At 34.7% G+C, this 144,179-nt stretch overlaps 6 protein-coding genes, 3 long non-coding RNA genes, 2 other non-coding genes and 2 pseudogenes across 17 annotated transcripts; 1 reads left to right on the top strand and 12 right to left on the bottom strand.

Annotated features, from left to right (window-relative positions):
• Positions 1-2,765: 2,765 nt before the first annotated feature.
• On the bottom strand, positions 2,766-13,933 carry LOC113710513 (MADS-box protein SOC1). Of its 2 annotated transcripts, none has more exons than XM_072065417.1 (8): positions 13,789-13,933; positions 13,380-13,610; positions 4,676-4,757; positions 3,864-3,925; positions 3,642-3,744; positions 3,514-3,555; positions 3,342-3,383; positions 2,766-3,060 (listed from the first exon to the last, which is right to left on the bottom strand). In XM_072065417.1, exons 2-8 carry the CDS (start codon positions 13,559-13,561, stop codon positions 2,956-2,958), a joined length of 618 nt encoding a protein of 205 aa, XP_071921518.1. In that variant the 5' UTR covers positions 13,562-13,610; positions 13,789-13,933; the 3' UTR covers positions 2,766-2,955. The 2 variants fall into 2 exon arrangements, with proteins under 2 accessions (XP_071921518.1, XP_027089366.1); XM_027233565.2 differs by having other exon boundaries at positions 3,642-3,741; positions 13,789-13,932.
• A 27,998-nt stretch (positions 13,934-41,931) lies between these two features.
• Positions 41,932-46,281, bottom strand: LOC113723230 (uncharacterized). Of its 2 annotated transcripts, XR_011821517.1 has the most exons (3): positions 46,116-46,281; positions 42,515-43,171; positions 41,932-42,400 (listed from the first exon to the last, which is right to left on the bottom strand). It is a non-coding gene; the product is annotated as an uncharacterized lncRNA (long non-coding RNA). The 2 variants fall into 2 exon arrangements; XR_011821516.1 differs by having other exon boundaries at positions 42,515-46,281.
• Positions 46,282-48,151: 1,870 nt separating this feature from the next.
• Positions 48,152-65,337, bottom strand: LOC113710514 (MADS-box protein SOC1-like). The gene is made up of 8 exons (XM_072066319.1): positions 65,216-65,337; positions 64,807-65,040; positions 51,085-51,154; positions 49,321-49,382; positions 49,099-49,198; positions 48,972-49,013; positions 48,803-48,844; positions 48,152-48,381 (listed from the first exon to the last, which is right to left on the bottom strand). The coding sequence occupies exons 2-8, from the start codon at positions 64,986-64,988 to the stop codon at positions 48,277-48,279; spliced, it is 603 nt and encodes a 200-aa protein (XP_071922420.1). The 5' UTR covers positions 64,989-65,040; positions 65,216-65,337; the 3' UTR covers positions 48,152-48,276.
• An 8,271-nt stretch (positions 65,338-73,608) lies between these two features.
• On the bottom strand, positions 73,609-76,670 carry LOC140014544 (uncharacterized). 2 transcript variants are annotated; one of them, XR_011821322.1, is made up of 2 exons: positions 76,352-76,670; positions 73,609-73,812 (listed from the first exon to the last, which is right to left on the bottom strand). It is a non-coding gene; the product is annotated as an uncharacterized lncRNA (long non-coding RNA). The 2 variants fall into 2 exon arrangements; XR_011821321.1 differs by having other exon boundaries at positions 73,609-73,809.
• Positions 76,671-83,027: 6,357 nt separating this feature from the next.
• On the bottom strand, positions 83,028-84,044 carry LOC140014687 (uncharacterized). The gene has a single exon (XM_072065777.1). It carries the CDS (start codon positions 84,042-84,044, stop codon positions 83,028-83,030), a length of 1,017 nt encoding a protein of 338 aa, XP_071921878.1.
• A 1,972-nt stretch (positions 84,045-86,016) lies between these two features.
• On the top strand, positions 86,017-96,277 carry LOC140014906 (replication protein A 70 kDa DNA-binding subunit B-like). 4 transcript variants are annotated; one of them, XM_072066583.1, is made up of 11 exons: positions 86,017-86,399; positions 86,522-86,723; positions 86,892-86,943; positions 93,102-93,275; positions 93,358-93,628; positions 93,707-93,916; positions 94,008-94,086; positions 94,182-94,311; positions 95,105-95,262; positions 95,339-95,459; positions 95,538-96,277. In XM_072066583.1, the coding sequence occupies exons 2-11, from the start codon at positions 86,686-86,688 to the stop codon at positions 95,955-95,957; spliced, it is 1,653 nt and encodes a 550-aa protein (XP_071922684.1). In that variant the 5' UTR covers positions 86,017-86,399; positions 86,522-86,685; the 3' UTR covers positions 95,958-96,277. The 4 variants fall into 4 exon arrangements, with proteins under 4 accessions (XP_071922684.1, XP_071922685.1, XP_071922683.1 ...); XM_072066584.1 differs by having other exon boundaries at positions 86,017-86,723; positions 93,112-93,275; XM_072066582.1 differs by having other exon boundaries at positions 86,017-86,723.
• A 3,654-nt stretch (positions 96,278-99,931) lies between these two features.
• Positions 99,932-113,771, bottom strand: LOC113709227 (MADS-box protein SOC1-like; annotated as a pseudogene).
• On the bottom strand, positions 108,859-110,509 carry LOC140014841 (uncharacterized). The gene is made up of 2 exons (XR_011821547.1): positions 110,122-110,509; positions 108,859-109,190 (listed from the first exon to the last, which is right to left on the bottom strand). It is a non-coding gene; the product is annotated as an uncharacterized lncRNA (long non-coding RNA).
• LOC113710798 (small nucleolar RNA SNORD24) lies at positions 109,360-109,452 on the bottom strand. Its single transcript, XR_003452979.1, has one exon. It is a non-coding gene; the product is annotated as a small nucleolar RNA SNORD24 (small nucleolar RNA).
• LOC113710768 (small nucleolar RNA R12) lies at positions 109,635-109,719 on the bottom strand. The gene has a single exon (XR_003452954.1). It is a non-coding gene; the product is annotated as a small nucleolar RNA R12 (small nucleolar RNA).
• A 3,075-nt stretch (positions 113,772-116,846) lies between the features above and the next one.
• Positions 116,847-117,584, bottom strand: LOC140014686 (uncharacterized). The gene is made up of 3 exons (XM_072065776.1): positions 117,538-117,584; positions 117,273-117,438; positions 116,847-117,161 (listed from the first exon to the last, which is right to left on the bottom strand). The coding sequence occupies exons 1-3, from the start codon at positions 117,582-117,584 to the stop codon at positions 116,847-116,849; spliced, it is 528 nt and encodes a 175-aa protein (XP_071921877.1).
• Positions 117,585-129,661: 12,077 nt separating this feature from the next.
• Positions 129,662-131,988, bottom strand: LOC113709599 (probable caffeine synthase 3). The gene is made up of 4 exons (NM_001426666.1): positions 131,774-131,988; positions 131,210-131,629; positions 130,779-131,039; positions 129,662-130,238 (listed from the first exon to the last, which is right to left on the bottom strand). The coding sequence occupies exons 1-4, from the start codon at positions 131,846-131,848 to the stop codon at positions 129,837-129,839; spliced, it is 1,158 nt and encodes a 385-aa protein (NP_001413595.1). The 5' UTR covers positions 131,849-131,988; the 3' UTR covers positions 129,662-129,836.
• Positions 131,989-143,801: 11,813 nt separating this feature from the next.
• The window catches only part of LOC113709839 (probable caffeine synthase MTL3), a 6,134-nt pseudogene continuing 5,756 nt past the window's right edge, over positions 143,802-144,179 (bottom strand).

The following is a 144,179-nucleotide window of genomic DNA, read 5'->3' as shown; positions in this document are numbered from 1 at the left end:
ATGACAGAAGCTGGAAAATATTGGGTAGGCAAGACACTAGTAGAAACCCTAAAAAGAGATTTTTCGGGCAAGATGTACAGAGAAATGATAGTCTTCAAAATCTTTACAGTCTTTTTCTATTTCTTCTCTTTAAGTCTCAAATCTCAACCACAGAATAATCAGTAAAGCGTGTGTTTTCTTTCTTTCTTGGGATAAAACTAAACGACGTTTCATTACCAGATGATTTTGTGCGTACAATTTTGGCAAGATTCACTGTCCGTCCATGTCTTTTGTGTCAGCCTCCGACCAATAACTAGGCGCCAGCTCAGCGTCGTTAATACTGCGTCACGTGCTCGTGTACGCGTCTGGCTGCACGCGTCTGGCTGCCGCCTATTACCACTTGTTAATGACTCTGACTTTTTTTTTGCCATTTGCATTTTCTGTGGTACGAATTTTTCTACTATGAGAAGTGTCTCATCGTCCTTTGTTTGGTATGGTTAGCTGGGACCTGCCTTTCCTTTGATTTTTTTTTTTTGCTGGGATAATGTATTGGTATATTTTTTAAAATCTTGACCGCGAAAATATTTGCAAGTCATTTATTATGTTACGCTTTTCTATATATTGGGACCTATAGAACAGTGTTGTTAGACCTGGATCAGATCAATCCGTCTATTCATGAATCGATCTTCTTTTGAGGTGGGTAATAGTACAAAATCATTTTTGTTAAAAATCAGTTAAAATCGTCAAAAATTAGTTAAACCAGTGATCCGGCTTGACTACTTGACCTAGTTCTCAAACTTTTTTCTTCCTGTTTTCTCCAAACACCATTTGAACTACCTAAATTGTAAAATTTTCATTTATTAATAGGAATAAGAAAACGCTACCCACTTAGTGCAAACATCAAAATTATTCATTTTTCTAATTGTTTCTCTAAATCAAGAAATTTTCATCTTTATCATTTTATCAATTTATCACCAGTGATTCTAACTTGCATTATAACGCCATTTTCCCAACAAAAATATATTGAATTGGGTATGATGTGCTTTAATTTAGACATGTGTTTTGGTACGTTTTGTATGGTTGGTTGAATATAATCAAGAATTTAATTTTAAAATTTCTGAAACTTATAAAAATATAAAAATAATTATGACATTATGCTGACATCAGCTATTTTTAGAACGGATCAACCAATCCGACCAATTGACTCTTGATTCAGTAGTTTAGCCGACTCATTATTCAGGGCAAGTTTAACGACATTGCTATAGACTGAATAAATGAGAATTGAACTTGCCACATACTCACAACGGAGAGTTGAATGTCTTTCAAGACAATGTGGCACCTAGAGAAGGAATAAAGGAAAATTGAGTATGCCATATAATAAGAAAAGTTAAATGTATTTCATAATAAAGTAGCAACATGTGAAGGTTAATCTGTAGTGATAAAATCAAAAGTTGAGAGAGGTAAAGCTAATAAAATATACATTTGAGGTTGTTGAGAAGGATTTGATCCAAGACTCCAATTAGATTGAAGGAAAGGGAAGAAAAGAAAAGGAGTGAACTCTAGTAGACAAGAAATGAAAGTGGACTCCATCAATCTTGTTTGAATTAAATACCAAAGGAAAAGAATGGAAACATTGAAAATATTGTTTGGATTACAGAAGGCATGAAAAGGAAAGAAACTATTAGCATTTGTTGCATTTTTATTTATAATTTAAGAATCTAATTTGTAAACACATAGGTATTTTAGAACATTTTAAAATTTTCATTCATCTTATTTTCTTTTTCCTCCATTTTCGTGCACTTTTGGATGTAAGACAGGCTAATAAAAAATAACTAGATATTATCCCTTTACCTCCCTATCCTTTACCCTCCCTATTCAAAATTCAATCAAGTATCAAAAACTTCATTGCACCATTTCCTTTCCTTCCTCTCTTATCTCCTCAAAACAAATAATTTAATATTAAAAGTTAATATTGATATCCAAGAATTATAGGTTTTAGATACAAATCCTCTTATTAAATCCCATCTTTTTCTTGATAATTTTTTTAAATATCTATGAGGTACCCTTGAATATTTGTAAAGCGCTTTTTAAAAATATATATGAGGTACCCTTCAATATTTATAAAGGGCTTATGGGTAAAATCTAATTTTTAGAAGGATATAATTTTGACATCTTAAGTAAATATAGCGCAGTTTATTTCATCGCCCGTATTCTTTTATCAGCCAGTGACCCTATTAACATCTATTGCCAGTGAAATGCGCACCCAATCTTTTGTATCATAAAAGCATTTTGCATGTTGTAACTTTTCGGATACTGTCTTGTAATTGGAAACTGAAAAATATAAAATTGTTTCTTTTCTCATTCATTGGAGTATTTACTAGAGGAGATTTAACTACTTAATCGTGGGATGATTTTTAAATTTAAGAAATTAAAAAATGAGAAGAAGACAAAATATAACACGTGGCCCTTAAAACTTCTATGGATTTCCGTCCTAATCTTGTATTTTTTTTATTAATTTTTTTCTTTATAAAACACTGCTTCCCTTATTCTATGACGAAGAAAAAAGGGCAAAATTTAATGCTACTATATTTTGATAATTTTAAAGGTAATTCTATAAAATTAGCTTTGAACGGCATAATAAGGCAGTAGGCTAATAGGATTTTATAATCAAAAAGCATGTAGCCATACACAACTCTGTTCTCATCTTCCAAGCATTGTGTCCCAAACATTGTCTGAAGATTGGACCAACACATAGAAGAGGAATGACCAATTGCAATACAAGTAGCTTATTCAATGCATCGTCCATCAATAAAGAAGTGGCTTTTGCCTCATAATAAGTTCAGCACAGCATGAAATAACATGTCTTTTACTAAAAGAAAAGTAAGATATACTACAAAAGAAGTAAAGAAAACAAATTATACAAAATCAAGTAGATTGATAAATTGTTTATTTTTGCTTCTTTTTTTTTTGACAGTTTTAACGATTAGGAAGTCCGATAAACAGCTGCGTTTCTACCTCTTTTACTTGTTCCAGTGATGAGAATTGTTGACCAATCGATAGTTCCAATTGTCGCTCTTCATACTGCAAATTCATTTTTCGAAAAAAAAAATAAATAAATTACCAATAAATAGCTTTGGCATATGCAAACTAAACATTAATGGTAGTAATACAGAGCTTAAATCCTCAACTTTTGATTACATTATTGTTACCATTAAAACTTATACAATATGTGAATTTGAAATAAAGGTTTGTAGCTTCAGACCTTATCTAATACCCTTTTTTTTTTTTTTTTTTTTTTTTTTTTTTTTTTTTTTCAAGTTTTCCCTTCCTTAACAACGTTATGAGTAACAAGAGTGACTTACCGTTTCTCGTAATTCCGCATTTTTCTTTCTGAGAATTTTCCCCTGAATTTGACACAGATATGCAAAGAATATTGACACCATGCCAATTAGCATGAAATGAATAAACTTTATTTCGGACTAAAATGTGAATGAAAGAATAAGCAACTCCTGAAGCTTCAAATGCGTATTTTACCTCTTCTTTCAGCTGATTTATTCGCTCGCAAAACAATAGGATCTGCAGAAGAATTGAACATTCGATTTTGACCATTAAATTCTACATTCTGATCACACCATTGTAGAGATGCCTATTGCAAAACGTACCTTTCTTGACCTAATGATGCTTAAACTTTTCTCCAACTGACGTTCTACCTGTTGCAACTCACCAATAGAGGAGGAATCTAAACCATCTCCCAAGAGCTTTCTGCTACATACAAAATTTATGTTGTTTTTAATCACCCAAAAAGGTAAGAAATTCATGTTGTTATACGATAAGGATGAGCTCTGCTTAAAACTTAAACAAGGTGTCGATGTTAGGACAACCACCGTGTAGTTTCTTCAAGAAGCTCAATTTTTTTCCTCAGGATTGCAACCTCTTCTTCAAAATGCTGCACAAATAAGAGTAAGCTCAGCACGGATCAAAAGATTTAGCAGAATAAATTCGTGGACAAGATCTTTAAGGCAAAGAATCAGTTGGCACTTGGCACTGATCCATGATCTTGAATGAGATTCTCAGAATCAAGAAATCAAGTGAATGTAAGACATTACGGCTATTCAATATTAGTACAGAAGGATCTTGACTGCCATTCCGAGAAATCAAGAAAGTGAATGCCAAGAAAATGCTTATTTTGGACTTTGAACGCATTTCATAGGGGCTTTCATACAACTAATATTTGGTACCAGGACGCAATCGAACCTTAATACCCCCTGTTCAAAAAATTCAAAAGGTAATTTCACCTGTGAAAATGGTGCATAAAACTCAACTAGATGACATTCTTCACTAAAAACAAAACAAGACAAACATCACACAAATGGAAAACACATAAAGCACAGCTACACAAGAAATTAACTCTTTAGTGAAGAGGACATGCAAAAAGCACATAAATCCAGTCAAGAGGGGGGGGGGGGGGGGGGGAATGAAGAAGATGTTTCTGAATACGAAACATATTCCCTGAACATATTTAAAGATACCAACTTAAACCCAGAAGCATAAAAAGACACAGCTGCTACTGCTTGGATGATCAGTCTCTAGGAAACAACGGCAAGGGAAAAACAGTTGCAGCCATAGTTTTACTAACAACTGCAGCAGCAACTCATATGAAACAAGATTTACCGGAATATGCTGATCAGTTTCTGACCTGTAAACTTTCTAGATCCATTTGTTTGCTTGTAGGTCGATTCTTGATACTCTTCTGGTAGCGCTCTATTGTACTTGTGGCACTAAAATCATTTGAGGGAACCACCATGAGGTCAAAGGCACAAGTTGCAAATACTAAATTATGTCAACAGAAATTTGTTTAATGACAAAAAGGCAATCAATGATTTGATTCAGTTTCCATTCGGCAAGACCCATATCCTTCGAAATTCAATATCCAAATGCGTATGTGCATATATTTAACGCGGGGAAAATGCTGTGCTGCCTACCAAGAAATGAATGTCAAATTTTGTTTAAACGATTGGTACTTGGGATGTGCAGCTCTCAAGTCTTCCTGTGAATGACAAGATGTACCCACTTATCATCCAAAAAACTAATTTCATCATAACTGGGAAAAAATTTGCTGTAGTTACTTAACAAAACTTATCACTAACATAACAAAATTTGCCACTCATGTTTTCAGTGTCTTCAAGGCATCACAAATTTATCCTTAATACCAATACATATGTATTTACATTCATTTTACCTTTTAAGGCTTCCTTAGGATTTCTTCAAATGAGCTAATTATGGTTTTTAGTTAAAATTTCACGTTATTTCAAAGTGTTATCTTACTATTTCTAGCTTATTTAAAGTTTAAAATAATACTATATTTTAGTAGCTTTGTTGAATGTATTGGAACTTCTAAAAGGTTCTATGTGAAAATCAAAACCCGCCTAAACAAAGTGCAGTAAAGACATTAATCAACCCTTCTGACTTTCTTATTAAAAATAAAAAACCACATTATATGCAATTGCATGAAAAAAATGTGATCCAATTTAGTGAAAAAACTATTAAAGTATAATATTAGATTTCACTTGATGCTATTTTATTTGAATATTACATTTTTTGAAGATTACAGAGAATTAAAACTGAGTATCTATGATGTTAAATTCAACTAAATAGGGGAGGTGAATCAAATCTAGTCTGTCATTTAGTTTAAACTGAGAGTATCCTTCACCATCTGAATAGAGGATTTCAATAAAAATAATATTTTAACAAAAAAAAATCTGAATAGAGGATTTCAACTTGCAAATTCTATTTATATGAAAAGTAAAGGTACAACCATGCACTTAAAAATTAACATGTTCTTAAGCATGGAAACTCATTCTTCTTCTACTTTCTGCTGTCGTTTAACTGGACAACTAGTAACAAGAAATATGCTAATAATAGAAGGAGCCAAATGAGTTAAAAATCACACTAGTGCAATTAAATTTATCAACGCACTATTATTCACGGAATAATTTTAAAATAACGTTTCTCATCCTGGTTCCTGATACTGTGTCAGTTCTCTGATGTATCTAGAGACTTTGAACTAGATTTTTTCATCCCTAGGTTTTGTTTATTTTCTTGTTTATCAATTCTCCGAGAGATCTATGAACTTTTCTCAAGAAAGTTACTTCTTGTCGTCTCCCTCAAATGTAAATCTATCTTATCTCTTCTTATATATATAAGAAGAAAGCCAAGTTACTGTAGCAGTCCATCCTTTTACACATTGCATATATTTTTGACAAGTGGAATCTTGGCCATTTTAGCTAAATTTTCTTTCCCTTTTTTGATTCAATTGGGCCAAAAGGATTAAAATATTTTTTCTCCTTTAGAAAATCAACTCCATCTCTTCTTCTTCTTCTTCTTCTTCTTGCAGCAACTGTTGTCATCCTTCACCTTTTTTATTTTTTATTTTTTAAAACTAATCTAACTAAGATTGTTGCCATGTTCTTTTTTTTTTTCGTCGAGATGATTAGCTACTTAGCAAAGAGAAGTCTTTTTTTTTATCCCATTTTACATTTTCATTTCTTCCTTTTTTTTTTCTTCATCTCTATTCTCTCATGTTTGCTCTATTCTTCAGTCACAATGTTATAGTCAACTGGCATTTGTTTGTTAAATTTATAGGATGACGTTGTTATTTGGTATTTCTTCATGGATAAAAGGTGAAATGTTAAAATATGTAAAAAGATCTTGGAATGCATTTTATACCAGTGATCATTTTCTATGAAGAATAAAACAAAAATTCATCCTTTTCTTTTCTTCTCCTAGGATTTGATTTCTTACTTGACATTTTTTCCTTTTCTTTGTTTTTTGGTTAAATTTTGTAATTATCTACAATTTTATGTATTTTTTTAGGAGAAAAGATATATCATGTGATGCTTCCACCAAGATAAATCTAGCTAGGCGTTCCTCTACCTCTGTTTTTCTCTTTTTCTTTCTTTCCCCCATCCTCTTTTGTAATTACCTTATGGTCTATTCAATTTAATTAAAGGATCCAACAAGATTTTGTATATATTTAAACTAATGTTAATTTTTGTTTTTTTTTAATTAGTCAAGTGCTATAGTTGGTGATATAAGGATTGTTTGCTAATTTGTTTGTTTTTTATTTTTTGTTTTTTCAATTAGTGTTTGTTAATTTTTGTACATACAAGGATTGTAGTTGGTGATGGAAGTCACAATTGAGGCTTTCAGCCTAGAGTGTGACTTGACAAAAAATTGTTGGAAAATTCAATTTTGATTAGGAAGATGTTTTTGCAATAAAAAAATGGTTTAGTTCTAATTTGTATATGTAGATTTGGAAATGTAACAATTCATATTTTTATCTAACCTTGCTATTTATATTCTAGAGCTGCAAGATAATGTTGTTACCTTTAGGCGGGATTTAAATAGATGAACTAACTTCTTCTATCAAAAGAAAGAAAAATGTGAATGTTTATAGTAAGCTATATTGATGTTGAAACTTGTGCCATGTCTTAGTGGCTTTCTAAACTTTTTCTCATTATTAAGTACTGGAAGCATTATGACTGCTTTTGGATTAGTTACAACTAAAACTATACTACTATTAATACATCAATGCACTTATAGTGTATTAATTCTCTCTCTTTTTTGGGTATCATCATAATAGTGGTTCAAAAATCTTTATTCAAATCACAATAAATAGGGGGTTGACTTTATAGATGGAATTTCTCTTCACAACAAATTTTGAGGGAAATTTTGTTTATACTCCATATTTTGTTAATTGTGTTCCTACAATAAATAAAAACTATATGATAAAAATAATAATAAAAGTGTGATTAATAAAAATGAGAGTTCAAATAACATTTGTCAATTTTAATGGTTTTGATGCTCAATTTTTCTTCTATATTTCTATTCATTCATCATGTGCCAAAATAATTTGATGTTATATGTTCGACTAATTCCTAGGGGCCCAAGCTGTGCTTCGCACAATTTAGATACCTCTAGTATCTCACAAATAAGGCTAATATGTCCTATATTTGAGCCCTTAGGTTGACATTTGGCAGTAGATTTTTTCATTAAGACCAAGCGAGTAGTTGAAACCTATAAAGCAAAGACAAGCACCCCATATTTACAATGGCGGAGTTAGAAAAATTCACTAAAAGGGCCCAAATAAAAGGAATTCACTAGTGTCTAATGAACTCATTAAATTACTAAAGTTTTTTCTTACCTTATAACCCCTCAAAACAATGGTTTTAGTTCTTGTGGTTATTAAACATACGGCTTATACATGTTATTTTATTAAAAGTTCTTATCAATAAACACATGTACATATTGACCTTCTGCAAATTAGTTAAAAGAAAAAAGATAAATTGTTCTAAAATTTAATAGCTTTCTAAGATCAGTTACAGCACATCAACAAATTACTAATGTAAAACAAACTTTTTTGAAAATATCATATTTATTATTCATTTTTTAGCCGAGTAGGGGCATATGTGCCCATTGACAATATGTAGATTGGCCCATAATGTAGAATCCAGTCATCTCAACTCTCAATATGCCGTTGCAAGATATACGTCTCTCAAAGTCATTACATTCGTTTGGGATGATATGAGATGGAGAGAAGAGAAAACAAAAGAAAAAAATATATCTATGTATATAACCAAAAGGAGAGAGAGAGAGGGAGAGAGAGAGAATGGTTAAACCTTAAAGAAAACTTTCTAGGGTAAATGATTTCGTTTATCCCTCACTATTAACTCATCATCTTATTTCATCGCTCAAGTTTATAAACAACCTATTATGTTCTTTGCCTTATGAATTAGGTTTCAAAAGGTCCGTAGAAAACACTCCGTCCAAATTGATGTAATGGACGATAATCACGGAAGAAACACACGAGTTCTCCATGGGCAACATATGGAAAAAGTTAGACGTCTAGATATGGAACCGTAAATTGACCACAATAGACCAAGTAAATGGGAGGGAAAGAATCCAGCCACCTCTTGCATTATTAGGGCAAACTTTGATAACCAACTTTATTTTTGCTAAATAATGTTGAGAGAGAGAGAGAGAGAGTGTGTGTGTGAGAGAGAAGAAGAAAAGAAGAAGAAGAAGAAGGAGCAAATGACCAGAGTTAAGTTATAGACTCAATAGTGAGAGAGAAAAAGAGAGAGTACATAGGTGCAATGATTGGCAGGTACACTGAAATAGACCAGAAGACTGATAAATCTGATGAGAGCCTCAATCATTACCCTCAAGTCAATTGAAAAGCTTAAAACCATATTTGCAAGTAATTTCACCTATCTTCCCTCTCCATCTGATCTCTTGCTCTTGCCATTTGATATGACTCTCTCTCTTTACATATACATACATATATATGTGTGTGTGCATGTAAATGTGAGTATGCGCGCGTGCGCGCACACATATATATACAAACTTAGAAAAAATGAAGTTTATTATCAAATTTTGTCCTGGTAATGCGATAGATGGCAAGTGCCTTTCCCTCTTATTTACTTAGTTTGTTGTGATCAAATTAAGGGCATACGTTTAGGCTTTTATAATTTTTTATCTATGCCCTTGGAGATCTAGTTGATTGGTATCTATTTACTTAGGCACGTTTCAAAACTCAATATGTAATTTGAAGAACAAAAATAGGTTATATTTAAACTAGAGAGACAAAATAGAGTCATGAGATAAACTTGAAGGATGGATGAGGTTATTTACCCAAACTTGTCATAAAAGTAAAGAGAAATGAGAAAAAAAAGTGAGAAGAGGCCATTAGTTCAAAACCCAGAAATTGTCACATTTATCATCAGTACAAGACCCAATAAGTTTAAATTTGAGAGTAAATGTTCGAATTACATGTATTAATAATTTTGCTCTTTGCCTTTATCCTCTACTACGCCCAAACAATATACGAAAACAAGTAATTCTTTCCCTTTTCTTCCTTTTCTTCCCCTTTTTTTCCTTCTTTTGTGTTCTTTTCTTTCCTACGCCCTCAAGTCGGCAATAGTAACTCAAAGTTTCGTGAGATAAAGGTCATCCACATTATGCAGATATATGAATGAGGTATTTCTGTGTGTTGTTTTATGGGTGAGGTATTTCCATGTTGTGTAAAGTTATAGTGTAAAACAACTAAAAATTCTATTATTGGAAGAGACTGGACACTTCCTAAAAGGATACTTAGCTCAAAGTATCCCAACTCTTGTACTATAGCATAGAGAGGCACTAGTCCTTAACGCATGACCATCATGCCGACCTAATATTTTACTGAGGAATTCCATGTCCAAATTGCTGTTGGTATGGACTTCAAGTTTGAAAAAAAAAAGGGATTCCAAATAACTGTTGGTATATATAATTTACATCAAATTGCTTTAAACTCTGAGTCAATGAGAAATCTTTAAATCTTCAGAACTTATAGAAATTTCAAAAAACACTCCCTACGTAGTCGAGTACTCAATATTTATTCCAATATGAAGGATGCCCAAATTCATCATATATAAAAATTCAAAAACTGGATTGGAGCAATATTGGGGAACCAAATTTGACTTAGTGATTAATACCTTTTTTCTTGATTCAAAATAGGGTTTGCGGTTCATTAATGCCTCTAACTTCCAGCCATTTCCCTTCTGAAAGGTTAAATATTTGTCAAATTGTGTCCTTCAAAAAGTTTCTTTCAACAAGTTAGTCTTTTAGCAATAAAATAACCGTTATTTCCTTCTTAAAGATGAGAGTGAGGCAACCCAAGTGAAATTTGTACCAACACAGATAATTAAACCATGAAATACGTCCCTCTTGTAGAGAAAATTAAGCCAATGGCTACTAATTATAGAAAAGTCTTGGATCCTCAATTACATCAAATGATACTGGCATATCGTCTACACTAAAAGTATACATCTCATTGGAACTTAAAAGTTTAGCATGACATGTTAGTTTAAGAATTTAGGAAAGCAAAGCTTCAAAATATGAGTATTACTATCCTACTTGGACATTCTAAGATGCAACGTATTGCTCTAAACCGTGAATCCAATAACAAGAATGCATTCTCTAAAATTCATGAAAGTTCGGAGGAGTCTCATCATTCCACCATGTGCTTCAAACGAGCCAATGCTAAGCTTACAATAGGATGGCCAAATTTGACCTAGCTAAAAGATAAAAGTTTCATAATGTGCATATGTGATGTGACCTTTACGACACAAAAAGAAGATAGAATAAGCCAATTATTTCCATAGATGTCTAAATTAATAGATTGTCTTCCGCGTTGGGTTCTTTTTTTCACCATTAATGCTGCACAGTATCCCTATTTGTCTCTCAAGTGATGCTGGATAACTTCATATTCATGGACAAAATCTTGTCATACATCTACCTTTTTATTGGTAGTTTCAACCTAAAAACGTATAATGCTGAAATGAGTTGTTTTTTGGGACTTAACTGCACTAGGTTAAAATTGAGAAATGACCTCAAAAATTTAAGAAATAGTGCGCTACTATTTAGAAGTGAAGATCACCATTGGTGATGTATTTCAGGATTCATGGATATTTGAAATTAAATATCCACTACCACGTATTTGTAATACTAGAGGTTAATGAACATATTTCAACTTTGACTAGTTAAACATGCAACAATTAGTTGTATGTAGTACTAATAAATATATATTTAGACAAATTAGTTATAAGAACCTGCAACTCTTAGATTCCACAATCTGGAACCTTTCAACGCTTTGCCCCAGAGATCCCGAGGCATGACTACAAAGTTTGGTTGTAAGAAATAAATAAGGTATTATAATTTGGTTATCGTATTGGCATCTACTATACTCTCTAAAATCCTCGATGATGGCTCAATCTTCAGTTAATATACATGTTTCCTTAGCTCTTTGGCCTACAGTAACTTTTTGCTCCATTTTCTTGTCCCTTTTGCTTCGAAGCACTACTATTTATAGTTGCTCATAGTGTGATGAAATCTGCATACTATTCTTGTTTTGTTTGAGAATCTACAATGTCATTAGAAATGAAGTCAAAGAAGCCAAAATGTGAGAAGATTACTATCCCTACATCCAATATAGGTAGTTTAAGAGGATTTATTTTGTTGTTGGCCTCCTTGAGATCAAAGTACACTATTCGCATTGTTTCAACGAGGAAGCTAAATAAGAAATAATCACCTATTTGTTCTACTCTTATAGTAGCTAAGATGGAAACTTAGAATTGCTGGAGATTTGGCGTCCTTTTTGTAGTTTTATGAAAGAGGAAATTTGGCGTCCTTTTGTAGTTTTATGAAAGAGGAAGCCCATGCATTTGAATCGTGTTAAGTTAATATTTCAGGGTTCAATAACACATCACCACGGTTGACTATAATTATTAGTTTCCTTCTAACCAACATATATAACTTGGTCTATGGTCATATATCCCTTGCCCTCAGATTATGTTGACTGATCCCTTTGAAATGCTTCAGTATAGTAATGTTAATAATCATCTTTGCTGTAGCCAAAATTAAAAAAATCTTCTTTCTTGTACGCTGATTAATATGCCAGCATTTGCAGGCTAATCATGTGTCTACTTGATTATAAACACTAGGAGACAAACCCTTAATTAACTTGAAGAAAAGAGATAAAGCTAACTTTTAGGAAATGAGATCCTCATGGTAATAATGCATATAGGCTGGTGGGGTTGGACATTTTCAAAGAACCAGTACAAAAGCACAACACCTTCTCGCTTCATTAGAGACATGGTACCATTTCCGCTTGTGTTACAGATAGACTAAACCTTTTATTTTGGTTGTAGAAAGACAAGTATGACAGTACAACCCCTTATAGTCTATTTAAATAAAGCACTTCAAGAGCTACCACGAAAAGCTACGGCTTGTTTTGCTCTAGGAGACAAATGCTGTGTCTCATAAGTTTTGCTCTAGGAGAATATCTCATGCTACTGATTTTTTATTTTCTTTAAGTTGACAACTTGACAGATAAAATCATCAAGAAAAAAAAAAAAGAAGTGCTGCAGAATTACAACTATTGATGCATTTGTTTCTCCCACTCTTCCTCAGATTGTCTGTATCTTGTCGATCTAATTTTTGCGAGCTTTTAAGGATCTAGTGTTTCCGCCTCTGGACCAAGTAATATCTAAATCCCGTTAAAGGAGCAAAGTAGGATGCTAAGAGGGGGAAAATGCCTTTACTCAAACTCACTAGAAACTGCACTTATTGGTAAAAGTTGGGTTTCATAGGTATGGATATAAAACAAGATAAGGGATCCCTTAGCTCTGATAAAAGCTTGAGAACATACTTGGAATGATTAGTGGTCAATCCGTTGCAAAAATGAACATAAAATTTGATGAAGATGACACCATTTTGATGAAGGGGAGGAAAATTAATAACGAAAAAGAGAGATAGATAGAGAATATGAGCAGATCATGTGCAAATGTTGATGGTTAATGTACCTGGAACTTGAGAACTCATAAAGCTTCCCGCTGGGAGAGAAAATGATCAGTGCAACTTCCGCATCACAAAGAACTGATAGCTCAAAGGCCTTCTTGAGAAGTCCCTTTCTCCTCTTTGAGAATGTCACTTGTCTAGTTGTTGCATCTTCTATCCTCTTAATCTGAGTTTTCCCTCTCGCCATTCTTAAAATTTTAGATAAGAAAGGTCCAAAATTAAATCCGCCAACAACCCTGAAAGGGAAATCAATGATTCCATAAAGAATCGAAGTGCAAACAACCCAGAAAAACATTTAATCAGGAATTAAAAATCTAATATAACCCCATGAACAAAAAAAAAAGTTTCCAAAAACAGAAAGAAACAGGAGGGCATGGAATTGATTGATCCCAAAAATGGGAAATCAGACAAAACCTTTTCTGGAAAGCCTCGGATCTGCAAGATCGTAGGTGAGAAAAACAGGAAAAAATTGGGTAGGTAAGACACTAGTAGAAACCCTAAAGAGAGATTTTTCAGGCAAGATGTACAGAGAAATGATATTCCGCAAAGTCCATAGTCTCTTTTTAACCCCCCCGGCCCCCTCTTAAGTCTCAATTTCAACCACAGAATCTATGCAAAACATAATTGATTAAAAAAGGACCGGCAAGGTCCAAAAACTTTATCCCTTTTCTTCTTTTGGTACAAGGACGGCGAAATAGACCCATCCAAAAAAGGAACAATGGAGAATAATAACTGTACAACATAAAATTTACCGTTTTTGTTAAAATAAAATATTTGTACAACAGCAAGTGGAAATTCTTGGGAACCAATTTGTTTGGATAGGGTATTATTTGAAATATTATTTAGAATAATTACTGTAGCACTTTTTGTGATGTGATGTATGTGAGATAAAAAGGTGGTTGGGAATATAAAAAGGTGAGTTGAGAAATGTGTTTATGATGCAAGTGAAATATTATTTGAGATTTTGGTTTGTTTGGATAGTGTATTATTTGAAATATTATTTTGGAATAATTACTTAGCACTTTTTGTGATGTGATGTATGTGAGATAAAAAGTAGTTGGGACTATAAAAAGGTAGGTTGAGAAATGTGTTTGTGATGCAAGTGAAATATTATTTGAGATAATTTTGGTATCCAAACACTAATTTTAGTTATTTTAGTTACAGATGCCGAGGGAACCAGTACATATCAAAGTGAATGTAAGTTTTCATGCTGTACATTCGTGGATCGACAGATAAAGCAAAGACCCGAGGTTGCCTGTGATCTTCATAAGTCAAAGGTAAATTTTTAGCATTTTCCTATGTAAGTTTTCTGGCAAATCTCGAGGCATTTGGCCCTCTTCTTATATTAAATTCCTTTTACCGAATTCTTGTTAATTGCTCTTTCCACAAATTGATTACTGATTATTCTTTTTCCTTTGTTGGTGTAGTAATTTTTGTTGGTATATGAATTACTTCAAGGCTAAACGGAGCAGGTTACTGGGTCTTTTTGTTCATTGAGCACTAGGGCTAGGTAATAAGTACAGTTCAGCCAAAAATGTGCCAAAATTTTTGCGACAACCAGCTTTAAAACAAATTCGGGACTCTCTAGTTGAACTGTTGCTCAGTTCATCTAATTTTATGAATCATATAGCATTTGATATAAAATGATAAAAGTTTGACATAAACATGAATTTTGTTAACTCGTACAATTAATAATTCATCATTAAATCAAAGTTGTATTAATTTGCACTAAGCATTTAAGATTTACAATAATTAGAACCAACTGAACAAAATCAACTAGGATGGCCTCTGATCCCATGAAAACGTGTTAAAATTTTCTATAGAATTATTGGAACTAGAAGCAAAGTAGGGTAGCCCCCTAGAGACATTATTAGTCTTTTGCCTCATAAAGGAGTAGAGTCTAGATAGATCCATTATGACATTATTGAAAGTAGGTAAAAACAAGGGATAATATTAGAAACCTCCCTTGAGGTTTATCTTAATATCACTTGGCACCCCTGAGGTTTTTGAAATATCACTTATCTCCCTTAATAATTGTAAAAAGACTATATTAACCCTCACTTGACACATAATTCACATATCAAATAAATGAAGTTTAAAATTTTTATAAAAAAAGCCACTTTCTTCTCTTTCCCTTTTTTCCATCATTCTCTCTTAATCACCAATTTAGTCCTCAAACTATTGCACTAAAGCCGATTTGGTCCCTTAACATTTTATCACATGCATTAAGTCCTTTAACTAAAATTCTTGTGCCAATTGAGAACCTATACGGTGTCGCCACCTAAAACATATGTTTCTGTACCCAAACCAACGGCGAGGCGGGGCTTTTTTAGAAGTAAAAAAATATGATTTTCTATGGGAAGTAAGATATCAACCATTTTGGGATCAAATTGGGAGCAAAAGAGTAGCGAGAGAATACAGGAAGAAATTAGGGTTCTTCCACCTATTCCCAATTCAAGGTTACAACTAAAATGTCTTCAAGTTCATCCTTTGAAGTGCATAACAGATAGAGAAATTTGGATGCGGGATTGTCAAGCTCAGCTACAAATCGATCTTCAAGGAAGGAGGCATATGGAATTTCACATGTTGGAGGATTTAGTCGAGGAAAAGCTGAATACTACAATGGAGAGGAAATCGTGAAGTGCCATTGCCAAGAATCCTGCAGAATAGTGTCTTCTTGGACTGCAGCAAATCCATCAAGAAGGTTCCATAGATGTAGAAATTACGATGTTATGAGACCAGCCAAATGCTTAAATTTTAATAATTTTCATAATGGTTGGGGTGTATTTATTTAAGTTTTATTACTAATGATGGATTAATTTTGAATGCAGACATCTCATTCTTGCAAATTTTTTTATGGTACGATCCGCCCTTGTCAGAGTATACAAAGAACACAATATCTAAATTGTTAAGGGAACTAAGGAAAGCCGAAGGAGACAACAAGGAAATGAGGATAGAAATTCAAATATTGAAAAAAAAAGCCCAGATATTGATGTTGGCACTGGTAAGAGGCTGCATCTTATTAATGGCAGTATGGGTTCACAATGCAAGAAGAAAACCCGTGGAACTGGGACTTAAAATGTTGCATTAAAAATAGTATAATTGCTGGAAAAAATAGCCTTTAGTAGGTTTAAGCTGATTAGGTATGTTGCTAGAAAGCTGTGCAGGTGCAAACTTGTGTAAGGCCAAGTTGGTATACAATGTAATGTTCTTGTTTGTAATGATGCATTTGTTTATTCTTGTTCCTGGACATGATAATTTATATGGTATATAAGGCCAGGTTGGACATCATAACATTATATTGTGTTAAAATTTGAAAAAATTTCGACGGAGTTTCACCTTAAAAATGAACAATTTCACCTACCAACCAAACTACCATTTTAATACATACACAATATATAAAACTAAAAGCATGAATACATGTGGTCAACTACATTTCCAGCCAGTAACAAAAGTACTCATTCACTGAAGAAGTCAATTGTAACTTAATTTAACAAAAGTTAAACACAATTCTGGGTTTAACCATGTTAACAAAAGTTATACAAAATGTGGGTTGACCCAAAGAACAGCAGCACCACGAAATTCAGTCATGCTCTATCATCTTGGACAACTGCCAGTAGCTAGTTACAATTTTATCCTTTTAGAGACAGGTCCAGCAATAGTGAAACTAAGTAGAGCTTCTTCATCGCAGATCCATGGCTAGTCAAGTTGTGTTATTCCCGGATCATTGGCATCATCCGGTTCATCTATAAGTCTATGAGCCTGCATATGATCAACAAGTATTGGTCAATGGAATAACTTACGGAGCAAATGTTAAGTTCATTTCGATGCTAAAAAACCTACTTTTTGCTTGGCTCTTCGCTTTTTCCCAACTGATTCAACATACGGACCATAAGCATCCATTTTCGCCTTCCTTATTCTCCAACCTTGTGCTTGTATAGAAGGACATGTCTTTTTGTTATGCCCTGGAGCTCGACAGAAGTAGCATTTGATTTTCTTCTTTCGTTCAGCAACTTCAGTGGAAAGTACTAGTTGTTGCTGTGCACTTGAAACTACAAAGTAAGAAATGAAAAAAAATATTGAATTTAAGTTAAGTATGTCCTTAAATTAAATGAAACATAACTCAATTATGACTAGCCATATGTCCTCAAATTAATTAACCATTTTCTTTATGAACAGCAGCTTGTGTGTCCACTTGACAGCCTTCACCAGGTTGTTGTTCTCCAGCAACAGGTTGTTCACCCCTTGGTTGTGCTTGTTGATATGGAAAAAATTTAAAAGTTAGAGAAAACAGCAAAGGTTATATGAATTTTGGCAGAATAATAGTGTTGAAAAATATGTAGAAGAGGACGTATACCAACCTGGCTATGGTCTAAGTTAGTCCCTACAACATCAGAGTGGCTCTTGGGATGACTAGTTGGACATGTTCTTCGATTGTGACCATACCCTTGACATTTGCTACATTTGTTACTGTTGAGAGAAGGCCCCCTTCCAGTGCCATGGCAAACTAAATGCTCGGTTGGTATAACCAATGGACATTTCCTTATTGTATGTCCTTTTTATGACATTTTGAGCAGCTTAGTTTAGTAATTCCCACTCTTGACAGCTTAGTCACTCCATTACTACTTTTTCGACGTTCATCTGGTTCCCTCCTTCTTACTTTTTTTGGCCTATCAGAAAGTCTCAACTTCTTGGGTGGTGATAAGTGACTAATTTACGTAATAATTGTATGACATTTTATATTATTTTTAGTCACTTTGGTTATATTATTGGAAGAATATGAATCATTTTGGCTATAATTGGTGAAAAATGCTTTTAAGTGATTAAATGAGGTTTTTATCACTTTTTACTTGGATTTTGTGTATTTTGACAGTTTTGACACATTTTCGTATTTCGGCTATAACTTGAGTTACAATGATCGGATTGGGATGATTCTTGAACCCATTTGAAGATAAGAGATAGATCTACAACTTTGGTGAAGACATCTAAATCCAGTTTGAAGGTTTTCCAGGTCAAAATGCCGAATTACAATAGCAAATTTCTACTGGTCGAAACTGGAACAGGGCAATGAGCAGGCAAGGGTATTTCAGTCATATCTCAGCCTACACAGATCCAAATGAGGTGATTCTTGATGCATTAGAACGATAACTCAAATGGATACAACTTTCGTGTTTTAGACATGAGCTGTTTCAGCCTCTAACATCAAGAAAAGATTGGTTGAAGTTGGGCCAAAAACAGAGCAAGTGATCTACACTCGGATCCACTATTCATCCGAACCCTCGGTTGTTTCTGGGTTAGTGGATCCGAGGTACTGTAGCAGCTCGGATCATTGGTCAGAAAAGGCTGCTCTGTACGCGTAAAACTCAATTTCACCTCCACCAACTCACATTGGATGCTAGACATGTGAGAAACATTCCCAGCTGTAAAAGGGAGATGTAATCCTCATTTCTTGACCACCTTTCATCATTAAATAGCCAAATGCATTGCAAAAATAGGAATGGGGAGTTCATAGCAGAAAATAGAGAGTGAGCTATGGGAGAGCTTGAAACTGCAGAAATGTAACTCTTTCATCTCCCTAGTGTTAGTTTAGCTTAGTATAGAGTAGTGTCGCTTTTCCATTCTTGTTTATTATCTAGATTAGGATGAAGATGGAGGATGAAGAAGACAAGGAAGAAAGCTCATGTGACAAGGGTTGTATTCCTTCTAAATTCTTTATCTTTTGTATTTGATTCCAAATTTAGTTAATATACAAGTTCTGGATTTTGTGTTCAATATGTGTTTCTAAAGTTTAAGCCTTGGGTTTGGTTGAACTTTCTATAATTGTTAGTGTTTATTATTTGGTTATTTGACTGCTATGATTTGAGCAAGTTATTTAGCACTTTGGCTCTTTAAATCATGATTAATCTGGTACCATTAATTGTGATTATCTAAGGTGTTGTTTCTGCAATGAAAATTGAGATTTAACACTAGTTCAAGAAGTGCTAAACATAGGGAGTACACTCACGAAAGTAGAGGTGCACTTATGTGGTTTTTAGTGATTCATTTCATGTAATTTCATTGAAGAAATGAACTTGTAGCTAATTTCATAACCATGAAAATAGGTATGGATTAGTTATGAGTATAATTGATTCACTACGAAAGTAGGATTCAAATGCATAAGGAAATTACACCATAATTAGCCTAGATGTAGTATTCAATGATCCAAATATAGCACTTGCATGAGTAGTTAGGGATACCACAACCCAAGGAGCTTTCATTTGTTATTTTGTATAATTTGAGTAGGTAAAATTTGTTATAATTCATTGATAGTCTAAATAATAGAGAAGCTTTAGTAGTACCGGTAATTGCAATCTTCCTTGTGGGATCGACCCTTAATATCCTATACTCGCTCACGATTCGTATACTTGCGATAAATCGCGTGTGGGGTGTTTAGGAGTTTATAAATGTAAAACTTGATTAGGATGAGCTTAATTGTATATGTATGGTTATCAAGTGCAAAGCTCCTTCAATAGAGGTAACCAAGAATTTACTGAATGTATGTCTTTTGAAGATGGTTTAAGGTGCTTAAAGGCAAAATTTGATGTAATTAAGTTACAAGTTCAAATGGACACCATGATGCATGAAATTGAGCAGAGGAGGAATGTTAATGTTTTTAATTCTTATCATGTGATTTGTGACTTGTGTAGAGGTTATCATGCTACTAATACATGTATGCAAGCACAAAATGTGGATTATTATGATGAATTAGAGCATTACAATCCTTGTTTTGATCAATATAGTGCTAATTGGAGCAATTCTCCTGCTTATGGTTGGAATATTCAATGTACTTATAGTGATAATTCATATTTTTATGATCACCAACCTGAAAGTGTCCAATATGAATCAAAACCATCTTGGGAGTTGGCAATAGAGAAGTTAGCTAATGCACCTCTACCTTGGGAGTTAGAAAATGAACCATTAGCTAATGATTCTAATGCATCTTGGGAGCTAGCTGTAGAAAATTTTTCTAATCAATTTGATTTAGCCATAGAAAAGCTAGCAAATGCAACCTCCGACCGTTTTGATAGGATTGAGGAAAGGTTAGATGAATTAGCTTCTCACTTTGGTAATATACATGAGCAATTGAATGTATTGTGAAGTTATTTCTTCTAATAATTTGCAAAATGATCCTAGCATGAATGGTGAGAATGTTGTATGTGAAAATGGATTGCATTTTGATGAAAATGATGAATCTCAATTGTGTTTCAATGAGCAAATGTCCATTTCACATGATAATATCTTTGGAACTAACTTTGAGCCTCAAGAGGTGAGTTTTAATGACTCATTTTTCACCCCTCTTGAGGAGTGCAGTGAAAGTATAGGTTCTAAAGGTATTCCTGCTCAAGATACTCTCATGACATTTCCTTTGGTAAATTCTCAAGTGGTGCATATTCAAGGTAATATCTATGAAATACTTGGAATATGTAAGTCACTTCCATCTCTCACATCATTAGATCATGTGGCTTTTTCTATTAAGTCACCTTACAATGATCCACCAAGGCCTAAAATGGTGGATTATTCGTTAACTAAGCCTCCTTGAAAAATGAGGTGATATAGTCAAGCTATTGATTTTAAAGAAGCGCTTATTGGGAGGCAACCCAATGCTTGTTTAAGTTGGTGTTACTTTGGAGTGATTTTATGTTTAAAGTATAAGTTTGAGTTATTTTGTTATTTTTCATTTGTAGGTTTTGGAAAAAGATGCAAAAGTGACCAAATGAGGTGAAAAAGGCGAAGTTTGATCAAAGATCTCAATACCTCAAATTCAGTAATTGTGAATTTTGATGCATTAAAGAGGTTTAGAATGCATGTTTAGATCATTTTACATGTGCGTGAATGATTTATTTTGACATAGAAATGATCTAGGGTGTATTTTGAATAATTGAGGTCAAACTGAAAATTGCAAAAATTCTGCAATAAGTGCAGATTCAATGGATCCAAGGCCTCGGATCCATATGGATCCAAGGCCTCGGATCCACTTCTGCAATCAGAGAAAAACTTCGAGCTTCTTGATCCGAGCTCGGATCCATATGGATCCGAGGCCTCGGATCCACTTCTGCAATCAGAAAAAATTTGAGCTTCTTGATCCGAGCTCACTTATCATGATCCGACCTCGGATCCTTTCAAAAACGACCTCGGATCCTTTCCAAACGAAGCCTCGGACCACTTTTCCTCATTCTTCCCTCTTTTTCCTCCTTCAACTCCACTTTTCTTCTTGTTGGTTGCAAGCTTTTATTCTTAAGAATTGTATTTTTGTTTTTTTTTTTCAAGGTGCATTAATTGAAGTCTCCATTCTTTCAAGTAAAGTTGGAAATTCATCACTTGGACATGGATTCGGATTGCGCAAGTCATAAGGGGAGTATTTTCTTTTACTCTTTCTTTATTTTCCTTTTCTCACATTGAGGACAATGTGAAGTTTAAGTGTGGGGGAGGAAATATGTGAACTTACATTCTAATGCTATGTGATGATATTTTGTGGATTTAAATGCTTAGAAATATTGGAATTGTGTTTGAATTATTTGCCATGTGGATAATTTGCCTGAAATTGGGTTTGTTGGCAGGGAGTTTTCTTCCATTTATATGGGGAAACTCCGTCAAAATTTGTCTAACATCTTGTCCAATATGTCACTATGGCCCAAAAGTTCTTCAAATTTTTGCATTTTCATTCAAAAAGGGCTAATTTGTTCCAACTTTAAATGTTTTTATTCTTCCAATTGTTGAAACTTTATGTGTATTTTGGAAGGTTTAGTCCTCATTTAACTTGGAAATAGTTATTATGCAATTAGAATTTTTACATTTTAGAAAGTATATTTGGTAAAGTGAGGAAAATTATGCCTATAATTTTACATGTTTAATGAGATTTCTTCTCTTTACTTAATTTTGCAAGTAAGTGATTGACATAGTTGATAAAAGGTTATACTCCTCCTTTGATTAGTCTTATGTATTTTCTAAGAGGCAATATCTATTTATTGTCCTTTAGTAAAAAAAAAAAAAAAAAGAGAAGAAAAGAAAGAAAAAATTATTCTACTCCAATGATTTTTGTACCGAGTAACCGGGGGTTGGCATCTACAAATGTTGATTTTCGCGTAAAAAGGTACTTGAATTAAGAGTATGGATTGCAACTTGAATAAGTGAAATATTGAGTAACCGGGAATCTTCACCTAAAAGTGTCGATTTTCGCGTAAAAAGGCATTCTCACTAATTAAGTAAAATTAGTATGAATAAATCCCTCTTAGATGTAAAATTTTGAGAAAATGATGATTATAGGAGGAGGAAGGCTATAAATCGACTATGTGGGTTGCTTATTTGTGAAATTAGGTTAGGGTAAGAGATTAAGTTTAACTTGTTGAATTTAGGGTATAATTATCTTTTCTTTACTTGATATTATAAGTATTTAGTGTAAATTGAATAATTGTATAATGATTATTTTCCAAGTCTTGAGGAATTAAATTGGACAAAGTGCATATATTGTTTCACCTCTTGAATCATTGCATTTGATTATGTGTGAATTGCTTGAGGACAAGCAATGATTTAAGTGTGGGGGAGTTTGATAAGTGACTAATTTACGTAATAATTGTATGACATTTTATATTATTTTTAGTCACTTTGGTTATATTATTGGAAGAATATGAATCATTTTGGCTATAATTGGTGAAAAATGCTTTTAAGTGATTAAATGAGGTTTTTATCACTTTTTACTTGGATTTTGTGTATTTTGACAGTTTTGACACATTTTCGTATTTCGGCTATAACTTGAGTTACAATGATCGGATTGGGATGATTCTTGAACCCATTTGAAGATAAGAGATAGATCTACAACTTTGGTGAAGACATCTAAATCCAGTTTGAAGGTTTTCCAGGTCAAAATGCCGAATTACAATAGCAAATTTCTACTGGTTGAAACTGGAACAGGGCAATGAGCAGGCAAGGGTATTTCAATCATATCTCAGCCTACACAGATCCAAATGAGGTGATTCTTGATGCATTAGAACGATAACTCAAACGGCTACAACTTTCGTGTTTTAGACATGAGCTGGTTCAGCCTCTAACATCAAGAAAAGATTGGTTGAAGTTGGGCCAAAAACAGAGCAAGTGATCCACACTCGGATCCACTATTCATCCGAACCCTCGGTTGTTTCTGGGTTAGTGGATCCGAGCTCGGATCCGTATGGATCCGAGGTACTGTAGCAGCTCGGATCACTGGTCAGAAAAGGCTGCTCTGTACGCGTAAAACTCAATTTCACCTCCACCAACTCACATTGGATGCTAGACATGTGAGAAACATTCCCAGCTGTAAAAGGGAGATGTAATCCTCATTTCTTGACCACCTTTCATCATTAAATAGCCAAATGCATTGCAAAAATAGGAATGGGGAGTTCATAGCAGAAAATAGAGAGTGAGCTACGGGAGAGCTTGAAACTGCAGAAATGTAACTCTTTCATCTCCCTAGTGTTAGTTTAGCTTAGTATAGAGTAGTGTAGCTTTTCCATTCTTGTTTATTATCTAGATTAGGATGAAGATGGAGGATGAAGAAGACAAGGAAGAAAGCTCATGTGACAAGGGTTGTATTCCTTCTAAATTCTTTATCTTTTGTATTTGATTCCAAATTTAGTTAATATACAAGTTCTGGATTTTGTGTTCAATATGTGTTTCTAAAGTTTAAGCCTTGGGTTTGGTTGAACTTTCTATAATTGTTAGTGTTTATTATTTGGTTATTTGACTGCTATGATTTGAGCAAGTTATTTAGCACTTTGGCTCTTTAAATCATGATTAATCTGGTACCATTAATTGTGATTATCTAAGGTGTTGTTTCTGCAATGAAAATTGAGATTTAACACTAGTTTAAGAAGTGCTAAACATAGGGAGTACACTCACGAAAGTAGAGGTGCACTTATGTGGTTTTTAGTGATTCATTTCATGTAATTTCATTGAAGAAATGAACTTGTAGCTAATTTCATAACCATGAAAATAGGTATGGATTAGTTATGAGTATAATTGATTCACTACGAAAGTAGGATTCAAATGCATAAGGAAATTACACCATAATTAGCCTAGATGTAGTATTCAATGATCCAAATATAGCACTTGCATGAGTAGTTAGGGATACCACAACCCAAGGAGCTTTCATTTGTTATTTTGTATAATTTCAGTAGGTTTAATTTGTTATAATTCATTGATAGTCTAAATAATAGAGAAGCTTTAGTAGTACCGGTAATTGCAATCTTCCTTGTGGGATCGACCCTTAATACCCTATACTCGCTCACGATTCGTATACTTGCGATAAATCGCTTGTGGGGTATTTAGGAGTTTATAAATGTAAAACTTGATTAGAATGAGGCAAAATTGATATGTATACCCTGCGCACGTCAGGTGGTAGGATCGGGATCTTACTAGAATCCCTCCAAGCATTAGGTCTCGGTAATGGAGCAATTGCTGGCTCGTACGCAGCCAAATATGTCTCTCTCGAGTAGCAGTTGTGCACGTAGTCCTCTGGTGTGCCATTTATTAGTGGAATGCAACAAACTGCATGGCAATAGGGTAATCCCATGAGCTCCCACTTTCTACACGTACATGTGCGTCTATCGAGATCAACAACATAGGTTCCACCATAGATATGCTGCACTTCGAATCTCTTGTCGTCTGAGTGTCTAGCAATATTGGCAGCAGCCACAATTTTGGCCTTTTCAAGCTTTTTTTGATTCTTTGGACATATTACATCAGTTCTCTTCTTCATCCATTCTCTTTTTATCCGCATCCTATCCATGAGGTAAACTCTAATGGTCTCCACCATACCTAGGATTGGTTTCTCTCTAGCTTCCAAGATCACAGAATTGAAACTCTAATAAAGGTTATTCAGTAGGATATCACACTTAGTTGTTTCTCTAAAATGTGATCTTGACCATTGTGTTGGGTTTGTATTGTCCACCAGCCACTTATGAGTATTGTGGTCATACTCTTTTAAAGCATCCATCTCACTCTCAAATTTGTGCATGTATGATGATCTTGCACAAGCCCAATGTGACGCCCCACATCTCCCTAAGGCGGACCAAAGGGTATCCGCGGACGCCTGCCCAGCTCTCGTCAGGACTCAAGCAATTCCATTCAATTTAAAATCGGACTAAACACTTCGAAGAGAACAACATGAATACAATAATGCGGAAGCGTTCAAGCTTATCGAGTCACTTAACATGTAACCAGTACATCGGGTAATCATAATACGACTTAAATTCAAAATACACGTCAGGGCCCAAACTTTCAAATTTACAATTTCCAAAAGTACAACGAATGGTTTCTCCATACTTCTCCAAGATTCGGTCCTGTTAAGGAAAACAAAACTATAGGGTGAGCTAAACGCTCGTGAGGCCAAGAACACACATGCAAGCACTTTGTTCAAATAGCAATCCCAAATTTAATAAATAAAACCAAGTCCCTTCAATAATCAATCATTCGAACAGGAAAAGTAATCAGAAACAATTCAAGGATATAGTAGCTCTCACGAGCTAAGTTCCACTCGCTCTGCCGATGTCATTCGTATACCTTCCCGCGTTGACCCTCCTATCAACCGGGTCGGTATTTCCATTTCCGTAGATCACCACTTACTTCCCTCCGTCCACCGTACACCTCAAGGGCCCACAAGTCATGTGTAAGGCGATACTCCACGAGTATGCCAAGCAAGACCTCTCATTAGGTCGAGCTCGTATTTATCCCATGGCTCGCCTAAGTCCCCGACCAAGCCCATTGCTGGCTCGAGTCTAAGGTCGGCCTATGAGTTTGGGCGTCCCCCATTCATTTGAAAGTCGAGGAGGTTCACTTCAACGACATATGTAATCATAACATAACATTGCATTTCATTCATTCATTCAATACATTTCATTCATTCAATACATTTCAGTCATTCATTTGAAATTAGAACGAGTGCGGTACAGTACGCACCCGCCCTTATTTTTAAAACTTCCAACAATTACCACAAATAAGCAAGTATCACAGATTCACACACTTGACACTCACCGAGCAATTCAATAAGAATTATTTTCTGGGAGTTCAAGTGTCCACAGTAAGATCCTCTTGAATGTCTTCTTGCGCGCCTGGCAATTAATAGCGGATAATCACACAAATAACCCACTTGTCAAGGAAGATTGTACACTAGTACAATCTAAGGAATATTTCACGAAATGAACCTCAATCACTCGTAAATCGAGGTTCAACTTGCCTTTTATTATGTACAATATTATTTGAGTTTTTATCATGAAAAACGAGGGCAAAACGTTCGAATAATACTAAGAGAATTAAGAGTTTTGGAAAAACTCCTTTGCCTTGAAAATTGAGAAATTTCAGTTTTATCCTAAATCTTTGAAAATTCGTATCTCTCTCGATATAAGTCCAAAACTGGAAAACTTTATACCGTTGGAAACCTTTTGGAAAGTGTTAAAAGTTCTTAGAAGACACATTTCCATGAATCTAAATGGAAAGTACTCAAAAATGAGCTTGAAGATACAGACTTGGCGTACAAGGCAGAATTAAGTTGGATTTCGGCTAACTTTGAAAATTCGGCACGATTCACATATTGCAAACCGGCCTCTGAAATTTGTAACTCAATTAGAGTTGTAAGTGAGGTTTATAGCAAAACAAGCGGATCAAGAATCGGAGTTTCGAGTACCGAGATACGGTAGCTCAAAGTTGAAGAAGATTCAAGACTGAAGAAGAATTTCCAGTTTTGAACCTCCAACACTAGAAATTTAATTCGGTATCGAAACGAACTTGAATTGATGCCAAAATTGGCAGTATTTTACTCCTATATGCAAGGTATTTCTCTATCAAATTTCAGGGAAAAATACCGTCGGGAAGGTAATTAACTAATCATCCAAAGTTCCGGAAAATTTCTAAGGCAATCTGCCTTTTGACTTTCATTTCCCAATTTCAAATCGTTTAACCAAGAAAGCTATCCAACCATGGTTCATTGGTGAAATAAAGGTCTAAGATACATCCATGATACCTTTGGTAATGGTTTAGCATCAAAATTTCAATTAATAAGATCACTCCCAAGTTTTTGTCCCACATTAGTCCAAATACTACGTTTTTCCAAAACAGGGCAGTCCTCTTGTTTTGGTCACAACTCAATCAATTTAACTCGGAATGAGGCATTGTTTATGGCGTTAGAAAATACATTCATAGGACTAAAAGTTTACAGAAGAAAACGTTCTGAAATTTGGCAAGCAACCAGCTCCAAATTGAGCCTCAAGTTGCTGCCTCTACAAACCATTCCAGCAAATCCGAGAGACAGGACAGCTATCTTAAAACATTTGGTTCTGATCACTCACAAAGAATCAGAACGTGCATTTTATCTCAAATTAAATCCAGGAATGTCTAGTTTCAAACGGTTCCGACGGCACTTGATTTCGACACCCGAGGACAGAGTTATGGCCAAAATGCTACCGCTGGACAGGGTTACCCGAAAATAATTTTCCAGCTTGCCTAGTCCACGAATAAATTCATTTGCCCATCCAAACGTTAATGTTTTCCAACGAAAATTTTTACACATATAGTATAACATATAAACATCAGGTTCATGCCAATAAATCACCAAAAATTGGCCTTATAGTGGCCGAACAAAACAGGGGCAGTTTCGGAAATTTCTTGTCATGACCTCAACTTTGAGTTTCCAACAATAATACTCCATAAATCCATCATTATAACCATTAAACTACCATTAAATCCAACATTAATCCTCTAATCAGCGACAACAACCCAAGTGTGGGAATACAAAGAGCCCACTTTCACATTTTACAACCATATCAAGCCACCCATCCACATGCAATAGCTTAAAGATGCATTTCTACCATCATAATCCAAGTTTAAGGTATAGGATGAAGTTATACCTCCTTAGTGCCTTAACCCAGAAATTTTCGGCCCTCAAGAGTTCCAAGAAACCGTGAAAGGCAGCCCTTTAGTTAGCTAAATCCAACCTCCAAGTAGTATGCTAGATGATCTTCAAGTTTGGTGAAGATTGGTTGAGGTTTTGGGTTGATTTGATGAAGGAATTTGTGAAGCAAGAGAGTGAGTGACAGGGGGGTGTTGGCCGGCTGCTAGGTGAGAGAAGATGGAGTGAAGTTTGATCAAAATTAGCTTCCAAGAGAAGATTAAATGGGTGGTGCACAATCACTCCAAAGTCAACTCTTATTAGGGCTCGTTTGGCACGTTTTAGGTTCATTTTCTCGCGCGTTTGGTTCACTAGTGCACTGAACCTCCAATGCATTTATATTCATGTAAGTATTATTCACTCTTAATTGTCCCGAAATAAGGGTCTAAAGTCCCTCAAATAAAGTCACGCGTGTGAAAATGCGTACCGTCAATTTTAACGCTATAACGCGAAACTTCCGAGAAATTCTTATAACGATTGCACTACTAACTATCACTTGAGTATTTATTCATAAGATTACCTATTTTAGGACCATAGTACAAGTCTCCAATATTCCAAGTTTATTGTGCTCCTACGCGGATAAAATCTTCAAGCACTATTCACTATTTTTACTAAACGCGCTCCAGGAAATTAATTTTTGAAACGAATCATTTTAAAAATATAACGAAGTTATATTACCATGTATTTAGGTCTAATAAGACTAGAAAATATTCCTCGTGGCAAAAATCCAATTAAATAATTTATTAAGCCATAAATTAGGCATAAAATAATACTCCCTCCGTCCCATTGAAAGTGTCATGCTTTCCTTTTTGGTCTGTCCCAAAATTAATGTCACTTACTATAATTGGCAATAAAACTTTCCCTCATTTCCATCTCATGCCCTTAAATATATCAGATTCCTTTTAAGTTTTTGATGGGTCCCATAAAACTACAAGAGTTGCTCTAATATGCGTGAGACTCACCGCAAATGCAAACAATGGCCGTGCAAGCTACTTTCTCAAAAAAATGGCTGGACACATTTGTAAAGTATGGGCCCCACACATCTTGTCATCCTTGCTTTTTCTTTCTGCCACTCAATGGAGTAATGCACGGAAGGGTAGCGCTGGAACTTAGACCAAAATGCGACACTGTTGAAAAGAAGCTCAAGACCCGAAGTGCGACATTCATTTCGGGACGGAGGGAGTAGTTTTTTACGAGTCCTCACACCCAAAATCTTACTTTTATTGATTCACCTGGATACGACTTCTTCATATTATTGTGTAGATGCCTCACACAATGGCTATGCTCCACACCCGGAGTGACTTCATGAATGGCAGACCCCAATCCCTGGAAGGGGTGTAACCATCAATTTTTTTTTTTAAAAAAGACATGTTATATTTTCATTAATGGCAGCCTAGGTAACCCAAAAAACAACAAGATTGTAAATATCTTTTGTCTATCACTGAAGAAGGTCCATGTTTTTTATTCATGAATACACAAGTCATATTTCAACAACTCCATGAACCACTTCCATGAGCTCTTATTCTCAAATTTCACTACTGTGTATGCAATGGGGTAGATTTAGTCGTTGGTATCAATCCCAATAGCAGTTAAAAATACTCTCGGATGTGGACCCCTCAAGTGGCAACCATCTACACCAATCAATTGTCGACAACCGGCCCTGAAGCCTTTTTTCAATGCTTCAAAGCATATGTATATCCTTTGAAATCTTTCCTTACCACTTATATCATCAACCGTTGTCTCCATGTGCACTGTTGAGCCAGGATTGCAAGCTAGCAGCTCTTCGCAGTAGTCCCACAGCTTTATGTATTGTTGTTTGTAACTGCCATAGATCAAAAGCTTGGCCTTCATAAAGGTCTTACTCACTTGGTCTCTTGTGATGTTCACATTTAGCTCTAAGTGCACCTTCTCCTTAAATTCTGTGACACTCACCCTCTTGTTTAATCTAAGAAAGTCCATATAGTGTCTACTTAGGAAACCCGAATTGGCACGCTTGTGGTGAAAAGTCCTACTGATAGGTTGCATTTTTGTCATTAATTTTATGGTTATTTCCCTCTTTTATTGTACCAAATATTTCGTTAATTAGTGGATTCTACTTATATTTGGTATTTGGTGCTAATTGTAGGAAGGTGGGGCAAAAAGTGATAAAAAAGGTTATTTTTCAAGAGTTTTTCAATTCAAGATGGAGTCTATGTGGATTATTGGCGGAAGATTAGGAAATTACCATATTTTCTTAGATATTTTATTTAGAAAACAATTGGCATTATTCTCGGAGTTACCTTTTTCAATTAGAATTCTAGTTTCAGTTGTCCAAGTGAGAAGCCGAATGGGTTATTAATTAATAGTCATTAGGTATCTTATTACCTTGGCGGGGTTGGCCGCAATAGCGAAGATCGACCGCTCAGCCTTTTTGGCCAGTCTTTTGTTTTCTCTTGTTTTTCTATTAGTCCATCGTATGCCGCAGGCAATTAGGAGGAATATTTGTCATTCTTTGGACTTGGTAATTTTTCCTTGTTCTTATTCCATCGGATTCAATCATCTCAATTTGAAGACAATGTACGCGCCAATTGTTTCTATGATTTTGCGTGGGATTTTCTCCACAGAGATAAACTAAATTTCTTTTTCTAGTCAAGGAATAATGGAGGTTTTGGTTCATCTAAAAATTGTGAGATCAAATTAATTTTATTTATTCCTCTTATTTACTGGTATTTGCATATTCTCTGATTGTAGTGCTTATGGTTGTTTTAGTAATTGAGTATTCTGGGCTCGGACGTTGAATTAATTTAGCAACCTAAATGTCAATTAGAACGTTTGACGTGCGCGGAGTATACATATACAATTAAGCTCATCCTAATCAAGTTTTACATTTATAAACTCCTAAATACCCCACACGCGATTTATCGCAAGTATACGAATCGTGAGCGAGTATAGGGTATTAAGGGTCGATCCCACAAGGAAGATTGCAATTACCGGTACTACTAAAGCTTCTCTATTATTTAGACTATCAATGAATTATAACAAATTAAAGCCTACTGAAATTATACAAGAAAATAACAAATGAAAGCTCCTTAGGTTGTGGTATCCCTAACTACTCATGCAAGTGTTATATTTGGATCATTGAGTACTACATCTAGGCTAGTTATGGTGTAATTTCCTTATGCATTTGAATCCTACTTTCGTAGTGAATCAATTATACTTATAACTAATCCATACCTATTCTCATGGTTATGAAATTAGCTACAAGTTCATTTCTTCAATGAAATTACATGAAATGAATCACTAAAAACCACATAAGTGCACCTCTACTTTCGTGAGTGTACTCCCTATGTTTAGCACTTCTTGAACTAGTGTTAAATCTCAATTTTCATTGCAGAAACAACACCTTAAATAATCACAATCAATGGTACCAGATTAATCATGATTTAAAGAACCAAAGTGCTAAATAACTTGCTCAAATCATAGCAATCAAATAACCAAATAATAAACACTAACAATTATAGAAAGTTCAACCAAACCCAAGGTATAAACTTTAGAAACACATAATGAACACAAAATCCAAAACTTGTATATTAATTAAAATTGGAATCAAATACAAAAGATAAAGAATTTGGAAGGAATACAACCCTTGTCACATGAGCTTTCTTCCTTGCCTTCTTCATCCTCCATCTTCATCCTAATCTAGATAATAAACAAGAATGGAAAAGCTACACTACTCTATACTAAGCTAAACTAACACTAGAGAGATGAAAGAGCTACATTTCTGCAGTTTCAAGCTTCTCCCGTAGCTCACTCTCTATTTTTCTGCTATGGACTCCAATCTCTCCAATCCCCTATTTTTGCAATGCATTTGGCTATTTAATGATGAAAGGTGGTCAAGAAATGAGAATTACATCTCCCTTTTACAGCTGGGAATGTTTCTCACATGTCTAGCATCCAATGTGAGTTGGTGGAGGTGAAATTGATTTTTTACGCGTACAGAGCAGCCTTTTCTGACCAGTGATCCGAGCTGCTACAGTACCTCGGATCCGTATGGATCCGAGCTCGGATCCACTAACCCAGAAACAACCGAGGGTTCGGATGAATAGTGGATCCGAGTGTGGATCACTTGCTCTGTTTTTGGCCCAACTTCAACCGATATTTTCTTGATGATAAAAGCTGATTTAGCTCTTGACCAAAACATAAAACTTGTAGCCCTTTGAGTTAGCTTTCCAATGCATCAAGAATCACCTCATTTGGATCTGTGTAGGCTGAGAAATGACTGAAATACCCTTACCTGCTCCATGCCTTGTTCCAGTTTCGACCAGTAGAAATTTGCTATTGTAATTCGGCATTTTGACCTGGAACACCTTCAAACTGGATTTAGATGTCTTCACCAAAGTTGTAGATCTATCTCTTATCTTTAAATGGGTTCAAGAATAATCCCAATCCGATCATTGTAACTCAAGTTATAGCCGAAATACGAAAATGTGTCAAAACTGTCAAAATACACAAAATCCAAGTAAAAAGTGATAAAAACCTCATTTAATCACTTAAAAACATTTATTCACCAATTATAGCCAAAATGATTCATATTCTTCCAATAATATAACCAAAGTGACTAAAAATAATATAAAATGTCATACAATTATTACGTAAATTAGTCACTTATCAACGTTAAATCCGTAATTGTTTAATTGCTTTAAAATAGTGGCAACTGACATGATTCGGTTTGTGTCAGGGGAATACGCAGACTAATCTAAAATAATTCTGGTAGTGTGTTATTTGGTTAGAATAGGACTCCTCTAATACGTAAGGTAATTGGGGAATTAAATCTTATGGGTGTACCTAAGATTATTTCCCGATTAGAGTAGTGATTGACGGGCGTACCTCAGTTATCGACATAGTAAGAAGGAGTTGACTATCATCGTTTGTTTGACAGTTATAACTTATTTATTAGTTAATAATTGGAATTATCTCTGCGTCGATGATCAATTAGGTGAACCATTGGTAAAGTTATTTCTTGACTAGAGTTGTCCAATACTATTTGAGTTTTACAGATTGCTATTTAATTTTTATTTAATTGTAATATTTGATTAGTATAGCTTATTGTCAATTTTCAAAAAATCCCCCACTGTCAATTTGAACTTCAAAAGAGACAAATATCCCCAATCCCTGAGGATACGACCTTACTTTCCCTATATATAAATTAACAAGTTCTCGTGAATAAATTCTGATATATCGGATTTAGCAAACTCTTCGGAGTCAGGGTAAATCTAATAACCCATTGCACATCCAGAGTCCCTACTCCAGTACTAGAATTGACTCGAAACTGCTTTTACTGGCAACTAGAATTATCATTATTATTATTGCACAGGCATCGACAACCTGTCACCTACCACAATTGCAAGATGGTCCCATGGTTCTAATAATAAAAGCATCACTATCAATCTTTTTTGAAGCATAAATGAACCAGCCACAATTTACACTATTGCATTTAGCCCGCATTCTACCTAAAATGTTTACCCCATTTGCCTCCATAATAATCAATAGCTCGTTTAAATATCTGTTTATCATCAAATAACAGCCCAACAAAGAATTTTGGATCCACCATATCATGCTCAGGTCTAAACCTCACATACCTTGGCTTTTTCCTCTTTCAATTATCTTCATCCGAGGCTTCACTATTGCTATTTAACTCTTCAGAATTGATTGACTCTGATTCTTCATGCACTTCAATATTTTCTCCATCGTATAACTTGAAGTCACCAGTTGTATCATTCCTATTTTTCTGCCTAATGCTCCTCCAACAACCGGCTTTTTTGTTCATTTTTTCTGCATTCATTCTTGCCTTCAGGAGCAACTGTTTCTATTATCTCCTTCGTTTTTTCAAGCTCTTTATCAGCACCGACAACAGATTTTTTGAAAATGACATCATCTTCATCGTCCCTAAAGTCATAATCATTATCGACCAAGCTTTCATTTTCTGTAGAATCTGATTGTGCATCTTCTTCAACACAATAGCCATCTTCTTCCTCTATTAATTCAATTGGCACATTGATTTCTTCAAATGTGGTAGACTCCTCAAACGTGATGTCAACATAAAAAGAATCTTCATTTGATATACCAGCCTCTCCAATATCCACATTTGAGCTGCCCACTTTACTATCAATAAATCTAATGTGAAATTCCTGCACCAAGTACACCTCAACCACACCAGTTTGCTTTCCAATAAAGGCCATGTCTATAACATTATCCTCACTTTCTATATTGCGAAGTTTGAAGATACAATCTCCACAAGAAACTCTATAAAGCAATTTGACATTTTCTTCACATCCGACAAAAGTGCAGAAGCCATGGAGATGTGACATGTTAACTACATTCACTATAACACCTTCAAAGGATTCCATAATACCCCCCACATACTTTTCTTGTGGTGGTCCAAAATATACCTCACCGTAATACATTTTTAGTGTAAAACAGTCTAGCTCATGTCCTGTGTTTTTTTTTGGTACAAAAGACAAAAAAAATTTTAATTAGGCATCCACATGCTCGGTCACTATCCTGTAACCCAATTAAGTAGCATGAGAACAACAACATAGTGTTATTTTCACATCAAAGGGACCACCGAAACTAAAGTAATAAGGGAGGCCACTACACATATCATGCCATACCCCACATCTCATATGTACCAAAACCTTATCATTGAAATTAGAAAAGGAAAAATCTGACAACTATAATTCAACAACCAACCACTTATTTCAGATGCAAACTTCAACTTGTTAGGAAAAATATTAACTTCAAACACTTATAAGTAGGCCAAGACTTACCGGAAATCCTCACTGCCATTCCGTCGGAGTTTCATCCTCGAGCTTTTCCTTGCTCCACTGTGCCGTCCGTAAACCAGTTTCTTCATTCCACTCTGTTTCCTTCATCTTATCTCATTTGATTGGTGGCAGTTTGCGTCAGAAAAAAGCCCTAATTTTGCTCACCTATTTTGCTTCAAAGGTTTTCCCCAATTTGGTCCCAAAATGGTTGATGTCTTGCTTCCCGTAGAAAATCGTATTTTTTACTTCCAAAAAAGCCCCTGCCTCGCTGTTGGTTTGGGTACAAAAATATATGTTTTGGGTGGTGACACCGTATAGGTCCTCAATTGGCACAAGAATTTTAGTTAAAGGACTTAATGCATGTGATAAAATGTTAAGGGACCAATCGGCTTTAGTGAAATAGTTTGAGAACTAAATTGGCGATTTTCTATAGAATTACTGGAACTAGAAGCAAAGTAGGGTAGCCCCCTAGTGACATTATCACTCTTTTGCCTCATAAAGGAGTAAAGTCTAGATAGATCCATTATGACATTATTGAAAGAAGATAAAAACAAGGGATAATATTAGAAACCTCCTTTGAGATTTCTCTTAATATCACTTGGCACCCCTGAGGTTTTTTGAAATATCACTTATCTTCCCTAATAATTGTAAAAAAACTATATTAACCCTCACTTGACACATAATTCACATATCAAATAAATGAAGTTTAAAATTTTTTTAAAAAAAGTCACTTTCTTCTCTTTCCCTTTTTTCCATCATTCTCTCTTACTCATTTTTTGGATGACTATGCAATATTTTATTTGTAAACTATAATAAATTAAAATTTGTTTATCTTTTATTTTTTGTGATTGTGATGAAGTGGGGTATGATTAATTTATTTATTTTGAGTTAATTTTTATAATGATTGGTACAATTTAATAGTTTAGGCAAGGATTGAAAAGATGTTGAAAAAAATGTAAATTTCATAAGAAATCGATTTTAAGCATATGGAGTTAAAGTGGAACAAGTGTATTTCTTTTTAAATATCTTTTTTTATTTTTCAAATTTATATTTTTATGGGGCATAGCATTATGATGTGGTAGTACTTCAGGAGATTTTTTTTAAGTGATGGTTTTCTTGAAGTGAACAAAATGGTTTAGAAATATTTTTTATTTAGCAAGTGAAAAGGCAGTTTTGGGCTTTTAAAAATTTTGTTATACAAATAACAAAAGTAAGGGAAGTGATTTTTTTTAAAATCTTACGGGTACCAGGTGATATTAAGAGAAATATCCGGGGAGGTTTCTGATATTATCCCAAAAAAAAAGGCTAACCTAATCAAGATATTCATGCAATTTAACAATGTGTAATGAATAGTCAAATAATGCTGGTGAATCGAAAGGTAACTAGCTGCTCATGAACAAAATCAACTAGGGTGGCCTCTCATCCCATTAAAACGTTTTAAAATTTTCCATAGAATTATTGGAACTAGAAGCAAGGTAGGGTAGCCCCCTAGAGACATTGTTACTCATTTGCCTCACAATGGAGTAGAGTCTAGATATATCCATTATGCCATTATCAAAAGAAGATAAAAACACGGCCATCCTAGTCAAGATATTTATGCAATTTAACAACGTGTAATGAATAGTCAAATAATGCTAGTGAATCGAAAGGTAAGTAGCTGCTCATGAACATGGGTTCCGTAAGGAATAAGTGTTTTTGGAGTTATTATTTAAAATTTTTACTATAGCAGTACATGTAAAAAAGAATTAGAGTAGAATAGTTCGTGTGAATTTTGTGTTTTTCAAAATGTACTTTTGGTTATTTTTAAATTTTTAAATTTTATTGAGGTTGTTTAAAAAATTTAAAAAATTTCATCATTCACTATTACCCACCATTGTCCCTCCCTTCATCTATTGCCACCACCAGCCTCCCCCTCTGCTCTTTCCCTCCTCTTCCCCTTGCTTCTCCTTCGTCATCCCCCTCTATCTTTCCTTATTTCCCTCCTTTTCCTTCTCTCCTCCTACAATCTCTCCCCTTTTTAGTTGCACTGGTCCTACTTGGCATAATTAGAGAAGGGGAGAGAAGGGAGGAAAAAGGGAGAGGGAAAGAATGGAAAAGAGAGGTGGGGGGAAAGCCGGAGTAAGAAAGGAAGGGAGGGAGAAAGAGAAAAATTGAAAAAAAAAAAAAGAGAGTAGGGTGGATGCCGACAATTGCTGTCGGTATTGGTGGATGATACTGGTGTGTGAAAGAAGAAACAAGTTTAAGATTCATTTTATTTTTTATTTTTTTAGTGTACTTGAATGTGTGTTTTTAGATTTGCTATGGGATTTGTTACCATAAACTCTAAAAATAGTTTGTGTAAAAAATAGTCAATCCAAGCACACTATATGAGTAATCAGTAAGTGCAACCAATTACTCCTAGAGTAGTTGGCTACTAAGAGAGTTTTAAGGTTCTACTTAGATGTAAGTCAAGAAGTCAAATTCCTTGATTTGTATTCTAATCCAAGATTTCTTGAAAAAATTTTGCCAGCGGATGTATAGGTATCCGTCTGAATCAGTGGTGATTCCCCTCAAGTTCTCCCCTTGATCCTCTTGGGTCCTCCTTCTCCCCTAGTGTAGATTAGGAGTAAGTATATATTAGAATCTATCGTGTCTGGCAAAAAATTTCTAATATAGAGTATGAGTAGATATATATTAAAATTGATCGTGTCCAATAAAAAAAAAAACAAAAATCAATGCGTGCGTTTTCTTTGTTTCTTGGGATAAACTAGACTACATTCCATTACCTTAAAAGGGAATCTACAGTGATTTAAGATGGGAGGTTGAGCTCACATCCTTGTCAACACTTTGGCAGATTAATTTGCAGCGGGAAATCGGCATCAATTGTCCCAAAAGTTAAAGCACTTCCTAGTTACCAAGAGTGAACAGAGATTGATGAGGTTTGTCCGTACAACGTCCGAAGATTTCATTGTCCGTCCGTACAGTTTTTGTCAGCCTCCTACCAATAACTAGGCGGCAGCTCAGCATCGTTGAGACAGCGTCAACTTGCTCATGTACTCTTCTGGCCGCAGTCGGTCTGGCTCATCGTATTATTAATGACTGTGACTTTCCTTTGCCATTTGCATTTTCTGTGGTACGAATTTTTCTACTTTGAGAAGATCTCATTGTCCTCGATTTTGGTATGGTTAGTTGGACCAATGTTTCCTTTGATTTCCTTTTTATTTGGGATAATGTATTGGTATGTTTTTTAAAATCTTAACCGTGAAAATATTCGAAAGTCATTTACCGTGTTCTGCAATTGGCAAAAAATCTGAATGTCCTTCTCCTTTTGAATTAATTATTTTTTGAAGTGTTTTTGAAATATTTTATATAATAATTTATATAAAAAAATTTTACTATAGATGCTTTTGAAATATATTTTGGAGTATTTTTAAAATTTAAAAAATATTTAGAATAGTTTTTAAAAAATTAACACTACCACTCATCACCACCACCGATCCTCCCTCCTCCCTCTTCCTTTTCCTTCTCTCCCCTCCTTCCCTTCCCTTACCCTCCTCTCCTCTCTCCTTTTCCATCACACCCCACCCCTCCCCTCCTTTAATACATGGCCTCGATGGGCATGGTAAGAAATGGGAGAGGAAAGGGAAGGTGAAGGGAGGAGGAAAGGGGAGGAAAGGAAGGTGAAGGAGCAGGAAGATGGAGGGAGAAGAAAGAGGAATGAGGGGATGGTGATGATACATGAAAGAAGAAGATGGTGTAAACTATTTGCATATTTTTTATTTTTTTTTGTATATTTAGAGTTTTTTTGATATATTGTATGGATTTAGTGTTTCTAGAGTTATTTTTATTTATGTATTATTGTAATATTATATATGAAAAACTTATTTTTCAAAAAATGAAGAATCCAAACAGAGTCAATGTTCAATTTTTAGCCATCTAACTATTAAACACATATTTTTGTCCCTCAAGCTTATAAAAAAATATACTCTCCACCCATTTTGTTAGAAATAATTTAAAAAATCTCTTCTAAGATTTATGATGATATCACTTGCTATTCTTGAAATATTAGAAATATCACTTAATTCCCATATCAGTGGAGATGGGACCATCGATCACTATCATAGCAGAATTGGCAAAACTATCCTTACAACTTTAACAAGTTTTAGGCAAAACATTATGGAAGATAAAAATTTTAAGCAAAACATGTAAATCTTATATTATAATCAAATTTGTAGAAAATTCAATATAAGACAATATAAAAGAGTGGAACCGGAAGAAATATATATATATATATATATATATTGTTAAACGATTATTGCAAGGGTATTTTAATGACACAAGAGCGAGATTGCTACAAAAGGTATGGTTTTATAGGTGGCTAGTGGTTATTTTAAAACTTTAGGAGTGCCAAGTAATGTTAACATACATCAAGGGTAGGGAATATACCCTTTTACAAGTTTGGGGAAGCAAAAGTATGCACTTAATAGTTAGAGGATTAAAAGTTGACCAACTTAATAATTAGAGAGCCATCCAAATTTTTTACCGTCTGCTTTTTTATACATTGGAAATTAGAGAATGAATAAATGAGAATTGAATTGTCACGTACTTGCTAAGGAGAGCTTGAATGTCTTTTATTTAAAGTGGCACATAGAGAAGGAATAAAGGAGAACTGAGTATGCCATATACTAAGAAAAGTCAAGTGCATTTAAGCTAAAGCGGCAATTGAACAAAGGTTAGTCTATAGTGATAAAATCAAAAGTTGAGATTTGGGGGTAAGGCTAACAAAGATGAACATTTGTGGTTGTTGAGGAAGTCTCCTTAAAGTTACGGTTGATACTCTGGAATCACGCATTTTAGATTCAAATCTCCCTTTTTACTTCTTAAATCTTATCTTTAACTTGATTATATATATATATAAACTAGTTTAGGCTGTAGTTTGGAGTCAAGCTTTGATCAAGTGAAGATCAAGCTTCAATCCTTGTTAGCGTTCCTCCATTCTTATTCAATAAACTTTATTTAAACATATATTGTGTTATGAATGATCGGTTAAGCCACATGATATTCACATTTATTTACTTGTTTATATTCTATTTATATTCATAGATCTCATGGCTAGTTATACTGTCTGATCTATTATTAATGACAGTCTGACTGCGACCCACTTCCCTACTTTTCTTGTTCATGCTTATTAATTTTCTTATTATTTTCCTGGTTTAGGGACCAACCCTCTTGCATATTTGTAAAAGGCTTAGAGGGTAAAATCTAATTTTTAGAAGGATATAATTTTGACATCTTAAGGAAATATAAGGCAGTTTATTTTATCGCCCTTCTCCTTTTTATCTGCCAGTGACCCTATTAACATCTAATGCCAGAGAAATATGCATACACCCTTTTGTATCATCTAATGCCAGAGAAAAATGCATACACCCTTTTGTATCATAAAAGTATTTCGCATGTTTGTAACTTTTCCGGATCCTGTCTTCTATAAATTAGAAACTCAAAAAAATAACATTGTTTCTTTTTTATTCTTTGGAGTGGCTAATGACCCGGAATATGACAGTAGTTAGTAGAGAAGATTTGACTACTTAATTGTGAGACAATTTTTAAATTTAAGGAATTATAAAAGGAGAAGAAGACAAAATATAACACGTGGCCTTTAAAACCTCTACCAATGTCCGTCCTAATCTTGTAATTATTTATTCATTCATTTTTTTTCTTTATAAAACATTGCGTCCCTTATTCTATGATGAAGAAAAAAGCACAAATTTTAACGCTACTATATTTTGATCATTTTAATGGTAATTCTATAAAATAAGATTTGACGGCATAAAAAGGCGGTGGGCTTTAATAATCAAAAAACACGTAGTCATACACAACTTTAATTGTTTCATCCCTAAAATTACCTGAAAATTGGACCAAAACTACCTGAAAATAGGAAGGACTAGAACATACAATTTGTACGTAATATACACATCACCAATTGCAATACAAGTAGCATTTTCAATATATATTTCATCCATCAATGTAGAAGCTGCTTTTGCCTCATAATTAGTAAGTTCGGCGCAGCTTGAAATAACATGCCTTTTACAGTAGTATAAAGAAAAGTGAGATAAACCATAAAAGAAGAAAAACAAGTTATACAAAATCATGTAGATTGATAAATTGTTCATCTTTTTTTTGGGACAATTTAACTATAGGAGGTCCGATAAACAGTTGCATTTCTACCTCCTTTACTTATCTCAGTGACAAGGGTTATTGACTAATTTTTAGTTCCACTCATCACTCTTCATATTGCAAATTCATTTTCTCCACAAAAATATAAATTGCTCAACAAATAGGTTTGCCATACACAAACTAAACATTAATGGTAGTAACACTTTTGGGAGGTGCTAAATTAAATCTCATAGCCCTTCACCTTAAATCCTCAACATTTGGTTCATTTATTACTTTATTGCTACCATTAAAAATTGTACAAAATGTGAATTTGAAATAGAGGTTCATAGGTTTAGGCCTTACCTAATACATTTATTTTTGTTTCCAAGTTTTCCCTTACGTCGGAGTTCCCTTCCCTATAAAGAATTCGGGTATTTTGTTAAAAGATGAAGAATGAATTTAGTAACTTCGATTATCCGTCCCTATCCAACATCATAAAGTTGGAATAGATGATTTTTTTTTTTTGGGTATATATATATATATAAATTAATAATGTTATGAGTAACAATAGTAATCTCTACCTTTTCTCGCAATTCCATATTTTCATTTAGGAGAATTTTCTCCTGAATTTTGGGATGGCATGCAAATTAAGAAGATTAACCATGCCAATTCACATGAAATGCACAAACTTTATTCTTTATGAAAATGCAAACGAATGAATAAGCAACTTCTGAATTTTCAAATGCGTATTTTACCTCTTTTTTCAGCTAATGAATGCGCTCCCAAAATAATTGGCTCCGCAGGAGAATTGAACATTCGATTTTGACCATCAAATTCTACATTCTGATCAAATCATTTTAGAGATGCCTATTGCAACACGTAACTTTCTTGACCTAATGATGCTTAAACTTTTCTCCAGTTGACCACCTATCTGTTGCAGTTCATCAACAGAGGAGGAATCTAAACCATCTCCCAAGAACTTTCTGCAACATACAAAAATTATGCTGTTTTTCATCTCCAAAAACTGTACGAAATTGGTGTTGTTGTACGATAAGGAATGAGTTGTGCTTAAAACTTTAGTTTCTTCATGAAGCTCAACTTTCTTTTTTCTCAGAATTGCAATCTCTTCTTCAAAATTCTGCACCCAAAAAAAAAAAAAAAAAAAAAAAAGAAGCTCAGCACGAATCAAAAGATGTAGCAGAATAAATTCGAAGACAAGATTCTTTAAGTCAAAGAATCAGTTGGCACTGACCCATGATCTTGAATGAGATTCCCAGAATCAAGAATCAAGTGAATGTAAGACATTACAGCTATTCAATACCCTGTTCAAAGGATCTTGGCTGCCATTCCGAGAAATCAAGAAAGTGAATGCCATGAAAATGCTTATTTTGGATTTTGAACGCAATTCATAGGCTCATGTAACTAATATTTGATACCAGCACACAGTTAAACACTTAATACCCGCTATTCAAAGAAAATGCAAAAGGTTACTTCGCATGTGAAAATGGAGCATAAAACTCAACTAGATACCATTCATCCCTAAAAACAAAACAAGATAAACGTCACAAATGGTAAACAGATATAGCACAACAGCACAAGAAATTAACTCTTTAGTGGAGAGGAGATGCCAAAAGCACGTATATCCAGTCAAGGGAAAGGAAAAGATAAAAAAAAAAAAAGAAAAAGAAGAATTTTCTAAACACAAAACTTTCTCCATGAACATATTTAAATATACTCACTTAATCACAGAAGCAAAAAAGATGCTGTTGCTACTGCTTGCATGTATATGAAACAATGGCAAGGCAAAACAATGGAAAAAGCTTTACCGGAATATGCTGATCAGTTTCTGACATGTGCTTGTAGAGCCATTTTTTCGCTTGGACATATATTCCTGATAATCTTCTGGTAGCTGTACTTGTGGCACTAACGCAATTAAATCATTGCACGCAATATTACTCAGTGAAGAATTTTAAAATAAAGTTTCTCATCCTGATTTCTGATATTATATCCGTTCATGGATCTAGAGACTTCAAACTAGCTATTTTCATCCCCAGATTTTGTTTCTTTTCTTGTTATCAATAATCTGAGAGAATTTTCTACGGCAAATGACCTTTTCCGTCATTCACCATTAACTCATCATCTTATTTTGTCCATTGCATGTATAAAGAACTTATTAAGTCCTTCAACTTATGAATTAGGTTTCAAAAGGCTTCTAGAAAACATTTCTTCTAACATAATATCACAATAGAAATACGAGTTCTCCATGGGTTATAGATCGAAAGAGTTAGAAGTCAAGATCTGCAACCCTAAGTTGATCACAATAGACCAAGTACATAGGATGGAAAGAATCCATCCACCTTTTGCATTATCGAGGCAAAATTTGATGACCAATTTTTTTTTTTCCTAAATCACATCGAGAGAAAGAGAGGACGAGGGAGAGAGAGAGAGAGAGAAACAGACAGCAAATGGCCAGAGCTATAGATTCAATAATGAGAGAGGAAAAGAGAGAGCAAATAGGTATAATTACTGACAAATACATCGAAATAGACCAGGCCACTAATAAATCTAACGTGCCTCTATCTTCAAGTCAATCGAAAAACTTAAAACCACACCTGCAAGTAATTTCACCCATCTACACTTTCCATCTGATACGATCTCTAGCTCTTTCTATTTGTGCTCTCTCTCTCTCTCTCTCTCTCTCAACACACACACAAACACACACATATATATATGTATGTATGTATTTATATGTATATATGTGTATGTATATGTAGGTGTATTTGTTTGTGTAGTATATGTGTGTGAATATGTGTACATATATATGTGCAAATTTAGAAAGAATGAAGTTGATTACCAAATTTTGTCCTAATAATGCATTATGTGTTAGACCCTTTCCCTTTTATTTACTTAATCTGTTGTGATTAACCAAGGGTGCAGGTTTAGGCTTTAATAATTTTTATCTATTGCCCTTGGAGAACTTTCACGTCTCTCACTTGACTGGCATCTATCAAGCCAATTTGGAAAGAATTTTGCTCAGGCACCTTTTTTAAGACCCAAGAGGCAATTCGAAAAACACAATAGGTTCTATTTAAACTAAAGAGACAAAATAGGGTCATGAGTTAAACTGTTGAATGAGGTTATCTATCCACCCTTCCCATAAAAGTAAAGAGACATGAAAAGAAGATGAGAACAGGCCATTAATTTAAAACCCATAAAGTGTCATATTTATCACTAATACAAGACCTAATAAGTTTGTATTTGACAGAAAATGTGTGACAAAATAAATTTTTGCAAAGAATAAGTGATTGACAAATAAATTTTTGCAAAGAATAAGAGATTGACAGAGATTGAATACTTCCTATAGGGAGACTTTGCTCAAAGTATCACAACTTTTATAGTTTAGCACAGAAAGGAGCCAGTCCTTAATACATTACCATCATGTTGATTTAGGAATTTTAGGAAGGAATTTCGAGTCCGAATTATTGTTGGTATGAATTTCAATTAAAAAAAAGGATTCCAAATAATTGTTGACATATGTAATTACATCAAATTGTTTTAAACTACGAGTCAATGAGAAATCTTTAAATCTTCAAAAACTGTACTCAATATTTATTTCTATTTATAAAACACCCAAATTCATCATATACAAAAATTAAAATTCGATCAGAGCAATATTGGAGAACCAAATATGATTTAGTGATTAAACATTTTTTCTTGATTCAAAACGAGGGTTCATTTATGATGTTTGCAATTCATTTATACCTTCAACTTCCAACCTTATCCTTCTGAAAATATTTGTCAAATTGGTGTCATAAAAAATTTTTCTTTCATCAAGTTAGGTTTTTAACAATAAAATTTTCCGTTATTTCCTTCTTAAAGTTGAAAGTAAGCCAATCCAAGTAAAATTTGTACCAACACAGCTAATAAAAGTAAGTTACAGAAAAGCCTTGGATCCTCAATTGTGTCAAATGGTACTGCCATATTGTCTCCACCGAAATTATACATCTCATTGGAACTTAACTTAGCATAACAGGTTAATTTAGGAGATTTAGGTAAGCAAAGCTTCAAAATAGGAGTACTCCTATCCTGCTTAGACGTTCTCCATGATTAGACGTTCTCCATGACTCCAATAACAAGGATGCATTCTCTCAATCTTGAAAGTTCGGAGGGAATTGAGAAGGTTCCTCGTAGTACTAATGCATATAGGCTGGTGTGATTGGACATTTTCAAAGAACAAGTACAAAAGCACAACAACTACTTACCGGCTTCATTATAGACATGGTACCATTTCCACTTGTATTCAGTATAGCCCCTCATAGTCTATGTACACAATGTGATCTAAGAACTACTACGCAAGGTTACTGCTTGTTGGGATGAAATGCTGCGTCTCATAACATTTGCTACTGATTTTTATTTTCTTTAAGTTGACAACTTGGCATAAAACATCATCTCCAAAAAAAAAAAAAAGTGTTGCAGAATTAGCACTGTTGATGACATTGGTACTTCCTCAAATTGTGTGTATCTTTGTCTATCTAAGATTTGCTGTGCTTCCAAGTTCCAAGGATCTATTATTTGCACCTCCGGACGAAATAATATCTAAACCCCTTCAGTCAAACTCATTAAAAAACTGCACTTATTGGTAAAAATTGATTTCATAAGAACGGACATAAAACCAGATAAGGGATCCCTGATCCCTTAGCCCTGACAAAAGCTTGAGAACATGCTTGGAATGATTAATGGCCAATCCGTTGTAAAAGTGGACAAAAAATCTGATTAATATGATACCGTTTTGCTGAAGAGAGACAGATAGAGATTATGAGCAGATCAGTTGCGAATGTTGATGGTAAATGTACCTGGAACTTGAGAGTTCATGAAGCTACCCCCGATCAGTGCAACTTCTGCATCACAAAGAGCTGAGATAGCTCAAAGGCCTTCTTGAGAACTCCCCTTCTCCTCTTTGACAATGTCACTTGTCTGCTTGTTGCACTTTCTATCCTCTTAATCTGAGTTTTCCCTCTCAACATTCTTACAATTGTAGATACGAAACGAGGTGCAAAATTAAATCCACCGACGACCCTGAAAGACAAATCAATGATTCCATAAAGGGTTAAAGTGCAAACAACAAAAAACACTTGATCAAGAAAAATCTAAAATAAACACATGAACAAAAAAGTTTCCAAAAAACGGCAAGAACCCGGAGGGAGTGGCACTGATTGACCCCAAAAAATGGAAAACCAGACAATATCTTTTCTGGGAAGTCTCAGATCTGCAAGATGGGAGATGACAGAAGCTGGAAAATATTGGGTAGGCAAGACACTAGTAGAAACCCTAAAGAGAGATTTTTTAGGCAAGATGTACAGAGAAATGATATTCTTCAATATCTTTGTAGTCTTTTTCTTTTTTTTTTTTTATCTCATAAGTCTCAAATCTCAACCACAGAATAATCAGTAAAGCGCGTGTTTTCTTTCTTTCTTGGGATAAAACTAAACGACGTTCCATTACCAACCGAGTTTGATGATTTTGCCCGTACAATTTTGGCAAGATGTCACTGTTCGTTCGTACGGCGTCACGTGCTTGTGTACGCTTCTGGCTGCAGTCGGCTCTTACCACTTGTTAATGACTGACTTTTCTTTGTCATTTGCATTTTTTGTGGTAACGAATTTTTCTACTATGAGAAGTGTCTCATTATCCTCGATTGGTATGGCTACTTGGGACCTGTCCTTCCTTTGATTTTTTATTTTTGTGGAATAATGTATTGGCATTTTTTTAAAAAAATATTGATCCTGAAAATATTTGCAAATCATTTATTGTGTTCTTCTTTTTTAATATATTAGGATCTTGAGGATGAACAAATGAGAATGGAACTTGCCACATACTCCCTAAGGAAAGCTGAATATCTTTCAAGACAATGTGGCACTTAGAGAAGGAATAAAGGAGAATTGAGTATGACATATACTGAGAAAAGATAAATGTATTTCAAAACAAAGTAGCAATTGTATGATGGTTATTAGTCTGTAGTGATAAAATCAAAAGTTGAGTTTTGGGGCTAAATTAATAAGGATGTACATTTGAGGTTGTTGAAAAGTTCTTGATCTAAGGCACCATTTAGATTGAAGGAAAGGGAAGAAAAGGAAAGGAGTGAACTCTAATAGAAAAGAGATGAAAGAAGAGTAAAGTGCAGTGGATTCAATCCATCTTGTTTGGATTAGATACGAAAGAAAAAAAATGGAAATATTGAAAATATTATTTGGATTAAGGAAGGAAAGGAACGTAAAGAAGCTATCATGCATTTGTTACATTTCTGTCCATAATTTACAAATCTAATTTATAAACATATAGGTATTCTAGGAAAATTTTAAATTCTCATTCATCTTAATTTCTTTTCACTTCATTTTTGTGCACGTTTGGATGGAAAAGAGGCTCATAAAAAATAACGAGAATGATCCCTTTCTTTCCCTTTCTATCCTTTCTCTCCCTTCTCAAAATTCAATCAAATATTAAAAACTTTATCGCTTCATTTCCTTTCTGTCTCATCCCCTCAAAACAAACAATGCCTAAAAGTTAAGAATGATACCAAAAATTACAGGTTTTAGATACAAATGTTCATCCCTGTTTTTTTTTAAATATATATTTGAGGTACCCTTGCATATTTGTAAGAGGCTTATGGGTAAAATCTAATTTTTAGAAGGATATAATTTTGACATCTTAAGTAAATATAAAGCAATTTATCTTATCGCCCTTTTTCTTTTTATCTGCCAGTGACCCTATCAACATCTAATGCCAGTAAAATATGCATCCAACCTTTTGCATCATTTTAACGGTAATTCTATAAAATAAGACGGCATAATAAGGCAGTAGGCCAATAGGATTTAATAATAAAAAAGGACGATATTAGATACTTCCCTAAAAATACCTGAAAGTTGGATCTATACAACAAAAGAAGTAAAGAAAACAAATTATACAAAGTCACGTAGATTGATATATTGTTTATTTTTTCTTTTTTTTTTGACAATTTTAACTATCAGGAAGTCCGATAAACAGCTGCGTTTCTACCTCTTTTCCTTGTTCTAGTGATAAGAATTGTTGACCAATCGATAGTTCCAACTGTCGCTCTTCGTACTGCAAATTCATTTTTCAAAAAAATATAAATTACCAATAAATAGCTTTGGCATATGCAAACTAAACATTAATGGTAGTAATACTTCTGGGGGTTGATAAATCTTATAGCCCATCAGCTTAAATCCTCAACATTGATTACATTATTGTTACCATTAGAACTTATACAATATGTGAATTTGAAATAAATGTTTGTAGTTTCAGACCTTATCTAATACTTTTTTTTTTTTCAAGTTTTCCCTTACATTGGAGTTCCTTTCAAAGAATTTGGTTATTTTGTTAAAAAAAAAAAAAAATTGAATCGATATACTGACTTCCAGCGTCCATACCTATCCAACATCATAAAGTTGGAATAGACTTTTTATTTGTGGTCATTCTAGGTATATATAAATTAATAACGTTATGAGTAACAAGAGTGACTTACCTTTTCCCGTAATTCCGCATTTTCCCTCCTAAGAATTTTCTCCTGAATTTGACAAGATATGCAAAGAATATTAGCCATGCCAATTAACATGAAATGCATAAACTTTATTTCGGACTAAAATGTGAATGAAAGAATAAGCAACTCCTGAAGCTTCAAATGCGTATTTTACCTCTTCTTTCAGCTGATTTATTTCCTCGCAAGAGAATAGGATCTGCAAAAGAATTGAACTTCGATTTTGACCATCAAATTCTACATTCTGATCATGTAATTGTAGAGATGTCTATCGCAAAACGTACCTTTCTTGACCTAATGATTCTTAAACTTTTCTCCAACTGATGTTCTATTTGTTCCAACTCATCAATGGAGGAGGAATCTAAACCATCTCCCAAGAACTTTCTGCTACATACAAAAATTATTATGTTTTAAATCACCAAAAACTGTAAGAAATCCATGTTGTTATACGATAAGGATGAGTTCTGCTTAAAACTTGAACAAATGTGCCAATGTTAGGACACCACCGTTTAGTTTCTTCAAGAAGCTCAATTTTTTTCCTCAGGATTGCAACCTCTTCTTCAAAATGCTGCACAAATAAGAGTATGCTCAGCAAGGATCAAAAGATTTAGCAGAATAAATCCGTGGGCAAGATCTTTAAGGCAAAGAATCAGTTGGCACTGATCCATGATCTTGAATGAGATTCTCAGAATCAAGAAATCAAGTGAATGTAAGACATTACGGCTATTCAATAATAGTTCAGAAGGATCTTGACTGCCATTCCGAGAAATCAAGAAGGTGAATGCCAAGAAAATGCTTATTTTGGACTTTGAACGTGATAATGGCTAAATTTGTGATCTTTTTGAATGTGTTTCCTATTGTTTTTGAGTCTATTTGTAAGATTAATTGGTATAAGATTTTCATTTTTGTCTTTAATTTGCATTTTAAATTGATAGATGAATTAGTTGTGATTTTGTCATTTTACTTGCAAAATCTCTTTATTTTTGTAGGTAAAATGATCAAACTCAATTGGAAGCAAAATGGTGATCTAACAAAGCAAGAATTAGAAACTTGAAAAAGTCACAACAATGTCTAAAGTAGGTGATGCGATTCAAGGATATTTCTTTAAAAAAAGAAAGAGAGAGAGAAAATCTCGAGGGTTACTCTGTGGATTCTGCAAGGGATTATAGGCAGAATATCCATTTAGCAAAGAATCACATGTTCTGCATAATCTCTGGGAGAATTCCTCGTGGGATTCATGACGGCTGCAAGTTGCAAGTTGCTAACTTGCATGACTTTTGTTTCTTTCTCCATCATTGACAAGACAAAAAGGGATAACTTGTATCAACTTATGGGGAATCTAAGAGCTTCTTTTCTTGACTCTTAACAAGGAAGAAACACATTATTGAGAGAGAATATTAGCTCTTGGCAAAAAGTAGAATTTTCCTTCTCTTTCCTCTCTAGCTTAGTTTTTAGTGTACTTTTAGATCAAGTTCTTATTTCCTTTGAAGAACTTTAAGAACTCTTGATATAATAATGTATTTTTTATGGCAATGAAGATGATGAAACTTGAAAATCTTGTTTCTTTACTTGAATAAGTATTTCTTTCTCTTCACTTTCTTTATTGTTTCATTGATGCTTAGTTAAATTGAAGATATGAACTTTGTTGTTAAATTTACTATGTTTAGTTAAATCTTCTTGTTCTAGGGATAGATTAACCTATTTGAGCCTTGATTATGATTGAATAAAGTGATTATTACTATATTCCCTCGTTCTACATTATCAAGTTTTTGGCAATTCATAGGCTTTCATACAACTAATATTTGGTACCAGGACACAATTGAACCTTAATACCCGCTATTCAAATAATTCAAAAGGTAATTCCAATTGTGAAAATGGTGCATAAAACTCAACTAGATGACATTCTTCACTAAAAACAAAACAAGAGAAACATCACACAAATGGTAAACACATAAGGCACAGCCACACAAGAAATTAACTCTTTAGTGAAGAGGACATGCAAAAAGAACATATATCCAGTCGAGGGGGTAAAAAATGAAGAAGATGTTTCCCAATACGAAACATTTTCCATGAACATAATTAAAGATACCGACTTAAATCCAGAAGCATAAAAAGACACAGCTGCTACTGCTTGCATGATCATTCTCTAGGAAACAACGCAAGGGAAAAACAGTTACAGCTATAGGTTTACTAGCAACTGCAGTAGCAACTCATAATGAAACAAGATTTACCGGAGTATGCAGATCAGTTTCTGACTGTAAATGTTCTACATCCATTTGCTTGCTTGGACGGAGGAGATTCTTGATACACTTCCGGTAGCGCTCTGTTGTACTTGCGGCACTAAAATCATTTGAAGGAACCACCATGAGGTCAAAGGTACAAGTTGCAAATACTAAATTACGTCAGCAGAAATTTATGTAATGACAAAAGGGCAATCAATGGTTTGATTCAGTTTCCATTCGGCAAGACCCAAAGCTTATGAATTCAAGATCTAAATGTGCATGCACATATACTTAACACGGGGAAAATGTTATGGTGCCTAACAAGAAATGAATGTCAAATTTTGTTCAAACGATAGGAAGTTGCGGTGTGCAACTGGCAAGTCTCGTTGTGAATGACAAGATGTACCCAGTTATCATCCAAAAAACCTAATTTCATCATAACTAGGAGAAAACTTACTATAGTTACTTAACAAAACATATTACTAGCATAACAAAATTTGTCACTCATGTTTTTGGTGCCTTCAAGGTATCACAAATTTTTCCTTAACACCAATACATGTGTATTTACATTCATTTTACCTTTTAAGGCTTCCATAGGATTACTTAAAATGATCTAATTATGGTTTTTAGTTTAAATTTCAAGTTATTTCAATGTGTTATCTTACTATTCATAGCTTATTCAAAGTTGAAAATAATACGATATATTAGTAGCTTTGTTGAATGTATTGAAACATCTAAAAAGCTCTATGTGAAAATCACAACCCACCTAGACAAAGTGCAGTAAAGACATTTATCAAGCCTTCTTACTTCATTATTAAAAATAAAAGCCACATTATACAAAATTGCACGAATAAATATATGTTCTAATTTAGTGAAAATTTATTAAAGTATATATTATATTTCACTTGATGCAGTTTTATTCGAATCTTACATTTTTTTTAACATGACAGAGAATTAAAGCTGAGTATCTATGATGTTAAGCTCAACTAAATTGGGGAGGTGAATCAGATCTAGTCTTTCATTTAATTTAAGCTGAGAGGATCCTTCACCATCTGAATAGAGGATTTCAACTGGCAAATTCTGCTGAACAGTGTTAAAAACTAACATGTTCTTAAGCATGGAAACTCATTCCTCTTCCAGTTTGTATTGCTGTTTAACTGGACAACAGGTAACAGGAAATATGCTATTGATGGAAGGAGCAAATTTGGTTAAAAATCACACTAATGCAATTAAATTAATCAACGGTCCATTATTCAGGGAAATAATTTTAAAATAAAATTTCTCATCCTGATTCCGGATATTGTGTCAGTCCTCTAATGGATCTAGAGATTCTAAACGAGATTTTTTCATCCCCAGATTTTGTTTATTTTTCTTGTTATCAATTCTCTGAGAGATCTATGAACTTTTCTCAAGAAACTTACTTCTGCCCGTCTCCCTCAAATGCACATACCTTACAGGTAAGGCTAACTAGTCCTCTATTTCAGTCCTTAGGTTGACATTTGGCAGTAGATTTCTTCATTAATACCAAGTGAGTAGTTGAAACCAGTAAAGCAAAAACAGCCACCCTATATTTACAGTGGCAGAGCCAAATAAATTTCTTAAAGGTTCACAAATAAAATTCACCAGTGTCTAATGAACTCGTTAAATCACTAGAGTTTTTTGTTACCTTATAACCCCTTAAAACAATGGTTTTAGTTGTTGTGGTTATTAAACATATGGCTTATACATGTTATTTTATTAAAAGTTCTTGTCATTAAACACACGTACATATTGACCTTCTGCGAATTAGTGAATAGAAGATAGATAAATTCTTCTAAAATTTAATATCTAAATTAATAATTTTTCTTTGATCAGTACGGCCACGTTAACAAATTACTAATGTGAAATCAAACTTTTTTTTTTTAAATATCATATTTATTATTCATTTTTTTAGCCTAGTAGCGGCACATTGACAATATGTAGATATGCCCATGCCGTAGAACCCAATTGTCTCAACTCTCAATACCCCATTGCAAGATAAACGGGTCTCGAAGTCTTTACATTCGTTTGGGATGAAATGAGATGGAGAGAAGAAAAAACAAAAAAATATATCAATGCATGGGAAAGAGAGAGAGAAATGGAATGGTTAAACCTAAAAGAAAATTTAATTTATAGGGTAAATGATTTCATCCTTCCTTCACCATTGGCTCATCTTCTTATTTCATCACTCAAGTTCATAAAGAACCTACTGTGTCTTTTGCCTTATGAATTAGGTCTCAAAAGGCCCATAAAACACACTTCGCCCAAATTGGCATGATGGACAATAATCTCGAAAGAAACACGAGTTCTCTATGGGCAACAAATGGAAAAAGTTAGACATCTAGATTTGGAACCCTAAGTTGATCACAATAAACCAAGTATATGGAAGGGAATGAATCCTGCCACCTCTTGCATTATTGGGGCAAAATTTGATAATCGAGACCCTTAATCATTCGCTCACGTCAATCGAAAAACTTAAAACCATTCTTGCAAATCATTTCACTCATCTTCCCTCTCCATCTGATCTCTAGCTCCTGCCATTTGATCTTTTGATCTCCCTCTCACTTTCTCTATCTCTCTCTCTCTCTCTACTTATATATATATATATATGTATGTATCTATGTATCTATGTATATTTGTATGTATACATATATACATACACACACATACAAATGCATGTATATATATATATACATATACATACATATGATAAGTGACTAATTTACGTAATAATTGTATGACATTTTATATTATTTTTAGTCACTTTGGTTATATTATTGGAAGAATATGAATCATTTTGGCTATAATTGGTGAATAAATGTTTTTAAGTGATTAAATGAGGTTTTTATCACTTTTTACTTGGATTTTGTGTATTTTGACAGTTTTGACACATTTTCGTATTTCGGCTATAACTTGAGTTACAATGATCGGATTGGGATGATTCTTGAACCCATTTGAAGATAAGAGATAGATCTACAACTTTGGTGAAGACATCTAAATCCAGTTTGAAGGTTTTCCAGGTCAAAATGCCGAATTACAATAGCAAATTTCTACTGGTCGAAGCTGGAACAGGGCAATGAGCAGGCAAGGGTATTTCAGTCATATCTCAGCCTACACAGATCCAAATGAGGTGATTCTTGATGCATTAGAAAGATAACTCAAAAGGCTACAACTTTCGTGTTTTAGACATGAGCTGGTTCAGCCTCTAACATCAAGAAAAGATTGGTTGAAGTTGGGCCAAAAACAGAGCAAGTGATCCACACTCGGATCCACTATTCATCCGAACCCTCGGTTGTTTCTGGGTTAGTGGATCCGAGCTCGGATCCATACGGATCCGAGGTACTGTAGCAGCTCGGATCACAGGTCAGAAAAGGCTGCTCTGTACGCGTAAAACTCAATTTCACCTCCACCAATTCACATTGGATGCTATACATGTGAGAAACATTCCCAGCTGTAAAAGGGAGATGTAATCCTCATTTCTTGACCACCTTTTCATCATAAAAGAGCCAAATTCATTGCAAAAAGAGATTGGAGAGATTGGAGTCCATAGGAGAAAAATAGAGAGTGAGCTACGGGAGAAGCTTGAAGCTGCAGAAATGTAGCTCTTTCATCTCTCTAGTGTTAGTTTAGCTTAGTATAGAGTAGTGTAGCTTTCCATTCTTGTTTATTATCTAGATTAGGATGAAGATGGAGGATGAAGAAGGCAAGGAAGAAAGCTCATGTGACAAGGGTTGTATTCCTTCCAAACTCTTTATCTTTTGTATTTGATTCCAAATTTAGTTAATATACAAGTTCTGGATTTTGTGTTCAATATGTGTTTCTAAAGTTTATACCTTGGGTTTGGTTGAACTTTCTATAATTGTTAGTGTTTATTATTTGGTTATTTGACTGCTATGATTTGAGCAAGTTATTTAGCACTTTAGCTCTTGAAATCATGATTAATCTGGTACCATTAATTGTGATTATCTAAGGTGTTGTTTCTGCAATGAAAATTGAGATTTAACACTAGTTCAAGAAGTGCTAAACATAGGGAGTACACTCACGAAAGTAGAGGTGCACTTATGTGGTTTTTAGTGATTCATTTCATGTAATTTCATTGAAGAAATGAACTTGTAGCTAATTTCATAACCATGAAAATAGGTATGGATTAGTTATGAGTATAGTTGATTCACTACGAAAGTAGGATTCAAATGCATAAGGAAATTACACCATAATTAGCCTAAATGTAGTAATTAATGATCCAAATATAGCACTTGCATGAGTAGTTAGGGATACCACAACCCAAGGAGCTTTTATTTGCTATTTTGTATAATTTGAGTAGGTAAAATTTGTTATAATTCATTGATAGTCTAAATAATAGAGAAGCTTTAGTAGTACCGGTAATTGCAATCTTCCTTGTGGGATCGACCCTTAATACCCTATACTCGCTCACGATTCGTATACTTGCGATAAATCGCGTGTGGGGTATTTAGGAGTTTATAAATGTAAAACTTGATTAGGATGAGCTTAATTGTATATGTATACTCCGCGCACATCAAGTTTTTGGCGCCGTTGCCGGGGAAGATTTGGCAATATCGGTGTGAAAAACAACTTTATTAATTTAGACAATTTCACTTGTTTTTGTTGGTTAAGGTCTTGTTTGTTTTGAGTCTTGTTGAGTCTTTTATGTTTAATGTCTTGTTTTTGTATGTTTAAAGTCATCTATTCTTCTTGACTAAACTTGTTTTTGAGCTACTTTGAGAGCATGTTTAGGGGATCAAGGAGAGTAGAAAACAGGGGAGGACAATGCTTGAGAAATGTAGGTTTGACAATGGATGGTTACCAAGTGCAAAGCTCCTTCAACAGAGGTAACCAAGAATTTACTGAATGTATGTCTTTTGAAGATGGTTTAAGGTGCTTAAAGGCAAAATTTGATGTAATTAAGTTACAAGTTCAAATGGACACCATGATGCATGAAATTGAGCAGAGAAGGAATGTTAATGCTTTTAATTCTTATCATGTGATTTGTGACTTGTGTGGAGGTTATCATGCTACTAATACATGTATGCAAGCACAAAATGTGGATTATTATGATGAATTAGAGCATTACAATCCTTGTTTTGATCAATATAGTGCTAATTTGAGTAATTCTCCTGCTTATGGTTGGAATAATCAATGTACTTATAGTGATAATTCATATTTTTATGATCACCAACCTGAAAGTGTCCAATATGAATCAAAACCATCTTGGGAGTTGGCAATAGAGAAGTTAGCTAATACACATCTACCTTGGGAGTTAGAAAGTGAACCATTAGCTAATGATTCTAATGCATCTTGGAAGCTAGCTGTAGAAAATTTTTCTAATCAATTTGATTTAGCAATAGAAAAGCTAGCAAATGCAACTTCCGATCGTTTTGATAGGATTGAGGAAAGAATAGATGAATTAGCTTCTCACTTTGGTCGAATACATGAGCAATTGAATGCATTGTGTGAAGTTATTTCCTCTAATAATGTGCAAAATGATCCTAGCATGAATGATGGGAATGTTGTATGTGAAAATGGGTTGCATTTTGATGAAAATGATGAATCTCAATTGTGTTTCAATGAGCAAATGTCCATTTCACATGATAATATCTTTGGAACTAACTTTGAACCTCAAGAGGTAAGTTTTAATGACTCATTTTTCACCCCTCTTGAGGAGTGCATTGAAAGTATAGGTTCTAAAGGTATTCCTGCCCAAGATACTCTCATGACATTTCCTTTGGTAAGTTCTCAAGTGGTGCATATTCAAGGTAATATCTATGGAACACTTGGAATATGTAAGTCACTTCCATCTCTCAGATCATTAGTTCATGTGGCTTTTTCTATTAAGTCACCTTACAATGATCCACCAAGGCCTAAAATGGTGGATTATTCGTTAACTAAACCTCCTTGAAAAATGAGGAGAAATAGTCAAGCTATTGACTTTAAAGAAGCGCTTATTGGGAGGCAACCCAATGCTTGTTTAAGTTGGTGTTACTTTGGAGTGATTTTATGTTTAAAGTATGAGTTTGAGTTATTTTGTTATTTTTTCATTTGTAGGTTTTGGAAAAAGATGCAAAAGTGACCAAATGAGGTGAAAAAGGCGAAGTTTGATCAAAGATCTCAATACCTCAAATTCAGTAATTATGGTTTTTGATGCATTAAAGAGGTTTAGAATGCATGTTTAGATCATTTTACATGTGTGTGAATGGTTTATTTTGACATAGAAATGATCTAGGGTGTATTTTGAAGAATTGAGGTCAAACTGAAAATTGCAAAAATTCTGCAATAAGTGCAGATTCAATGGATCCAAGGCCTCGGATCCATATGGATCCAAGGCCTCGGATCCATATGGATCCAAGGCCTCGGATCCACTTCTGCAATCAGAGAAAAACTTCGAGCTTCTTGATCCGAGCTCGGATCCGTATGGATCCAAGGCCTCAGATCCACTTCTGCAATCAGAAAAAATTCGAGCTTCTTGATCCGAGCTCACTTATCATGATCCGACCTCGGATCCTTTCAAAAACGACCTCGGATCCTTTTAAAAACGAAGGTTTGGATCACTTTTCAACTCCACTTTTCTTCATGTTGGCTTGTTTTTAGTAAGTTTTAGTTGTTCGATTAATGTTTTTGTGTGTTTTGTAGGTGGCAATGGCAAGAGTTCATGCAAATGATCTCAATTGCAAAGGGTGCAATAAGTGAACTTCCATTCTTTCTCAAATACGGTTGGAAATTCATCACTTGGACATGGATTCGGATTGCGCAAGTCATAAGGGGAGTATTTTCTTTTACTCTTTCGTTATTTTCCTTTTCTCACATTGAGGACAATGTGAAGTTTAAGTGTGGGGGAGGAAATATGTGAACTTGCATTCTAATGCTATGTGATGATATTTTGTGGATTTAAATGCTTAGAAATATTGGAATTGTGTTTGAATTATTTGCCATGTGGATAATTTGCCTGAAATTGGGTTTGTTGGCAGGGAGTTTTCTTCCATTTATATGGGGAAACTCCGTCAAAATTTGTCTAACATCTTGTCCAATATGTCACTATGGCCCAAAAGTTCTTCAAATTTTTGCATTTTCATTCAAAAAGGGCTAATTTGTTCCAACTTTAAATGTTTTTATTCTTCCAATTGTTGAAACTTTATGTGTATTTTGGAAGGTTTAGTCCTCATTTAACTTGGAAATAGTTATTATGCAATTAGAATTTTTACATTTTAGAAAGTATATTTGGTAAAGTGAGGAAAATTATGCCTATAATTTTACATGTTTAATGAGATTTCTTCTCTTTACTTAATTTTGCAAGTAAGTGATTGACATAGTTGATAAAAGGTTATACTCCTCCTTTGATTAGTCTTATATATTTTCGAAGAGGGAATATCTATTTATTGTCCTTTAGTTAAAAAAAAAAAAAAAAAAAAAAGAGAAGAAAAGAAAGAAAAAATTATTCTACTCCAATGATTTTTGTACCGAGTAACCGGGGGTTGGCATCTACAAATGTCGATTTTCGCGTAAAAAGGTACTTGAATTAAGAGTATGCATTGCAACTTGAATAAGTGAAACGTTGAGTAACCGGGAATCTTCACCTAAAAGTGTCGATTTTCGCGTAAAAAGGCATTCTCACTAATTAAGTAAAATTAGTATGAATAAATCCCTCTTAGATGTAAAATTTTGAGAAAAGGATGATTATAGGAGGAGGAAGGCTATAAATCGACTATGTGGGTTGCTTATTTGTGAAATTAGGTTAGGGTAAGAGATTAAGTTTAACTTGTTGAATTTAGGGTATAATTATCTTTCCTTTACTTGATATTATGAGTATTTAGTGTAAATTGAATAATTATATAATAATTATTTTCCAAGTCTTGAGGAATTAAATTGGACAAAGTGCATATATTGTTTCACCTCTTGAATCATTGCATTTGATTATGTGTGAATTGCTTGAGGACAAGCAATGATTTAAGTGTGGGGGAGTTTGATAAGTGACTAATTTACGTAATAATTGTATGACATTTTATATTATTTTTAGTCACTTTGGTTATATTATTGGAAGAATATGAATCATTTTGGCTATAATTGGTGAATAAATGTTTTTAAGTGATTAAATGAGGTTTTTATCACTTTTTACTTGGATTTTGTGTATTTTGACAGTTTTGACACATTTTCGTATTTCGGCTATAACTTGAGTTACAATGATCGGATTGGGATGATTCTTGAACCCATTTGAAGATAAGAGATAGATCTACAACTTTGGTGAAGACATCTAAATCCAGTTTGAAGGTTTTCCAGGTCAAAATGCCGAATTACAATAGCAAATTTCTACTGGTCGAAGCTGGAACAGGGCAATGAGCAGGCAAGGGTATTTCAGTCATATCTCAGCCTACACAGATCCAAATGAGGTGATTCTTGATGCATTAGAAAGATAACTCAAAAGGCTACAACTTTCGTGTTTTAGACATGAGCTGGTTCAGCCTCTAACATCAAGAAAAGATTGGTTGAAGTTGGGCCAAAAACAGAGCAAGTGATCCACACTCGGATCCACTATTCATCCGAACCCTCGGTTGTTTCTGGGTTAGTGGATCCGAGCTCGGATCCATACGGATCCGAGGTACTGTAGCAGCTCGGATCACAGGTCAGAAAAGGCTGCTCTGTACGCGTAAAACTCAATTTCACCTCCACCAATTCACATTGGATGCTATACATGTGAGAAACATTCCCAGCTGTAAAAGGGAGATGTAATCCTCATTTCTTGACCACCTTTTCATCATAAAAGAGCCAAATTCATTGCAAAAAGAGATTGGAGAGATTGGAGTCCATAGGAGAAAAATAGAGAGTGAGCTACGGGAGAAGCTTGAAGCTGCAGAAATGTAGCTCTTTCATCTCTCTAGTGTTAGTTTAGCTTAGTATAGAGTAGTGTAGCTTTCCATTCTTGTTTATTATCTAGATTAGGATGAAGATGGAGGATGAAGAAGGCAAGGAAGAAAGCTCATGTGACAAGGGTTGTATTCCTTCCAAACTCTTTATCTTTTGTATTTGATTCCAAATTTAGTTAATATACAAGTTCTGGATTTTGTGTTCAATATGTGTTTCTAAAGTTTATACCTTGGGTTTGGTTGAACTTTCTATAATTGTTAGTGTTTATTATTTGGTTATTTGACTGCTATGATTTGAGCAAGTTATTTAGCACTTTAGCTCTTGAAATCATGATTAATCTGGTACCATTAATTGTGATTATCTAAGGTGTTGTTTCTGCAATGAAAATTGAGATTTAACACTAGTTCAAGAAGTGCTAAACATAGGGAGTACACTCACGAAAGTAGAGGTGCACTTATGTGGTTTTTAGTGATTCATTTCATGTAATTTCATTGAAGAAATGAACTTGTAGCTAATTTCATAACCATGAAAATAGGTATGGATTAGTTATGAGTATAGTTGATTCACTACGAAAGTAGGATTCAAATGCATAAGGAAATTACACCATAATTAGCCTAAATGTAGTAATTAATGATCCAAATATAGCACTTGCATGAGTAGTTAAGGATACCACAACCCAAGGAGCTTTTATTTGCTATTTTGTATAATTTGAGTAGGTAAAATTTGTTATAATTCATTGATAGTCTAAATAATAGAGAAGCTTTAGTAGTACCGGTAATTGCAATCTTCCTTGTGGGATCGACCCTTAATACCCTATACTCGCTTACGATTCGTATACTTGCGATAAATTGCGTGTGGGGTATTTAGGAGTTTATAAATGTAAAACTTGATTAGGATGAGCTTAATTGTATATGTATACTCCGCGCACATCAACATACATGCATATATATATATGTGTGTGTGTGTATATATATATACATACACACACATAGATATACATATATACATATATGTATATATGTGTGTGTTTGTATGCACACATAAATACAAAATTAGAAACAATGAAGTTGAGTGTAAAATTTTGCCCTGATAATGCTATAGATGGCAAGTGCCTTTCCCTTTTATTTACTTAGTCTGAAGGTATAGGTTTAGGCTTTTATAATTTTTATCAATGCCTTTGGAGATATAGCAAGTCTCTCACTTGATTGGCATCTATTAAGTTGATTTTGGATAGAATTTTACTTAGGCACCTTTCAAAACCCAATATATAATTTCAGAAATATAATAGGTTCTATTTAAACTCGAGAGACAAAATAGAGTCACGAGTTAAACTTGAAGGATGGATGAGGTTATTTACCCAAACTTCTCATCAAAGTAAAGAGAAATAAAAAAAAAAATTAAGAAAAGGCCATTAGCTGAAAACCCAGAAATTGTCACATTTATCATCAGTACAAGAACCTATAAGTTTAAATTTGAGAGTAAATGTGTGAATTACATGTATTAATAATTTTGCTCCTTGCCTTTATCCTCTGCTACGCCGGAACAGTATACGAAAAAAAAAAGTAATTCTTTGTCTTTTCTTTTTTTCCCCCCTTTTTTCCTTACTTCTTTTCTTTCCTACGCTCTAAACTAGGCATAAGTAACTCAAAGTTGCGTGAGATAAAGGCCTTCCACGTTATGCAGTACATGAATGAGGTATTTCTGTGTGTTGTTTTATAGGTGAGATATTTCCATGTTGTGTAAAGTTATAGTGTAAAACAACTAAAAATTCTATTATTGACAGAGATTGGACACATCCTATAAGGAGACTTAGCTCAAAGTATGCCAACTCTGGTACTGTAGCACAGGAAGGCACTAGTCCTTAACACATGACCATCATGTTGACCTAATATGTCCAAATTAGTGTTGGTATGAACTTCAAGCGAAAAAAAAAAAAGATTCGAAGTAACTGTTGTTATATATAATTTACATCAAATTGCTTTAAATTATGAGTCAATGAGAAATCTTTAACCCTTCAAAACTTATAGAAATTTCAAAAAACACTCCCTACGTATGTAATCAAGTATTCAATATTTACTCCTATATTCAATATTCGAAGCAAGATGCCCAAATTCATCATATATAACATTTAAAGAACTGGATTAGACCAATATTGGGGAACCAAATATGAATTAGTGATTAATACCTTTTTCCTTGATTCAAAATAAGGGTTTGCAGTTCATTTATGCCTCTAAATTCCAGCCATTTCCCTTCTGAAAGGTTAAATATTTGTCAAAAAATTGCATCCTGTAAAAATTTTCTTCCATCAAGTTAGTCTTTTAACTATAAAATAACCGTTATTTCCTTCTCAAAGTTGAAAGCAAGCCAATAATAAAACCATGAAATAGGTCCTTTTTGTAGAAAAAATTAAGCCAATGGCAACTAATTATAGAAAAGTCTTGGATCCTCAATTACGTCAAATGATGCTGCCATATCGTCGTCTTCATCGAAATTATGCAATTCATTGGAACTTAAAGTTAAATATAACATAACATGTTAATTAAGGAATTTAGGATGCAAAGCTTCAAAATATGAGTATTACTACCCCCCTTGACATTCTAAGATGCTATGCATTGCTCTAAACCATGAATCCAATAACAAGAATGCATTCTCTAAATCTTGAATGTTCGGGGGAGTCTCATCATTCCACCACGTGCTTCAAATGTGTCAACGTTAAGCTTACACTAGGATGGTCAAATTTGGCCTAGCTAGAAAGCTAAAAGTTTCATAATGTGCATATGTGATGTGACCTTGGCTACACAAAAAGAAGATAGAAGAAGCCAATAATTTCCATAGATGTCTAAATTATTTGATTATCTTCCACCTTGAGAGAACCATTGTTTTCACCATTAATACTGCTCAGTATCCTTATTGCTATGTGTCTCTCAAGTGATGCTGGACAACTCATATTTCATGGACAAAAATGCCCTCGCATATGTATACATATATATATATATATATATGCACTAAGTTAAAATTGAGAAATGACCTGAAAACTTTGAGAAATGATGTATATCATGGGCGGCACAATACTTAAGAAATAGTGCCATTATTGGGAAGTGATGATCACCACTGGTGATGTATTTTAGGATTCATGGATATTTGAAATTAAAGGTTCACTACCACGTATTTAGTTTTATGTAGTACTAATGAATCAAACAAAAGTGAACTTGAATGAGAACCCGTAACTCTTAGATTCCACAATTTGGTACTTTTCAACACTTTGACCCAGAGATCCTGAGTCATGACTACAAAGTTTGGTTGTAAGAAATAAATAAGGTATTATAATTTGGCTTATCACTTTGGCATCTACTATACACTCTAAAATCCTGGATGATGACTCAATGTTCAATTAATATATATGCTTCCAAGGTCTTTGGCCTAAGTAGTTTTGTATTTCATCTTCTTGGTCCATAGGCTTCGAAGCACTACTATTCATAGTTGTTCATAGTGTGATGAAATATGCGTAATATTCTTATTTAGCTTGAGAATCTATAATGTCATTAGAAATGAAGTAAAAAAGGCCAATATGATAGAAGATTACTATCCCTACATCCAATATCAGTGGTCTAAGAGGATTTATTTTGTTGTTGTCTTCTTGAGATCAAAGTACACTATTCGCATTGTTTCAACGCAGAATCTAAATAAGAAATAATTTTCTATTTGTTCTGCTCTTATAGCAACTAAGATGGAAACTTAGAATTTCTCGAGATATGGCATCATTTTATAGTTTTATGAAGTTAATATTTCAGGGTTTAATGATACATCACCACGGTTGGCTTTATTCACTAGATTCTGGCTAACCAACATATATATAACTTGGTATATGGTCATACATCCATTGCCCTCAGATTATGTTAACTGATCTCTTTAAAATGCATCAGTAATGTTAATAATCTTCTTTGCTGTAGGCCAAAATAAAAATTCTTCTTTCTTGTACACTGATTAATATGCCAGCATTTGCGGGCAAATTATGTGTCTGTACATGATCGTAAACATTACGAGACACACTCTTAATCAACTTGAACAATAAAAAAGCTAACTTTTAGGAGATAAGAAGGTCCACTTCCTCGTAGTACTAATGCATATAGGCTGGCGAGGTTGGACTGTTTCAAGAACAAGTACAAAAGCTCGACAGCTTCTTACTGGATTCATTATTGACATGATACCACTTCCACTTGCATTCCAGATAGACTAAAACTTTTACTTTCGTTGTAGAAAAACAAGTATTATAGTACAACCCCTTGTACTCTATTTACACGATGTACTCTAAGAACTACTACGAAAAGCGGTTGTTGGGATGAAAATGCCGTGTCTCATAAGTTTTGCTCTAGGAGAATATCTCATGCTACTGATTTTAATTGACAACTTGGCTTACAATATCATGTAAAAAAATGCTGCAGAATTGCAACTATTGATGACATTGGTTTCTGTCGTTATGTGTATTTTGTCTATCTAATTTTTGCGTGCTTCTAAGGATCTAGTATTTCCGCCTCCGGACTTAATAATATCTAAATCCCATTAAAGGAGTGGAAGTAGATACTACAGATGCAAAGAGGGGAAAAATAGCTTAAGTCAAACTCATTAAAAGCTGCATTTATTGGTAAAAATTGATTTCATAGAAACGGATATAAAACAAGATAAGGGATCTCTGATCCCTTGGCTTTGATAAAAACTTCAGAAAATACTTGGAATGATCTATGGTCAATCCGTTGTAAAAGTGGACATAAAATTTGATGAAGATGATACCATTTTGATCAAAGGGAGAAAAATTAATAACAAAAAAGAGAGATAGATGGAGAATATGAGCAGATCATGTGCAAATGTTGATGGTTAATGTACCTGGAACTTGAGAACTCAAAAAGCTTCCCGCTGGGGGAGAAAACGATCAGTGCAACTTCCGCATCACAAAGAACTGATAGCTCAAAGGCCTTCTTGAGAAGTCCCTTTCTCCTCTTTGAGAATGTCACTTGTCTACTAGTTGAATTTTCTATCCTCTTAATCTGAGTTTTCCCTCTCACCATTCTTACGATTTTAGATAACAAACAAGGTGCAAAATCAAATCCACCAACAACCCTGAAAGAGAAATCAGTGACTCCATGAAGGGTCGAAGTACAAACAACCAAAATGCATTTAATCAAGAATTAAAAAACTAATATAACCTCATGAACAAAAAAAAAGTTTCCAAAAACAGAAAGAACCGGGTGGGAATGGAATTGATTGACCCCAAAAATGGAAAACCAGACAAAACCTTTTCTGGGAAGCCTCAGATCTGCAAGATGGTAGGTGGGAAAAGCTGGAAAATATTGGGTACGAAAGACACTAGTAGAAACCCTAAAGATACATTACTCAGGCAAGATGTACAGAGAAATGATAATCCTCAAGGTCTTTATATTCTTTTTTCCCCTTTAAGTCTCAATTTCAATAATAGAATATACTGTGCAACGCATAAGCGATTAAGGAAAGACTAGCTAGGTCCAAAAACTTTATTCCTTTTCTTCTTTTGGTACGACGAGCCCGAAAGAGACCCTCCCAAAAAAGAAACAATGGAGAATAATATTTGTACAACATAAAATTTACTGTTTTTGTTAAAAAAATATCTGTACAACGACAAGTGGAAACTGATGAACTTTAGAAAAGGATATTGTTATTCATAGTGTTCAAGTGTCAGTGAAATTGTTGAAAGTTTATATAGAAATTGCTCTAGAAAGATAATGGTTACAAAAAAAAAAAAAAAAAAAACCTATCATACCATCATTTGGTCAAGTCTCAATATCATGCATCATTTCTAATTTAATCATGCTAGCTATATAATTAGCATAATCAATAAATATAAAAGCTAAACTGGTAACCACCTCTTAAAATTTATACAAACAAGGACAATTAATATGAAAGCCCTCACACATTAATTGCACCTTTTCTTTCTCTTCATTCATTTCTTCTTTTTGTAGTTCTTATTAAGTTTTACTCAAGTAGTGAACTTATCTTTTGATGCAAAAGCAATCATTGATAGATGAATGTCTGTCATTACTCGATCAAGTCACAAATTCTCACTACTTTGCATACTCTTAATTCTAGTACTATTTTATACAAAAACAGACATTTTTTTATGAAAACCCTTAGTTACTAAGTACTACAAAACACTGCAGTAGTTTTTGCATGATCAACAATCATATCACTTTCTTTTACTAATATGAAAGAAAAACGTATTACTTATACCTAGCAAAAACTAGAACTAAGCAAAACATTATAAGAAGATTTTCACATTCATTAATCACACCAATCACATAACTTACACAAACAAACTAAGAACAATACACTCCATGAATTTAAAGAAAGTTTGGCATGATAAACTCCAATTTATAAGAAATTAAGTTTTTCAAAAGCAAAATGCTAGACTCACACAATGACAATCTCGAAATCCTTGCATATAAACTCATGATAACAAGCATAAAATAAACTCATGACATTATTGGTGATAAATTGTTTGTATTAGTTTATTTCATTTTAGTGTATTTTCATGTTTACTATATGCTTTTAAGTGTGTTTGTAATGTTTGTTTTTTGTAGGGTTCAAGTAGCAAGGCAAAAGATGCCTGTTGAGGTTTGGCAAGAAATGAGAAGATCAAAGAACTCAACCCTTCATTTTATATAATTATTACTTTTTTGATTTGTTATGAAGGGCTAGATCACATATTTAAGTCATTTAAAACTTGCATGAAGTGTTAAACTAACTGAAAAAGTGATTTAGAGTGTGCTTTAAAAAATCGGAGTTTTGCGCGTAAAAGTTGGATTAGTGGTATAAGGATGCATCAGATCCCAAAGTTATATTTAATTTAACCAAATATCTTTTTTGGGTCCAACATGGTATTTTACATTGCTAAGTAATTTTATCAAAATTTTGGGTCTCTTTAGTTGAACTTTTGTTTAGTTCCATCTAGTTGAACTTTGTTCAACTTTTGTTAAACCAGCTTTAAAATAAATTTGGGGTCTCTCCAATTAAACTTTTGTTTAATTCACACAATATTTGATATAAAATGATAATATAAACACAAATTTTGTTAACTCTTACACTTAGTTCATCATTACATCAAAGTTGTACGAATTTATGCTCAATGTTGCAAGAATTTCAATAATTAGACTGAACTAAACAATCAACTGAGGAGGCCTTGATTCCTTTAAAACATGTTCAACTTTCTTATAGAATTACTAGAAGCAGAAGCAAAGTTGGGTAGACCCACAAAGACAACACTACTCTTTTGCCTCATAAGGAGCTATGTTTTCAGAACCGGACCGGGTATCGACTGGGTCGAACTCAGGGGTCAGGGGTTAATGGGTTCAACCGGGTTCGATCGGAATTGAATCGGATGACGTCATAAATAAAAATTATTTTAAAATTAAAATATTATATGTAAAATATCTAATAACATGTTAATATTAATAAAGGTATATTCATATATATTTGATGTTTCAGATGTATTTAACAAGAAAATATAAAGAAATTAGAACAATCAAGTAGCAATTTATATTATTTAATGAGCATTAATAAGTTTAGAATTAAAATTAAGGACTTAATTGAAAAATAACACTAAACTTTAAGACAACATTTATAAAGTATGAAATATTTAAGATATATTAATAATTTTTAACAACCTAGGGGGCAAAACATAATATTAAAAATATTTTGACCTTTCAAAAAAAGTAAAAAAAAAAAAAAAAAGTGACTCGATTCTTATTTTTCCGGTCCAACCGGGTCAAACCCTGTTTTTGATCTGGTTTGACCGAGTTTTTAATTTTTCGATTTTTAGAATTAACTCGGACCCGACAAATGGCCGGTTTTCGGTTCAACCGGTTGGACCGGTCGGTCTGGTCCGAGTTTAAAAACAAAGATAAGGAGTAACGTCTAGAGATTTCTATTATGCCATTACTAAAACAAGATGAAAACAAGGCCAACCTAATCAAGTGTGCGATGAGTATTCTCTGAATGTTGGTTTGAACAGGACGAATTTGTAACTGCTCCTGAACATGAAAAATCAGTTAGTGCTTGTTTTCCTTCTCTCTTGGATAAACTAAAGGACAAAAAACCTGGGCGGCCATTAAACTTTTCTCAAGATCATGTTTTAGCCATCGAACTATTTTTTGTCAATAATTGACCACTAAACTACTTAATCAGTGAACCCATGCCCATTTCGTTGGTAATGGCTCTTAATTTCTGAAATTAGCATTCCACGTGGCAAACCACAGGGGCAATTTTGTCCGTCAATCCACTGACCGTTTTCTTACATTAATGGCATCAACTGGAAAGAAAAAAAGCGATGGAAGCCAACTGAAGTGTCTGGTCTTGTGGAGGAAAAAATATGGACTCAATTTCCAGCCCTAAATTCTGTGTGAGAAATCGAAGAAGCCAAAGAATGTCGAGACGCTCTCCTAAACCCATACCTAGATGCTCCTGCGGATTAACAGCAACGGTGAAGACCTCATGGACAAATTGGAACCCAGCAAGAAGATTTGTGGTCTGCACTTTAGGAGCTAAAAGAGGACGCAGAGATAACACTTCAGAGTTTACCGACATCGACACAGCATCAGACTCCCTCAACAGCTCCGTCATTTTCCATGTCGTCACCGACATTCTCGCCTTCGTCCTCTATATGCACCATCAAATCCCTTCGTTTGCACACTAGCCTTATCTGCTCTTTTTTTTCTTTTTCTTTTTTCCCCCTTTCCTGTTGACAGTTCAAGATTCTGCCAAAATTTTTTTTTCAAATTATGCAATCCCCAGCTAATGCATTCGTTTTTACTTTCTCTCCATAGTGTTTTACAAGATATTAGCCTCGAATTTGACGAATTGCAGAAGGAGTACAAGGATTTGGTGAGTAGAGCCCTACTTTTATGCTTGTCATTATTGATTTTCCTCTGAAAACCCAACGATGTTTTTTTTTTTAAATTTAATTATGGAATACCAGGAAATAGTACTAGCTTCACAAGCTGAGATGAAGGCAGCCTTAAGGAGAAAGCACGTTTCCAGAAAGAGAAAGGTGAAGTAGGGTATCAGAAGACTGGAAAAACTAATCAACTCTGTCTCTAATTTCAAGACTGCTCTTTAGCTCTTGGTCCCTCAGATTCCACAAGTTGAGCGGCTAATTCTGGTTCTTGGACCTAGTCCCTTAAGGCCTATACATCTCTATGAACTCTGTTTGTCGAGCGGAACAATTGTTTCCGCTGATTTTGTCAGAACAAAAGTGGCTGACGGAATCTGCAGAAAGGTTTTCCATCCCTCTTTCCTTGTTATCTCTACGTCCTCTTTTAGAATTTTCAGAGATTGTAAGTAAACGGTCAGTGGATTGACAGACAAAATTACCCCTGTAGTTTGACACGTGGAATGCTAATTTCAGAAATTAAGAGCCATTATTGACAAAATGGGCACGGGTTCACTGATTAAGTAGTTTAGTGGTCAATTATTAACAAAAAATAATTCGATGGCCAAAACAAGATCTTGAGAAAAGTTTAATGGCCGCCCAGGTTTTTTGCCCTAACCTAAACGACATTACCTAAAAAGGGTATCTACAGTGCACTTAAGGATGGAAAGTTGAGAATCACGTCCTGGTCTCTTTTTTTTTTGTTGGGTGAAAACGATAACATTTTACATGGAGAGATTCACATCCTAGTCGGTTGTCAAACTTTTGCAGATTAATTTGCTGTGAATGCATGTAAACTTAGTGCCGCCCCTCCCCAGGAAGATGATGTTTGTCCGTACAACTTAGCAAGATGTCATTGTCCGTCCATACAATTTGTGTCACTCAGCATCGTTCACACGATGTCACGTGCTCATGTACCCTTCTAGCTGCAGTCTAGGCCTAGGTCATATTATTATCAAGGGATAAATTTAGAAAACTTTCCCGATATTTCTGATAATTTCACTAACCTCTCTTGAGGTTTGGAAAATTACACTAACCTCTTTTGAGATTTATGGTTTGATAACAAAATCAGTTCATTCATGAAAGAGTATGATTAAAAAAATGACTTTTAGGAGAGAGATGAAATTTTATTTCACAAATGCCCCTTATACATTCCAGTCAAGGTGTATTAGTAAAAACAATTATCTGTTGCAAATAATTATCAGTCAAGGTGTATTTCAGTCACGATTGTCTTAAAAGTTTCATGATTTTCAACTAACATTATAGCTTTTGAATATTAAACTGAGAATAGTAGAGATTGTTTACTTGACTTAGGGTATGCCTTTTGTGATTTAGCACAGAAAAAAATCCAATTTTGTCTTTCTTCTACCTCGTTTCTGAACCACTTCCACGAAATTACTCTAATACAAAGGCCATCTTTTTAGTTGCTAAACCAAGGGGGAAAAATCCTCAAGAATAGACTTGTTTTTCTATTTCTTTTCTTTGTGCTTCCTTTGTTCTATCCAAGCCTTTCTTGTATACGATTGTAATATGGTCATGTCAAATCCTGTCAATCACAAAATGGCGCCAATTGGTGTAGCAAAATGGCACCATTTTGTATCTTCCATATTATTGTTCATACTATTAAGAGATAATTCCGTTAATTAGTTGATTTGTGCCATAATTACTTAATTCTAAAATTTTAGTTTCTAATCTCAGATAATGTGTTGGGGTACATGAGTAATTTCATGCTAGGTGATGTCAGCAAATGGACCTCTTATTTTGCTAGGGGAGATAAGTGTCATTTTCCAAATCTTAGAAGAGGTCAATGAAATCATCGAAAGCTTCAGGGGAGGTTCTTGAAATTATTTTTATCATCTATGACCGTGACTTTTCTTTACCATTTGCATTTCCTATGGTGCAAATTTTTTCTACTCTGAGAAGTAGCACATTGGTATTGTTAGTTAGGTCTATATTTAGGGGATAATGTATTGGTATATTTTTCAAAATCTCAATCGTGAAAATTCAGCATTTTTTTAAGATTGGGATTTAGGCATTGTTTGTTTTCAAAGAATGGGAGAGAAAGGAAACAAAAGAAAATGGAGGGATAAGGTTCTTGATATTTGAATTGATTTTTGAAGAGAAAAAAAAAAGGACAAGGATGAAAAGAGAGTGATAAGATTTATTTATTTATTTTTTGTCTGCCTACTTTCCATTCAAAAGTGGCTGAAAATAGAGAGAAATGATACTAAGATTAGTAAAAATTTTAAAATTTTCTAAAAAAACCTATTATGTGCTCATAAATTAGACTTATAAATTATTAATAAAAATGTAACTAATGCATGGTAGTTTCTTTTCCTTTTCTCTGTAATCTAAATAAGATGGATGGACTTTAGTTTTCTCTATTCTCATTTCTTTTCTTTTCCATTAGAGTCCTTTTCTTTTATTTCCTTCCTTTTCTTTCAATCCAAACAGTGCCTAAAGAATGAATAAACAATTTTTTTTTATTCGGCTAACCCCATATGCGGGGAGGGGCGCGACCTCCCTTATATTATTAATGACCACAAAGCAAAATTACAAAAGCCTTTATTTGCGAACAGCTCTAATGCGTATGACGGGGGTCTGTGATCTATCTAAACACCCAAGGTCCCCCTTGCCAATCTTGGTAAATCCGACTGTGATGTATACATGACAATATCCTTAGACTGTGCCCCCACCTTGGCTAAACCATCCGCCCATGATTTGCCTCGCGATAACAATGCCCCACTGTCTATTCCAAACCCTGTATTGCCAATAACGTATCTAGCTCCAACCGAATTAACCACGGGCACCTCGATTTATTTAGCAGGATGTTTACTAACACAAGAGAGTCCACCTCCACCTGTATCCGTGACAAGCCCTGAAGAAGACATTGTTGCACCCTAAAAAGTAGCGATTTGACCTCAGCTTGGAGACATGTCAGCTCCCCAAATGGAATAGAAAACCCAAACAATAATGCACTAGATGAATCCCTGAGTACACCACCCCCGCCACTAACTCCCGGGTTGCCTAGTGAGCAGCCATCCGTATTTAGCTTACAACTCCCCTGGGCTGGGAACTCCGAATGAACCAACCTATGGGAATACCGAGGCCTTTATCCAAAAATACTGGAATAGAATGCATACCAGGATCCAAACCCAACAAACTTCCCGCATACCTCCCACAAAATACCCCCACTACATCTGCCAGGATACAATCACAAATGGTCTGCCTACATAGGCACTGCCCTTCAAAGTGTGCAAGATTCCGTGCTGACTTATGAACGATATACTTACTTATGAAGGAAAGTTTGAAAGTCTTTCAAGACAAAATGGCACTCAGACAAGGAGAAGGGAAAATTGAGTATGCCATATGGTAAGCAAAGTCAAATGCATATCAAGATAAAGTGGCAATTGTACAAAAGTTAGTTTGTAGCGATAAAATCAAAAGTTGAGATTTAGGGTAAAACTAATAAAGATGTACATTTAAGGTTATTAATGAGGTCTTGATCTAGGCATTGTTTGAATTGAAGGAAAGGCAAGAAAAAAAAAAAGGAGATGACTCTAGAAGAAAAAAAAAGGAAATAAAAGTAGAAGAAAATGGATTCCATTCATCTTGTTTGGATTAAATGTGATAGGAAAGGGAAAGAAAAGAAACATGGGAAATATGATTTGGATCAAAGAAGTAAACAAAAGAAACTATCATGCATTAATTAGGTCTATATCCATAATTTAAAAATGTAGGATCCGTTTGGCACCCATATTTTATGCATGTTTGTTTTAAACAAAAAATTTTTTTCAACTTTAGATAGGAACTTGTTAAAATATCCTAAATTTTATAAAAAAATACACTCCAAAATACTCAAAACATATGTCCATATCGGTCTTCTACCACCATTCTCCCTAACCATTTCCACTTTCTCCCCCATTCCCACCTTATCTCAGTACTGTCTGTTGTGGCCCATTTTTTGAAATAAAAATTATGAGTTATAAAAAATGAATTTTTGATCAATTTTGAGCGAATGGAAAAATGAGCCTTTGAAAAATAAAAGAAAAAGAGGGCCTAAAATGAAACGTAAAAAGTGCGACGATTTTGACTCAAAATAATAGTCTAAAAAGGGTTTTTAAAAAAAATAGGAGTCGCCACTTGGTATTAAATTAAGGTGTACCAAGTCACCCAAAAATATGTTTTTTAATAAAAAAATAAACAAAACCCTTTTTAGACGACTCCAGGTTTTCAAAAAACAAGAAAAAGAGTTCAAGAGTCACGATTGAAGAAAGGGAAGATAAAGATTTGATCTAAGGCACCCTTTCAACCTAACCAAAGCTAGTTGCGTGATTTAGTCGAAATTTTTCTTAATTTAACCTATAAAACTTATCACATTTGAATGTTACTATATGGATGCAAACCTAGACCTAATGGATATCGGGAGGTTCGAAATATCTCTTCAAAGTTTAATTAGTGCAAATCACATTAATTGTGATGTCCAAGAATGATTCTTAGAAGAAGTCACGAATATGCAAAGATGAGACTCAAAGAAAAAGAAGAATTATAATATATAAATATACGTGACCTAAAGGAGAGGAATGCAACATAATGAGTACGGAAGATGTGACAGCCCCACCTCCCCCTAAGGCGAACCAAAGGGTTCGGCGGACCGCCTGCCCAACTCTCGCCGGGACTCAGTCATACTTCAAGCAAATCCGAAATAAAACCACAAAAAAAAATCGAAATAAAGCAAGTCCGAAATCCAAAACTTAACGTGAAACTTATATGCATTTCTATCTCGAAAGGGAGTACAAATTCAAGAGTACAAAGGTTCTCAATTCTTCGTACATCCAGCCCGTGCCAACGCTAGGGCGAGAACCATTACAAAATTCAAAGATCTAAACTAAACTAGTCTATACAGAACTCTCGTCCTTGCTTGCCTTCCCCTGCTAAGGAAAACAAAACTAAAGGGATGAGTTAAAAGTTCAGTGAGATTCCAATCACATAATCAAACAATGAACTCAATACATTAACCATAGATAACCAATAATTCAAGTAACATTTACAGTATAAAGCAATAATACATTCATTAAAAGGATACGTGCTCACGAGGAGCCATTCGTTCATTCATTCATTCTCCTTTCATTCCCTTATTCTTCCAATCATTTGAAAATGCATTTTTGTAAGTAAAACCCCTCATTCGCATTGACATTCGTTCATTCATTTCATTCACCCCCTCCTGGACGTTGGCCAGACTCCACCAGACTTCAAGGTAATACTCGAGTATACCAAACATTCACCCAGGGTCACCATATCGCCCGACCGAGTCCGCTTCTGGCTTGAGTCGATCGGTAACGAAGAGCAGGGTCCAATTCAGCCAAAAGGCTTACATTCATGCACAAGTAACGTTTCAATCGTTCAATCATTGAAAATGTCACAATCATTTAGGTCGAGTGCGATAAAGTACACACTCGCCTAGAAAACTCTTTTGGCAATCATTGAGAGCACTTAACACATTATCAAATATTCACAATAAGCCATGTAGTCAAGGAAAATATAACAAACAAGGAACACTCACTAATTATCCAAATAATTTACTCTCGAGCGTCGGGTTTGTTTCCTGGCTCACAGCTATTTCCTGGGACAAGTTAATAATTTCAATGTAACTATATAATCCGTAGATGATCATTTATCATTCTTACATTATTATTTAAACTATTAAAATCAAGTTTGACCTTGAAATACAAATTTAACATTCTTCATATTTATTCATTCTTTTATTTTCGAAACTTATTGACTTTATTATTTTTAATCCATGAAACAAACCTATCTTCAAGTTTATAAACTTGTATAACCGTTCAAACCAATATACTTTCTTAATCCAATATTAATTATGGCTTATAGATACTCTATTGGTTCTCCTTTTAACAAGCCAAGGTCTAAGTTGTGTGCACTTTAAATTTTATTTCACTACACTAGCCTCTCAAATTTTATAGCCTTTAAAATATTTGTGAAGACAATATTAAATAATTAGAGGCCACTTTACGTATATAACTATCGTGAGTTTTTCACTCAATCGTCTTAGTTTAACTCTACTTATGGAACTAGGTATAGTCGTTAATTCTCAGAACAATCGTAGCTATCATTTATGAAAGCTTACGGGTTGGAAATTAGAAGAAATGCTGGTTAAAACTAGTTCCTCATGGCTAGCATCTTAGCAAGTGCATTCGGAAACAAAATGAAAGGCAACGAGAAAGGCAGCTTTGCCATCCTCTGGTATTTCGATCATAACTAGAGCTACACTTATCGGATTGAGGCAAATTTTATAGTGTTTCGAAGCTAAAATATAGACCTACATTTCTTATGAAAACATCGATACCTAGTTGTCACGTTTTCAAGGCCAAAATGGGTCGATCAGAAGCACAATCTGTTCCATTTCTTGGACAGCAACCAAAACTAATAACGTTACTTCAAGCTTTCGGCAAAAACGCTATTCTTTCACTTGCTTAAAGCTCTAAATATTTAAAGTACATTCAGTCCAGCATAAACCAAGACGAAGAGCATCTAGTTTCAACAGATTACTCAACCCAACAGCCACGCATAACAATCTGACATCAGCTAAGACATTGGACAACTAAAGCTTCCAGCAGTGCCGCAGTTTAATATGCAACATTTTTACCATAACTCCTTCAGTTTTAACTCCAGCTCATCATGCCAAATACAAGTATTAAACTACCGAGTAACTTTAGATATCAGATGTGAAAGTTTACAGAGAGGAGTTTGAAGGAAAAACTGATCAAAGGTTTAACTCTCTCTCTCTCTCGGCCTTGATAGAAAGCTTCGGACAGCAATCAATCTTTTAGCAAGAAATTCCTCCATTAACTACTTCATTTCATACCCAAATCTAACATGCATGCCGAAACTAAAATATTATGCAAAGAACTAAGCTTCAACGTAGGAGTTTAGAACCAAAATATATAAAGAAACTTGGACATTTCTATCTTTCCTCCTTCGGCCAGCATAGCAGAAACTTCCAACTATTTCCTTCAACCAAACTTAGCTTTTCTTAGCTACAATCCAACATGCAACCTTAATATTCAAGTGTACTGAATAACTAAGAGGTTTTTACAGAAAATTTTCTTTGTTTATGGGCTGCAACTCAACAACTCTCGGTTCCCTCCATTTCTGTCCAGTTCTCATCTTTTTCTCCTTTATCAGATTTCTCCTCTGTTAAAACTCATTATGCCTTGCTAAAACTAACATGCAGCTTGTATATATACTCATTTGTGCCAAATAAGCATAAGGTTATGGTAGATTCTCAACGTTATCATCCTAAGATATTAAAACAGTTACAACTTCTAGTTGCTGCAATTTCATAATTTCTGCATACGTTTCTCGCACCAGAACTAATTTCTTAGCTAACTCAACATATATAGCTCATGTTTAATGGATTAAACCAACTAAACAGAAAGTGGTTATAGCATTTACCTCTTCCTCATAGGTTTAAATGTTGCAGACTGCTTCGATTGCTATTCCAACTCCTCACTCGACCTCCCTGTTCCCTTTTGCCTTCGTTGGTATAGTTTCTTAGTTAGCTGATAGTGGAGCTTGCACTTTCTTTTTCCTCACTCGAGTCTGCTTTAGGAAGAAAAACAAGATAGGAAGACAACTTTTCTTCTCAACTCCCTCGGCTCTCTCTCTGGTTTATCTCATGGTAATAATAAGCAAAGTAATAAGTAGTTATATTCTTCTGGTTTTCTCTCGGCCTTATTGATTAAGGAGATCAGATTGTTTCCTTTCGGCCACCGCCCAGTTTTTTTTCTTTTAAGTTGCTCTCTATCTGTCACGGCTTATTTAGCAATTTGGTGATGCATTCCCTTCCTGGCAGCTGTCTCAACTCACCGCTCCAATCTCAGTTAAATCCTAACCTCCCACCACTTGGAATTTAGCAGTTAGCATTCGGTTCAATGAAATGTATTCCTTTCTCTTGGTTGGTTTCTAAATTCTGATAATTTGTGTGATGGCCGCATGGTAATTAGTCTAGACTTTTAAGGTTAGTTTGGTCTTTTAGTTGTAGTTTAATTACTCTCTAAAGCCTAAATTTTATGATTTCATGTATGAACTCCTACTTCATTCGTATTTTCGGGAAAATTTTCTTACATTGGTTTTGACACATTTAACTTTAAGAAAACCTCATTAGACATGTACTTGTTAAATTTCTAGTGTATAATACGTGTCTAGTAACATTCGCAATTAATCACAATTTACGATATGCACATCATATATTTATTCAATTCGTAAAATTTTTCTGTATCATTCTAGAATATTTCCTAAATTCTCATTATTCCTGTACTCTAGGTTAATTTAGTCTTTAACATTATTTCATCTATTTTACTAAATCTAAAATTCAACCTCAATTTTAAATTTTATAGGAATTCAATTATGGATTTAATTTAACCATTCATTTGTTACACATACTATTTCTAACAACAGATTAAATGAAATAAGTTCAAAGTGTACATATAAACTTTCGAGTTCTCACAGAAGACTTAAATTCATGACTTCAATTTTTCCTTCTTATAGAGAGGGACAAGAGAGTGCTAAGGCTAAGAAGCCACACTTGTTCATTTCCCATATTTGAAGGGTGACTCTCCTAACCTAATCAAACAAATGGACTAACCTATTTCTATTTCCTAAATGAAATGCAAGTCTAAATGACATGTTTCGCGCACATAGGGGTAAGGGAGATAATATACAGAGAAAATATCATGCAATATGAGAAAAGACCCTAAAAATAAAAAACATGTATGAAATGCGATAAATGTCACGCAAAAAATGTGATACTATCGCGAGACAGCCTGGAGGATCTAGTATTGGACTAACCCATTTCTACAAGTCTTCACAAACATTGGCTAGTGAGAAATCGAGAAGAAAAGCCACAACTAGCGTTGGACTAGTGCGGTGACGTCATGCATTTATTATAACTAAATAAATCATATAAAGTATAATTAAAACAATTACACACATAATGCACATAAAGCACATAACACATAAGCATAATTTTTAGATGCAAAACCTTAATGAAAGCGAGTAAACACGTAAACACACAAGCAAATAAATGCAAATAAAAGCCTAACTATTACATTTAGGGCCCTTTTTTTTTTTTGGCGAAACCCCAATGGGGGAGGGTAGCCAACCCTAAATTTTATTCACAAACGGGAGAGTTACAAGAATAAAAAATAGAACAAAGACTGGAGTAAGCGAGGGCATAGCCAATCAAACCCTAAATGAGCACCTCACGAAGCCGAGGTACTCCGTGACGATCCAGAAGAGCCTCTCCTCTGACCCTGAGAGGCAGGGCCGCGTCTGAGACGTAGACGCGCTGCCCTCCCAATTGCAGAGAAGCCAATGCATCCGCCACCGAATTGGCCTCACGAAAGACATGGTGAAGGGATGCACCCATCCGCTGGACCAAATGTCTGATTTCTCGCAGTACGATATACACCGGTCACTTGGACCCCATATCCGAGCAAACTAGTTGAACAAGCGCCTTTGAGTCTGACTCTACCGTCAACGCCCTCACCTCGCGATCTGCACATAACTGGAGACCATGCAGGAGTGATTGCGTCTCCGCTTCCAACATATCTAACTCTCCGAACTCCTTATAATAGGCGAAACACACCTTCCCACAGTGGTCACGCAGGACCCCTCCCCCAGATGCCCTGCCGTGTAGGACACTGGCATCAGTGTTAAGCTTGAGCCACCCCGGTGGTGACTTTTTCCAAGCAACGGGGGCAACATCTTTATCCCGCCTAAAGGGGCCTCCAAACCTTGCCCATGGACAGTCCCGATCCCCTGCAAAGAAGGTCCTAGAGAATGCATGAGACGTACCCATCTGATCCAAAAACTACTCGATCCGGAAGATCACTTGGGCCGGATTGGCCGAAGCTGCTTCAAATCTTGCTGAGTTTCTGCTCTTCCAAATAAACCAGAGAACCAACAAAGGGACCAGGACCCGCACATGTGTTGTTGACACTTTGGAGTGAGAGAAGAACCAATGGGACAACATAGCAGGCACGCTGTGCACGGTAAACGGGAGAAGACCGAACACTTTGAGAAAGTGGTCCCACACCGTCCTAACCACAATGCAGTGCAGGAACAAGTGAATGACAGTCTCATGAGCCCGGCGGCAACAACTACACCTGGAACATAATGTAACCCCCTTACTCTACGCACACTGTCAAGAGGGATCCAATGGCGCACTAGACGCCATGCAAAAAAGGAAACTCGTAAGGGCACGATCGGCCCCCATACATAGCGATCAATCCACGATGTATGACGTCTTTGACGGATATCCTCCCATGCGAAAGCCACAGAGAAATCACCGTTGTGTGATGGTACCCAAACCATGGCATCATCCTGTTCAAGGAAGAAAGGAATGCTAGTGATCCGCTGCACCACAAAGTTTGGCACCCACTCCTTGAGCCGAGGAACATTCCAGCCATGAGCTGTGTAGAACTCTGCCACCAGGGCATGAGGGGGATTGGTGACCCCCACCACTAGCGCTAGAGGGAGATCACCATACCAGGTATCGTACAGAAGTCGACTAGTCCCTTTCCTAAGCACCAACGAATTCGCGTCTCTCATCAAAATCTCGGACTGCTAACAGTCGTCGCCATGACGCCGGGGGATGATCCACCACAGCGATTGACGGGTGGGAGTCCTTAATGTACTTACTGTGCATATACCCAGCCCATATCGAATCATTTCTGCGTAACTGCCACCACGACTTGCAGGCGAAGGCCTTTGCCGACTCAAAAAAAGAGCGAAACCCCAGACCCCCTTCTTGAACAGGAAAACATAACTTCTCCCACGTCGCCCAGTGCATCCTCTTTGAATCAACATTTGAATCCCAGAGAAATGAGTTGCAGATCCTGCCTAGGGCCGTCACCACGGTTTTGGGATGGCAAATTGCCTGAAGCAGATACAGAGGAATCAAGCCGAGCACGTGCCGAATGAGGACAATCTTACCTCCCGTACTCAGAAGTTTAGAACTCTAATGGAATAGGCGTGCTCGTAGCTTAGCCAGTAGGGGATCGAAAACTATGGTGCCCATCCTTCCACGGACCAGGGGAACCCCTAGATATTTTACTGGAAAAGATTGTCTATGAAAACCCAAGGTAGCCTCCACCAACCTAATGTGATCCTCCAACATGCGAGCGGGTGTAAGGAGAGTGCTCTTCCCCGCATTTACCTTCTGCCCGGAATGTTTTTGATAGAGAAGGAGAAACTCATGCAGTACTATCAGGGACGGTTCCGAGCACCAAGTGAAGATGATTGTGTCATCAGTAAAAGCCAGGTAGGGAACCGTGGCACCAGCAGACACAAACCTTCTGTCCTTATGGTAAAGTCCAAGCTGTTGGAGACCCCGCCCTAGGAACTCTGCTACAAACAAAAAGAGCACAGGCGACAAAGGATCCCCCTGACGCACCCCCCTACTAGACTTATAAAAGCTAGTAGGTTGGCCATTGACCAAAATCGAAAATCACGAGTTAGATAAGGTCCTGAATAGGAGATCTACAGTGACCTCTGAAGATCCAAAACTCCTAAGCATAAAAAGAAGGAAAGGCCATTCCACTCTGTTATACGCTTTCTCCATATCGAGCTTGAGCACCAAATTCGGGTGGGCTAGTTTCCTATCCAACTCCATCACTAGCTCCTGAGCCAGCAAGATATTATCCATAATGCCCCTTCCTGGAACAAACCCCGTTTGTCACGGCGAAATGAGTTTGGGTAGTAGACCCCCCAGCCGATTTGCCAGTATCTTCGATATGATCTTGGAACTCATGTTACAAAGGCTAATTGGCCTGAAGTCCTTCCACTGGCATGCCCGCTCCGTCTTTGGGATCAGTACAAGTAACGCACTGGAGAAGCCCCTGGGCTGCTGCATTCCCTTAAAAAAATCCTGCTGATAAGAGTTTATTTTACGTATTTTTAAGTGCATTTTATTAGTTAATTTTGAGTTGATTATTTAGTTTTATAAATAAAATAAAGAGGTTTTTGGTAAAATTATATATTTTTTGTAAAAGTGGATAATATTACATTTTTAGTGATTTTAATGGTAAAAACTTCATTTTTATGCAGGAATGATGATTCAATCACCAATGGATGTCAAATGAGGTGAAAAGTAGATAATTGGTGATGAATTCAAGTGGTAACAAGAAGAATGAAGTGAAAAACGTTCAAGTGAGGAAATGCAATACAAGTCAGTTTTGACACTCTTCGGTATTTCGACCATATCTGGAGCTACACTTATCGGATTGAGGTGATCTTTATACCATTTTAAAGCTAAGAAAGAGATCTACAATTCGTATGAAGACATCGAAATCCAATTCTGCCATTTTTATGGACAAAAAGTCAGAATACAGAAGCTGCATTCTGTGGTCGGAAGTTAAAACAGAAGTTTGACCAGGTGATAGTATTTCGATCATATCTCAGGCTACAAAGCTCCGATTTAGATGATTCTTGAAGCATTGGAAAGCTAACTCAAAGAGATAAAACTTTTGTGTTTTGCACAAAAGCTAGTTTGGCCTTTATCATGGAGAAAATCGCAGTTGAAATAAGGTCAGAATGAAAACGCGAGTATACAAAACGCGAGTTGATGCCGCGTTTTGTGTAGCGCGTTTTATAGCCGAAATTCTGCAATTTGACTCAGCCATTTCTCTTGTATTCATACCACTTTCCAACTATAAGATGCAAGGGAATTCGGTGCACATGCTTCAGAAGACAAAAGGGCAAGAAAAGTAGCTTATTTTCAAGTCAAAAATATTGGTTTTTGACTATGCTAACAAAGTGGAGATTTGGGAATCAAAGGTTAGAATTTGACTTGGAAAAATAGAGCCTTTGAGTAGTTTTTATGCAGAGACATTGAGGGAGGTCTGGACATCTAGACGTAGCTAGTATTCTCACTAAAAAGCATAGTCTCTCTAGCTAGGTACTTGCAAGGGGCAATTGAGGTTTCATCTTGTAATCATCTAAGTTCAAGACAAAGGAGATTTTTGGAAGGCTTCACCATATCTTGGCTAAGACTTTCTTTACTCTTTTTGTATTTGTAATTCATGATGATTTACATTAATAAAGTTATGAGTGTTTCATCATTCATGAGTAGCTAATTTCCTTTATCTAGGGAGTAGATGAAGCTTATTGCCAAATGATATGAAGTGATTGTGATTTATACTTGTTATGTCTTGTATTAACTTATCTACTTGTGTGTGTTGGATTACTTGTTGTTGCTTGATCACCAACAGCAGGTTTATAGTTATTTTTACTCATTGAGAAATGGTAAAAATAATGGAATGACATAAGTAGAGCTTGAGTAGTATATTCATGAGAATAGAAATACATTCAAGTGGATAAAATCTATATTTCAGGTATGCACAAGACAGATTTAGTATTTTCCAAGAGATTAGGAAAAACTAATTTGTTTTAACCCATTATTATCATGAGAATGTGATTTTGGTATTGTTGAAAATGAATCCTTGATTAAACAAGAGTTGTAACAAGTGTTAAATTCATTCATTTTAGATCTTTTGTGTCATAAGTGAAATCTACATCCCTAGATCTTAATATTTAGTGAATTCTACTCCTTTTGTGAATTTGCATTTATCTAGTTAAGAATTTTTGTAGTTGGATTAAATTCTGAAATTTCTGCTCAAATTTATTGTGAGTCTAGATAATAGAGTAAATTAGTATCTAATAATTGTTTTAATTGCTCCTCGTGGGATCGACCCGATACATACCCAATATTACGATTTTGGCTTGTATACTTGCAGTAAAACGGGTATAATTTGGAATTAAACTTGCACTTAAAGTAAAAACCCGTCACCTGCACTGCCCCAAGTAGATCATCTTTGATAATCTCCCAGCACTGTTGAAAGAAGCCCGCCCCGAACCCGTTCGGCCCCGGAGCACTACTTGCATCCATAGAGAAAACCACTGTTCGGATCTCCTCCAGGTCCGGTAAATGCCGCAACCCCGCGTCCTCTTCCGCCGCAACTCTAGGCAACTCTAGGGGCAGAGTGGGAGGAGGGATAAACCCACTGGATTGGAATAATGCTGAGAAAAACCATACTGCTGAATCTTGTATGTCGCTCGTGTCCTGAATCTAGCCCAGAATTTCATCTTTAATCCGCGTGACATAGTTAGCGTTTCTCCTCTGTTTGACCACGGATTGGAAGAAGAAGGTGTTCGCATCCCTCTTCTTGATCCACCGAAGCGCTGCCTTTTGATGCCAGAACTCGCATTCCACTGACAATTCTCTTAGATACATGGCCCTTGCCTCATGTAAACGGGTCTTTGAGGAAACGTCTCCTCTTGAGTCGAATTCCGCCTCCCGTTGTTTGTATGTATCCTCTGCTGACTGAACTCGAGCAAATATATTCTTGAACTCCTCCTTGTTCCACTTTCTTAGCTGAGTTCGAAGGGACGACAACTTGGAGTGGAAAAGGTGCATCCCGACTCCTGACCCCGACCCTTGCCAGACTGTTGATACCGTTTCCCGGAATGTGAGGTGTCGATGCCACATGTTTAGATACCTAAAAGAAGGCCGAACTGACGCCCCCGACCCCGCTTTGATCAAGAGTGGCGCATGATCGGACCGACCACGAGGAAGGTGAGAGACTCTTGTGACTGGGTATTCTGCCGCCCACCGGGCATTAATGAGAGCCATGTCCAAACGCTGCCAAACCGTGCCATTCGTCCAAGTAAAGGGACACCCATCAAAGTCAACCGGGGAAAGCCCGCACGCAAACATGGATGAATTGAACTCGTCCATGTTATTGTCATTAGCTGGACGCCCCCCTCTCCGCTCTTCCGAGGATGCTATCACATTGAAGTCCCCAGCTATAATCCACGGCTCACTCCTCCCCATACTGAAATCCTTTAAGCAACTCCAGATGGGTCGTCTCCCCACTCTAGTGCACTTAGCATAGACCGCCGAAATAGAAATAGTCTCGCCTGACTGGAACGTGAGTCTACCATGCACAACCTGCTCCGCACCCTCTTGAAAAGAGATCTTAAAAGTCCCGCTCCATAAACACCACACCTTGCCGTTTAAGAACGAGGTCTCGTGGTCCAGCTTAAGCCTTCTACGGACCGTGTCTAATTGCTTAACTTCAGCCATGGGCTCCAGAAGAAAAACCAAGGAAATCTTATGGTTCTTGCAGAGTTTATGTAAATGCTTAATAGAGTCAGAGCGCGAAGCGCCCCGTATATTCCAAACAATGAAATTAATTGGATTTATCATAGGAACGAAGGGGATACTTAGCTTGAGACGAAGCTGACACTTGCGTGCGTTTGCCCTTAGGTCTGCCCACCTTCCTCTTGAGGTTCGCACCTTGGATGTCCTTCATGTCATGTTTGGCCTCCTCTCCAGAATTAGAAGGAAGCCCCGCCTGGGTGGCTATCTCTTGGTGAAAAAATTGTAACTCCTCCAATGTCACGTGTGTCTCTCCTAGACTCCCGGACGACATCCGACGTCCCCATGCTTCTCCCTGCGGATGAGAAGACGTTGGGGATGGGGAGGCGCGATCAGCCTCTAACGTCCCAGCCAACCCACAGCTTTCCCCTAGCGTACTAAGGACTTCAAAGCGATTGCCCGTGCCGCTCCTTTTTCCCTCCTGCTCTGCTACCAACGCTTGAAGGGGCACTGGCATTGGCGACGGACATGCCTGTGGGGAATGCTGGGCTTCCGACACTCGATGCTGCTCCACCTCGTGAGAAGGTTCCTGCCGGCAATCCTGTGCAGGAAGTTCAAGCGCCACAGCTGCCATGTTGTCATGCATTGCCTCATTCGCTTGGGTCTCCATCTGCGGTTGGGTTGCAATCCCTGGAGTCTGGTTCTGCCCGTGAGGAAGCACCGCGTCCCGCAGGGGCAAAGGAGGTACGGCCATGGCCTCCCTAGCGGCAACGTTCTGAGAAATGCCACTGTCGTGTGATTTGGCCAGTTTGGGGACAAACACTTGACGGTTGGACTGGGCTGGCACCGGCTGGGCCGCAGCGGACAAAGGCTTAGGGGGACGCAGGGATGGGTTTTTTATATAGCGCTCCGCCTCCACATGTCCAAATCTATTGCAGAAAGTGCAGAAGGCCGGCCACCCCTCAAACTCCACTGGTTGCCAAAAGCCAAAATCCTCATCTCCGATCCATATGCGCTTGGGTGGCGGCCTGGAGACGTCTAGTTCGACCAGAACCCTGGCCACTGACGGCACCGCAGATCCGTCGTTGCCGCGGCAATTCGCAGCAGCCTTCCCAACGTCGATGCAAGTTTGGAGAGTTGCGTCTTGTGGAAGAAAGGGATGGGAAGCTCTGGGAAAGTGACCTAGACAGGGGCCACAGCAATCTCCTGGTTTGCTCTGAAGTCCAGCGACCACTTTGAGACTGTCATGGGCGAACCATTGATATACCAGAGCCGACGCAAAAACAGTCTCGTGTAATCTTCTTGAAGGGTAGGGCGCATGATTTGGGTCCAACAGACCCACAGAGCAGGAGCCTTTCAAGCCCAAGGATACGAAAAACTTACGTATGAGATCCATGGAGGGTCGGCGTACTCCGAATCTCCCTACCAGCGCATGGCGAAAAGGTTCCGCCAGGCGCAGCATGTCCCCTCCGATCATCCGCAGTGCAGGCTCTCCTCGAAAGGAAGAGACTACTCCAACCTCCGCACCCGCATCTGGCCGGGCAGAACAGACAGCCGCTACAAAGCTCCTGGGCGCTTGAGCAGAATTGGCAGCGGAGGGATCCACAATCTGGTGTCCAGGCGGCGTGGAGGCCGCCATGGCCAACAAGCCAAAACAGAAACCCTACGCCCGTCTTTTTTCCTTTACACTTGGGTGGTCGTCAAAGCTCTTCACAGTAGTTAGAAGGACTTCACATTCAGGTCCTATACATATATAAGAAAATCTTCGTTGTGCAAGAAAGCTTTAAGTTTCAACCGCCCTTTTTGGATATCGTTGTCAATTGAGTGGACAACTGGACAAGGTAGAGATGTTGAGCTGATATTGTACAAGTTGTTAATGCAATGATTGGTGTTAATATGACTATTTTATCCATGATGCTTGCAACGTTATCACCCATTGTAGTCTGCTCTCCTCTTATTATTTTGATGGGTCCCTTTCTTAATTGCTTAGGGGCTCATATTACCAAATGAGCCCATATGTAGAATACTAATTCCTAAATAAAATGCACCAGTATAATCCTTCGTATGCCAATCCTGAAGTGGCCGGTGCTAAGCTTAATTACACAGCACTGAATAGGCACTGAATAAGGGACCTCAGTAATCAAATCTAACATTAAATGGTCAGACCCCTGTTTCTCTTCCTCTGCCACCCAAAACCGTTTTCTCATTTGCCCCTTTGCAAATTTCACCGAAGCCCCTTTGATTATTGGTGACTATTATGAGAGGTTTTTAATTCAACTTCCACCAGTTTCACCTCCCTCTGTTAAACGGTCTCTTAATTTCTCCATGTTTGCCACCCATGTCAGTTTCTGTTCCTCTTATTATGTTGGGCTTCTTTAATTCCTTGGCTGATTAGGTTTGATTTCCGCTTATTTGCTTCTTCTTCCACTTTATTCCTCTTAATGGCTCTAATTATTAAACAGCCACCAGATGAAGTATTAGCTCCCCCACGTTTTCCACCTATGGCTTTCCTCCTCCTTCCGCATTTGCTAGACGCATAGCCTTCCATCTTCTTCCGTTTCTCTCCTTTCCTTCTATGATTGGTTGGTGTTAAATCTGTTGCTACATATAGCTGTTTCTCTGTGATATGTTTGGTCGCCGATATGGAATTTCCTTGGAATTGAGGTGAGATTCGTATACAAGTAATTTTACCCATTTGATTTTGGCTTTTGCTTTCAAAAAAAGAATTACCATGCTTTCTTAGACCTGATGTGTTTGTTCTCATCTGCATCCTTCGTCCGTTTATTAATTCCGGCCTTTCATACCAAGTTAATTATTTTTTTTGTCATGCAGGCTCAAACTCTTCTCATCAAGATCAAGTTTTATCGGTTTCTTTTTAAAAAAGGTTAGTTCATTTTCGACCTTTCTCCAAACTTGCTGGAATAGCTGTTTTGTTTTTTTTAAAAATGATTTTGTGGACTGTGTTTATCATTGAATTCATGCCTGCTTGGAAATCTCCGTTAGTTTACAATTTATGCTTGTTTGGCAATCTTCTTTTGTTTACATTGGATTTGAGTATTATGTAGTACAGTTAAAAAATCTTTTGCTCTTTCATCGCTCATAGATTTCATGACATGTGTATATACATGAAAGCATAAGCAATTAGTATTGTAGTTGTTCCTTATTTTAAAAGAGCTGCAGTTCATTCGGTAGCAAAAAGTGGTTAATATTTGTAGGCTGAATCTGTGCTGAAGTATACTACAAATAAGCTTGTGTCTTAGGATTCATTCTTGTGTCTTAGGATTCATTCGAATTGTTCAAGTTTGTGTAAACCTCAAGTTCCAACCACTTTTGTTAGTTGACCCAACATTTCCATAGCAACCCACTATGAATCGAAACATTGATCCTTCTAAAATGTTCGACCGAAAAGCTCGACGTAACGAAAAGGCTAGACAAAGATATGCCTCTTTAACTGAGGAGCAGAAAGAAATCCAACGGAAAAAACGCCGTGATACCTATAAAAGTAAAAAAGAAAAGACAAAGACTACTTTTACCTCCTCGTTAGTATTGAGAGGAAAAGGTATCGCGCTGTATATACTACATTATAGTGAATATTTAGATGCCCACCTACCTCTATAATAACTCCCAACAAGTATGGCTGTAAACTAAACTACCTTTGCCTGTATCTCTATGCTCAGATGATGAGCACACCAGTAATAAGCAACTGTTACAGCAGGCTTTTCGCATTCAGGAACCTAACTGTGGTCATAAGCACCACAGTGAGGCAGGTTATTTTTGTAATCCCTTTTCCTTTAGGCTATTGTGATGTCATATAGGCATAACATTTTCACAATCTATTTAGTTCCTGGAGACAAAGTTGAAGGTAATCGAAGGCAGAAGGAGCATGTTTCAGAATTTTCAACATATCACAAAGGTGAACCACATAGAATTAAAAACATTTTTAATTCACAAATATCCAAAGATATATTAAAAGAGACCTACAAAATATGTTAGTTAACATCCTGTGGAAAATGTATAGGTTCTACTTCTACAGCTCGACGGATAAAAAAGTGTCAGCATTCTAAAGCGACCCAATCTTCAGGTTTAGTTATTGTTTCCTACTGCTAAGTTTAATTATTCTTTCCTCTTGAAACAAACATTACCAACCGAGATTTCTCCCTAGCTACTAGCTAAAAGTGATCACCTTATTTGCCAATATTGTAGACCAACCACCCATCTGCAACTCTTGCTATAGCTTGCTTTCTGAAGCAATGGAGGATCTAACAGGTTAGCTAACAAACTGATCACCATTGTTGATCATATAACAGTGGCGATCCCATTGACAAAAACTGATCACCATTGCATAAATAGGATATTCAGTTGAACCTAAACGTTCAAGAGAAGCTAAACATATGTCAAGACGAAGGTGTAAACAGAATTCAGGTTTATTCCTTCTACATAATAAAACAAGTTGTAAAACTTCAACATATTAAAAATCATATTAATGACATTTTTGATCCATTCATGTAGTTAAAAGCTGTGGGGAAGACCAAAATGCTTCGATTAGGAAACAAAACAATGTACGCAAACAACATAAAAGGGTGGTGACGGGAATTGAGGCATTATCTTCGATAAGCTTGGAAGCTGATAGATTACCAGAGCAACAGAATTGCAAGTACTGCGGAGCCAAAAAATTTTATTCTGAGTCTGCAAACTTTTGTTGCTCTGATGGAGAAGTAGTCTTAGAAGAGAATAAAATGCCAGACATATTAATAGAGCTATTTACTGGTGAAACTGAAGAAGCAATTTGTTTCAGAACCTATGTAAGAACATACAATAGTATGTTCGCTTTCACCTCTTTTGGAGTTAACTATGATAAATCGCTTTGCCAAAGAAGAAACGGAATATATACTTTCAAAATTCAGGGCCAAACGTATCATTTTATAAATCAATTGATTCCCCATGGAGGATCGGGAATGTTTTTGCAGTTATACTTTCATGATACTGAACATGAAATCGCAAATCGATTGGCTTTTTCAACAAAACTAACTGAGAGCATAGTGGTGAAACTCATGGAACTCATGAAAAGTAACCCTTATGCCTGCTTTTTCCGAAGCCTGAGACATGTTCCAGACTTGAACAATTATCAAATAGTCCTGAAATCTTACTGTCAAACTGATCAGCGAGTCTTTAACAAGCCAACAGTATCCCAAGTAGCTGCACTGTGGGTTGAAGGTGAAAACTCACAGGACAGCTATGCTAGACACATTCAAGTATACACAAAAGAGGGTCAAAGCCGTAGAATTCAATATTACTATGGCTGTTATGATCCATTGCAGTATCCACTTCTATTTCCCTTTGGCGAAACAGGGTGGCAACCTGGAATTCAGAGATCTGGCACTGGTAATCCAAAAAAAAGGAAAAGGTCAGTTAGAAATCATCAACAGACTGCAACTTTAACAAGCTTCAGATCTGCCGAAGATATAATAGAATCAGAAGAGAAAGGTTAGTTGTTTTTAAATATAATACAAATTTTATGAATACAATTTTAGTTTACCAAATGTAAATTGAAGCTTAAAATTTTTTGAAACAGCTTTCAAAAACTTTGAGAATTCAAAGGAGAATGTGTCCATGCGTGAATACTATGCATATAGGTTCCAGATGAGGGAGAAAAATAAACCAAGTATTCTTAATACTGCCCGTGCATTTCAACAGTATGTAGTGGACATGTACGTAAAAATTGAGAGTCAAAGGCTTGATTTTTTCCGGCATAGGCAACAACAAATTAGGACTGAGCAATTACAGGGTGTCATGGATTCTGTAGTTGAGGGCCAATGTAGAGGTTCAAAAGTAGGGCAACGAGTAATTTTGCCAGCATCTTTTATAGGAGGTCCTCGTGATATGAAAAGAAGGTATGTTGATGCTATGGCCTTAGTTCAAAAATTCGGAAAACCTGACATTTTTTTAACAATGACTTGTAACCCATCATGGCCAGAAATAAAAGAAAACTTACTGCCCACTGATGAGTCTCAAAACCGTGTTGATCTTTCTGCTAGAGTTTTTCATGCCAAATTAGAAATTTTAAAAGAAGAGTTGTTTAAAAAAGAGGTATTGGGTAAAGTAGCTGCTTACACCTATGTTGTTGAATTCCAAAAACGTGGGTTGCCGCATGCACATTTCTTAATAATTTTACACCCAGCGTCTAAATTATATTCAACGGAATCCTATGATCACATAGTTTCTGCTGAGATTCCAGACAAAAAAGAGCATCCACACTTGTTTAAAATGGTTCGCAAGCACATGATGCATGGTCCTTGTGGCGACAAAAATGCAGATAATGTGTGTATGCAAGGTACAACAGTTAAAAAATGCAAAAATCATTATCCTAAACAGTGGGCAGAAAAAACTACACAATCTGAAAATTCTTATCCAACATATAGGCGGAGGAGCAATGGAGAAAAGGTAAAAGTTCGAGGCCATGAATTGGATAATAGATGGGTAGTTCCATATAATCCTTACTTGTTAGCAAAATTCAATTGCCATATGAATGTTGAAATTTGCTCAACAATAAAGGTAGTCAAGTATACTTATAAGTACATATATAAGGGACATGATAAAATACACTTTGCTGTGAATTCAGATGACAGATCTAAAGAGATAGATGAAATTAAGGAGTACCAATCAGCAAGATGGGTTTCTCCTATTGAAGCCATTTGGCGAATTTACAGATTTCCCTTATTTGAAACACATCCTGCTGTCATTAACCTTCAGCTACATCTTGAAAATTACCAATCTCTGACCTTCAAAGATGATGCTGATCTTAGAGATCTTTTGAAAAGTAAATTTGCTAAGAAAAGTATGCTAACTGAATTTTTCCATATGAATGCTACTGATGAGAGAGCCAAAACATTGAAATGCACATACAAAGAATTTCCTGAACATTTTGTGTGGAAACCTGGTAAACGCATATGGGATATTAGGCAACAAAGAGGTTCAATAGGCCGAATTGTTACAGCAAATCCAAGTGAGGGTGAGAGGTACTTCTTAAGATTATTGTTATTGAATGTAAAAGGGCCAACATCATTTGATGACCTGAAAACTGTCGATGGTGTTTATGTTAATACCTTTAGAGAAGCAGCAATAATGAGAGGATTATTTGAATCCAATAACCCTCAAGAGCAGTGCCTAGAAGAAGCAGCTTTATACCACATGCCATATAGCTTTAGAAGACTATTTGCTACCCTATTAGTTTACTTCACTCCTGCTGATCCAAGAAGTTTATGGTTAAAATTCAAAGAATCTATGTCAGAAGATTTCAATAGAACTTTGAATTTGTCAAACGATCAGGTCCAACATAAAGTTCTCTATGAGATTAGCAAGTTCTTAGAATCAATGGGAAAAAACATTAATATGTATGGATTAGTACCACGAATCTTAAAGTTTGATGAAATGGATAGAGGTACAAGAGACACAAATTCTGAGCTAAACTTTAAAGTCAATGAAGAAGATATTGCTGCTATCTCTAAATTAAATGAGGATCAAAAAGTAGCATTTGATACTATCATAGATGCTGTTTTTATACACAGCAAAGGAAGTTTCTTTATTGATGGGCCTGGGGGAACAGGGAAAACATTCTTGTACCGTGCACTACTAGCTGCAGTTAGATCAAAGGGATGTATAGCTTTGGCAACGGCCTCTTGTGGAGTAGCTGCTTCTATCTTACCTGGAGGTAGAACAGCCCACTCACGATTTAAAATTCCTTTAGACATGAATCCTAACAACATGTGCAAAGTAAGCAAACAAAGCTCATTGGCAAAGTTATTACAGCAAGCCAAATTGATCATTTGGGATGAAGCGCCTATGACACATAGAGCAGGAATTGAGGGAGTAGATCGTTTACTTAGAGACCTAATGGATAACTCTGAATTATTTGGGTCAAAAGTGATGGTATTTGGTGGTGATTTTAGGCAAGTTCTGCCGGTAGTTGTAAAAGGGTCAAAATCAGACTTTATCGAAGCTAGCCTTGTAAAATCTTATATTTGGCCTCATCTGCAGAAATTAAAATTGAAGGAAAACATGAGAGCAAGATTAGATCCTGATTTTAGCAAGTACCTTCTTCGTATAGGTAATGGAACAGAAAACACAGTTAAAAATGAAAGTATTCACATCTCTCAAGCATTGCTTCTTCGCTATACAAATGAAGCAGAATCCATAAATCAATTGATTACAACTGTCTATCCAAACTTCAACATATTTTCTGAAAATACATACTCATTAATTAATAGAGCAATTTTAACTACAAAAAATGATTTTGTAGATCAGATCAATGAAAAATTGATACAGGAATTTCCCGGAACCCCATTTGACTATTTAAGCAGAGATAAATGTTTAGATAATTCGCAGCAAGCAATTTTAGAGGACTTCATGAATAGCCACACTCCAAATGGTTTTCCTCCACATCGATTGACATTGAAAGAAAATGCACCAATAATGTTGTTGAGAAACATTGACCCACCAGAAGGTCTATGTAATGGAACAAGACTTCTATGCAAATCACTTAAACACAATATTATAGATGCAGTCATAAGTTCTGGTGAATTTGCTGGGAAGCAAGTATTTCTACATAGAATTTGCTTTCGTGTTGAAAATGACCCTAATTCTCCTATATCTTTTGAACGAATGCAATTTCCTATAAGACTTTGTTTTGCAATGACCATTAATAAAGCTCAAGGGCAAACTTTAGATTATGTTGGCATTTATTTGCGAGAACCTGTTTTTTCACATGGGCAGCTGTATGTTGCATTATCTAGAGCTAAAAATAGCAAATCTGTTAAAATTTTGATCACACCTCCTGTATATGATTCAAGTTTAGATTATGTGACTCCTAATATAGTTTACAAGGATGTATTGCAGCTATCTTGTCAATAATTCCAGTACTCTGTTATATGTAAATAGCAAATAAAGTACCAGTAAATGTCTTAGTAATATATTATATTTAAATTCTATGAACTTACTACTTCGGAGTGTAACTCTTGTCTTTGGAATCCTTCGATTTTGTGGTAGTTGTCTGCAGCACTCTTCAAACGTCAAAAAATGGAAAGCAACCTGGTAAACTTCACAGAACTCCAACCTCTCATGGACAACTGGACTGCCATTGTTCAAGTGATTGAAAAGCAAAAGGTTCAGGTTTCAAGAAATGGAAAACGCTACCAAAAGTTGGTGTTTGTTGATAGTCAGGTAATATAGCTTATCATTGCATACTTTGGCACTATACACAACTAATTAATTACCATAGCACTTACTGTATTCAAAATTACAGGGTCAAACTGCTCAAGCTCTAATTTATGCTGGAGATATAATGTTCTTCAGGAAGTACTTTGAACCATATCGAAGATATTATGTATCGAATGCTAGGATTCAAAATGTGTTGCCAAGGTACAGTACGTACCCAAATGAGTGCTCATGGACCATTGACAACTCCACGCTTGTCCAAGAAATCGATGAAGTGGACCCCCCTCTGATACCTAATGTGTTTAACTTTGCTGACTACGATTCAGTTTATCAGCACATTGACACAACTGATGAAATAGGTACCATTCCTGATTTACCTTAACATATAATTTACATAGTCATAGTTACACTTTTTAATATCAAACTCTGGTTATTAGATCTTATTGGAATAGCAATTCACGTGCACCCGAAAGCAATCAGAGGTGGAACACCAACTAGGGATATCATTCTTACAGATCACATGTCGCACCCAATGGTACTGACCCTTTGGGGAGAGCATGAATCAGAAGAGGGACAAGACATAGCTGATATGATCCACACCCAACCTGTGGTTGCAGCGCTTCGAGTCCGAGTGACATCTTACCATGGTACGTACTCTTTTAAAAACCATTTACAAAAATCCTAAGTTGACTGAAACCAGAAAAGGAAAAACTTATGTTGCTATTGTCAACTTTGTAGCCATGCATCTATCCACCAAATTCTCCAGCAGCATACTAATCAATCCTCCAATTCAGCAAGCCAATGACCTGCGTAACTGGTAACTTTACTTTAAAATAGTTACATTATAAATTATTCAACATTCATTACCAAAAAGGCTTACTATCCTTTACATTACAACAAATAAAATATTAGGTGCAGTCACAATCAAGAGGAAATCACGCGTTTCATTGCTGAGCGGACTTATGGTGATCGTCTCAAACTCCTACCTGTACCAGATGATGACAGAGTTATAACTATCAGCGATCTCACAGCTGTGGTTGAGGTACATATACAACTCACTCACAATCCTTTATTTCTGCATGCATGCCAACAGCCAAAAAGTCTGTAGTCTCTTCCATTACAAAATTGGCTTGTGGGTTATCGAATTGGATTATACTGACTACAAGCTTGAACTACCATTCCCTACTCTCCTGATTGATTGGTAATGAGATTTGAATGTTTTGGGCAAAAATGTCTTCAGTTTAGTTTTCATTGTATCTGTACGTTTTTGTAGAACTAATTAATGCTCCCTTTCATTTGGTTTTTCCGGATATACGGGCTTTCATCCAGTAATTTTGTCCTCGTTAATGAAATTAGTAGCTCCTGTTTTCCCATTTTACCCAGTAATTTTTTATTTACTTGTTTGTCCCATTTCTTCGTATTTTTGCATCTCTGTGACTTTGTAGGTGGAATTTCGTGTTTTAATGCTACTGCGTAATTACCATTTTTTCCCCTACTCATTATCTTACTTGTCAAATTGTACTTTCTCTCTTGTGAACCTCACTGTAGCGTAAAGCTTTTTAATTCTTTTTAATTGCTTGATGGATTCTATAGTTTTATTATGAAACTCTCGCCCATGTGAAATTCAAGAATCATATGCTTTGCATTATCTTTTATAAGAGGGTCTTCTGGGCCTAATACAATTCTTGCCTGGCGTACTAGATGTTAACAAATGGCTTAACACAATAGGTTAACAGTGCTACAAAATTGATTATCTACTTTGACTTCTATTACTATTAGCAAACTTGGTATACTTGTCCGAGCCTTTGTAATAATACAATGCTCATTCATTGCAGGCAAGGCCCTATTGGATTAGAGGCATACCAAAACTTCTAGATAGAAGTCAAAAGCTATGGTACCATTCATGCCCCCACTGCTACAAATACATCAGAGCAAGGCCAGATTGCGAGATCACCTGCACTTCATGCTACCAGCGCATCCGTCTCACTCCACGGTAAACATATACCTTAATCTAATATTAACAACCCCTGCTGCCAAAAAAGCTTCTAATAACATGAACCCAAAAACAGCTGCAGACTAACAGTGCAAATTAGTGATATGAGTGGTGCTATAACTCTTGACCTGAGTGGTGATGATGCTGAACAACTCCTCCCATTCTGCATAAGTGACATCCAAAAGCAAGAGCAGCAGGTACATTCGAACTCAAAACTACTTTGCAACATTCTGCTCACTTCAAATAAATACTTAAAGTCTCTATTCTTCCTACAGGGAAATGTCCAGTACGCCACTATAGCAGATTTCATCAAGCAGAAAAACTTAGTTTGCTTGGTCAAGAAATCAAATACAATCCACAGTTCCAGGAGCTCAGAAAAGTACAATGCCATAGTTGCCCATATCAACAATGCTACTGCAGAAGAAAACTATGTCATCAGCAAATATATCACCAACTACAAAGCTACAGCATCCACTTGGGCAGCAGCACAAGAAGAACATTCCAAAAAGAATGTTACCGACATGGCTGAAAATATGGCAATAGAAAAAGTTGATAGCATAATGGAAGGAGAAACACAAAGCAAAGGAGTGGATCAACTCAGTCCTTCTAACACAGAAGATAAGAAGAAAAAGGCAGCAGTTGCAGCAGCCCCAATGAAACTCAGAGTCAACCCCACTAAGAAACACCGCACCTAAACTGCCAAAGCCCATCCTTGAAGTTATATCCTTTGCGAATGGATCTTCATTATTCCTAAGTACTACTACTTTAACGGACAAACTTGGCTGAACTTTTCCTTTATCTGTTCTATGTAAATAGAAGTATCTAAAATAAGACTGTTTCAAATTAGGTTAAGTGCAAGGTGGTCTATTATACCTTCTTAGAAAAGGAGCCACTGAGCATTTAATCTAAATCTGAAACTATCATTGGGCCTATATCCCTGTCCGTATGGTCATGAACTCAAACATCCTGATCTAAGCTATGGTTTTTTATAATACTATGATGTGGTTCTCTATTATTTTCGTACGGCTTCTCAGTTACAACTTCCATCTTTTCTCTCTTCACTATTATTTACGAAGGTTAGATAGATCTCACCAGAACCAGAATAAAGAACGAAAAGCAACAAACTTGCTCAACTAAAGGACACCTAACACTAGTCAAGTCATTCACATGTCTTGCTTCCCTTTTTTGCAACAAAAAGCAAAGATTAAAGTTATTAAAACGCAGCCAAGATTAACCAAAAAACGCAGCATGCATAGCCAAGATATCAAACTAAGCAAATAAGCAAGAATCCAACGCTCAGGTTTAGAAGATTTGATTTCGCATAAGAGTTGAAATGAACAAGAAGAGGGTTTGGAATTACCCCTTTGCTGCCTTTGAAGTCGAAACCTCAGTAGGAATCCATAGGGAGAGGGTTGAAATTCACCAAAATTTGAAAGAAACAGGCTGCAGGCTTTGGTGAAGGAGTGTGAACCTGGGGACTTTGGGCTCGGATTTGAAGGAGTTGTGGTGGTATTTTCTGAAAAACTTCAACACGAAACTTCCTCCACTACCAACGCAGATTATCTAGAAAAATAAATATTCCCAAAATAAGCACTGATGAGTTCGAAAAATGGCATGGAATTTCCCTGAATCTCCAACCCTGGCTCACCTTTCTGCAGCAAATTTTTGCACTTTTTTTTTTCTTCTTTTTCCTCTGTTTTTCTCTCTTTTCTCTCTATTTTTCCTTTTCCGTCACCCTATTTTCAATCCTTCATCTTGGCTGCGTTTAGGACCTTTTATAGCTACAAAATCCCCCCCAAAACCTAGAACTAAGGGAGGAGATTGGAGCTGCATTTTTTGTGGCCATTTTAAGCCATTAGATGGCTTCTAATCCTAGATTTCTTGGTGTTTTGGATCAATGCCAAGTGGCCTGTACTAGAGTCATTGAATGGAGGAAAAAAACGGAAGAAAATGAGTGGAAAATGGACGAAATGGTGCCTGCAAATCCCTGGTACTGTTGCTCCTCTTCTTCGTACGAAGAAGAGGAGAAATCCAGTGAATTTTCCCTTTTTTTTTCCAAAAATTGCAATTTTCCTCTTTTGTTTTTTCTTTCTTTTTTCACTTTTCTTTTCTTTCTTTTCTTTTCTTTTTCCGATTTTTTCAAAGTGATTTTTTTTCCAAGAAATAGAAATAAAACAAAAAAAACTTAAAAAATAAATTGATAAAATTTTGGTGTCTACACTGCCGCTGCCATCTTCCTCTCTCTTTCCTTCCTCCTCCTTATTCACCACGCCCTTTCCCCACTACCATCCCATCACCTGCCATCGTCATCCTTCTCTTCCTTTTCCTTCCCTCCCCTCCTTATCCCTCCCACGTCCTCTATGCCCTTTCCTCGCTATCCCTTGCCCCTTTCCCCTTCTTTTCCTTTTTTTCTCCCCTTATTCCCCAAATTCCACCCGCGCTTCCCCTCATCTCTCTCCCTCATGGTGACCAAATTAGGTCATGAAGAAGGATGGTGTAGCAATGGGGAAGAAGGATAATAGATGGTGAGGAAGGGAGGAGAGAAGAATAGGAGAAGAGGGATAAAGAGGAAGGGTGGCAGAGGGCAATGAGAAAGAAGAGGGAGGGGTGGCGGATGGTGGTGGAGAGAAGAGAAAAGGAAACCGGTAGTAGGTAGGGAATGGGAGTAATGGTGGTTGTTTATGGATATAGTGGCAAGGGTGGACAGCGTGTGATGGTTAATGAAATTTTACAAATGTTCCCCAAACATTTAAATGTATAAAAATTTTCATAAAAATTCTATAATAAACTATAACAAAATTTTAAACAAACTCCAAAAAATACACCATCCAAACAAATCCCTAATTTGTAAACATATAGGTATTTTAAGAAATTTTAAAATTATTCTTCTTAGTTTCTTTTTCCCATCGTTTCTATGCATCTTTTAGATGGAAAGTAGGTTTTATAAAAGAAAAATAATTAGACCTTATTCCTCCCTTTTCCTTCCTATCCTTTACTTTTCTTGCTCAAAATTTAATCTAAATACGAAAATCCTTATTCTTCCATTTTCTTTTCTTTCCTTTCCTTTCCTTTCCTTTCCATTCCCTTTTGTTCCCTCAAAATAAATAGTCTAAAAATTTAGGTTGATACTCAGGAAGTGGAGATCTTTGGTTCAATTTCCTATCCTAATTTCTTAAATCCCATCTTTCTCCAACTAAATTTTTTATTTAAATATATATATTTGAGGTACCCTTGCATATTTGTAAAAGGCTTAGTAGGTAAAATCTATTTTTCAGAAGGATATAATTTTGATATCTTAAGTAAATATAATGCAATTTATTTTATCGCCCTTTTTCTTTTATCTACCAGTGAGCCTATCAACATCTAATCCTAATGAAATAAGCATCCAACCTCTTGTATCATGAGCAAATTACCCAAGTGACCACTTAACTTTTCAAATAGTCGAGTTTCGGCAATTCAACTATTAATAGTATATTTTTATCTATTGAATTATTAAAAGTGTAAATTTTGACTCATTTTGTTTGATTTCACCGTTAACTTTGCCAAATTTAATTACTAATAGTATGTTTCATGAATCGTGTGGATCCCTAAATCTAGAAGAGTTAATGGTCAAATTAGATGGAATGACCCAATATTTACATGTTTAATAGCTCAGTGGGTAAAACATGCTATTAATAATTAAGTAGCCAAATATTTACTATTTAAAAAGTTTAATAACTACCCAGGTAATTTGCTCCTTGTATCATAAAAGCATCTCTCATATACTCCCTTCGTCCGAATATTAGAGTTCTTTTTTAAGAATCTAACTTTTTATGAAAATATGATAATCATTATGTCTAAATAAAATAGTATTCATGAAGTTACATATGCATCATTTGAATTTAAAATATTCTCTTAATAGATGCGTATTGGAATTTTAAGAAGTTACTTTTTCAAATGACAAGATTGGAAAGCATGTGTTAAAATTGAAATGGTGATTTTTATTTTGGAACATCAATAAAGTTAAAACATGACAATAACAATAATACAAGAGTAAGTAGTAACTTTTTCAGATCCTCTCTTTTAATTGGAAACTAAAAGATATAACGTGGTTTTCTTTTCTCAATCATTGGAGTGGCTAATGACGGGGGAATATGATAGTAGTTACTAGAGAAGATTGAACTACTTAATTGTGGAACAAGTTTTAAATTTAAGAAATTATAAAATGAGAAGAAGACAAAATATAACGTGGCCTTTAAAGCCTCCACCAATGCCTGTCCTAATCTTGTACTTATTTATTCGATAACTTTTTTTCTTTATGAAACATTGCGTCCCTTATGCTATGACACAAATTTTAGCGCTACTATATTTTGATCATTTTAATGATAATTCCACAAAAAATGCTTTGACGGGATAATAGCGCAGTAGGCCAATAGGATTTAATAATCAAAGAGCACGTAGCCATACACCACTTTGTTTTATCCGATAATACATATTTCTTACAAAACGAAAAGATAAACTACAAAGGAAGTGAAGAAAAACAAATCATACCAAATCAAGTAGATTGATAATTGTTCATTTTTCCCTTTTTTGGACAGGGTTAAATATCGGGAGGTCTAATAAACAGTTGCATTTTCACCCTCTTTGCTTGTCTCAGCAGTAAGAATTATTGACTAACCCATAGTTTCAATCATTGCTCTTCATACTGCAAATTCATTTTCTCAATCAAAAATAAGTTACTAAATAAATAGATTTGGCCTGCACAAACTAAACAATAATGACAGTAATACTTTTGCCATCTAAATCTTAAACCCCTTCATTTTAAATCCTCAACATTTGATGATTTTATTACTTTACTATTACCATTAAAACTTGTACAAAATATGAATTTGAAATGGAGAATTGTAGTTTTAGACCTTATCTTTTTTTTTTTCTTTTTCTTTTTTCAAGTTTACCCTTACATTGAGTACCTTAAAAACAATTTGGGTATTTTATTGAAAAAAACATAATGAATTTACTAACTTCCATTATCCATAACAATCCAACATCAAAGGTCATTCTAGGGTATATATAAATTAATAACGTTATGAGTAACAAGAATAACCTGCCTTTTCCTGCAATTCCGCATTTTCCTTCTTGAGAATTTTCTCCTGAATTAGGAGGCATGCAAAGAAGGTTAACCGTGCCAATTAACACGAAATGCTTAAACTTTATTCCTGATCAAAATGCCAATCAAAGAGTAAGCAACTCCTAAACCTTCAAATGCGCATTTCACCTCTTCTTTCAGCTGATAAATTCGCTCCCAAAACAATAGGCTCTTTAGGAGGATTGAACATTCGATTTTGACCATCAAATTCTACATTTTGATTGAATGATTTTAGAGATTGATGCCTATTGCAAAACATAAATGCTTAAACTTTTCTCCAACTGATCTTCTATCTGTTGCAATTCATCCAAAGAGGAGGCATCTAAACCATCTACCAAGAACTTTCTGCAACATACAAAAATTATGTTGTTTGTTCATCACCAAAAACTGTAAGAAATTCATGTTGTTATACGATAAGGACGAGCACGTTGTGCTTAAAACAAATGTGTCAATGTTAGGATAATACAACCGTTTAGTTTCTTCAAGAAGCTGAACTTTATTTCTCAGGATTGCAACCTCTTCTTCGAAATACTGCACAAATAAGAGTATGCTCAGCATGAATCAAAAGATGTAGCAGAATAAATTCGTGGACAAGATTCTTTAAGTCAAAGAATCAGTTGGCACTGAAATCAGGATAAGCATCCATGATCTTGAATGAGATTGCCAGAATCAAGAAACGAAGTGAATGTAAGACGTTACTGCTATTCAATCATAGTTCAGAAGGATCTTGACTGTCATTCCCAGAAATCATGAGAGTGAATACCAAGAAAATGCTTATTTTGGATTTTGAACGCAATTCAGAGGCTTTCATGCAGCTAACTATTGGTACCAGGACACAGTTGAACCTTGGTACCCGCTATTCAAAGAAAATTCAAAGGGTAATTTCACATGTGAAAATGGTGCATAAAAACCAACCAGATGACATTCTACCCTAAAAAGAAAACGAGATAAACATCACACATATAGCATAACCACTCTTTAGTGAAGAGGAGATGCAAAAGGCACATATGTCCAGTCAGGGGGGAAAAAGGAAGAAGAATAATTTTCTAAATACGAAACTTTCTACATGAACATATTTAAATATACTGTCTTAAAAAGATACAGTTGCTACTGCTTCCATGATCATTCTCTATAATAAGAATGGCAAGGGAAAAACAGTTACAGCCTTATCCACTAGCAACTGCAGCAGCAAAAGATATATGGAAAAAATATACTGGAATATGCTGATCAGTTTCTGACCTGTCAATGCTCTAGAGCCATTGTTTTGGTCGGCCATAAATTCTTGATATTCTTCCTGTAGCATTCTATTGTACTTGTGGCACTTAAAGCATTTGAGGGAGCCACGATGACTCGATGAGGTCAAAGGGACAAGTTGCGAGTAATAAATCATTTATGCAATGACAAAAAAGCAATCAATGATTTGATTCAGTTTCCATTCGGCAAGACCCAAATCCTATGAAATTCCAGATACAAATGTGTATGTGCATATACCTACCGTGGGGAAAATGCTATGGTGCCTAACAAGAAATGAATGCTAAGTTTTGTTTGTTAGGAGAACTGTAATTTTGATCTCTAATCTATCACTCACTCATATGTAGAACTAGTTCCTAATCTATTTTGCAAAGTAAATATAGTCCCCAATCTATTCAATTTTGTGCAAAAATGGGCAATTGACGGATTCTTTTCAATTTCTAACGGAATGATGATACAGGCAATCACATGCCAACACTTAAAAAACATTTTTTTAACTCAAAAATTCAGCACTTAAAACAGACTAATATCAGCTAAGAAGGAAAACTGGAGGACTTATGCTGCAATTTCTGAAACGTTGTCTCCTTCTCCAATATTTGATGGAAGAGCAACTGAAACAAAAGATTTGTACGTTCTGATAGCTTGCTTCCGCAGCTTAGGAAGCTTAGCTACTGAAATTCCATACTTGGAGAAATATCCGCAAGTAAAGTAATTCAACAAAGCTCCATTAACTCCACTGCCTATGAACTTGTTGGCACACAAAAAATCACAGAGTTTATTGCCAAAATAACTCTTCTTCCAAAATATATTCCCAAAGTAATTTAATTTTAAAATTTATTACCTTTGTGATCCTTTTTTGCCACTTAGGCTGCATATGTGTCAGAGATAAAAACATCCTCCATTTCTCTTTCTCATCTAATATCTTCTCCAATTTTCTCTATAAACCTTCCCATATTTTTTTTTCTTTCGTTATCTTTCCCTTGTCAAATATAATCTAAGAAGCCAATCTTTATATTAACAGCATCTAAAAAATATGTTTCGCAAGTTGATAATCTTAAGGTAGATGAAGATTATTCTCGTCTTTTCAAAGAGTAGGAAGGATAACATAAGCAAATATGATAACCTTGAAATTTTTGTAATTGCTTACAATTTTCGTTGCAACTTTTGTTGCAATTTTTGTATTTTTAAAATTATTTTTTGAAAAAATATATGCAATAGGTTTGATACATTTAAAAAAATTCAGAGACCAATAATAGTAAGGTCAATAATGGCAAAATTTATTTTAGATAATTATAAAAGTTATGCAATCTTCTTGTGCCTCTATAATAAAAAAAATTAAAATTTTAGTTAATGTTGGAAACTATAAACTGGATTAGAACTTTCCTTTCTTGTTATTCTACATGGCAATTAGGATAATTAGATGGGAACAATAATATCATTATGATAATAAAATTTGAAAGTGAATCACATTGGAAATATTTTTTAGTAAGAGTGTTATTTTGGCAAAAAACTCAAAAATCATGCACAGTGGAAGCAACTTTAGCATATATAAAAATATGTGGAAAGATGAAAAGAATAAACGCACAACAAATACTCAATAATTTAATTAACTCAAAATCCAATAATAACAATATCAAGTCGTTATTTTTTGCTCACGATAACTCACAACTCAATTATGAGACTTTCCCTCAAACGTACTCTTCAACATTCAACTCCACTCTCCCTTCAAGAAATAATACATTAAACTAGTAGTATTTATAGACCGTAAAGATTCCTAAAGAGACACAATTATAAACCAAAACTTATTTGGAATAGATTTGAGATTTCCTACACTAATATAGAACTAAACAAACAAGATACCCAAAAAAATTCGGAAACTAAATACTAATATAACTTGATTTAACTTCCTTCAGAACTCAAGAGTTGACACACCATCCCCTTTGCTGGGTTCCACCAAAATCTGCAGTACGACTCCAACTAAACTGTCCTCTCTGTTGGCGGAAACATCAGCGAGCCGAGAACCAGAAGATTTTGATTTTCCCTTGGCTTTCAACTTCTGTTCGTCAATGCCAGCATTTAGTTTAACACAGATTTTTCAAACGCAAAAGGTCATCTATAATCCTACCTTCAATGGCCTTTACATTTGATGGGAAATATTTGTCCTTAAAAGCTTTTGCACGAGCACCAATTGTCACAAGAAGCTTGTAATATAAAAAAGGGTTAATCGCACTTTATCCCCTTTAAGTATAAGTCGTTTCTCACTTTACCCCCCAACGTTTGTTTTTCCTCAGTTTACCCCCTCCGTCAGCAATTGCACCGTTAAAAACTTCAAGATTTCGAAATTGCCATACGAAAAGGGCCGTTGGTTTTAGCTGACAAAAATGCCCCTCAATGGTGTTTGATGCTTTTAGCCTACTTTTTCTCTCAAAGAGCCGTTGGTTGGTATTAGCCGTTGGTTGGGTTCTATAAAAGGTGGTATTGTGCAGCCAATTTTTCTCATACATTTTAGCAGATTCCAAAGTTCATAAAATTTCTCTCCAAAGTTCCTAAAATTTCTCTTTGTCAACCAAAAGCATCATAAAATGTCACAAAGTGTTTCAAATAATGTTGAAAGATCACCCCAAAAAATGTGTGGATGTGGTAAAGAGGCACCATTGTGCACCTCTTGGACACTTGAAAATCCGGGAAGAAGATTTTACGGCTGCTCAAATTATAATGGAAGAATTTTTCATTAATAATTTGTTAATATTGTCTTTAATTTGGCTCTATACCTGAATAAGTTAGAAAGAGTTTAAACAACTATTTTTTTTTTATTTAGAACCGACATGCATGTGGGCACTTTTCATGGGTAGATCCTGAAATTTGTAGCAAAACAAAAGAAGTAAGTGCAGTGCTGCAATCTAGACTAGTGGAGCAAAAGGAGAAACTAATGTACTTGCAAAGGGAGCATGAAAAATTGGTAAATGAGCATGAAAAAATTGAAAAGTAGATATGAAGCCTTAGAAACAAGGATGTTGCTGCGATATGTTTATTAGTCAAAGAAGAGGTGTGGAAAGGTGAGGGAACAGGAGGTGTAAGTGATTGTGGCCACAAACGGAAGGGAAAATGTGTTGGATGGGCACGTGTAAAGGTCTTTTGTGACCTGGAACCTGAAGACCTGTTGGGCGTTGCAGTTAAGCAGAAAGGGGATAGGAAAAGTTAAAGGGATTCCAACCGTAAATGTGAAATGTGGGGGCTCTTTTATTCAACAACGGGTTTATTTTTATGTTATCCGATAAATAAATTAGAATTTAAGGAAAATGGGCACTGTGTGAGTATAATGAATGAAAGTCATAAAGAACTGATATTTTATTCAACAACGGGTTTAAATTTATTTTTAACCGACAAGTAAATTTCTATTTAAGGCACCTTGGGTACTGGTGAGCATAATGGACGAAAGGCATAAAGAGCTGGTCTTTTATTCAACAACGGGTTTTTTTTTATTTTATTCAATAAATAAATTTCTATTTAAGGCACCTTGGGTACTATGTTGTTGTAATGGAGAAAAGCCATAAAGAACTTGTTTTTTATTCAACAACGAGTTAATTTTTATTATATCCGATAACTAAATTTTTGTTTAAGAAAAATGGGTACTCTATTCTTATAATGGACGAAAGCTTTGAAAAGTGGGGCTCTTTTATTCAACAACAGGTTTATTTTTATGTTATCTGACAAATAAATTAGTATTTAAGCAAAATGGGTACTCTGTGAGTATAATGGACGAAAGTCATAAAGAGCTGGTCTTTTATTCAATAATGGGTTTAAATTTATTTTATCCGATAAATAAATTTCTTTTTAAGGCACCTTGGGTATTCTGTGAGTATAATGGACGAAAGACATAAAGAGCTGGTCTTTTATTCAATAATGAATTTATTTTTATTTTATCCGATAAATAAATTTCTATTTATGGCACCTTGGATACCATGTTGTTGTAATGGAGGAAAGCCACAAAGAGCTGGTTTTTTATTCAACAACGAGTTAATTTTTATTATATCCGATAGCTAAATTTTTGTTTAAGAAAAATGGGTACTCTGTTCTTATAATGAACGAAAATTTTGAAAAGTAGAGCTCTTTTATTCAACAACGGGTTTATTTTTATGTTATCCGACAAATAAATTAGTATTTAAGGAAAATGGGTACTCTGTAAGTATAATGGACGAAAGTTATAAAGAGCTGGTCTTTTTTTTTTTTTTGTCTCGTGCCAAATGGAGGGAAATTTCCCTCTATTATTCCAGGGTAATTTTGGAAACTTGCATTTCATAAACCAGCATATATGGGTATTTTGGGTTGTTCAGTATTTTCATAAGGATATTATTGTCTTGTCAATATTCCGTTTATGTCCATTAGAGTTGACTGTTAGTTTTTGGGGTAGACTGAGGAAAAACAAACGTTGGGGGATAAAGTGAGAAACGGCCTATACTTAAAGGGGATAAAGTGCGATTAACCCTATAAAAAATATATATGTAGAAAAAAAAACTCTAGTTCAGCAAATTCGTAGCCCAGAATACCTCTTTCTCCCAAAGGCCCCCCCCCCCCCCCCCCACACCACAAAACCACACCACCACCACCACCATTATTTCTACCTTTCCTTCTCTCATACTGCAAAATTCATCTTTCAATAATCTTCTCACCCATCACCTCATTCCGAAGCTCGTCATTCTCTGAGTTCCAATAACTCCTCTCTTTTGATGACAAGTTTCTAACAAGCACCCTTTTCGGAGAACATTTCAAAGGGTCCCAATTGCTTGATCTTTGCACTAGAACCACATTAAGAACCACCGGTTCGAGATTACTCTGTATCCGAAATCAATGTTTTCTAAAGCAGTAGGATAATCCTTCAACGTTAGATTAAACCAAGAAAAACCCAACAAAGCAAGCTCTATAATGAGCCAAAGAACGTAACTGCAGAAAATTGCAAAATTTTCTTGCCGTACTTCTTTAGTTCCTAGTTTCCGGTGGCTTGCCGGTGGATGGAAGCAGGGCAGCAGCACTTCTCTGGCTCATTTGGGGAAGAAGAGTAATTTTTCGAAATTGCAGCATAGTCCCCTAGTTTTTCTTTTCAGCCGATATTAGTCAGTCTGTTTTAAGTGTTGGAGTTTTTGGAGTAAAGGTGTAAAAAAAAATAATAATAAGTGCTAGGATGTGATTGCACATGCCATAATTGATAATTCCATTAGAAATTGGAAGGAATCAGTCAATTGCCTACTTTTGCATAAAATTAGATAAAATTATATCTACTTTGCAAAATAGATTGGGAAATAGTTTAACACATGAGCGATAGAATGAGGATCAAAATTATACTTCCCCCTTTTTTAAAAGATAGGAAGTGGGCTTGTGCAACGAGCAAGTCTTGTTGTGAATGACAAGATGTGTCCATTTATCACCCAAAAAACTTATAGTTTCATCATAACTAGGAAAAAACTTCCTACACTTAACAAAAAACTTGACACCAACATATATAAGCAAATATGCCTTTCAAAGCTTTCTTTGGATTACTTAAAATAAGCTAATTATGGATTTTAGTTTAAATTTAAGTTATTTCAATGTATCAACTTACTATTTTAGCTTATCTAAAGTTGAAAACAATACTATTAGTAGCTTTGTTGAATGTATTGAAACTTCTGAAAAATTCTGTGAAAATCAAAAGCCACCAAAACAAAGTGTAGTAAAGACATTAATCGACCCTTATTACTTTATTATTAAGAATAAAAAACTCATTAAATGAAATTGCATGGCAAAAAATAAATATGTGCTCAAATTTTGTGAACAAAATAATTATATATATATTATACTTCACTGGATGCTATTTTGTTTGAATCTCATTTTTTTTTTTTTTTGAAGAAAACAGAGAACTAAAGCTGAGTAGCTTTGATGTTAAACTCAACTAAGTTGGGGAGGTGAATCAAATATAGTCTTTCATTTAGTTTAAATTGAGGGGATCCTTCACCATCAGAACAGCGGATTTGAACATGCAAATTCTGTTTAACAGTATTATTTGAACGGTAAAGCTACAAACTAACATGTTCTTAACCATGTACGCAAATTCTTTTCTAGTTGCTGTTGTTCTTTAACTGGACAACTAGTATTAACAGGATATATGCTAATAATAGCGGGAGCAAATTTGGTTAAAAATCACACTAATTTTAAAATAATGTTTCTCGTCCTGACTTTTGATATTGTATCCTTCTTTGATGGATCTATAGACTTGATTTTACTTTTCTCATCTTAATTAGTTCCTTTTCTCGTTATCAAGTCTCAGGACGGCAAAGGATCTTTTGTTATACCCAAAAGTGTAACACCTATATTATACATTCTAATTAGAAGACCCACCTCAAAGTGTAACACCTGTGTTACATAGCCTATTGTAGTGATATTTCTCATCTTAAAAGTATAAAAAAACTTCTAATTAAGTTTCTTTTTTGGTCCTCAATATTTAGCACTTGCACAATTTATCCCCCAATGTTTGGTACCTGTTGCAATTTTAGTCTTTAAAGTTTCATCAAAAACATACCTTGTTCCCAACAGTACTAATTTGAAACGAATTTAGAACAATTGATAGATTTTTTCAAATAATGATATAATCACTCATGTACAGCAACAAGTTTATTGCATTAAACTAAGAACAACACCAGTGAGGTATATTAATAACTAATTAACCACGAAATAAAAAAAATAAAGAAAATTGTTAATTTGTCCCAAAAAATTAAATATTTCGAGTTTTTCCTTGGGACAACGGGGCTAAGAGATTGAAAATAAGTTCTAGATCACATTGAACTAAATGTTCTGACTAGTTTTGGTTTTTTGTATTTAAATTTTTTGGACTAACTCCTCTTTGTACCTAGGGCTGCAAACGAGTCGAGTCGAGTCAAGTTTTGGACTTATCGAGCCGAGCTCGACTTAAAAATGGGTGAGCTCGAGTTCGAGCTCGAGCTCGACGAGCCTGAGCTCGACGAGCCTATAAGAATTGAGCTCGAGCTCGACTCGACTAAAAAAAAAGCTAAGCTCAAGCTCGACTCGTTAAGGCTCGCGAGTTGATGCTCGATTTCTGGCTCGCGAGCAGCTCGATTTGTGAGCTCGAATTTTTGACTCGTTAACGGCTCGTTAGCTCGAATTTTGGGAATTAATGTAACAAAAAAAATCATTTTATCAACTAATTCCTAACCAAATTATGAGCTTAATGATAGCTTACAATTCATGCCTATAATTGACCATAATTTTTCACATTATCATAATCAAAAAAGGCCTACAAATTTTTCACTAAATACAATCATAAATTTAGAAATACATGCCACATAAGTCTAGAATTTAAATGCCCAACACTTCATACAAGTTCAACATTCTCGGTCACAAAATTTAATATCAGAAAATAAGTAAATAACAACCAAAAGCAGGCCAAGAACTTCTTACTACAGAAACTTATTGAATTACAAATTACAAACTAAGCACAGTCATTGAAGTCACGGACTTCTTCTCTTCTTAGAAATGTCAGAGGATTCATAGTCCCAGCTCCAACCTGCTCAATACGTCCAAAAATAAATAAGTGCCAATCAAGGAGCTATACAAAAACCTCACTAGCATGCATTTTACATATGGAATTTTACCCATTCAAGGATACTTGAGAGCTAATTGAGGTGCAGAAGTTTCGCAAAACAAATTTTAAAAGAAATTTTAAAAGAGCAACAGGCCTCAGAGATCTTGGTGGATAGAAAATCATCAGGTGGGTAGATAAATTACCCATCAAGAGTAGCAAATATCTATTTCTCACATCACAAGCCCTTCTCTTTCAATTTTTGAAAAATTGCCGGAACATTCCACTCAGATGCATCATGTCATCTGTTCAGTGCTAATACGGATTTCAAAACGAGAAAGTTAAAAAAATGCTGCTTAACATGCATAAAAACCATTAATTATGTAGATTGGCTGGGTAGGAGATGAACAACAGGTGATGCTGGTGCTGTGGGGTCAGAAGTAGCTGGTGGTTTTTTATCATTCTTACGGAGAATGATGAATGGGAATCCGTTTGATTTTTTCATCACTCCCATGATCACCAGTTCACCACCACTACCCCAACTGAGCTCAAATCTTTGCCACAGCAAGACATAGTAGCAAATCAATTTAAGTAGGAAAAGATAGTTTTTACATGTTATTTTCCAAAACTATATATCAAAAGATAAGAAAATCAGTAGATAAAAAAATTATAAAAAAAATTGTATCCTTGTCACCAAAAAATCCTAAAAGCATAGGAGGAATGATTCGGAGCTAAAGGTAGACAACACACGCAGGTGTGCAAAAAAAAAGAAAAAAGCAATAATTTGAGCTCAAAAATGTTATTTCAGCATCTATTCCAGCTAAAATACCAGTTAAATTAACTAGAGGGAAGCAACAAACTTCAGACAAGAGAAAGGAAGACGGAGGGGAAGGAACGCCGAACGGCCCGAACCAACCTTAAATTGGAAATCAAATTGAGGGCTTTAAGATGCGCCGTGGAGGAAGACAGATGGTTAGCAGTCCTTAAGACGCACCGTGGAGGAAGTCAAGCCTCTGTCCGAATACAGCTGAGCCAACGACGAAGGCGAGTTGCAGTCAATTGCTTCGAGAGGAAGAAGGTTTCTCTCGAATGAAGTCGAATTGCAGTCGAATGAGGCCTGAAGGGTAGCAGTGGCGGTGCCGCGGTGGTGGCTGTGGTCAGCGTGGTGCACTCGTGGGTGGTGGCGGCGATGGCTAGGGCTTGAGAAGGTGTGAAGGAAAGAAGGAAAGACCAAATAGAAATGCGGTAGAGGAGAAGTAATAAGAAATGGAATTGGGGAAAGTAATTTTTGCTATGTGCGAGCCTCCATCTGATACTCGAAGTCGAATTCTATCCCAATTCCCATGTTATAACTTAGTAATTAACTATATAAATAAGGGTATTTTTGTAATTTCACAAAGCTCGTCGAGCGGCTCGACGAGCTAACGAGCCTAATAGAGGATGGCTCGAGTTCGACTCGATTTATAAACGAGCCGCTCGAGCTCGACTCGAGGTTTGACTCAAGCTGCTTGCGAGCGGCTCGCGAGCGGGTCGAATCGTTTGCAGCCCTATTTGTACTCCTAAACTTGCATCACTTTCTCACTTTGCATTCTAAACTTTAATTTTGGATACTTTGCATCCTAAACTCTCAAATTTGTCTTATTTAAATCCAATCAATAATTACATTCACGAAATTAATGAGATAAAAGATGGTGAAATTAATTAGAATGCATCGTCTGTATTCATTGCTGTCTCTTAGCTTTTTTTTAACCACTTTCAGCATATTGCCATTGATTTATATGGCTTCAATCACTAATATGGTTAGCAAATTTAGTGAGAAAAATATGATAAAAATTAATGGCAATATATTGATTTATTTTTGTCACAATACTGTGGCACCTTTTAATCACTTTCAGCACATTGTAATTGGTTTGTTTGGGTTTTATAAATAGTAAATTTTGCCAAAATTATCATTGATTGAATTTAAATGGGACCAACTTGAGAATTTAGGTTGCAAAGTGTCCAAAATCAAGAGTTTAGGGCACAAAGTATTCAAAATTGAAATTTAGGGTGTAAAATAAGAAAGTGATACAAATTTGGGAGTACAAAGCCAAATTAATATGAATTTTTCTTCTTTTTACTAGTGAATTACTAGTTCTTGTTGTTAAATTTTTTTTTTTTACCCCTCCCACCTCTCCTCACTCCTTCCCACCCCCTAACTATCAAACATAGAAGAACTTGACAGCAGGGAATACTATAACAATCCTTCCCTGACCACTAACCAACCCTAGTGGTTGTAGTTGTTTAAAGCTAACTACTACATTGTTTCTTTATTTTGAAATTTGATTTTTTTTCAATAGGCACATGACTAAACGTGCCTAAATTCTATCAGTAATTAGAAAAAATTCTTCAAATGCCCTGAATCTGATTTAATTGGATATATTACAGATCATATTTGCTCTTACCAAAATGTTAAGGACTAAAAATGCACATGTGCTAAACATTGAAGATCAGATTTGCTTTTGTCAAAACATTAAGAACTAAAACCGCATAGAGGGTAAACATTCAAGACTAAAACTGCATTTTTTTTTCTAAGTTTTAACTCTTCCTTACACAAGAAACAACTGGTAAAAAAACCCAAGCAACAATCGATATCAGCAAAAAATAAGAACAAATTAGGTTGGTTTCCCCTTTTTTTTGGAGTATTCATATGTGAAATGATATAAGGTTGGATTTGGAAATTTGGTGGGGGAAGAGGGAGGAGAAACTTCCCTAGAAGAACAGAGTTAGGGTTTTCTAGTGACGGGAGTTAAACATATATTGTATTTCATAATTAAAGAAAAGTACATGTCACCGTACTAGAATGTGTAGCAAGGTGTTGCACTTTTAGGTGTTACAGAAAACCCATAACCGTTTCTGAGAGATCTATGATATTTTCTCAAGAAACTTACTTCTGCTCGGCCCCCTCAAATGCAAATTTCTCACTAGTATGGCTAATCAGTTCATTATCTCAGTCCTTAGGTAGAAATTTGGTAGTAGATTTCTTCACTAAGGCCAATATGTATTTGAAACCAATAAAGCAAAGACATGCAGGCTATATTACAGAGGCGGAGCGAGCAAAATTTCTCAAAGGGGCACAAATAAAAGGAATTCACTAATGTCTAATAAACTCATCAAATTACAAGACGTTTTCTTACCTATTAGCAGTTTATAACCCCTTAAAACAATTGTTTTAGTTGTAGTGGCAATTAAATATATGGATTATAACGTGTTATTTTATTAGTAGTTGTTATCAATAACCAAGTACATATGGACCTTCTGCAAATTAGTGAAGAAAAATTCTTCTAAAATTTAATACCTAAATTAAATATTTTTTATTGATCAGTTTGGGCACATTAACAAATTAGTGTTAATATTTCAGGATTTAATAATACATCACCGCGGTTGGCTATATTCACTAGAGTCCTGCTAACCAACATGTATAACTTGGTCTCTGGTCATAAATCCCTTGCCCTCATATATAACTTTTGGTCTCATATTAATAATCTTCTTTGGTGTAGCACAAATTAAAAAATTCTTCTTTACCGTACACTGATTAACATTCCAGCATTTATAGGCAAATTATGTGTTTGTACTTGATTATAAACATTAGGAGGCAAACTCTGAATTAACTTGAAGAAAGGAGATAAAGCTAACTTTTAGACTGGAGTGGTTGGGCATTTTCAAAGAACAAGTGCAAAAGCACACCACCTTCTTACTGGCTTCATTATAGACACGGTACCATTTCCCCTTGTGTTCCAGATAGAAAATTAGTGTAACAGTACAACCCTTATTGTCCATTTACATAATGCACTCCAAGAACTACTACGAAAAGGTATTGCTTGTTTGGATGAAATGCCGTGTCTCATAATTTTTGCTCTTGGAAAATATCTCATGCTACTGATTTTTATTTTCTTTAAGCTGACAACTTGACATACATATCATGCAAGAAAAAAAAAAATGCTGCAGAATTACAACTATTGATGACGTTGGTTTCTCCCGTACCTCCTCACATTGTGTGGATCTTGGCTATCTAATTTTTGCGTGCTTCTAAGGATCTTGTATTTCCGCCTCCGGACCAAATAATAGGTATATCCCATTAAAGGATCAAAGTAGAGATGCTAGGAGGGAAAAATACCTTCAGTCAAACTTAACAAAAACTTAACAAGATAAGGGAACCCTGATCCCTTAACTCTGATAAAAGCTTGAGAACATACTTGGAATGTTTAATGGCCAATCTGCTGTAAAAGTGAACATAAAATTTGATGAAGATGATACCATTTTGATGAAAGGGAGGAAAATTAATAACAAAAAGAGAGAGAGAATGAGATGATGAGCTGATCATGTGCAAATGTTGGTGGCTAATGTACCTGGAACTTGAGAACTCATAAAGCTTCCCTTTGGGGGAGAAAATGATCAGTAATCTTCTGCATCACAAAGAACTGATAGCTCAAAGGCCTTCTTGAGAAGTCCCCTTCTCCTTTTAGAGAATGTCACTTGTCTACTTGTTGCATTTCTCCTCTTGATCTGAGGTTTCCCTGTCACCATTCTTACAATTTTAGTTAACAAACGAGGTGCAAAATTAAATCCACCGACAGCCCTGAAAAGAAGTCAATGATTCCATAAAGTGTCAAAGTGCCAAAAGAAAATTTTTAATCAAGAAAAAAAATTTCCAAGAACAGAAAGAACCAGGAGGAAATGGAATTGATTGACTCCATATAAATGGAAAACCAGACTAAACCTTTTCTGGGAAGTCTCAGATCTGCAAGATGGTAGATGAGAAAAGCTGGAAAATATTGGGTAGGTAAAACCCTTGTAGAAACCCTAAAGAGCGATTTTTCAGGCAAATGTACAGAGAAATTTTCCTCAATGTCTTTACATAAATGATTAAGGAAGGACCAGCAAGGTCCCACAACCTCATCCCTTGAGACACTCCCAAAATAGAAACAGCGGGGGATGACATTTGTTCAAGGGCAAGTGGAAACTTATGGGAAGCATAATATTTTTAGTTAACGATGCCGAGGAGACCATTACTTATCAATTTTTTTGCTTTTTAATCGACAACATCTATATTATTCTATTTTATAAGAGAGGAAAAACTAATTGGATTGTATAAGGAATTAGAGGAAAGATTGGGGACGATCCGACCCACATCTTGCAAGTCAGTTATTTTCTAATCCTTACTCGTTCGGCATATCAACGGGTAACTAATGATTGAGTATCCATTAGAAAAGAGTCGGATTAGCAGTAATTTGTCTCGCGCCTCTCATCATTTAATTTTTTAAAAAGATAATGTATACTAATTTATTAGGATTAATCTTTCTTACACTATCAGTGTATAAACTGATAAAGTTGAATGAATACTACATCATCTGAATTTGAATTTAAACATCAAATTTTGTATATGTAGTATGCATCTAGATCTGCTAGTGTTTAAAAAATTTACCCAATTTATTATTATATCTTACATATTTATGTAATATTCAATATAGATTTTATCCAAAAAAATCTCATGCCAAAAACAAACTTGCAAGAGAATACAAGAAAAAGTAAAAAAAGAATCCAAAACTAATAAAAATTGTTACAAGCATTGCCCTTTTTATAAATATTCTAAATCAATTCAACCTTTTTTTTTTAAATTAAGATCATGACCTCTATAAATAAATCTTGTAAACAAATTATAGGAGCTTATATTTGGGGTGTAATTTGCTCAATATAATCACTTACTTAAGTCTAAAAATAATACTTTGTATATGTATATAAAAATTATATATATATGTAAGTATATATATGTATATATATGCGGAATTAGTCTGGTACCCAGGGATTTTTAATTCTCTGACCCTAACCTGTCTCACATATAAACGGGTACCCTATTCTCTTTTGATTCACTCAAATAATGTGAATCAAATACCCTATTTTTCGGAGTGGATCATATCGATCTCAAGAATTTTCAAATTAGCAGGTATTTTTGTTTACCCAAACCCATCTAAATTAAAAGAATACTCTAGCACACTTTTTGAACTTTTTTAATTGTAGGGTATGAAATTTGAATCCCAACGTACTGATCAAAGAGGATAAATCCCTCTTAATCGCCAACTTACACAAGAGAAGTTTGTTATTTTACTTATCAAAGTGAACGCGAGTTTTCAAGCTGTGCATTCGTGGATCGACAGTAATTTTTTAGCATCATCTCAAGGCATTTGGCCCTCTTACTTTATTAAATTCCTTTCTCCGAGTCTGAAGTTGTTAATGCTCTGTTCACAATTGCATTACTGATTATTCTTCTTCCTTTGTTGGTATAATAATTACTTGACTAAAAATAATAGATTATTGGGTCTTTCTCTTCATTGAGCACCAGGATTAGGTAATAAGTACAGTTAAACCACAAAAAAGTGCCAAACTTGCGGCAATAACCAGCTTTAACTGACTTGGGATCCTTTATTACATATTGGGAAAATGACCGGTTTCATCCCTCACATTTCACAAAATTATTCTTTTCGTCCCTCACTTTTAAAACGAAACAATTTCATCCTTGACATTTAAAAACTGAAATTATTACATCCCTGAACCCAATTTTCAATATGAATCAAACCATCTATCAACCTAATTACAAATTTTGGGGGTATAATTGGTAGATCACTTGACTAACTCAACTTGATATTCACGTGAAATTTAATGAAATCCAAAATAAAAAATAAAAAATTATAACATAAAAAAGAAGAATTAATCTTTCCTACATTGTCATTGTATACACTGATGGGTTAATGTACCTGCCATATCATTTCAATTTAAATTTAAACACCAAATTTTGTATTTATAATATACATGTAGACTCACAAGCGTATATACTAACGGTACATGAAAAGATTTACCCAAAAAAGAAATCCTATTATTCCAAGACAAAGAATGACCTTTTATGTTATACTTTTTATTTTTTTTGGTTCAATAAATGTCATGTGAATATGATCTATCAATTCTATCTCCGAAATTTATTATTGGGTTATCGGATGGTTTGATTCAAATTGACAATTAGGTTCAGGGATGTAATAGGTTTAATTTTTAAATGTCAGGGACCAAATTGTTTCGTTTTAAAAGTGAGGGACGAAAAGAATATTTTTGTGAAATGCAAGGGATGAAATAGGTCATTTTCCCTTACATATTTGCATGTTAACCATAAATCTTAGAATATTTGGTGTATTTTTTTCATTGGATTGGTGTAAATTAATACCTGGTACGACTTGAACACTAAATATTATTGTACACCAACTTATTAAAAATATAAATTAAATATTGCAAGAATTATACCAACTTGTAGAGTGCAACACTCGGATGTGTAACAGATGATGCGCTGCTCTTTAAAACAAAGGGAAAAATGCACTTTTCATCCTCAAAGTTTGGCCCGTTGATCAATTTCATCCTCAAAGTTTCACCCAAAACACATTTCATTCTCAAAGTTACATAATTTTCGCCAATTAAAGACAATTGACGGAAAATGAAGAAATTGGCGTTAGACCCAACTGTAAACCCAACAAAAAATGGGTTAAACCGAATGGAGCTATTTTTTAACGGAACAAAAATTGTTGCAACGGACGAAAACCAACATTCTTCTCCTTCTTCACTCTACCTTTCTGCAACCCCAAAACTTTTTGGCCAATCTCTGGATTTGCATCTATCCCTACAGCTTTGGCACATGACCAGTAACATAGCTGCAGCGTGCTCTTTGCATAGTGGTGTACCTTCCTCGATGGCCTCCACTAGAAAGTGGATTACAAGAGATGCAGTCTCAGCAACCTCCTTCAGTGCAATCTCTGACGAGGAAACCATCTTCTCCAGTAATGCCCTCGCCTTCTCAATCATCTCTGATTGTTTTCCGAACTCATACATTAGTTGAAGCATGGCTTTTACCATACCAAAAGAAACAATAGATGGGATTATCTGAGGATAGGTGGAGAGATTGTGAAATGTTAATATGATATCGAGCTTAGCCTACACGCTTAGATTCTGGAAACCGCGTTCTTCTGCCAATTGGGAATTCAGGGATCCAACCAGGATTGGGATAGCCCCAAATGCTGCGATTGCTAGCTTGTTAGCGGAGCAAGAAGAAAGAACCAAGAGGGCTGCTGCTGCAAGGTCAATCAATGACTCGTTTTGGCATTGAATGATCTCCAGCAATACTGGTATGGCACCAGAATTTGCAATTCGGATCTTGTTTCTGCAAAATCATAGCAAAATTAGATGGGGAACAATTCTACAGCCAATGCCTTCGGATGCAACTTCAAAAGTTGCAAATTTTAACTGAAGCAAACATTACCTTTCACTGTGAAAAGCTAGAGCAGAGTACCGTTTCAGTGGCTTCATAATCTTGCGTATGAAGCATCGTAACGAGCCGAGAAATGATCCCTCTTTCTACTAACTTATGTCTTAGTTTGGTTGCAAGTTTACCAAGTTCTCTGGTAGCTAAAATCTGAGCTTCCCGTTCATTAGATAGAAGGGCTTCCACTATCACGTCTTCCATGATTGAAAGCCCTCTATCCCCCTCAGTCACTTCTCAACTCTCTTTATGTGAAAATGAAAATATAGAAATGTAGTATTTGATTGCTTCAAGGTGGTGTAAGGTTTGGCTTTTGGGAAAAAAATTTTGGGGTTGCAGAAAGGCAGAGGGAAGAAGGAGAAGAATGTTTTTTCGTCCGTTGGAACAATTTTGTTCCGTTAAAAAATAGCTCCATTTGGTTTAACTCATTTTTTGTTGGGTTTACAGTTGGGTCTAACGTCAATTTTCTTCATTTCCCGTCAATTGTCCTTAATTGGCCAAAATTACGTAACTTTGAGGATGAAATGTGTTTTGAGTGAAACTTTGAGGATGAAATTGATCAACAGGCCAAACTTCGAGGATGAAAAGTGCATTTTTCCCTAAAACAAATCAAGGGTCTCTCTAGTTGAATTTTTATTCAATTATGTAAATAACACAAAATTTGATGTAGAATGGTACAATTTTGATAGGAATATGAATATTATTAACTCGTACAATTAATTCACCATTACGTCAAAGTTATATGAGTTTAAGCTGAAACTTGTAAGGATTACAATAATTAGACTGTAATGAACAGAATCAACTAGAGAGGCCACTAATCCCTTTAAAACGTGTTAAAATTTCTTGTGGAATTATTAGAACTAGAAGCAAAGTAGTGTAGCCCTCTAAGAGATATTACTAATTCTTTTGTCTCATAAAAGTTTTAGAGTCTAGAGATTTCCACTATACCATTATTAAAACAAGAGGAAAACAAGGCCAACCTACTAAAGATATTTACACTATTTAAAAGTGTGTAATAAATAGTCTTTCATGCTAGATTGAATTGGACAAAATTCAACTTGTAGACCTTAATCTGGTAATTATCTGCTCATGAACATGAATAATCAGTGGGATAATTTCAAAAACCTCCCTTGGGGTTTCTGACAATCTCACTGTCCTCTCCTGAGGTTTCTAGAATATCAGAAACCCCTTATAAGGTCACTGGTGTCCAATTGCTACATCAATCATGGAGAAATAACTTAATTACTCATACAACTTTAGAGGTATTTCACAATTGCAGACACCAAAATTTTACCAAGAAAAAAAAAATTTACCATTTTATTTTTATATATTTTATTTTACTTTATTTTCTTCATTTTTATTACTATTTAGTTGTTTTTGTTGTAAATCTTACTTTAGTTTATTTTGTTCATTTTCTTAACAAAATCATTTTTTTCCAATTCATTTTTACAAAAATTAGGCAGAAAAGAAAATTAGAAAAAAAAGAAAAGAAAAAAAATAACAAAATCAGTTTTTTGTTAAAAAAAAAAGGGGGCAACCACAAGCACGCACGCTTCATCTTCATAATACAAAACCATGAACGAGTCATGGCACCAGAAAAATTGCAGCAGCCATTTTGATCCATTTTCACTCATTTTTCTTCCGTTTTTTCGCTCCATTGGATCACTCCAGTACCAAGCCACCTGGCTTTAATCCAAACACCAAGAAAATCCCAGGACAAAAGCCATCTAATGGCTCAAAAACCATCAAGAAAAGTGCAGCTAATCAGGAGGAAATTCTTAAATTATTATGAAAAAAAAAAAGTTTTTCTACAAGAGAGGGTATTTGTGGGGGTGATTTCTAAAATCAGGTGGTTCGCATTTGCTGAATGCGAACTAGCTTAGCTCGCATTCAGCAAATGCGAGCTAACAAAAAGCCAAGTAGCATTTTTTTTTTTAAGTCGACCTCGCATTTCTCAAATGCGAGGTCCTTTGTCTGTCGGTCAAAAACGAAACACAGCTCCTTCAACCTCAGTCCTCTCTTTGACTCATTTAACCAGAAAAATCCTAAGAAACCACAAAATTGAGAAATACAAATTGAGGGGAAATTGCATCCCAAATCCGTCATTGGAATCCTCGGAAGTAGCAACATTCATCAAGAGTGCAGCTGTTGGAGGGAAGGAGTCCAACTCTGGTCATTTCGGAAGCTCTCGCCAGAAAGTTGAATCCCCGAAAAGCTGCAAAACGAAGACCAGAAAATGTTGAAGCTACAGCCATCTTTCGGTGAATAAGGTAAGCTTTCTGATGTTATTGTCCAATGACGGAAGAAGATGCTGAAATGCCAGTGACGAAGAAGATGATATTGTCCAGTGACGGAATCTCGCATATGCAGTGCTGACCTCGCATGTGTCAAACGTGGGGTTGCCTAACCTTTTGACAAGGTAACCTCGCATTTGTCAAATGCGAGGTCTGAAGCAATTTTTTTTTTTTTATTTTTGTAAAATCAGAAATTCAATAATAAATCGCATTTGCGAAATGCGAACTTAGTGAGCTCGTATTTTGCAAATACAAACATCACTTAGACAGAATGCTACACTAAAAAAGCTCCATTTGTAGAAAAATTTTAAATTTCATAATAAATTTAGAAATTTCTCAGCTAATCTGCACCTTAGATGCTAGGGTTGGGGTGAGTTTTGTGCCTATAAAAAGGTTCCAAAAAATGCAAGAAAGCGATGGGGGATAAATAGGAGCCGAAAAAAGAAAAAATACAGAGGAAAAGGAGAGAAAATTGAGGGAGAAAGGGAAGAAAAAGTGCAGAAAAATTTTTAGGAAGAACACGAGCCAGGGTTGACTATTGGGGGTGTTTCGTGGTCATATTTCGGTCTAGCCTCTCTGGAGCAGATGTTGCTTTCTGGGTAATCTAGAATGATCAAGGAATAATATTGGTGTGAAAAGTTTTGGAAAAAACCGCTGCAACATCTTCAAATTTGGGCTTGAACTTGCTGCCTTAGTCATCTTTAAAATTTCTGCAGCAAAGATCTTAACTTTCAGATTTCAGTTTTGAATCTCACTCTCCTCGGATTTCCCGTGTTTGTTTGGTATCTTCTCATCAAAGGTAACTCTTTTTGCTCACTTCCTTTCCGTATAAGCTTAAATCCTTCCCAATCTGTCAAAATGCTGGTTGCATCTGGGCTTGTTTTGTTTTCTTTTGATGTTCATTTTAGCTTAGATTTTTTATATAATCTTGTGTTAAACGTAATAAGATTGAGTGTTGAGGGTAGAGTTGCGTAATCTATTTGTTTGGATCCAAGATCTTGGTGTTTGGTTGAGATATTGCTGGTGTTTCATCGAATGCGAAAGGAGATTGCAGAAAGCTTCCTGATTGCAGCAAAGCTTCGACCAGGCTACATGAAAATTTTGTGGAAATTTCGTTTTGGTCCCTCAACCTTTGCTTAATTCTGATATGGCCCAAAATCTGAAAAATCTCAATCAATTTTGCCCCTTTTAAATTCTAATCTTCTTTTGCATGCTTTATGTGACCTTTTAGGTAGATTAATCCTGGGATTTAACACATAATTAAGGCTTAGCATTTTTTTTTTTTGTAGATTTATTACTTGGTTGGGTTTTAGTAAAATAGGTTAGGTTGGGTTAAAGTTTTTGTTGTGGGCTTTTGGTTATAGATTGGGGCTTTTTTTGATTGGGTTTTGACTTGGGCTAGGAGGCCAAAGCCCATACTTATTCAGTTGGGTTTGATTGGGTAAAACTATGGCCTGGCCTGTGTATTTTGCTTTGGACTTTAGCTGGGCTTGGGGAGGTTTCGGCCCAACCAAAACAAAAGAAAATGAAAGTTGGCCCAATGGCCCAATTATTTAAGTGATCTGGTGACGAAAAATGCAAGTCAGTCCCTAGACTTTTCAGTAATTATGATGTGAGTCTAAAAACTTTAGGTTTCTTTCAATTAGATCCTTAATTTAATTGTAAATAGGTCCCTAAACTTTATTTTTCTTTCTTTCGCCCCTAATTTTTATAATAATTATAATTTGACCCCAATAACTTTCTTATTTGTTGTAATTAGGTCCCTAGTAGTTTTGATTTCTTAAATATAATTTACTTTTCTTCTTTAATTGTTATTTATACTTCATTTAGGTGATTTAATTGGTAGATTTCATGATTATTTCTATTTCTTTATAATTAAATTAGTGTCTTGATCATTTTATTGATTTTGAAGCATAAGTAGGGCAAATTTCACCCCATTCAACCACAATTTCAAGGGAGGTAACTTCTTTTATTATTTGAAATTCTTTTATGTGCTCCAATGTGTTTTATGTGTAATTGCATGTTTTGAGTGTTTTTTTCTTTTAATTATTCATTTTTATTCATTTTAAGTTTCATTTATTTTATTTCATTTTTGATAATTATTTGAGAGGCATTAAAATGCCAAATTGTAATAGATAGATGATCAGGACATGTATCTAGCTAGTCTATGTAATAGATAGGTTTTAATTTTTGCTAAAAATGTATTTAGTTAAATAAATGTAATAGTTAGGTTATTATTTTTAGAATTCTCCCTTTAGATTGTAATTAGGGCCTCGAATGCAATAGTTAGACTCTTATTTGCGTTTATTTGCTTAGGTGCTTGCATGCTTGTGTGCTTATGTGTTTATTCGCTTTCATTAGAGTTTTGCATCTAAAAATTATGCCTATGTATTATATGTTTTATGTGCATTATGTGTTTAATTCCTTTTATTATGCTTTATATGATTTTATTTAGTTTTAATAAATGCATGACGTCACCACATTAGTCCATCGTTAGTTGTAGCCTTTCTCCCTGATTTCTCACTAGTCCAACGCTAGTGAAGACGTGTAGAAATGGGTTAGTCCAACGTTAGACCCTTTAGGCCGTTTTCGCGCTAGATTCACATTCTTTGCGTGACATTCATCACATCTCATACATGTTTTTCGTTTTTAGGGTCTTTTCTCATCTTGCATGATATTTCCTCTATATATTACCTCTCTCATCCCTATGTGCAAAACATGACATTTAGATTTGCATCTCATTTAGGAAATTAGAAATAGGTTAACTCATTTGCTTGACTATATTAGAAAAGTCACCTTTTGAATATGGGAAATGAACGAGTGTGGCTTCTTAGTCTTAGCACGCTCTCATCCTCTCTATAAAAAGGAAAATTAAAGTCACGAATCTTAGTCTCCCATACCCGTTATGTTGCATTCCTCTCCTTTAGGTCATGTATATTTATATATTATAATTTTTCTTTTCTTTGAGTCTCATTTTTGCATATTCGTGACCTTTTCTAAAAATCATTTAGGGCATCATAATTAATGTGATTTGCACCAATTAAACTTTGAAGAGATATTTCGACCCTTTCGATATTCATTAGATCTAGATTTGCATCCATATAGAAATGTCCTAATGTGATAAGTTTTATAGGTTAGATTAAGAAAAATTTTGACTAAATCACGCAACTAACCCTGGCTAGGTTGAAAGGGTGCCTTAGATCAAATCTTTACCTTCCCTTTCTTCAACCGTGACTCTCGAACTTTTTTTCTTTTGTTTTTCAAAAACCTGGAGTAGTCTAAAAAGGGTTTTGTTTATTTTTTATTAAAAAACATATTTTAAGTGACTTGGTATACCTAAACTCAATACCAAGTGGCAACTCCTGTTTTTTTCTTAAAAACCCTTTTTAGACTATTATTTTGTACCAAAATCGTCGCACTTTTTAAGTCCTATTTTATGCCCTTTTTCTTTTGTTTCTTCCCTAAAATAAAAACTCATTTTTCACTCATCATTTTCAAATAAAATTCAAATTTTCTCGATAACTTATAAATTTTATTTTATTTTTCAAAAAAAATGGGGCGCGACAACAATTATGTTGACATGATTAGTTATATTGTTATTAACTAGGTTTAAAAGAAACAATGACAATTTATAAGTTTTTTAAAATTTTTCTAGCATGCCACTACAAAATGGGGCCAAATATAGGCACATTTCTATAATTGATAATTGATGTGCGTGAGTAGAAGTAATGATTCAAACTTTAGATGGTTTTGTGGAATAAAAGAAATAGAGCTTCTTTAAGCATATCTAAGGATTTAGGAGACTTCAAGAGGAAATTTGCTTTCAAATTTTTTTCAAAATTTTGGTGATTGCGAAAATCTCAAGGTCAACCTTTAAGATTTTTCTACTCTTAAATTTTGGAAATTTTTATTATTTGATTGCAGATGTTAAAGTAGTTATTGATGATCATGCTTAATAGTGACCTTCCAAGTGAAAAAAAAGTATCTTGGATCAAACCAAAAAAAGGAAAATTTGACATTATGTAGTTTGTATCATGTTCTATATGATTTGCTCCATTTGAAGATTGGTATTGAATTGTTGTGTTTTTTCTTTTTTTTATCCTAAGTGTTACTTTTATTATCATGGAAAATGGATGTTGGTGTTGTATGAAATATATGTTAAGATTGTTGGTTTTATGCTACTAAATTGAAAAACCTTTTAATGATGACCAATTTTTTTCTTGTTTGTGATTATTCAACAAATAGTCTTTTTTAAACTAAAATGTTGGCAATAGTAGTGCTTACATATTTTGTTTTTCTTGTAGCAGAGTATGCAATTGATTGTGTTATAATAGACATAATAGTATGATATTACAAGTGCAACATGTACATAAGACTTTGAATTGTTGTAAAGTTAGAAAGTTGATATTTTGTTTACGCTCTATGAATGCGGTAATAGTTGCACAAATTGAAGCCTTACTTTTGTAAGCAATTTCACTTATATCCTCTCACATTTGATAAAGTTAAAATAGGTATCTATTGTTCATAGTAAATTAACTACCTAATGCAAAAACTTGAAGGTAATTATAGAATCAAATTATTTTCTCTCTCCTAATACCAATTTTATATTGTTTTTGCATTTGAATTGGATTGATTTGTTATCAACTAATTAGTTTTAGGAGAGATTTTCGATATTTTGAAAATCTCAATGGAGGACAGTGGGATTGTCAAAAACCTCAGGAGATGTTTTTGAAATTATCCCATGACTAGTAGAGTTAATAATAGAAACCTCCTCGAAGGTTTCTTCTAATCACACCTAGTACCCCCTCTCCCCCATGTTTTTGAAATCACACCTAGCACTCTTGGAATGACAATTTTGGTATCATTGTCAGCCTCTCTGTTTGAAAAAAAAGAGTAATAAAAAATAAATTCTAGGAGAGGAATTTATTTTTGTTCCACTTTTACCCACAGGCCAAGATGATTAGTGAATTTTAGGAGATACAAATACAAACAAATAGGCATATGATATTAATTCAGAAGGTGAGAAGGTAAAAGTGTAATAAAAAAAGAATGTTATAACGACGGACTTCCAAATGACCGTTGCTTCCAATGGTTAAACTGATGATGCTTGATCTCTATAAATTGCTTTCAATGGAAGACACCACCAATACGTAGCACTTAAATGGGAAATTTTGCAGCAAGTTGATTGGAGATTCAGTAAGGAAACAAACAGTTCTAATTGGTACATCGGCAGCTATATTTTTATTCAAATCATAAAAATCGATTTGATGAAGTAGAAGTAATATTTTCAGTGCTTCACACGTTTCCAAACTCAGTAAACATTATGTTAGTCATAGATAATACAAACTTCGGCAGTGATTATTTGGGGTGCATGTTGAAGTATAAGAAAATAAGTAGCGATGTAGATTCCAAGAGCTAATATACCCAAAAAAGTTAACAATCCTACATATTTCAATTTAGAAATCTTACTACAAAATTAATACAACACACACAGAAAAAGGCATGTTCATGGATGCATCAGAGCATTATTTCTACCCTTAAATGCACAATATTGGTGGTTTTTGGGTAATTTCCGCCCTTTTGATAGAGACAGCCTGTCACATCCTACCGCCACGGGTGTTTGGTGTGATTTTAAAAATATGAGGGGTGGGCCAGGTGTGATTAGAAGAAGCCTCAGGTAGATTTCCGATATTAACCCTAAACTAAACGACATTCCATGACCTAAAAAGTAATCCATAATGGATATAAGGATGGGGGGTAGAGATTCACGTGCTTGTTGGCTGGCATCAGTTGCGTCAAAAGTTGGAGCACTCCCCGGTTACCGACAGAGTTTTTGATGGTTACGTCTACGGTGGAAAGTACACTTTTCTGTCCAAAGTAGGCAGAAGAAATGTAAGGAGGCCAACTGTGCTCTGTGGGGACGCACGAATAAGAAATATCCGGGCACCACTCAAGAAAAACCGGTTGTGCGTGGATGAAAAATGTACTCTTAAAAATTTATTCAACATCTAATGCCCAATACTTATATTTGATAAATTAAAATAGTTAATTAAATATACTATTATAATATAAACAATTATATTTCATTTCTTTTTTTGGCATTTCACCTAGTTGTCAATTAAGTTTCAATTGAAATAAAGATTTTATAATTATTTAAATTATTCAATAAAATTATCAATTTAAGATGAACATAAATATAAATACATTAAATTGTATTATTGAAATATTTGATTTGATATGAAGGAAAGACAAAAGAAATAGCAATAAATTTTTTAAAAATTCGTGTGAGTCCTCCTTTACTTGTTATTGCAATCATAGTGCCTAATCATAACCGATTGAAACTCATATCCACAAGTTAAATAACGATTTGTGTTATACTGTTTACAATTAAATTTACTATACACTCAAATTAAAACTCTCTTTTTTCCACTAAATTTTCTTTTATATATGATTTATGTATTATCATTTGTTTGTAATTAATTTAACGAAAAGACTCTCTTTAGGCTAAATGATATGTTTTGACAATGTGGATTACTTTTAAGGATTTTAATGAGATTTAGAACACATTTTTTATGCATATAATCTAATTCACATTTTATTTCATTTGAAGTATAATTATTTAAAACATAAGGGACCATATTGATCAAATTTTCAAATATTAGAGACCAAAAATATAAAGTCAAACTTTTGACTAAACCTAAAAAACTTGATTTTGACCATTAGATATTGTAGTTTTCTATTAGTTGTCCTAAATTTACCTAAAATAAAAAAATTTGAGATCATATTTATTTTGGCAAAAATATCAGGAACTAGTTTAATTCATAGACCAAACATGATAGGGTATAATTTGTTAGTATTTTTATTATTAATTTTCCCTTCTATCCCTGACAAATATTGTGTTAATTGCTGATATTTACTCATATTTGGTATTTGGAATCAATTTCAGAAATGAAGCAGAAAACTACCAAAAAGGAGGGACTTTGTGAAAAATATGGAGATTTCTAAGGGCTTCAATCCTTGGGCCCTTGAATTGGTGGGGGACCACAAGCTAGTGAAAGGCATTTGGTCATTTGGGCTTCAAAGAAAGCAACGTAGAGAGACTTGGAACAAGAAGTACTTGGGAGGCTTTGTCCACATGTGTGGGGACCACCTAGATAACTTTTAGTCATCTTTCTTTTGTTGCTTTAAAAGGGGACAACGTACAGAAGCAAAAGATATCTAGGGCTTTAGTTTTAGTTTTTTAGTTTAGTTCTAGTTTTCTTTCTTTGGACTGGCCTCTGACACACGCCAGGTATTCGACAATATTCCCCAACGGGGAGATTTTCTCATGAGGCGTGGTTAAGCTTTTCTAGTCAAGGGGACAACTGACGATTTGGTTCGACAATTACTGTGAGATCGAATCTGTTTTAATTATTTTCTTCATTTATTGGTATTTATATGTTCCTTGATTTTAATTGCTATGGCCTTGTGTATGATTGATTAGTGCGCAATAATTAATTATTCATATAGGCTATTTTTGCTAAATAGGGGTAATTGAATCCGTAATTGTTCGTTATCTCTACCTCAGTAGCAACTGGCGTAATTGGGTTTATGTCAGGGGAGCATATGGTCTAATTTAAACAAACCCTCGTAGCGTGTTTGTTGGTTAGGATTGGGCCTTCTAATTATTAATGCAATCTAGAAATTAAATCCTACGGTCGTACCTAGGGTTATTTTTTGGTTAGAGAAATAGCTAACGGTCGTACCTTAGCTATCGAGAAATTAAGGAAGGGTTGGTTGTTTATCGCGTGCATGACAACTATAACTAATCTATTGCTAAATGTTGGAATTATTTGTGCATCAATGATCAGTGCATGAACCATTTCTGATGTGTACTCTTGGCTAGAGTTTCCCCAATCATTTCTTTTAATTAATTATTTTCTGCAGTTAATTTATTTAGTTAGCATTTAATCAAAAACCCCTCATACTTTGGACTCTAGAAGAAACAAATTATCCCCAGTCCCTGTGGATTCGACCCTACTCACCGCTATATACAAAATCTGTATTTTTCTCGAGTAGGTATTTATTATTGTACAGGTTCGGCACCTGTCAAAACATCAGGGACCAAAATTGCTTATCTTCCTTTATTTTAATCATGTTTGATATCCCAACTCTTTCTTTTATATTTATGCTTCAATTATTTCAAATATCAAACTCAATTTAAAAATAAAAACTATTACAATATTTGTTTTGACATATACAAAATTCACTAAATAATGTTAAAAATTTCACTCATTTTCCGTTATACCAATTTCGTCTACCTTTCCGTACCTTTGTTTTTCATGTTTGTTTGACGTTCACTTTTTCATTCTTCACTTTTCATTGGGACCCACATCTCGGTTGGAAAGTTCACAAAATATTTTCTAAGTAATGAATATTAGATGATGAACAAATTTTTACGACGACTTTTGTTGTAATTTTAAAATGTATTGCATTATTTCATACAAGCACAACCGGCTCCCTCCAATGCCCAGTACATTAATTATTTCTCTGTCGGTCTTTGTCCGTCCCCACAGAGCACGGTTGGCCTGCTTGCATTGTTTCTGCGTCTATGGGCAGAAAGGAGTAGACGTAACGTTAGGAAGTTGTCGTTGTCCGCCGGTTCAATTTGGGTCGGCCTCCGACCAAAGTAGGCCCCAACTTGGCATCTTGCACAGGGCGTCACCTGCTCATGTACCCTTCTGTCGGCAGTCTGGCTCTTACCATTATTTATGACTGTGACTTTTCTTTACCATTTGCATTTTCTGTGATGCGAATTTTTCTATGAGAATTATCTCATTGTTTTTACTTTCCTTTTTTTTCTCTATTTGTTTTTTTGGAGAATAATGTATTGGTATGCATTTTTAAAATCTGAACCATGAAAATATTCACAAGTCATTCATTTATCGTGTTCTGCTTCTTTTTTATATGTTGGAACTTAGAGATGGAATAACTGAGAATTGAGCTTGCGAGACACTAACAAAAGTTTGAACGTCTTTCAAGATGAAGGGACACTTCCTTCAAAAAGATAAAGTGACACTTAGCGAATGAATAAATGACAATTGGGTATGCCATGTACTAAGGAAAAGCCAAATGTATTTGAAGACAAAGTGGCCACTTTATGAAAGTTATTCACGAGTAATAAAATCGGAAGTTGTGATATGGGGATAAGATGGTTACGTCTACGGTGGAATGTTCACTTCTCTGCTCATAGTAGGCAGGAGCAATGCGAAGATAAGATGGTTACGTCTACGGTGGAAAGTTAACTTTTCTGCCCATAGTAGGCACGCACAAAGAAGGATATCCAGACACCACCGGTGAAAATCGGCTGTGCGTGGATGAAAAATGTAATACATTTTAAAATCATAATAAAAGTCTTCTTAAAAATTTGTTCATAATCTAATGTTCAGTACTTATATTTGAAAAATTAAAATAGTTAATTAAATATTTTATTATAATATAAACAACTATATGCCATTGAGTTGATTAAATAATATTTTCTTTTTTTTTTTTGACATTTCAACTAATTGTCAATTAAGTTTCAATTGAAATAAAGATTTTCAAGTCCATATCATCTCAACCGTACCGACGTTGGAATCCTCAACTTAAAGCTTTAAAAACTGAATGCTTTTCTTTCAATTTCCATGTCTCATGGTTTTAATGAAAAATTCATCATTCCAAGACTTCCCATACAATCATACACATGGTATCTGACAAGGATGTAGTGCAATTGTATTTTATGCTATTCTGTCCAGTTGTTGTGCGTGTTTAAATTTTTCATGTACAAATATATGAAAATATTTTATTGAATATATATTAAATATTTTATTTTTATACATCACTTTTATTACGAATATAACAATGTAACATAATTATACACCAACTAATATTAAAAGTACAATACTCGGATAGAACCCCAACCGCACTAAATCCTTTCCCCGTATCAGAAAACAAACCATAGCACAAAAACCAACTATAAACAAGCTTTTATATGTCTGACTTCTCTGGTTTTTTGGCAAGAGAAATGATAAGATTATTATAGAAGCCTTTGCCCAAGCGGATAACCTTTGCTGCATTCGTCGCAAACCTGTGGAATATGTCAGGTATAATAGCTTCTCCAAAATGATTTGCGAGGATGGGTTCGTAAACTGATCTAAGTAATGATGCCACATGCGCTGCTCTAGCATGTTCATCGCTGTATTCTGGGGAATGGGATCTTACTTGGCAATCATCATCAATAGAGAAGCCAGCATCATAACGGAGCTTAAAAGTCTCCAAGTACAAAATTTCAAAAGAACCTTCCTCCTCAACTATGCACTTTAATTCTTCTACTGAAGCTGCATAGATTGGAACATTGAAACTGTCCAATTTTTCTTCCTCCAGATGTCCCTGTATTCATATGCCAATCATCAAGTCAATTCGAATTACTGGACGTACAAGACTTGGAAATCAGCCAATTTGCTAAAACGTCAACTCTAGAATAAAACGTGCAGCTTTTTTCCTTAATTTCAATATGAATATATGATTATTACTTGGGCTTTTAGTTCATATCAAAAATTTGCCAAAAAAGATTAAATAATGAACTATTTCTTCCTTTCCAATACCTGTTTAACCAAAAAGGGGGAAAAAAAAGATAGCCGACAAATTAAATCCCCCTATATTTCCAACTTCCAACAAATTATTGGAAGGGAAAGAATTATCTTAACTGTATTGGAGTTGTGACGCCTAACTCCTAATTAAAGGTTGCTACCATCGGATTTACGGTGAACTTGGTCTACACAGAGTTTATTCTATCAAGGTTACAAGAATAAAATTGCGTCCATTTTTCAGCTAAGGTAGGAACCCTGAATATGCTAGCTAGCCATCTAGTTTATTTCAGATAACAAGCAATGAGCATCTGATCATCAAAGAGACAGAGAAATGATTAACCTCAACAACCAAGTCGTTTATTGCCATCTCAAGTAAGTCCATGGTATTCGGGCCGTCGAATTCATCTCCTTTGCAAATGCAAGTAAGGAGCATTCGGCCGCGTGAAAGCAACTCTTCCGAACGAATCCTTAAAAATGTGGTAAAATCTTTCGTAAATTGATCCAAATATGCCTTCTGGACGGGCGGAGGACTTGCTTTGGAAGAGTAAATGCTCCTTTTGTTCGCAGTGATCCCCAATTCAGTCACCAAACCGCTGGGAACCTGCAGTCTAAAGCTGGTTCCCTTTAGAAATCTCTTTCTTGGATTCCTGTGGATATCTTGAGAATTATTAAAGAAATTTCCATGCATAGTTACTAATGTGTTGAATGAAAATCATGAACTATTTTTGCTACAAGAAAAAGTAAAAAGATAAAAGGGAGTAATTCAAAGACCTGGGATAAAAATTGAAGACTGTAAGAAGAGTGTAAAAAATGCATTGACTCCTCGGGGAAGAGTCTGCCGTGGAAAGAGCCAGGCATTGCGGCTATTAGGCACGATCCTATCTTGCGTCCATTTTCTTTCTCAAGTTTGCGGTAGAAACTTGGCAGCAACATGAAAACCGAATTGAAATCATTTTGGAAAAGATCAGTCAGAAAAACCTGAATGGTGGGACGTTCTAATTCATTCTTCATTTCTTGCCTAACTTTGTCAATACTTTGTACAATGTCCCGAACTGTTAAAAGTGTGTTTGGTCCGGAAGCGCATCCCAAATCCGCAACTTTAATGCACTTGTTGATGTTGGGCAAGTTGGCCCGCAACAATTCCCCTACGCATTGTTCAAGGACAGGTTTCACCTTGGCGAGAACCAGTTGCTACACATACCACTCCAAAATACAAATGTTAAGGGGCGAAAAAAGACATACTAAGTTAGAGATCGACGTATCATAGCATGATTTACTACTACTCTGTGTGTGTGTGTGTGTGTGTTAAAGAGAGAGATAGAGAGACAGACAGACATTGAAGGATGAATTCTTGGCGTAGCTTGCATCGCCTTCGCCTCCATTCATATGCAGGACTTCTTGGAGCTCCATTCATATGCAGGACTTGTACATAAATCGAATTGGGACTGCTAAAGAAGGTGTCTGTTAATGATTAATTGTGCGAAATTTCGGACTTAAATGGCGAAAATTTCTTAGATGCGTATGCGTAGAAAAATCTGTCAATTGGTCAAGAGAAAGAGCACAGCCAATGGGAACCACACACAATTGGGATAAAATGGGCCTAGGCCGGTGGAGAGTTGATTGAGGGGATAATTTCAGAAACCTCCTATAAGGTTTTTGACAATTTCACTCAACTCCCCTAAGGTTTCAATAATTCATAAACCTCCCTCAGTCCAATCAAATGACTAAAATGTCCTCCACTTAATAGTCAATTCATAAAGGGACATTTAAAACCGAAAAATACTTCTTATTATTCTACTAGTCATTTTCTAGTTTAAAAAAGCAATCTCCATCAATTTTCTAGTTTTCATCTTTTCCTCCCTCCTTCCCTTCCTCTTTAATATTCTTCTCTCTTTTTCTCCTACAACCACTTCTCCCTCTCACCAAGTATCGCGCTCCATTTTTACCAACCATACTATTATCAATTTTTTACCATCTCCAAAATTTATCTGTATTTTTTGTCTTCCTATCCTTTCTTACTATAAAAATTTTAGACCCTTTCTTTTTTTTTTCTCCAATAGTTTTACTCTTTACAAATATTAGCCAATTGACGTTACCAAATCAACAAGGTGCAGACTATAGATTTTATTGTCAAACTAGGGGAAGATGAAAAAGGTGGCAGTGATATAGGGAAAAAATGAAATTGAGATTTGGAACATAAAAAAATGACTATTATGTTTGTTAAGTAAAAAATCTAGCAATTACTCATTGGTTCTCTCTTTTATTTATTTATTGATTGTGGTTTTACTATAAAGATAGAATTTTATTTTTATTTCTTATAGTGTTAGAGCAATGATGAATTATATTCTTAGGGACGTGCGGACATAAACCTTAAAAGTAAGGGATGTAGGTGTAATGTTTAAAACTTGAGGGGAGCTTTATGTAATTACTACAAACTTCAAGGGAGGTTTCTGAAATTATCCCTTGATTGAGAGTGTACTTTTAAACGCGCAGAAATTCTGGTAAGTGGGAAGAGAATTTCAAGTTAGCCCGCGTAAAGGAGCGAAAAATAATAATTATTGGCGTGCATTAAATTCCTTAATAGCAAGAAGTGTTGGTGGACTAAAGTGAACATTAACGTTAAAAAAAAAAATTGTCGACAGGTTAGTGGAGTGTAATTGAAGGAGGGGTATTGATTTCCCATCAACAACCCAAAAGAGGGCAATTAATGCATTGTATGAGGATTTAGGACCTTAACGCAAAAATCATCTTCAAGTGCAAGAAATGCTGCAGTAAAAAGAATAAATGATTGTTAAAAAAGAATAAGGTGGTGTTTGGTTTGAATGTTGGAATCGGATTCGGATTTGGAATCATTTATCCTGAATTTGGAATGAAGTCCATCATTTCAATACATCTGTTTGGTTCAGTACCAAGATTGCGTATCATTACTATAGTTGATATTTGGTTCATTGGCTCTTTCGAAATGGGATATAAGAAATTTTCACAAATTAAATATATTAGTAAATTTAATATAACCAATTAATAATTTTTATTAGTAAATATGTGTAATTATTAATATAATTGAAAATATCAATTATATTACATATACTAATATACATTATATAATACATATAACTAATAATATCATTATTATAGGTTTGTAACTAATTAAATTAAATATTATATATAATTAAATATAATTATACAAATATTATAATATAATTATATAATATAAAAAATTAATAATGTTGGTCGTAAATATAATGATGACAATTTTTTTTCTTGTTTGTGATTATTCAACAAATAGTGTTTTTTTAACTAAAATGTTGGTTGTAGTAGGGCTTACATGATTTGTTTTGCTCGTAGCAGAGTATGCAATTGATTGTGTTATAATAGACATAATAGTATGATATTACAACTACAACATGTACATAAGACTTTGAGTTGTTGTAGAGTTAGAAAGTTGATATTTTATTTACGTTCTATGAATGCAGTAATAGTTACACAAATTGAAGCCTTACTTTTGTAAGCAATTTCACTTATATTCCCTCACATTTGATAAAGTTAAAATAGGTATATATTGTTCATAGTAAATTAACTACCTAACGCAAAAACTTGAGGGTAATTATAGAATCAAATTATTTTCTCTCTTCTAATAATAATTTTATATTGTTTTGCATTTGAATTGGACTGATTTGTTATTAACTAATTAGTTTTAGGAGAGGTTTTGAGTTTTTTGTCAAAATAACACTCTTTTTAGAAAATATTCCCAATATGATTCACTTTCAAATTTTATTCCCAAATCGATGTTATTGTTGCCACCTAATTACCCTGATTGCCATGTAAGATAACAAGAAAGGAAAGCTTTAATCTAGTTTATAGTTTCCAATAAAAACTAAAAATTTAAACTGTTTTATTATAGAGGCACAAGAAAATTGCATAACTTTGATAATTTCCTTATAATTATTTAAAATAAAATTTACCATTATTGACCTTGCTATTATTGCTCTGTACAATTTTTTTAAATGTATCAAACTTATTGCATATATATTTTCAAAAATTAATTTGCAAAATACAAAAATTGCAATGAACATTATAAGCAATAACAAGAAAAAGTTACAAAAACTTCAAGGCTATCATATTTTTTTATGTTATGCTTCCTACTCCTTGAAAAGAACTTTTACAAAAAGTAATCAAACTATTGCAATTAAGATAATGCTAAAGTTTCTCAAAAGTAACACAAGCTATTAATTGATGTTGAATAAATGTGCAAAAATACTTCAAGTATACGAGATTATTTGATTATGTGATAGAGAGGCACTACAAATGAACATGCTTATATTGAGCACGAATTTCTGTTGTTACGGAGTTTTCCTCTTAGACATTTTATCAAACACACTGTGTGAGAAATCATTTGTTAAAGCAATTAGTATTCAAAATTTTTTGAAGGCCATATGAATGTTCCAAAAACTGCACAATAGAAAATACAAGAGAATAATCTTCATTTACCTTGAAATTATCAATTCGAGGAGAATATTTTCATCTACATATACAATATTAGGAATGATAATGAAGTTTTAGATGTTGTTAATATAAATATTGGCTTTTAACAATTACATTTGACAAGGAAAAATAACGAAAGGACACAAAATAATAAAGGAAAAAAAAGTGGGAAGGTTCAGAGAGAGAATCAGGGAAGATATTAGTTGGAAAAGAGAGATAGAATGTGCCTCTATCTCTATCCTACCACAGATGCAACCTATATGGAAAAAAAAAGGAATTATAAAGGTAATAAATTTTAAAATTAGGTTACTTTGGGTATATGTTTCAAAAGAAGAGTTATTTTGGCAATAAACTCAGAGGTTTTTGATGTTTTGAAAATCTCAAAGAAGGACAGTGGGACTATCAAAAACCTCATGGGATGTTTATGAAATTATCCCATAATCAGTGATGTGTTTTTTCTTTTTTGGGATAAACTAAAGGGTTAATATTAGAAACCTCCCTTGAGGTTTTTTCCAATCACACCTGGTACCCCCCATGTTTTCGAAATCACACCTAGCACTCCTGGAATGACAATTTTGGCACATTGTCAGCCCCTCTATTTGAAAAGAGTAATAAAAAATAAATTCTAGGAGAGAGACTTTATTTTTGTTCCACTTTTACCCACAGCCCAAGATGATTAGTGAATTTTAGAAGATAAAAATATAAACAAATAGGCATATGATATTAATTTAGAAGGTGAGAGGGTAAAAGTGTAATAAAAAGAATGTTATAACTACGGACTTCCAGATGACCGTTGCTTCCAATGGTTAACTGACGATGCTTGATCTCTGTAAATTGCTTTCAATAGAAAACACCACCAATATGCAGCACTTAAATGGGAAATTTTGCAACAAGTTGATTGGAGATTCAGTATAGAAACAAACAGTTCTAATTGGTACATCGGCAGCTATATTTTTATTCAAATCATAAAAATCGATTATTTTCATGAAGTAGAAGTAATATTTTCAGTGCTTCACATGTTTCCAAACTAAGTCAACATTGTTAGTCATGGATAATACAAACTTCAACAGTGATTATTTGGGGTGCACGTTGAAGTATAAGGAAATAAGTAGCAATGTAGATTCCAAGAGCTAATATACACCAGAAAAGTTAACAATGCTACATATCCCAATTTAGAAATCTTTTAGTTCTTGCTTACTACAAGATTAATACAACACACACAGAAAATGACATTTTCATGTATACATCAGAATATTTCTACCCTTAAATGAACAATATTGGTGGTTTTGGGGTAATTTCTCCCCGTTTGATTGGGACAGTGATAGGTCGAAATTTGTTATTAAATTTATAATTAATTTTCTCTTTATTCTTGCCAAATATTGTTTTAATTGTCGGATTCTACTCATGTTTGGCGTTTTGTGTTAATTGCAGGGCATTAGAGTAAAAAGTGCTAAAAGGGGGTGATTTTCTTGGAATTGATTGTCAAACGCAAGTTTTTCAATTCAAGATGGAGTCTACATGGAGTATTGGTTGAAAATTAGGAAACTGCCACTTTTTATTAGATGTTTTATTAGGGAACAACTAGCACCATTTTGAGGGTTTTCCTTTTTCAATTAGATTTGGAGTTTTATTTATTTTCCTTCGGTTGGTAGAGGCGGAGGGTTGGTACTTAATAGAAAATAGAACAAAGCCTCACGAAGGGGGACTTGGCCATTCTCTATCGTTTTCTTCCTTTCCTTTCGTTTAACTATTGTATGCTTATGCGATTGAATTCAATGTCGTGCAACTAAATTTCCTTTTTCTAGCCGAGGAGTAACACAAATTTGGTTCATCTACGTCTGTGAGATCTAATCGTTTTTATTGATTTCTTTTATTCACTAATATTTGTATGTCTTCTAGTTTAATTTCTCATTATTGTTAGTTGTTTGAATATCAAAGACGCCTGATATTTAATTCAATCTAGCGAACTATTGTCAATTAGGACAGTTAAATCCATAATTATTTAATTGTCTTAAATTAGTGACAACTAACGTAATTGAGGTCACGTTAGAAAGATATACGATCTAATTTAAATAAACCTTAATAGTACGTTTATTGATTAGATCAGAATTTTTCTAGTTTTTAATGCAAGTAAGAAATTAAATTCTATGGGCGTACTTAGGGTAGTTTCTTTGTTAGAGAAGTAGTTAATAGGCATACTTTAACTATCGAGACATTAAGGAAAAGTTAGTTGTTTATCGCGTGTATGACAACTATAACCTGTTTATTAGTGAATAATTGAGAGAATTTTTGCATCGATGATCAGTTGTATGAACCACTTCCAGAGTTAATTCCTTGGCGAGAGCTTGTTAATTCTTGGTTTAATTTAATTTACTCTTGTTTAATTACTTTTATTTTCATTAAGTGTTTTATTCTAATTTTAAATCTCCCAAAACCCCCCCTTAATTGACTATGTTTGAAAAGAAACAAGTTTCCTCCAATTCTTGTGGAGACGACCCTACTTGCCATTGTACTCGTTTATATCTTTTAGAGTAGGAATTTATTATCGCACAGGTGCGACACCTGTCCGACAGCCTATCACATCCTACTGCCAGGGGTGCTTGGTGTGATTTTGAAAACATAGGGGGTGCTAGGCTGATTAGAAGAAACCTTAGAGGAGGTTCTGATATTAATCCTGTAGACACCAAAATTTTACCAATTCATTTTATTTTTATTGTTATCTTTAATTTTTTTAAAGTTGTTTAAATGAAATCATTTTTACTTGATTGGTTTTCTTTTGTATGAAAGTGAAGAAAGGAAAAGAAAAAAAAATGGAAGTGAAAAAAAAAATCAGATTTTTGCATAAAAAAAATTTTGAAGCTTCGTGTGTGTGTGTGACGCACACGCGTAGTTTCCTTCTTCTCCAGAATTGCAGCAAAGGCAAACTAGTACGACAACTGGATTTTGGAGCATTTTGGATTCAAATTTTCTTTCTTTTCTTTTTCCCCAAACATATCAGTACAAGAGGCCACCTCATCCTACTAAGAACCATCAAGAATCTTCTGGAAAAGTGGCAATCGAATGGTCCAAAAAATAAGCAGCAAAAATGGTTTCATCTCAACCCTTGAGAGGAGGGTTTTGAGAAGTTTGATCTCATTTAAATAGCAAAGGACGTAGCTTTAGGGTAAAGGGGAGGAGAGGAAAGTCAGCTGCACAAAAATCTGGGGTAGGAAAGAAAGAAAAGAATGAAAAAGAAAGGCAAACAAAAAAAAAAATTTTGTAGAAAATTTTCCAAAAGAACAGTCTGGTCGACTAGCTATCTTGGAGCTTGATTTACTCCTTCGATACAGCTCCATTGGGGGAGATTGTTTCTGGGTAATCTAGGGAGTCAGTACAGAAGGTTTTGTTTAGAAAATTTTCTAGAAAAATGTTCGAAAACCCTTCGGATAGAGCCCTCAAGTTGCTGCTCTGCTATCACCGGTGTCTTCTGCAATTTCACTTGAAGATTCAACAAATCTTCTTTTCTCGCGTTTTTCCTGTTCTAATCTGATCCGAAATCATCCTCAGATATTCACGTGAATTTTCCTTACCCCATTCGACGTTCGTGCAAGAGATTTGAGTATGTTTATAAGAGCTTATGTTCAAAAAGGTTGGATCTATATTTTTTTAAGATTATTTATAAGAGTTTTTGGACCTTGTTTGAGGTTTATTTGAGTCCATAATGTCATGAGTTTCGTGGATATATAAAAATCCGGGTTTAAAAGTAAAAAAAAAAGGACTTCCAGTGAGTTTTCGGCCATTTTGATCAGAATTTTTCCAATTTCCGACAGGTCAACCCGCCAGAAGTTTTTTTTAAATTTCTTTTCTTTTATTTTTGCTCCGATTTTTCTTGTTTTGTTTTATTAGGTTTGATCCGATTTAGGTAGTAAATGGCTAATGAAATGTGTTTTTGGGCTGAAAAAAATTGGGCCAAAACTTGATTTTTAGTTGGATTCATGTATGGGCTTTGTAGCTTAGGCCCAAAGTTTTGTGATGGATTTGATTTAATAAATGTTAATGGATTGATTGATGGGCCAAGATGTTTGGGCCCAAGTTAAACCAACTAAGGAAAATGGCAATGATTTTGCAATTTAGTCATTGATTTTTGAGTAATTTCACTATGGCTCTAAAATTTTGGAGTTCTTTCATTTAGGTCTTTAATTTGCACTTTGGTATCTGAACTTTATCTTTTATTGAATTTTGATCCCTAATTTTTTCAATAATTATAATGTGACCCCAAAATCCTTTTAATTTTTTCAATTTTGTCCCTAATCTTCATTATTTCTTAACTACAATAGTTTATCTCATTTAATTGTTAATCATGCTTCATTTAACTGCATTTAACTAGCAAATTTTAGGAATTTTATGTTTATTCATATTTCTTTATAATAATAAAGTGAATTTGCTATATGTTTACATTTTTAAAAATTATTAGTTAAATTATTGCCTAGACTATTTTGTTGGTTTTGAAGTATAAATAGGGCAAGTTCTATCTTATTTAACCACTACTTCAAGGGAGGTACTTTTTATTATTTTAGTTCTTTTATGTGCTCCTATTTGTTTTTTATATAGGTAATTGCATGTTTTAAGTGCCTTTTCTTTTCTTTTATCTTATCTTATTCATTTTTAGCTTTCATTTATTTTATTTATTTAAAATTTGATGATTATTTGGGAGGCATTTAAAGGCCAAATTATAATAGATAGGTGTCCAAGAAATGTATTCAGTGAAGCCATGTAATTAGTTAGATAGATTTTATTTTCATCGAAATTGTAATTAGTTAGATAAATGTAACAGATAGATTTATTATTTTCAAAATTCCCCTTCTAGATTGTAGTTAGGGTCTCCAATGTAATAGTTAATATTTATTTACTTGCATGCTTGTGTGCTTATGTGTTTTATTCGCTTTCTCTAGAATTTTACATCTAGATATTATACCTATGTGCTATATGCACTACATACTCTATATGTTTTATGTGTTTTAATTATGTTTCATATGCTTTATTTATTCATAATAAATGCATGACATCGCCACACTAATTCAATGCTAGTTGTGGTCTTTCTCCATGATTTCTCACTAGTCCAATGCTAGTGAGGACTTGTAGAAAAGGAATAATCCAATGCTAGATCCTTTAAATCATTTTCATGCTAGATTCATATCTTGTGTGACATTTATTACATCTCATACATTTTTTTTTCCTATTTTTAGGTTATTTTCAATTGCATGACATTTCCCCTACTATCATTCTCTTACACTCTATATGTTTAGATCATATCATTTAGAATTGCATTTCATTCTAGGAAGTTAGAAGTAGGCTAGTCCATTTGCTTGATTAGATTAGGAGAGTCACCTTTTGAATATAGAAAATGAGAGAGTATGACTTTTTAGCCTTAGCACGCTATTACCCCTCTATAAGAAGAAAAATTAAGTTATGAATTTTAGTCTCCCATACCCATCATGTTGCATTCCCCTTTTCTAGGTCATGTACATTTATCTATATTATAATTTCCTTTTTGAATCTTATCTTTTGCACTTTTCGTGACCTCCTCAAAGAATCATTTTTGGGCATTACAATTAATGTGATTGGTACCAATTAAATTTTGAAGAGACATTTTGACCCTCCCGATATCTTTTAGGTCTAGATTTGCATCCATATAGAAGCATCCAAAATGTGATAAATTTTATAGATTAGATTAGAAAAATTTTTGACTAAATCTCACAACTAATTTTGGCTATGTTGAAAGGGTACCTTAGATCAAATCTTTGCTTTTCCTTTCTTCAAACATGATTCCCGAACTCTTTTCTCTTGTTTTCAAAGATTTGGAATTGTCTAAAAGGGTTTTATTTGTTTTTATTTTAAATATATGTTGGATGACTTTCTATACCTAAATTCAATACCAAGTGGCAACTCTACTCTTTTTTAAAAATTCCTTTTAGACTATTATTTTGGACTCAAACCATCGCATATTTTAAGTCCCATTTTTGATCCTTTTTCTTTATTTATTTTCTAAAATCAAAAACTCATTTTTTTAACGTAACTTTTTCTTTTATTTTAAAAAATGGAGCGCGACAAACCCTAAACTAAACAACATTCCATTACCTTAAAAATAATCCACAATGGATTTAAGGATGGGAGGTTGAGATTCACATGTGTCAAAAGTTGAAGCACTCTCCGATTATCGACAGAGTTTGACTATGTTTGTCCATACAACGTTAGGAAGTTGTCATTGTCCGTTCGTACAATTTTGGTCAACCTCCGACCAAACTAGGCCCCAGCTTAGCATCTTCCACAGGGTGTCACTTGCTCACGTACAGTGTTTTGAAAATCGGATCAGGCTGGCCAGTTTGACTGGTTGAATCGCAAAATGGCCATGATACTGGTCCGGTTCTATATTAAAGTTGACTTTGTAAGAAAATCGGTCAAAATCAGTCAAACCCCGTCAAAATTGGTGAACCAGTGGTTTCTAGTTTTTCAACTTTCTTCTCAATATTTTTTTAAGTTTTAAAAACACAACTACCAAGGATCGAACTCCGGACCTTTGTAACAGAAGACGAATGTAGTAACCATTGTACCATCACATCCTATTAGTCTTTTTTTGATAACTCATTTATATAAAACAAACATCCATCTTTCTTTTCTCTGTTTTTCCTATAAAATCTCATCCTCTCATGACTCTTTCTTTCTAATCTTGAACTCTCTCTCTCTCTTTCCCCTCTTTTCTTTTGCCACTCCCTTTTTAATCAAACCTCTTTAGTTTTAATTTATTGATGTTTTCTTCCATCTTTTAATTTTGTTTTTGTCCATTAAATTGAAAAAAAATTTAAAAAAGAATTATTTTTCTTTAACCCTAAAGACTAATTATTAAATGCCACAACCATTCACTTTTATCTCATTTTTTATTTCTTATCAAATTTGCATTTCTATTTTCGATTCTCCTGATTTCCTTCAAACTCCAAACTTCTTTTTTTAATTGCAATCTCTAAATTCGAAAAGTGTAAATTAAAATTTAAACTCACAATGTCTAAATTCCCGTAAATGTTAATTTTGTACAATTTTAAAATATTGTGATATTTTTGGGTTGGATTTAAGATTATTTTTGGTAGATATAATTGAGATTGAGATAAAATTTATTTGTTTCAACTTATAATTTAAGAAGTTTATTTTTGAAAATCCAAGTTATTTGAAAATATTAAACTTTTCATCATATAAAGTTTTAAATTAGTCTATTGCATGTCTTATTTTGTGCATATATATATATATACTTATATAAATTATTTTTTTAAAAATTTATTGAACCAGGGTTCAATCAGTTCAACCGGTTGAACCTTGAGCCGAACACTTCATCGATTCAATTAAGGTTCGACTTTTAAAACATTGCTCATGTACCCTTTTGTCTGCAGTCTGGCTCTTACCATTATTTATGACTGTGACTTTCCTTTACCATTTGCATTTTCTGTGGTGCGAATTTTTCTATGAGAATTATCTCATTGTTTTTACTTTTGTTTTTTTCCCTATTTGTTTTTTTGGAGAATAATAATGTATTGGTATGCATTTTAAAATCTGAACCATGAAAATATTCACAAGTCATTTATTTATTGCGTTCTGCCTCTTTTTTATAAGTTGGAACTTGGAGATGGAACAACTGAGAATTGAGCTTGCGAGATACTAACAAAAGTTTGAATGCCTTTCAAGATAAAGTAACACTTTCTTCAAAAAGATAAAGTGACACTTAGCGAATGAATAAATGACAATTGGGTATGCCACGTGCTAAGGAAAAGCCAAATGTATTTGAAGACAAGTGGCCACTTTATGAAAGTTATTCACAGATGATAAAATCAGAAGTTGAGATATGGCGCTAAGACCATAAGCTAGTAAAGTTCAGATATGGGGAGAAGACTACTAGTATTTGAGGTACCCTTGCGTATTTGTAGAAGCTCGGTGGTTAAAAAATATATATATATTATATGGATTAATCTTTTATATATTGACAGTGTATACGCTTTCACCATTAGATGTATGATACATTATTCGAATTTGAATTTGAAACTCAAATTTTACATATATCTCATATATCTAATTATGCTAATCTATAGACCGTCGATATATATATAAGATATACTCTATATATGTGTGTGTATAATGCTTATATATATATATATGTCTGTGTGTGTGTGTATAATGCTTAGTTATGTTACCACTAGTTAAGTTTTTATATGTTGGTTCTTTTTAGTTTATGTCAGCATATTGGTTCTTATTTTTAGTTAAATTTATTAACCAAACAAAATGTACCACATTTCGAACATGTTGCACACGTTAAAAAAAAGAGACATACTTTCCAACATCATCTTGAATTTCAATTTTTTAATATGGTAAAATTATTTTGGTACTTAAATTTTCAAGTCCATATCATCTCAACTCTACCCACGTTGGAATCCTCAATTTAAAGCTTTAAAAACTGAATGGTTTTCTCGTGGTTTCAATGAAAAATAAACAAATAACAAAGCTGTATATGTTTCTAAATTGATATTACAAGAGCGAGAAAAAAAAGTAGTGAAAAGGTGAATTTATCAATGTATTAATTTGATTTTGATTTTTTACTATTGACTATTCGTTTTAACAGAAAAACTAACGATAATACTTTAATTCAAATCATGAGGGATTATATATAGTTTTTGTAAATCATAGGGAGTTATGTGGTAAATCACCAAACTACAAGATGTAATAGGTAATTTACACAAAAAATCATCATTCCAAGACTTCCCATACAGTCATACACATGATATCGGACAAGGATTTAGTGCAGTTGTATTCTGTGCTGTTCTATCCAGTTGTTGTGCATGCTCAATTTTTTTGTGTACAAATATATGAAAATATTGTACTGAATATATTTTAAGTATTTTATTCTTGTACATCACTTTTATTACAAATACAACAATGTAACGTAATTATACACCAACTAATATAAAAAGTACAATACCCGGATAGAACCCCATCCGCACTAAATCCTTTCCACATATCTGAAAACAAACCACAACACAAAAGCCAACTAAAAATAAACTTTTACATGTCTGACTTCTCTGGTTTTTTGGCAAGAGAAATGATAAGACTATTATAGAAGCCGTTGCCCAAGCGGAGAACCTTTGCTGCATTCTTCGCAAACCTGTGGAATAAGTCAGGTATAATAGCTTCTCCAAAATGACTTGCTTACTTGGTAATCATCATCAATAGAGAAGCCAGCATC

This window comes from Coffea arabica, chromosome 9e, assembly GCF_036785885.1.
Source record: "Coffea arabica cultivar ET-39 chromosome 9e, Coffea Arabica ET-39 HiFi, whole genome shotgun sequence".
NCBI lineage: Eukaryota > Viridiplantae > Streptophyta > Magnoliopsida > Gentianales > Rubiaceae > Coffea > Coffea arabica.
This window is presented reverse-complemented; position numbering and strand designations above follow the sequence as displayed.

Excerpts from the sequence above, each read along its gene's own strand:
- LOC140014687 (XM_072065777.1), bottom strand. The coding sequence starts at position 84,044 with ATGGCTGAAGTTAAGCAATTAGACACGGTCCGTAGAAGGCTTAAGCTG.
- LOC113710513 (XM_072065417.1), bottom strand. The coding sequence starts at position 13,561 with ATGGCGAGAGGGAAAACTCAGATTAAGAGGATAGAAGATGCAACAACT. Across the intron at positions 3,926-4,675 it reads TGGATCTAGAAAGTTTACAG|CATTTTGAAGAAGAGGTTGC; the intron begins GTCAGAAACTGA and ends TTATTTGTGCAG. Across the intron at positions 3,556-3,641 it reads GCATCATTAGGTCAAGAAAG|ATCCTATTGTTTTGCGAGCG; the intron begins GTACGTTTTGCA and ends ATTCTTCTGCAG.
- LOC113709599 (NM_001426666.1), bottom strand. The coding sequence starts at position 131,848 with ATGGAGCTCCAAGAAGTCCTGCATATGAATGGAGGCGAAGGCGATGCA. Across the intron at positions 131,630-131,773 it reads CCAAGAATTCATCCTTCAAT|CAACTGGTTCTCGCCAAGGT; the intron begins GTCTGTCTGTCT and ends TGGTATGTGTAG. Across the intron at positions 130,239-130,778 it reads TAAACGACTTGGTTGTTGAG|GGACATCTGGAGGAAGAAAA; the intron begins GTTAATCATTTC and ends ATATGAATACAG.
- LOC113710514 (XM_072066319.1), bottom strand. The coding sequence starts at position 64,988 with ATGGTGAGAGGGAAAACTCAGATTAAGAGGATAGAAAATTCAACTAGT. Across the intron at positions 51,155-64,806 it reads TTTGAGTTCTCAAGTTCCAG|TGCCGCAAGTACAACAGAGC; the intron begins GTACATTAACCA and ends AAATGATTTTAG. Across the intron at positions 49,014-49,098 it reads GAATCATTAGGTCAAGAAAG|ATCCTATTCTCTTGCGAGGA; the intron begins GTACGTTTTGCG and ends ATTCTTTTGCAG.
- LOC140014906 (XM_072066583.1), top strand. The coding sequence starts at position 86,686 with ATGTTTGGTCGCCGATATGGAATTTCCTTGGAATTGAG. Across the intron at positions 93,629-93,706 it reads TGACACAACTGATGAAATAG|ATCTTATTGGAATAGCAATT; the intron begins GTACCATTCCTG and ends TCTGGTTATTAG. Across the intron at positions 95,263-95,338 it reads CGCATCCGTCTCACTCCACG|CTGCAGACTAACAGTGCAAA; the intron begins GTAAACATATAC and ends ACCCAAAAACAG.
- LOC140014686 (XM_072065776.1), bottom strand. The coding sequence starts at position 117,584 with ATGAAGCCACTGAAACGGTACTCTGCTCTAGCTTTTCACAGTGAAAG. Across the intron at positions 117,439-117,537 it reads CTAGCTTTTCACAGTGAAAG|AAACAAGATCCGAATTGCAA; the intron begins GTAATGTTTGCT and ends ATGATTTTGCAG. Across the intron at positions 117,162-117,272 it reads TTGGGGCTATCCCAATCCTG|ATAATCCCATCTATTGTTTC; the intron begins GTTGGATCCCTG and ends ACCTATCCTCAG.